General features: G+C 41.7%; 2 protein-coding genes across 5 annotated transcripts; both read left to right on the forward strand.

Annotated features, from left to right (window-relative positions):
• Positions 1-29,719: 29,719 nt before the first annotated feature.
• LOC128454793 (proenkephalin-A) lies at positions 29,720-34,534 on the forward strand. The gene is made up of 3 exons (XM_053438338.1): positions 29,720-29,967; positions 30,267-30,413; positions 33,654-34,534. Exons 2-3 carry the CDS (start codon positions 30,270-30,272, stop codon positions 34,251-34,253), a joined length of 744 nt encoding a protein of 247 aa, XP_053294313.1. The 5' UTR covers positions 29,720-29,967; positions 30,267-30,269; the 3' UTR covers positions 34,254-34,534.
• Positions 34,535-62,518: 27,984 nt separating this feature from the next.
• Positions 62,519-121,620, forward strand: LOC128453986 (epidermal retinol dehydrogenase 2). 4 transcript variants are annotated; one of them, XM_053437107.1, is made up of 7 exons: positions 62,519-62,664; positions 65,130-65,457; positions 68,690-68,821; positions 69,594-69,693; positions 74,126-74,270; positions 86,487-86,612; positions 117,267-121,620. In XM_053437107.1, exons 1-7 carry the CDS (start codon positions 62,534-62,536, stop codon positions 117,298-117,300), a joined length of 996 nt encoding a protein of 331 aa, XP_053293082.1. In that variant the 5' UTR covers positions 62,519-62,533; the 3' UTR covers positions 117,301-121,620. The 4 variants fall into 4 exon arrangements, with proteins under 4 accessions (XP_053293082.1, XP_053293080.1, XP_053293081.1 ...); XM_053437105.1 differs by lacking the exon at positions 117,267-121,620 and adding an exon at positions 109,170-111,128; XM_053437106.1 differs by lacking the exon at positions 117,267-121,620 and adding an exon at positions 103,462-104,416.
• The last annotated feature ends 276 nt before the right edge of the window (positions 121,621-121,896 follow it).

The following is a 121,896-nucleotide window of genomic DNA, read 5'->3' on the forward strand; positions in this document are numbered from 1 at the left end:
AGATGGCGCCGCGTTCACAACGCAAGGCTCAGCGTCTCCCCAGATTTAGCAAAATAGTTATTATCTGCCTACTCGTTTCAAGTCTGTTCACTCAGAACAGTCTTGCGAATACTGTCTACAGCCAACAGGATCTTTTAGACATCGGATCTTGTTCATCTACCCACTTTTTCGATGGTCTAAGGCTCATTCCAGAGATCGTCAGAACTACCGAGGCTACCAACCCGGAAGTGATCACAGGCGGCGTCGAGATCGTAAACAAAGACGGGGGAAGAGAGGTGGGCTAAGGGCTAAGCTAAAGCTAACTCATCGGCTATCTCTACCGAGCCTTTTCCTCGTCAATGTTCGGTCTCTGGCGAACAAAATGGATGAGCTGCGGCTGCGGATCACCACACACAAATGGATTATTGACTGCAACATCATGATTTTCACAGAAAATGGCTCAACAGCAGCGTTCCCGATAGCGCCGTCGAGCTAACGGGGCACTACCTCCTCCGCGCGGACAGAACAGCTGATGACTCCGGTAAGACCAGAGGTGGGGGACTGTGCATCTATGTGAACAAAGCTTGGTGCATGGACACTGTCATCATTGAGAGTCACTGCTCTCCTAACCTGGAATATCTCATGGTTAAGTGCAGACCGTTCTATCAGCCCAGAGAGTTTACATCGACTGTTGTGACTGCAGCCTATATCCCCCCCGATGCTAAGGTCTAAGCTGGCAATGAAAGAACTGCATGCTGCCATTAGCAAACGACTGACTTCACACCCGGAGGCAGCCTTTATTGTTGCGGGTGACTTCAACCGCTCCAGCCTGAAGACTGTACTCCCCAAATTTCACTAACATGTCTCCTGTGCAACGAGAGGAGTCAAGACTTTGGACCATGTTTACACCAGCATGGCTAGTGCTTACAAAGCCGTCCCCCTCCCCCATCTAGGACAGTCTGACCACCTCTCCTTGTTTCTACTCCCCAAATACACACCACTCATCAAACGTGTGAACCCCACAGTGAGGACAGTTAAAGTGTGGCCAGAGGGAGCAGACACTGAACTCCAGCACCGGTTCGAACACACAGACTGGAGGGCGTTTGCCAATCAGGCCACACTGGACTCCCAGACGGACATCAACTCATATGCCTCTTCCGTTCTGGACCACATCAACACCAACATCAACAGTGTCACCACCCTCAAACAAATCACTACATTCCCTAACCAGAAGCCATGGATGAACAGAGAGGTCCGTCTACTGCTGAAGGCATGAGACACCGCTTTCAGATCAGGTGATGCTCAGGCCTACAGTTCATCCAGGGCTGACCTGAAGAGGGGCATCAAGAAGGCCAAGCACTGCCACACGCTAAGGATTGAGGAGCACTTCAAGAACAACTCCGACCCCAGACGTATGTGGCAAGGCATCCAGCCTTTAACTGACTATAAACCCACCAACACCACCCCCCAAAACAGCGATGCTTCCTTCCCTGACGAGCTTAACAGCTTTTATGCTCGCTTCGACAGGGACAACCAGGAGGCGACCATCAAGGCTGCGCTCACTACAGACCACCAGCCCCTAACACTCTCCTCCATCGAAGTGTGTGCTGCACTGAGCAAGATCAATGCACGTAAGGCTGCTGGCCCTGATGGCATCCCCGGACGCGTGCTCAGGGCCTGTGCTGGGCAGCTAGCTGAGGTCTTGACTGACATATTCAACCTGTCACTGACCCAAGCAGCTGTCCCCACCTGCTTTAAAACCACCTCCATTGTGCCGGTGCCTAAACACTCCACTGCAGCGAGCCTCAACGACTTCCGCCCTGTTGCACTCACCCCCACCATTATGAAGTGCTTCGAGAGGATGGTCCTGGCTCACCTCAAAACCTGTTTACCACCTACACTGGACCCCTTCCAATTCGCCTACCACCAGAACAGGAGTACGGAGGATGCCATCTCCACGGCACTACACTCCGCACTTTCTCACCTGGACAATAACAACTCTTATGTAAGAATGCTGTTCATAGACTTCAGTTCAGCTTTCAACACGATCATCCCCTCCAAACTGATCACAAAACTCGGCGACCTAGGCTTCAACTCTTCCCTCTGCAACTGGATACTGGACTTCCTATCCAACAGACCCCAGTCTGTTAGGTTAGAGAACCACACCTCCTCAACCCTCATCCTGAACACCGGCGTGCCACAGGGCTGTGTGCTAAGTCCTCTCCTCTACTCACTATTCACGTATGACTGCATACCTGTACATGTAACTAATACTTTTGTCAAGTTTGCAGAAGATACTACAGTGATGGCCTCATCAGCAACAACGATGAGTCGGCCTACAGAGAAGAGGTCCAGCACCTGGCGGCGTGGTGCACTGACAACAACCTGGCTCTCAACACCAAGAAGACCAAAGAGCTCATCGTGGACTACAGGAAGAAAGGCGGCACACACACCCCCATCCATATCAACGGGACGGAGGTCGAGCGTGTCACCAGCTTCAAGTTCCTGGGTGTCCACATCTCTGAGGACCTCTCTTGGACCCTCAACACCTCAACCCTGGTCAAGAAAGCTCACCAGCGTCTCTTCTTCCTGAGAAGACTGAGGATGGCCCATCTGTCTCCTCAGATTCTGGTGAATTTCTACCGCAGCACCATCGAGAGCATCCTCACCAACTGCATCTCAGTGTGGTATGGCAGCTGCTCAGCTGCGGACCGCAAATCACTGCAGAGGGTGGTTAAAACTGCCCAACACATCACCGGTTCCTCACTCCCCACCATTGCAGGTGTCCAGAGCAAGAGATGTCTGCGGAGAGCGCGCAGCATCGTCAAGGACAGCTCACACCCAAGCCACAGACTGTTTACCCTCCTCCCTTCTGGGAAGCGCTACAGGGTCCTCCGTTCCCGGACCAGCAGGTTCAGGAACAGCTTCATCCCTGCGGCTGTCACCCTGCTGAACTCTGCTCCAAAGTGATAGCAGCCGCAACCCCCCCACACACACACACGCACACACACCCACACACACCTTCTCCAATGACTCTACTGCCACTTCCCTCTCCACCCTGGCTTGGACTGCCACACAACCTCCTCCAGCCACTGAACATTTGCACATTCACTGAACATTTGCACATCCACTGAACATTTGTACATTTGCACATTTGAACATTTGCACTTAACTTATTCCTACTGTATTATCCCACCTATAGTGTATTCATATTTTTATATATTTATCTTGCTCTTAGTGTATTCATCATTCTTATATCATACCTTACCTCTTAATACTGTTCATATTCCATTATATTTCCATTTATATTCCATGTATATTTCTAACTGTACTTCATATTTATTTACATATTCCATCTCTGCACTTTAACTGCCATTTTTTTGCACTTCTGGTTAGATGCTAAACCACATTTCGTTGTATATGTAACTGTACTGTGCAATGACAATAAAGTTGAATCTAATCTAATCTAAAAAAGCACCTGCCCTTATTATCGGTCTATATCTGTAAAATTGTGTTTTTGTGCGGGAAAGAGTTTAATTTTTCAGACTTGTGTCCCTGATCTTGCGTGTGGGTGTGTACCATCAACTGAGAGGGCCTAAATCTTTCTATGCACCATATAGTGTTAAGTGTTAGTGTTAGTTAAGAATAGTAAAAACAAACATGATCAACCATCAGGATCCACAATGTGGCAACAGCTACAATCCTGGATCTAAAATCGATAAAGCACAAGGAGCCTGGGGAGGAAGTCAAGTCAGCATAGATGAGAAATTTATGTTATGAAATCAGAGGAGAGGAAAGAGAAGCTCCATGTGACATGTTTCCCACAACAATTTAGGCATGTAGCAGCATAACTAAGAGCATGTCCAAGACATATCTGAACCAGCTATAACTATAAGGTTTATTAAAGAGGAAGGTTTTACGCCTATCATTTAACATAGAGAGGTTGTCTGCCTCTCAAACTCCCAAACTGGCAGATGATTCCTCAGGAGAAGACTGCAGGCTATGGTTCCTACTCTTCTTTAGCAGGCTTAGGGATGACAAGTAGGCCTGAATTATGGGAGCCCAGTGCTGTAGTGAGGTGAGATGTGAGAGCTCTTTAAGGTATGATGGTGCCATATTATTCAGGGCTTTGAAAGTCAGATTCAGAATTGTATATAATTTTCTAAAATTGACAGTAAATCAGTGTAGTGATGCTAATATAGGATACATGTTATCACTTTCATTTGAAATTCCTCCTCTGTTTGATTTAATTTAATTAGGCGGCGGCAAACGCAGTCTATGGGATTTTCGCTATTTGACTTATTTAAAGAGAGCACATAAAAGTGATTGGAGAACTCGGCGTCCTGCTCCCAACTCTGTGATGTCATTTGGGATATATTAACTTAGTAATATTCCTAGATAAGAGAGCCGCTCCGTCCAAAGTCGGATGCCATGTCTTCTCATAAGACTAGGTTTCCTCAAGAAAGTTTTACAATTGTCGACACCATTTGCCGGACACCACCGTGAAAGCTTACAGGTAAATGTCAAGGTTAGATTGGGGTCCAGAGAAAATGCACAGATTCAATGCATACTATTTCATGTTAACATTAGTGACATCCAATACAAAAAGCCGGCTGTTGATGCTGCTGTCGTGTATTACAATTTCACTATATTTATGTGTGCATAAGCCGGCAGCTTTAGTTTGAATTCAATGTCGCCCACTCTGGTCTCTTGCATGCAATTAACTATGGTTACTGGTGTCACTAACTAGCCTGACGTTATCATTCTCACAATTCTAGTCAGAATGTGAGTCTGATACCGCTCCATTGGGCTGTGATTATAGGGCGTGTTTCAACCGAACCAGAAAAAAAAATGCCTTTTGTCTCAATTGGATAGACCTACAACCAATCAGAGCAACGTAGTATGTGACGCATGTTAAGCAACGCATTGTGAGTTATTTACTAACGCCGGGTTCACACCGGGTTCACAACGCTGAAGCGACGCCAAAGCGACACTTAAGCGCAGCGCCAAGCCTTAAATAACAGCTGGCTCCCATCCACTCCCATGTTAAACCTCTGTGCGGGTAACACCGGACGCTGAAGCGTCGCGCTGCGCCAAGGCTGCCTAGCGCCGTGCAGCGATCGTTTCGGCGTCGAGTCTATTTTTTTGCGCTTGACGCGAGCGTATCACGCCAGGAAACACACTGAAAAATGATTTTAAACGATATTGATGACATATTTTATCAATCAATCAATCAATCAAATTTATTTGTATAGCCCGTATTCACAAATTATAATTCATCTCATAGGGCTTTAACAGGGTGTGACATCCTCTGTCCTTAACCCTCAGCAAGAGTAAGGAAAAACTACTAAAAACCCTTTTAACAGGGTAAAAATACGTAGAAACCTCAGAGAGAGCCACATGTGAGGGATCCCTCTCCCAGGACGGACAGAAGTGCAATAGATGCCACGTGCAGGAAAACATCATCAAGATTAAAGTCTTCAAGATTAAAGATTAAAGTCTCTAGCAGCATTTGATGAGGGTAGACATCCCGAAGGACAACCCCAACATGACATGCCAAGCAGTCCCGCTGCAATCACAGTCCATGGTCAGCAACCATCCAGACCACGATCCACCATCCAGACCGGACGCCACTCCAGTCCTCAGTCATCGTCCACCGCAGCGCACCAGGACCCATCACGAGCCACCACCGCGGTCCTGGTCCACCGCCCGTGCCCAATGCCAACGCGACACAGGGTCCGCCACCAGCACCACGATCAGCCCACATAACTCAGAATCCGCCACACTGGATCCAACACTGCGACCCCCGGTGCACGATCCACAAACCGCAATCCATGTCACAGAGGCCCTGGATCTGCGGGTGATAAAGCAAAGGGATTCCGGAGAAGGGGGATAGGGATGGAGAAGAGGAAGGAGAAACTGGAAAGAGAAGCTCCGTGTGTCATGTGTCATAAAATAGAAAAAGTTAAGTTCTTCCGCACTAATTAGCTCTAACTATAAGCTTTATCAAAAAGGAAGGTTTTGAGCCTACTCTTAAATGAAAAGATGGTATCTGCCTCCCGAACTGAAAGTGGTAGATGATTCCACAGCCGAGGGGCTTGATGGCTGAAAGCTCTGGCTCCTACTCTACTTTTAGAGACTTTAGGGACGACAAGTAGGCTTGAATTCTGGGAGCGAAGTGCTCTAGTGGGTTTATAAGGTACTAACAGCTCTTTAAGGTAAAAAGGCGCTATATTATTAAGGGCCTTGAAGGTGAGGAGAAGAATTTTAAATTCTATTCTAGATTTAACTGGAAGCCAGTGTAGCGATGCTAATACTGGAGAAATGTGCTCTCTTCTCTTTGTTCTCGTCAGGACACGTGCTGCGGCATTTTGGACAAGCTGTAGAGTCTTTAACGACTTACTGCTGGAGCCTGATAATAATGAATTACAATAGTCCAGTCTCGATGCAACAAAGGCGTGGACTAGTTTTTCTGCATCTTTTTGTGAAAAGACGTGTCTAATTTTTGAAATATTACGCAAGTGGAAAAAAGCGGTCCTAGAAATTTGTTTTAAGTGACTATTAAAGGATAAATCAGGATCGAAGATCACTCCCAAGTTCCTTACTGTTTCATTGGAAGCAAGGGCAATGTCGTCTAACGCAGCTATATATGATATAAATTATCAAATGTGCATCCCATACTTTGAATTCCCCTTCTGTTGTCCTGGAGTTTTAATTTTACCAATGACATTATTAAATGTCCCCCTCTGCCCATCCACTACAGCCACACAAGCAGTGATAAAGATAAAAAGAGAGAGGGGGGGCTACGTATTCTCCACATAGGCTTACGTGGAGAATACGTAATTTACCCTCGACACCCGACATTTAACGGAGCAAACAGCGGAGTTCTTCAACATGGATGACATTAAATTAATAATTGAATACTACTGGATCAATGGGTGATATTATTAGCGCTGCCCGGCGGTTCAGCGTGGCTTCCGCATCCGGTGTGAACAGCCAAGCGCCGGGCGATAGGGATTAGCGCAGCGCTTTGGCGTCGCCTCCGCGTTTCTTTAAACTGAGGAGACTGAGGTGATCAGAGTTTGCTTCTCAATGGGTGGGTCATTAAATGAAAAACAAAAGGAAAAAAGTGAACAGGTGCTTCCTTTATCATGGGCTTTGACTCAGCACTATGGCCCCTCCCGGCAGTCACGCAGTGGCCCTGGGTTCCTGACTGCTGGATAGAAGTCAAGGAACTGCTAGCGGGGGATAAGCTAAGTGACTCCCTAGTGGCTAACAGGGCCTGGCTAACCACTGCTAAAAATATAATTATTGTAAAAACTGTTTGCTGGTCAGTAATGAAAAAGGCCAATCCCAACAGCTGGAAACATGTAGCTAAACTGGATGATTTAAAAATAAGAGGGTAAAGTTAACACCCTTTGGCAGAATTTGTGTTCCAACAAGCAGACACATTTTTACTGTTTTTGGCTCACTTCCTGGTAATATAAATAGAGTTTGTGTCTCCTTCTTCCCACTCTGCTTTTTCCCCTAACCCAGTTGTTCTCAAACTTTTTCTGTCATGCCTCACTTTGGGTCTAGAATATTTTTCATGCCCCACCCTCTCCCCAGCCCCAACAAAAGGGGCCAAGTTTAACATGTGTATTTACATAACATACACATTAATCCACATTACTTTCAGGAATTTCTGATGTGCAAATAAAAAAAAACTTTGTCGCTTTTTTCAAAGAATATTGCCATAACTATGCTTAAATTCAACGTAATTTAAGTACTTTTCGGGACATTTATCACTACATTCCTCCATCAGTCTGTACTTTTTCAATAATGGAGAAAACATTTATTCAATTATATCACTGTTACAAAGATGATAAAGCTAAGTCAAAAAGAACACATGCATGTGACTGGGATGTAATGTTTCTAAGTGTCTTCTTAATCTGTTGGGTCTCATAGAGTTTTCAGATATAAAATCCACACTGGTCTCTCCTCATGTCCTCCCCCTTTGTCTGTGAACCCAAGAGCAAGACAGGCTTCATCGTACTTTCTTTTCAACTTGGTTTTTGAACACCGTCTCTTGTTTGTCCCTGACCGGCTGCTTCACGTGAACGAGCTCTGATCTCACTATGTGTGTCTCTGAGCGAGTGAGCGGGGCAGGGGGCGGAGCCCCGGGGCCTGAGAGTGTGCGCTGTACAGGGAGCCACTGCAGAGGGGCTGAAGAGCCGGGTTGACGACCCCTGGCTACGGCGAAAGAGCGATTTGTTTATTGCTCCGCCGTTAAAGGGATGCGGACGTTAAAACATTGGTTCGGCTATAAAATTAGTTCCGCCTCACATTTCCCCTTCCCGGTCACGCGCCCCACCAGTGGGGCGTGCCACACAGTTTGAGAATCACTGCCCTAACCAATCTACCTGGTCCACGAAGACTGCCTCCTTGGTGGGTGGCTTAGATCCTGAAGGCCAAACAGAAATGTGACAGTCTGGTTTGCAGATGCTTTCTGTGATTGGCATCACCAACTCTGCCCATGCTCATTGCTGCAGTTGGACAAAATTCTATCAGTCCCTTGATTTCATTAAACATTTGTGCCAATAGCTGTTCAGTTAGGTTGAAGTATGATCATGCTCATGACCATGCTCATTCATTGGACATTGATCACTTGCGCCATAACCTCTCTAAATATGTTTTGTTACTGGTGCGCAATTAATGGTGGGTTGATGATGGGATAGGTTGGGCCAGGAGGGATTCACCTGTTGGAGCCTTTGTGTTTGGGGATGCAACAACAAATTTGTCAGCTGCATTTTAAGGGGCCTTCATAATTGAACAGCATTGTCATGCCGCTGTGACACAATCCGCCTTTAAATGCACCCTCCTAAGGATGCAGCCCCTGGAATAAGACAGTGTGCTGCTGGCTTGTTATGATCTTTGGTTCCTGCTCTGACTCCTCCATGCACCTATTTTACATTCAGCATTCATCAAATGACTTAGATGCAGTTTATAAGCTTCACCGCCATTACCATTAATATTGCCTTACCTTGTGGTATTGTTGCTTCAAATGACCTCTTGCCAGTCCCTGTATATTTTTGGATTTCTGTATTTTCACTTGTGCCCTAACCCTGCTTTGTCTGTGCTTTGCTGTAAAACACTTGTTCCGCCCCAGATTGCATACAAATGCTGGTCACTTCAGGCAATGATATGGCCTTCTTTTGGCCCGAGTAAAAAATGGATGTAACCCCACTTGTAAAATACCAAATGTAGCCTAATTATTTCCCATCAAATGGAGACCATTTCGTCAGGATGAAGTGCTCAAGGCAAGGTATAATGTCTGGATTTGAACCTAAATTATCCCATGTGGTAAAAGTTGAATATAGTCCAAGTAGCACAAACAAATGTGGGCCCCCTGGTGCTGGTGGGGTCTGATTTGACTTGCAAAAGAATTTGCTTCATGATTGGTTCTTGTCAGTCACGACTCTACTATCAGTGGTAAATGCAAAGATTTGCTAAAACTGTCAGTAACCTTGTCATCAGTCCAGGAAAATAACTCCCTGCTCTTATTTTCCAAATAGTAGCTCAGCAAATAACAATCATTTTCTTTGCTACATATGTACGAACATGATCAGGTTATCTGAATGGCCACATGATATTCATTTTGTAGATATGCCAATGCTGTTGAACTCAGTTTTAAAATGAAACCCTGGTAGGATGGATGTAGCCTCTTCCCATGAACTGTGGATTTGCCCTGTACTCTTGTTCACATTGATTTGGTAGTTTCGGTTTCGGTGGGTTTCATTGCTGCTTCTTTCATCTCTTTCAAACTTTTTTCTTTTGTATTAATACTTAAAATATTAATACACTTCCCCATTTATGTACGACAGTCTTTTCTCATGAATTTGTAAATATCGTTATTTTGTTGATGTGCTCTGCTACACGTAACATTCATGGCAGTTCTGTCCAATCTGGGATAGGGATCCCTCACTTAGTCAGTTTTTCCCCCTGTTAACAGGGTTTCTTTCGTTGGTTCTCCTTAGTCTTGTTGAGGGTTAAGTACAATGGATGTTCCATCTTGTTAAGCCATTTGAGGCAAATTGTGATTTGTGAATGTAAACAGTGCAAATAAAATTGTATTGATTATCTGTTAGTCATTTACACTTCAGATAGTGCAAACACATTGATCGTATCATAAATAAACAATGCTGTGCTCTATACTGGTGGTGGTTGCCGGTTGTGTCCTGGACATTGAGTCCCATGCTTAGTGAATCCTGACAATATGTTTAACAGGTCTGTAATGGTCCAATGTTTGCCTTTATTATTTTATGTACTGGCAGTATCAGTTTTAAATTCTGCTAACAATCCTGACTTTAACTCAGTGCTTTTGTACTTTATCTCTGCTTATTTTATTCCTATCCAGTGTGCTGTATATTTTTTTGAAGCTTTTAAACTTGTATTATAGAATATGGGGGTTTAAGTCTATGTGGATGTGAATGTTGTATGTGCATCCTGAGGTACAGAACAGCTCCTGACCTACATTATGGTCCAGTCTGTCAAACCAAATTGACAAGCCAATCAAATGAAAGATCGAATAAAACCACTGGTGGATTTTTCAATAGGGCTTACAGAATCACAGCTTTCAGCATTAATCACACAATCATACAAACACAATGGACAACATAGTTGACTTATATTTTCATTCAGAAGGGCCCTATGACTGTTGTTTGGACAAAATGTCTCCTTTTTCTAATACAACTACTTTTTATGGTTATTTTCCAGACACTGTAATTTATTTTGTTGTTATTGTTGTTGGGGTACTTCAGGAAATGTGCTCTCTCTGTATCAGATGGAAGCTTCCAAGGCCTTTACATTGTGTGGACTGCCCAGCTTGCCAACCTTTATCACAGTCTGACACCTGGCCCAAGGTAGAGACAAAGAAAATTGGTGAAAAGACAGCATTAAGGATCCAGTAAACTAAAAGGAAGAAATAAATAGACTGCAATATACATATCTATAAAAAAATAAAAAATACACACACAGATGAAATAAAACTAATTAAATAAATAAAGCAAATAATTTACCTGGTGCATTGAACTTAAAGAAAGCAGCAAGGATGGAATCTAGACAGTATTTAACAAACATCATGGCTGCCTCCTGGAAAGGATCTTCCAGAGTCTCTTCAAGCCCTCCTCTACAGCCTTGTTCAGACGAAGCCAGTACTCTAAAGGGGTCTATCCTGTCACTTGGACTTTGCTGTAGAAAATCTGCATCTTATACATTATTTCAGCGTGCTGCTCTTTCAGGGGTGTGATACGTTTCCTAAGGTAAACTTCCATCAGCTCTTCTCACTCACAGACTGTGTGCTTGTCTGACCCATCTCCTTTGAAAACTGGAGGCTCTCTCACATCTGAATGTAGGCCGAACTTTGCACCAGGCAAGTTGATGTAAGAGGAGTCGCTAGATAACTGGCATGAACTTGTGTGATGCAAACATCTCTTTCTTCTTATTCACTCTTGATGATGAATGATTTGTATTTATATTTGTATTTGTGTTAAGGCCGTTCTATACATTTAATATTTATTAAGTCCAAATTATAGTTATTAAGATTGAAAAATAAAATCAAACTGAAACATACCACACCATAATTAAATCTGGCTGTCTCTTTGCTATGTCTCTGAGCAGACAAAGGATGATGTTATTTAGAAGTTTTAATAATTTTTTTTTTATCAAGAACCTTTATTCCAAACAATTGGGGCATCATAGCCTTTGCTCTTTGTTTAGCAAATATAGGATGGTTGAATAAAAGTTTAGTTCATGCAGATAAAAATGAACTAGTTCACATTCATAGTTTTTTAATGGGATGATTTAGTTGACAAACGTGCGGGTCATGTGTTTGGTTATGAATCGATGGCGTCGGATCATGTCTGCGTATCGCTGCGCTCATTTTAACACTGAGTCCTGACTGTGAGCGTCACGTCACGTGTTGTACTCAGCTTGTACTGCAGCCTCTGTAACTCTTGAGCGAATCAGACAAGGACTAAGTTACCTCATGTACTGGGGTCTCATTTATAAAAAAGTGCGTGGGATTCATACTTAAAGTGTACGTACGTACAAAAGCCGGAAATGGCATACGCAAAAGATAATTCAGCTTTATAAAACCGTGCGCACGCACATCTGAACGCAATGTTCGCTTTATAAATCACAGTCCACCTAGAAACGTTCGTACGTGGATCTGCCTCCAAATCCGCCCTCCACACGCCCACTTTCAACCATAAATGGTCAATGCAAAGCACAGCATGAATACTAAATTATGCTGCTGATCAATGGGTTTCCCCCGTGAGTCCTGACCAGTGGCGGATTGGCCGTCGGGAGCACCGGGACGTTTCCCGGTGGCCTGATGGTCCTCCTGGCCTGACTTGAACAGTCACCGGACTGAGTGACTGACGCCCGGGCCAATCAAATCGATCCATCTAGTTACGTAATAACGCCGCTCGGCGACCTGTCGGCGTAACACAACAACCGCTCCGCTGTCTTCATTCCAGTAGTCGAGAGAAATGGAGAGTCAGAAAAAGAGGAAAGGTGGAGCAGAGAGAGAGAGGGACAGAAAACGTAAAGCCCTCGCCACAGACGGAGCAAAATGTTGCAAAATAAGTGACATGTTCACCAGAAGGGAAGGTCAGTCAAAAACGATCATCGCCAATCGTTTAATCATAACAATGGCGGCGGCAAGCAGTAGTAGCGGGAGCACAGAGGCTCCAACAGCAAAAAAAACACGACTGAGGTGTTCAAAAGTGTGAGATTTTTTCACTCTCAACGCTCCCAACATGGTGGTTATTTGCTGACTATGCAAATTTACATTAGCGTACCACAGCAGCACTACGGCAATGCACGAGCATTTAAAAAGAAAACACCCGGGAGCTCTGGTTCAGGATGGCCGCAAACCACCGCAAGTTCTGTTGATTTTCCCCCTTCCCCGACCTGGAATGTTCGTTTATCAAGCAGTCGCAGTAGTATACCAAAGATAAAAGTTCGTATGTTTATTAATATTAATATTCGAATATATTCGAATATTTATTAATAATATTTGGACCATTAAATGTCTTCATTCCTTTATATGGTATAAAACTCGGCCAAAAGCCGAGCTCCGAGGGTTTGTTTACCAGCGTTGCTATGGTGACCGGTCTTGCGTGTTCCAACGGTTTATTAGGTATCTAAGCTGTCTAATCACTTCATTCACTGCCTCTTCCGTGGTCATTACAATATTATGAAATATGAATAGACTTTGTCGGGTTCGGATTTTATACTCTGGTGAAAAGAGAACTTTTGTCATGTTAAAAAAAAAAAAAGAAAGTCGTTCGATTAGTCGACTAATCGAAAAAAATAATCGCTAGATTAGTCGTTAGAAAAATAATCTTTTGGGACAGCTATAGTGCTTTTTGAGGATGAGCTATCAGTTTTTATTACACGAAGAAGACATGCGATAATAGGAATTAAATGGCGAAGCGAAAGACGCGCTAATGCCAATTACTAAGGAACGGAAAAGGGTAGAAACAAACTTTTTTTCTAGAAGAAAGAAGAGATCCTACTATTTCTTATGGTGGTTTCAGAGTTTACAACACAGCCCCCTCCACACACAAACACATACACACACTGACACAGGCACACGGCCCGACAATCAATCCAGAATACCTAGACATGAATGAAAAATATGTTGCATAATGTTTGAGCCACTACAGGATAGTTTATACATGGTGAAATAATAAAGCATTATTAAATACAGCTAGCTTTTTTGTTTACTCTTAATCTATTAGGCTGCAGCTTTGTGGCAGTTTTCTTTATTGTAATTCTGCACCATAAATGATAGTTTGACTATCATAATAATATATACAGGCTCTATATGGTATGACTATAAACTTTATAGGCTGTGTTCACAGACACCTGTCTTTCTGGTTTGTGTGTGCAATACACATTGTTTGAATGTAAACAGCAGTGCAATAAACTTAAAACATGGCCTGCTCTTGGGTTTTTCCTTGCAAAGGTGGAGAAGGAACCAGCAGCAGCACTGGTACCCCAAGTGCTCCTGCAGAACTGGAGAGTGTTGGTACACAGTCAGAAACAGAGCAGGACATCCCAGGTACCACTTAATAGCATACAGAGTATGCTTTTAGATTAATAGGTGATTTATTAATGAAACTATCAGCAAGAGTGTAATCAGGAAGAATACAATTGATGACTGCATAATATGTAATACAAGTTTAGAATCAGGCTATACTTGTCAATCTTATTCTGCAGAGCAACCAGACGTTGAAGTTGAGGAAGAGGGAGAGAGAGAGACAGGTTCAGAGTCCAGCACAGGAGAAAATGAAAGGGAGAAAACAGAACATTCATTTGATTATTTTGCCCGCCCTCAGCCCAAGGACTATGACTTATTTTTTAAGAACCACCCAAAACAAACCACTCAAAGAATCATCCCTAATGTATTCAATTCCAAAGATGGCACCAACAGAAAATGGCTGACATACAATGAAGGAACTCACTCCTTGTTCTGTTCAGTATGTCTAGCATTTGCAAAACCCTCTGCCAGTGAAAGTACATTTGCCAAAGGAGGGATGCATGATTGGAAACATGCCCATCAGAGGGTACAGGAGCATGAGAGAAGCAAGACTCACAGAGAGAGTGCAGAAGCCTTTTTTCTCAGAGCCAGCAGGGCAGACATTTGTAGCCTTTTGAGTGACAAACAAATGTCTATTCAAAGAGAGCAGATCAGAAAGAGGAGGCAGGTCATGGAACGTGTCATAAATGTAGTAAAAGTTATCGGTAAATGCGGGCTTAGCTACAGAGGACACAGCCAAGAAGCTGCGTATACATTGGAAAACATCGCCAGCAACCATGGCAACTTTCTTGAACTAATTTTGTTGCTGAGCAAATATGATGTCTGCCTACAAGAGCACGTTAAGGATTGTATTGAGAAGAGTAAAAAACAAATGGGAAGTAAAGGAAGAGGGTCATTGGTAACAATGATGTCCAAAACGACAGTAAATAAAGTTATTGAAGTCATCAGGTCATTGATTCAGCAGACAATTGCTGTTGAAGTGAAAAGGGCAGGGATGTTCTCTGTACAACTGGACACAACACAGGATTTGACATCCAAAGACCAATGTGCAGTAGTTCTGCGATATGTCACTAATGTTGTCCATGAGAGACTCATTGCTGTCATTGACTGTGAGTCATCAACTGGACAGTACTTTGTGGACCTTGTAAAAGAGACACTCGCAAAGATGGACATAGACATCAAACATTGCATTGGCAATGCAACAGATGGAGCAGCTAATATGCAGGGAAAATACAGAGGCTTCTCTGCATTGATTACAGAAGTATCTCCCAACCAAGTCCACATTTGGTGTTACTCACACATCCTAAATCTTGTGCTAAGTGACACCACTCGGGTTGTTGTTGCAAGCGAATCCCTTTTCTGTCTCCTGAACGACATTGCAGTTTTAATTCGAGACTCCTATAAGCGCATGCACCTATGGGAGGAAACCACTGAGGACAAGAGACGCAGGCGGCTAGGTGTCATTGGTGAAACACGCTGGTGGGCTAAAGATGAAGCATTGAAGAAAGTCTTCGGAGGCTTTGCAAAGCCCAACCAGGCACTCTACACAGATGTCATCATCACTATGGAGAAAATTGAAAAGGACATGACCATAAAACCTTCTATCCGAAGCAAGGCCCAAGGGTACAAAGATGCTCTGCTAAGGTATGAGACGATTCTCACAGCTGAGATTTATCTCAGGATCTTTGAGAACACATCCCCTCTCTCGAAATATTTGCAAACAAGTGGGATAGATTTTGTGACAGCACAACACCTAGTGACTGGAACAGAGGATAATCTGAGAAAGTATGCAAGAGACTTTCAGAGTGTGAAGAAGGCAGCAGACAACTTTGTTGAGTGGGCCAATGGCATTCTGGAAGAACAGCAGAACTGTGATGCTGAAGCTCAAACTGCTCTGCCAGAGAAGAGAACAAAAAAAAAGAAGAGAAGGCCAGGTGAATTGGCAGAAGATGACCTCATTGCTAATGCTGACAAAAATTATGAAATCAAAATCCACAATGTGATACTGGACACTGTTGTGGAAAGTATCCACCATCGTTATGCAGCAAATACAGTGCTCTGTGCAGATGTCTCCTGCATGGATCCTAAACGCTTTCCTGAAATCAGAGAAAAGGGCCTTCCAAACACAGCCATGAAGGAGCTCAGCAAATGCTTGTTGAAATTTGATGACCGTGCCACTGTTGAAGCATTGCAGGCTGAACTGACCAGCCTTGCACAACACTGGGAAAGACTCAAACAATCACTACAAGAGGAGTACAACACCAGGGCTGCCACCACCAGTGATGACTCTGGAGAGGATCTTGATGAAAGTGTGGAGTTTGTGAGCACAAGTTGTTCAACCTGTAAAAACTGCCTGGTATGCTGCTATTTACTCCTGTCACAGTACAATCTGCTCACAGATGCATATCATATCATTGGTTTGGGCTACAAGTTCATCCTCACACTATCAGTCTCACAGGTGGCCTGTGAGAGGACCTTCTCTACTCTGAAACTTGTGAAGAATCGCCTGAGAACCTCTCTCAATCAAGAGAACTTAGAAGCATTCATGCTGATGGCAACAGAGAAGGAGATTCTAATGGCACTTGACAAAGATGACATTATTGACAAGATGGCAGAGAGCAGTGAGCTACTGCGCCGCCTACTGGTTTACTAGGGATAATCGCTGACTGGTTACTCTTAGTGATCTACTTTATTGACACTAATGAGTGAATATTGTATTCTAAGTTCTTCTTTGTTGTTCTTACATTGTTGCTTGTTAAATTTAAAGAAATTAATATATTCCAGTTTTGATAAATGTTTTATATGTTTGATGCTTGAAAGTAAAGTTAATTATTGAACATCCAAGCTAGTATTTGTCTCTCTTTTTACAAATATAGGCCCATTGTTTTGTGTGTCTTGCCTTGTACATTTGTGTATCCTATGGCTGCTGTCCTCAATAGTTTTTGAGTATTCATCCATTGCTATAACATTTGAAAACAGGGTTTTCAATGAAAATCATATATTCAAATAGATAACTCATCGGTCACTCCTAAATCTCTTTTAACTATCAAATAGTGTTAGAATACACAACTAGAGGTATGGTGGTCTGCATGAGAAGGGTGGCCTGGAATGGCATCAAATTCCCGGCCTGAATTATTGTCCCAGTCCGCCACTGGTCCTGACGGAGTCACGGCCTCAAGCGATGTGAAGAGGAAGTGAAACTTTCTGACACTGACATCGAGGTGTTTGTTCATGAGGTGGAGGTGAAGAGCGACTTTATGGGACATCAGTGATGTCACTAATAAAGAAAATACACTGATACTCTGCTGCTGCTGTGGATAACATAATGTGTGAGATCAGAAATCGCTGAACCCTCGCTTCCTCCTTGTCCATCCATTCGCATGCACATATCACGCAGATCCCCGCACCACTGTTACGGCAGTATTTATTTATTTAGAGCATCGGACTGATTCCCTCACATCTGTGGATCCTAACCTCCACTCTATATTATTTGGAAAGTTTCTTCATTTCTTGTAAGTGATCTCCTGGGCACTCTGTGTGCTCTTTGTGCTTTTTGTCCCTGATGGCACAGTCACGTTCACTGCAGTGATTTGATGATACACGCACAGTGTTAGAAGATATTATTAAAAACTATTAATGACTCAGCTCCATAAATCGTCTGTTAAATCGAATCTGAACGTAATTTTCTTTAAGTTGTTTTATATATTTTTTAATTAAAAGGCTCGTTGGGAGCAGATATGTCGCACGAGCAAAACTGTGTTGTTGGTTTTAATGTAAATTATGAATTGGATCAATAATCTGTTTCAGTTCATCACCTCACTTCTGCATCGCCACTTTCCCGTCTCCAAAACGTCCGTACGCATGGGTCAGAGTTTGCGTAGAAATATTCTGATTTTACCGTCAAGTTTCTCTTCTCATGAAAACGTTATAAATCCCAACATTTGCGTGAGAAGTGGCCTACGCAGTTTTCAGGCCCCGTTTTGTGCGTACGCAACGGTTATAAATGAGACCCCTGATCAGGTCTTGATAACTAGTGATGAGTGTTTATAAGTTCAAGTGAGAGCAGAGTGGAGGAGGACAAAGAAACTCCAGCTCAACAACTCCAGCTTCTGCTCTGATCATAACACTGCTGATCACTGAGCAGCAGTGACCAGAGACACTCTGTATTTCACTGTTCTTCTACAGAGTCATTGACTGGCTGCTTAATGTGAACGAGCTCTGATCTCACTGCGTGTATCGCTCTGAGGGAGTGAGTGGGGGCGGGTATGAGGACATGGAGCGGGTCATTTAAAAAATGAATGCGTTAATTCCACAAATTCATCATTCCGCGTTAATTTTGACAGCCGTAATTTATATTTATTTAGCGCTTTACTAGTCTTGATTACCATTCAGCCATTCACCCATTCATACAGTGCATCTATTAGCTTGTTATCAGGTTATTTAAAGCTGGGTCACTTGTGTCTGAAAGGCCTGAAAATGTAGCTCCCTCACTAGGTTTAGAGGCTTTAGAGCAGGGGTGTCATACTCATTTAAGTTAAAGGGCCACATACTGCCCACTCTTATCTCAAGTGGGCCAGACCAGTAAAATCATAGCATAATAGCTTCATAACCCCCCTTTTTTTTCACCGCCGTCGCCACGCCCCTTCGCCCTGGATGACGTTGCGTCGTTAAGGTTGGGGTAACGACCCCCTTTGGATTTTGGATTCTCTTTTTGCCTGCCCCATTGGATTAATTTGGTGTTCGGACTGATATCAAGGTTTTGACCCTCCTGCCTGTGTTTTTAACTTGGGTTCAGCTCTGTCTCTAGTCGTCACACTTTCAGGGCAGTGCTGTTCAAGTCTGGGTTTTAAATTAACAATGTTTTTGAAATATTCATAAATAGTTATTCTTAGCTTATGATAAACAACAGATATGTTAGTGGTCAATACAGAAGTTCATCTGTAGCTTTCAATATTGTTAATGATATTGCATCATGTGTGCATCAAGCCAACATTAAATAATGTTTAACGGTTAATTACAAGGTGGCTTCACATGTGTAATAAGGGTAAACTGTGACCACAACAACTGCATTACAGGGTAACACAAACTCAATGCTAGAGTTTACATTAACTGCATCAGGTTTGGCTCAAGTCCCGCTATGAGAAACAAAAAAATGGGCTTGAGTCTTGCTAGCTCACTACTCTTGGTTTAGTCTCTCTAAACTGTAAAAGACAACACAAACACACTGTTAAATTGATTGCTTATATGTCTCCTGCCAATAGTTCAGTACATAACCCAAACAACTACATTTGTACTTCAAGGCAATGTTCCAAATTATGGGGCAAATAATTTGACAAAAGGAAAGGAATTGAGGCCTCTGGAACTCTATGTGCACAGTTACTGAATTAAATAATTAATAGTGCGAGTGGTGTATATGGCTCAGCTACAGTAGCAAACATAAGGCGAGAGTTATTATATTGCAAGTGATTTTTAGCACCTTCTATAAAATTCAAAATTTGATCAGTCTGTGTTCTCCAATTTCCAATAAGCAAGCGCATAGGCAAACATTGAAATGCACACACACACACACAAAGAGCTAATGACTACCATTGTAAGTTAATCTTTATTGAGGCTCTTGTTCCTGACAAATAAGTGTTGGGAACAAACACTGAGGCGCTGCTGTGATGTTAGCAAAACTTATTTTCTTAATTAAAAGCTTGTCTTTGTTATAACTGCACAAATGATAACAGCTATCTATGTGTGTGAGATAAAATGTGATGTAGGAGCTGTATAAGAGGAAGCAACACTATTTGAGGGTGTAAATACTGCAGTGTATTAAGTGAAAAGATATTCTGTGTCAAGATTTGTAAATGAATAGGGAGAAATGAACACAATACACAGAGATTAGTTTGATGGGAATGTAATCAGTGTGGAATACCATGTGTCTGTGTTAAAGTGACAATGTTACATGAAGATTTGTGACTGGCGGGTAGAAAATTGGACATAGTGGTGGCCAAAATTATAAGAACACTAGAAGTTTCAGTTGTTTTGGTTGAATTGGCCATTAAAATACCAATTAAACGAATGAAATATCTACAAAGTCATAAATTATGCTCTATAAACCATAGAATAGAGCCATCATAAGGAGATTTAGGTAATTTTCCTTACAAAAACCAAGCTTTTTCACTATCAATGTTTAGTTCGCCATGATGCCACCAATTCACAGAAGAATCGAAAGGGGAGAGGTAGAAAAAAGAAACTTTCAATGTTTTCATGAATGAAAACACTGACTTCTATAAATAACATAGAAACAGAGCATTTTATAATTATTACCATAAAATCTATACATTTTAGAAATCAGTGAAGCTTGATTGACAGTGTTTATGAAGTTCTAAAAATGTACCTATTGCAAATTCATTATTATCTAAAGCTGTTTATATCCATCTGATATATTCGTTTTGTATATCATAGGAATTGAAATTGATTTTTGCGGAATCTATGCTAATGATTACAGAGAATATTGTATGTGTTCAAATGTTTCAGTATTCATGCTTGCACCATTTCCCCAAGATTCTTTAGAATACAGGGCACGGAAGACTCTGTTTGCCATATACACAGCCATATCTGCCGTGGCGCTGCTACATGAGGTTTCTGGTATGTGTACTCTATATCCTTGAATAAAAGTACACAACTAAATGCCAAGACACTTTGGTATGAAGGTGTATATCTTCTGATCCTGCAATAACAATCAAAACCCTGTTAAAACTAACAAATGGATTCAGTAAACATGAGCTTTTACTCCTAAACAGTAAGCGTTAACTCAGTTGAGTTACAGCTGTAACTCCAACTATTTAGAAGAGGGGTGCGGCTCACGTGATACTCTCGAAGGCAATATGGCTGCTCTAACCTGATAACATTGGTGCGTTAATAAGAAGCAAGAAACTCTGGGCTGCGCATGTGCCACTCAGGCAACCGGTGTTTCCAGGATGTGAGAGTGGAATTGGTGGTAGAGCCTTCAGCTACCAGACTCCTGTCCTGTGGAATCATCTTAAAACATTCCATTTGGATTAAGCCAATTGTGTAAGGATTCATAATAGAACACAATAGCACAACTCGCAGACAGGTCAGTTTTCATAAAGAAGTGGTCTTTATTACCAGGCAGGGTTCGGTACAAAGGGAGTCAGAATCATCAGTCAAAGGTATCCCAAACATGAGGCAAAAACCAGGTCAAACATTCCAGGCAAACATGGTTGAGAAAACATGATATGAGACAAGACCTGTTGAGATCGCTGGAACGCTGCGTGCAATACGAGACAAACTGGAACTGGACAAGGGGAAGACACAGACCTTATATACTGACAGACATCAGCTAAACTAAACACAGGTGAAACACATTAGGCAGGGGAAGCCAATCACTCTTATCCAGTCTGTCAGAGCTTAACTATGACCGTTACACAACTGTTACTTGTGTGTCTCTCTCATTGAGTTTCTTGACTTTACGATGTACCTTGACATTATATATGTATGATTTGGTGCTATGCAAATAAAATTGAGTTGAATTGAGTCGAAATACACATTTTTTATTCATGAAACATTTTGATTGTTTTAGTCCCGATTTGTCCCTTCAACACAAAAAGTGTTGTCGTTGGAGTGTTATTCTATCTATCTCACACACACACTTTCATTTGAGAACATGTGCTTACTGTCACAATTCATCATTTGGTGTCTCCAGTGAACGTAGCATCCCTACTTTCCTATCTCTGCTCTCTCTCTCTCTCTCTCTCTCTCTCTCTCTGTGTTTATACCCCCCCCCCCCATCTCCTGCCATTCACCATCTACCCACCAGAATTTCTCATACAATCCTCCCTATCTTATTCACCTGCTCATCTATTTATGATTCGCAATCACCTGGTCATCCCTGTCTAGAGCGGCTCCGTAACAGATTGTCTGCTTATGTTCCCATGTGTGTCCCAATGCCACCTCTGTGTAACCTGTCTACCTACTTTCCAGCTTATCTATTGTTCTTTCTGTAAGCCCAGTCCTTCGTTTGATCAACTGAATTTATTTCATTGCACTAGCTTGTGTGGACTTGGGTCCTCTCCACCTGTGCAGTGTCCAGCAGCCTTACCTGACACATCTATAACAAATAGTCCCAATTACTAAGTCAAACGTAAATGTAAACGTAAATGTCAAATGTAAAACACACTTGCTGCCATGACCAGGAGACATACCTCCCAATGGATACTAAAAGCCGCTTCACAGCCCCTGGATTCTAGGTCAAAAATCTTATACAAGCCAAACTTTGTCTAAGCTGTATGTTGTATTTACAGACACATGCATGCTGTGTTGCTGTTGCAGTAGTTACTCCCCCCCCACCACTAGGAGTCGAAGGGAGACAGTGACATAAATTGGTGACGAGGATGAAATCTTCAGGACCGAGTCCACCACCTTTCCTTCCTCAGGTTGGTGATTTTTTTTGGGGGGGAAAGAGGAGTACAACCAGCAAAAGCACCACCATCTGACACGCAAAGGGTCAGATGGTCTATAAGCAGTATTTATGAGCAACATTTTGCAGGTTGTCCCCTCACTGCACCTAAAGTGTAACTAGTCAAGTATGCAAAAGGTGACTTACCTGTCCTTTGTTGACTATCAGCAGCAGCGGCTTTTGCAAATCAAGCCATCAAAGTTCTAACCCTCTTCTACATAGTGAAAGCTGGATCACCTCTACTGGGCCTAGACCTGAAAAAAGCAAGATCAGTGTCATCGATTGGAAAAGCGAGCTAATCGGGGGAGGAGGATGCAAACACACCTGCTCCCAACACACAAACATCCATGGTGCTAAACATTGATTCCGCTCAAGCTCAGCGACTTGGATGTCTTAAACGGTTCATTCATAAAGAGAAAGTTAACACCACAGTGAAAGCAGTACGCCAAAAGTTGAGACATCTACCTCTAAGTATAATCAGGGAGGTGTCAGCTGAGCTCAAATGCTTACTCCAAGCAGGCATCATAGAACCAGGCACAAACATGCAAAGGAGGCATTAGGCTTTGTGTTGTTGGGCCAGAGCCCAGCGGGGTGCCACCAGACACTGGAGCCGAGAGGAACAAAGGGTTGTTAAACTTTGGGCGGGAAACATCCTCCTGCAGGCTCAAGAATCTCCCCCTGGTGGTGGAAAAATGTCCTGGGGTTCTCCCAGAAACCCCTGCTCAGTTCCAAGCCCCGCCCACTCAGGTCCAGCTCTGACACTCAATTGGCTTAAAGCCAGCATCATCCTATGACCAACTCCTCAAGGAGGAGGACCTCTCAGGTAATTTAAAAGCCCATGAACCCCAAAAATCGCAGCCATTTTACCCTGCTCTGAAGACAACACCAGGCCCCCTTCGGGGCCTCCCAGCTGATTTAGTGGCTAAAGGGGGCAACCAGAGTTATTTTCTTTCATTTCTTTCATTGTCTTTTATCTCAGTCGACGTTTTTATTTTCAAAAGGACTTTTGCTCTTTTAACTTGAAAAGACCAAACAGGAAATTGCACACGGAACAATCTCAGACTCAGTTCCACTTTCCCCACGGACTTTAGTTTCCTTTTCCCAACGATCTACAAACGGCTTCCACAGCTGTCCCCTGCAGAAGCGCGAGATTCATTCCGCTGAGGAGCACGAGCTCCACATCCCTGAAGAAGAAGGACGACGTTCATCCCATCGAAGCAGCACGAGCAAATCCGCTGTTTGTCCGGTCCAGCGGCCGAAGACCGCTTGAGAGACCACGTGATTCACTGGCCCGACGCGCACGCACACCGCGAGGGTGGTACAGTAAGAGGCTTTATTGTCTGGGCAGATGTTAATCTAATACGTAGCGTATTGTTTTAATACTTGAACGTATTTGTTTTGTATGAGACCGCCGAGTCTCTAATGTTTAGCGGCGATTCGCCACTTCCGGTTTCCGGTTACGGCCTTGTGCCACAGTTTTTAAGCGCCGTGAGCAGCGTCTCCAGCTCATTGTGACCGTTTGAACAACTTTAAAGAGACTTTACCGGTCAAACCTCAGCACACAACGCCACTTGGGTGCTGAGTGTTAAAGTAAATGTAACTTGTCTCTGACGGTGCTTTTAAGAGCTTTGCTCTCTCCTTGTATGCTCTCTCTCTCTCTCTCTCTCTCTCCTTCTAAACCGACCTATACACACATCCGATCTGTATTTAGAATACAGTTCATGTAACATAGTTAAATCTATATTCAGAGAGGCCGGACACATCTGGAAGCCATGCGGCCGAACGCCAAAGCAGAGACAAAGAATTCTCTTTGTCTGAAAATCCCTTTGTGTAATTCATGTGACGACCACCAGTGTGAGCTCCGGCCACATGGTGTCATTAACATAGACTCCATTTTGGATAACGCAAGTTAAACCACCATTTTGAATCTATTATTGCCACACCTCCTCTCTCCCTCTCCTCCCATTCTGGCTCTAAATTCATAACGGCTCCGCCATCTTGTTTTGTAGTCAATCCGCCATTTTGAGAGTTTTTAGGCCTTGATTCCACGAATCATGATCGGCCGCCATCTTAGATGTGACGTCACCAAGTGACTGCGTCATCGCCACGCCCCCTTCTTTTTCTCTCTCTCTCTCGCTCTCTCACACACCCACACACACACACACACACAGACACACCCACACAGACACACATTGATAGACACAGACAGATACACACACAGATACACATAGATGAATACATGTGTTTTTCTAAATTGTGATAAGCGGCTGCTGTTTTTATCTTTGAAATATGGGAGTTTGTTAAAATGATGAATCATTAAATAACACTAACTTTATTTCACATGCATACACATAGACATACACACACACACAGAGAGACACTTTGACACAGACACACACACATACACATAGACAGACATACATAGGTAGACCGCCGGTTTTACATGTATTTTCTGAATTGTGATAAGTGCTGCTGCTGTTGTTATCTTTGAAATATGGGAGTTTGTTAAAATGATGAATCATTAAATAACACTAACTTTATTTCACATGCATACACATAGACACACACACACAGAGAGACACTTTGACACAGACACACACACACACACCGAGACAGACATACATAGGTAGACCGCCGGTTTTACATGTATTTTCTGAATTGTGATAAGTGCTGCTGCTGTGTTTATCTTTGAAATATCGGAGCTTGTTAAAATGATGAATCATTGAATAACATTAACTTTATTTCCCCTTTTTAATAAATGCTTTTGTAATTAAAGTATCTGTAGTCTGTGATTATTTGTGCATATGTATGTGATTGCAGCTGGATTATGATTGCCTGTGCTCGAACTTAGAAGCCTTCACTGTTAATTAAATAATTATTAATATTAAATATTGAGATTATTGATTTGACATTTATCATTATGAGACTGATATTTATAGATTGTATCGTTGGTCCCTGTAACCAGGGTGGTGCCCCGCGACAATAAGCAATGATTACAGATTTGTATTATTCTTAATTGATAATTTTATTGTTTTCATTAATTATTTTAACTATTATTAATGGATAACCGTATCATTTCTAATTAAATGTGTTACATTTCTTAATTAATAGCTTTATCATTTTTGATTATTTTTAATAAAATAATTGTTATTTTAATAATCATATTTCATGATTATTAATAATTAGCCAGCGTCAATTCTACTCCTACTATTGCACAACAGTGTTGACCTTCGTGAACATAATATAAGTGTGATCAAGGAATGTATCCTCTCCCTCTTATGGAGGACTTGTTAGCAGAACTGTCAGGAACTACATACTTCAGCCAGATTGACTTAAACTCGGTTTACCACAAACTACCTCTTCCCCCTAAAGGCCAATTTATGCTTCTCCGTTTTGACGGACACGGACAGATAGGGCCGCCTTCTTTGCCGTGGAACGCCATCTCCGGGCCTCTCTGGGCGTCCTCGGAGAGCTTTTCGTGCAGCTCAGATTTTTTTAACTACACGTCAGCATGGCGGAGAGCCCACGGATAGCCCTTGGCTGTGATTGGTCCGCTAACGCCAGCATTTCGGGGGCGATATCAGTTCCGGACCTCAAACTTCCTGTTTCATTCCCTACATCACAATAAACCTAAATCACAACTACGACTCTATGATTAATGTGACAAGTGTGTTAAGCCAGTGGCTTTGTCCGGCTGACGGTGGCTGGTTAGAGCACTTACGGCATGTGTGTACGGTCACATACGGTTATAACGAACTTTCATAACGAGGCTAGCGGGCTAGCCACCATGCTAACTGCAGTGGGAACAGCGCAAAAACCCGCTGACTTTAATCCCACGGCTCTCATGACACTGTTTCTCAAACACCGTCAGGTTAGAAGCAAACACTTGGTAGTAGTTAGTATCGGGTGTCCGTGCTGACTGTGTGTGGAAGCTGGCGGGGAAGACAGCTGCCTCCGTGTAGCTTCAAGCTGTTGCAGCTGTTGAATTAGCAACGCAGTTTGGAAACAAGACCGGGGAACCGCTGCGCTAAGACACAATAACATAAGCATTATGACCCGCTGGGTGTCACTTTATTTCAGCAAAAACTGTCGCGTCATCAACAGCATTTTTCTGTTAGTGGCCATCGTTCACTGTGTGTAAGGAGCCGGGGGAACGTAAATAAACCAGCGTGGACTTCTTCTATATACCTCATGAGGTAGGCTTCTCTAAGCTCGACTTCCGTTGCGCCAACTACTGTTCTGGCGGTGAATTGTTTTCAGAACAAAAAGACTCGTAGAACTATAAATCAAAAAGTGTCCACCCGATCCGTCTGTCCGTCCGTCTGTAACGGACTCGGAGAAGCATATATCTGCCTTAAGAGCCGCACTGCTTTTATAACTCAAGACAGATTCTTTTCTTTCACATGAGTTCCTTTCGGCCTGGCATTAGCACCATCTGCTTTCCATAAAATGATGCAGACAATCCTGAAAGATTTACCTTGAGTACAGAACTACTTGGATGACATCATCGTGTATGGAGACTCCAAGGAAATGCAGGATAAACACCTGCAAGTCGTCCTTAAATGCCTTAAAGACACTGGTCTCCAGATCAACTCTGATAAAAGCTAATTTGACCAAACAAACATTCTATTCCTGGATCCTTCCAAACTGCCAATATTCATCACCACAGATGCCTCAGATTACGGGTTGGGTGCTGTCCTGACGCAGTTGCACTCAGACGATGTAGAACAAATTTTTGCCTTATCTTCCCGCACCCTATCAGCTGCTGAGAGGAAGGAATCCACAGTATGAAAAAGGGGTTTTCGCCTGTGTTTGGATTGAAGTTTGACCTATCTCCTTGTGAACCGATTTCTCTGGTGTGGACATGGCTCATGAGTTTCTGAATTCAGACAAAACATAATTTATTGTACTCTGCTCAAAACATTATCTCATCATTCTGTTACTTTTGGATGACATTTCCTGAGCCTCCCTTTCTACTGTAAGAAACCTTTGAGTTCTAAGCTCCACTCAGACAAGCACTGAACTCCGGATAATCTCTGCCGTCTGCAGAGGGGCTATAAGTGAGAATGCAAATATCAGAGTCAGAAGCCATTACTAACATGCGATAAAGCAAAAATTAAAGTAACTAAAAGAATACAAATACCAGGATAAAATAGCAGTGCCACTACCAAAGAGCTGTTGGTGCTAAGCATCAACACCAGTGTTGATGTAATTTAAACAAAAATGTGATATCTGCAAAATGATTGATATGCTATGTCCTTCCCCTGCATACTGTACAGCTCCTTAATGTCTGAAGACAGCTTTTGACTAGGACAACATTAGAAACCTTTTTGCTTAACAGAATGCTGAAAAACGGGTGTATGCATTTGTTATCTGTAGAGTTGATTATTGTAATGTTTGCAGGAATTCCAAGTAAGTCTGTGAAAAGGGGTTTCAGGAGGCAGAGGGCCAGTGCTGGTGCTCCCACCAAGGTCACCAAGTGCCAGAGGGGGCACCACTAGGCACGTGCACAGACATTTTGGGGGGCAGGTGCTCAAACAAAAAAAAGTGCACCCATCGCCGAAATTATTTAGGACATTTTAAATAATAATAATAAATAAATAAAAAACACAGTAGGATATTTTCAATTTATATTTTTATATTTGTTAACAAACTAAATCAAATAATCAAATTGAATAAATAAATGAATAACAGGGAAAACCCGACAAAACAAGGCCATATTGTATAATCACATAATATGTTAAATAATTAAAAAATATTCTAACTTAAAACTTATCAAAACTCTGCTCTGAATAAATTAAAGGATCTTCACAGGAGCATCCTCTTGGAAGATTTTATTACTTCACTGTAATTTATTTCAATTTTACATCTTACAAAACTACTGAACTTGTCTAATTTGTAGAACAGTAAAACTGCCTTTAAATTCTCTGCCTGTATGTCTGTCTGCCTGTCTGTCTGTCTGTCTGTCGGTCGGTCGGTCGGTCTGCCTGCCTGCCTGCCTGCCTGTATCTCTCTCCCTCTCTCTCTTCATTAAACATAACAAACGTCAGTAAACAGCTGGACAAGGCTTTGAAATCACGGGTTTCGTGAGTTTATTGTTTGTTTATTTTTTAGGAAACGTCGGACCAGTTTCGACGTAATGTTTTCAGCGGCGCTAATGTTGGGGTTAATTTATCACCAAACAACGTCGGGGATCTAACAAACAGCGTCATTACCTGTTTGTATGATGCTGCGGGTCAGAGAAGCATGAGGAGGAGGAGGAGGAGGAGGAGGAGGGAGGGGCGGGGCGGGGGCTTGTGAGCGCCGCGGAGCATGTTGGGGCGAAATTCTCACAAGAACTCAAATAGATGCCCTGTCAGATATCAAAACACATTTGGGGGGAATTGATGACAGAGAGAGGTAATTGTTATTCTTAAATATTGATGTATGAAGAAAAAATTGGGCTCCAGCAGAAGGGGCACTTTTCTCATCCAGGGCAAAAGGGCCAGTGCTCAAGCACCACTAGGGGTCTATCTGTGCACGTGCCTGGGCACCACCATTATGATCATCATCATAATTATCATTCATAATGATGAATTGGTGCTCGTTTGAGAGGCCTCAGAGACCCTTTGAATGAGGAGACAGGCAATAAGCCCAGGCCACAATGGTTGCAGAAAGACTGCAAATTGGTGCTTCTGTGTTATAAAAGTTATAAAACACATGAATGATTTCCCCATCTCTGATCATACAGAAAATCATGATAATAAAAACATTATGATGGGCTATTGTCAGGAAACCAGTGACTGGAGCATATTATATTTTTATTAAATGAACATTCCATGGATCACAGTGGCACAGTGCATCAAACTCTGCAAGCTGAGTCATCTGGACCTAGAACATCATGTAGGCTGTGTGTTATACATGTTTGTTAAGGAACACAGACAAACGCAGTTCTGCAGTGAGACATTATTCCTATGGAGAAGCTGCATGTTACACTGCCATTTATTATCTACATCAAAGCTTCCCAAGAAGCAGTATAACATATGATTTGACAGAGCTGATGTGTGACAGACTATACGCGTGTGGGTGCGTGTGTGTGTGCGTGGGTGTGGGCGTGATTGTATGTGTGCGTAAAGATAGAGGGGAGGTTGTCACGTCACCTAATCACCCTCCCCCATTTACCCGGTGACGCAAGCCACACACATTACTTAAACGAGCCCATTGCCACACCAAGCTCTTAGAAGTCAGCCCACAAGTAGTTTTTTCCTCTAACCGGTGAAACCCTGCACGAAGCAGTCCCGTGGAACCGCATACAGTAAGTCAGATAGAAGAGAAAAGGCTGAACCGTGTCCGCTCTGCCTAGCGCCTGCCACAAACTGAGAAGCGCGCACATATATTGGCCGCACGAGCCAGAACCAGTCACCTACTCTGCCAGGACTCCCGAGGGCGCGCAGAGGTAAGATAAAACAACCTTTTCATTCTCAAACTGCAACTCCTAATACTACAGTTATTAGCTAACTACTGCTTTCACTAGCATCGTTCACACACAGCAGAACCGGCTTCGTTCATGTTTACACATGTATTTACGTACATCTTATATCTTAATTGTCATCATCATTAGCTGCACTAGGAGGCTGGTAGTCGTATTATATGGAGGTTTAGTAGTTATAGTTATTGCGACAATATTAGTAGACTTGCTAAGCTGGCTAACTTTGAACTTGCTGTAATATCTCTGCTGTCTCTCTCTGCTCTCAGTCCATGGCTGCCTCCGCACACAGCAGCTGCATGTGGATGTTAGTCGTGGGAGCGTGCGTCTCACTGGTAGTCGGAGCGGACTGTGGGAAGGAGTGTGCACTGTGTGTGTACCAGCTGCTTGGACAGCAGTCTGCTTTCTCTTCCATGGTAATCTCACTTTATTTGATTGTAACTACAACGTCCATGTGTGGTCCCTACAGACTTGACAAACTAATAATTAATTTGAAATCCTTTGGCCCGAGATACCCAGTTGTCGCAGCTATGGTAAAGCTGTGCCATTCAGATAAATCCGAGTTAATGCATTATATGTGTCATTTTATCCGCTACAATATATCTAGCTAAGGATAAGATATAGGGGCGGCTGTGGCTGAGGGGTAGAGTTGTCGGCAGTTCGATCCCCAGTCTGACCCATCTGCATGCCGAAGTGTCCTTAGGCAAGATGCTGAACCCCGAATGGCCCCCCATAGAATAACAAAGTGCTGCGAATATATGCACTGTATGAATGTGTGTGTGAATGGGTGAATGTAAAACTGTACTGTTAAGTGCTTTGAGTGGTCATCAAGACTAGAAAAGCACTATATAAATACAAAACCATTTACCTTATAATAATGAAATAATCCTTTCTTAGTCCCACAATGTGGCATTTTGTAATGATCATTACCATATTAAAGTGTATCATTATAATAAGAAAAATGCATTAGGTGTTTTTTTGAAAATGCTTAGTGTTACATTCTAGCGGTTTATTTTCCTTTTCTTTCCTGCCATTTTCAATGCCTCTGTTACTTTCTGCTTGTCATTATATTCATGTCATATCCCAATCTGTTTCTCTTAATTTCCTTTTCATTCTTTTCTATCTCCTATTCCTGTATTATTTACCTCCTCTCGTTTCCTCACATCACCATGCCAGTCATTACATGGCAGTCAATGTATAAATATTCTAGTGATTAAAAATCAAACCTAATATTTACCTTTCAGTGTTTCATACAAATTTAAATAATTCAGATATTGAAATGTCTGATGTGTTTAGTGTCCATCACAAGTATTTCCATTTAACTGATTTTAAATAGCCTATTGGTGTTTGCTCTCCTTTTAAAATCTGGAATATCTGTATCTATGCTTTATTCAAATTCATTAAATGATAACAAATATTTTCTATGCTTTCCTTGTTTGAAGTATTATACTAACTAAACAAATGCTCAACTACAAATAAAAATATATATTTTTTTTTAATTATTGAAATTTTATTAATTGAAATTCTATTATGAATCAACTCAATCAATATTCACACAATAAATTACTTATATAAAAGGGAATCTTCTCAATTAAATAATTTCTTGAGGTTTGGTTTATATGAAAAACTGTCCATGTTTGGTCTTTGCTGTCTTTCTCCTTATTACGCAATCATTATTGTTTCATACCTCCCATTATGGCCACCAGAGATAGCTGTTGGCCATCACCCTCCAATCCCCTGAGGTGCCAATATGTCCTCTATTCAATTTTCCTGTTCATTAATTCTGTCTTCATAAGCAAGTGGCACTGAAAGCTCAGCAAGATTCCTTTCTCTGTGCCATCAAACAGGAATTTCTGATGGTTGAATTAAGTGAAATCCAATGACACATGAGGTTAGGAGCAGGTGAACCCAGCAGTAAGCAGCCCCCAAGGCCCAGCAGACACGTTTAGTCTGATTATACTTGTGCCACTGGGCTTATACGGAAACGCATGGTTAAAGGATGACTGGGATAATTGGGTTGTGGGGTGGGGGACATGCCGCTTTTATATGCGAAGCTGGTATTAGATATGTCAGTGGGCGAGGAGCAGGCTGGGACAGATGGTTTTAAAGGAGAAATTGTGTGTTTTCTAAGTTGTTCAGGGAATAATTTTGGTATTTTCTAAACAAATTGGGCTTTTGTGTTCTCTCAAACCATCTGCGAACAGTTAACTGTAATCTCTCTCTCTCTCGTTCACTGTTTTCTGTCTTTAGAAAGACTTTAGTCTTTGAGGGTTGTTCTCTATCTGAACACAATCGTGGCTGCAAATCAAACAAATTCTCTCTGTCTTAAATTTCAGGAGTTCATCAGACCCTATCATCATGGTTTAATATCGCTGAAATTAAAAATCTTTAATGCTATCGGAGATATGAATTGCAGTCAGAAAGGGCTTTCCACCACAATATATTTGTATATGTCTAGAGCCAAGAGTTGTTTCATTTTCCCATGATCTATTTGACAGATATAAATCCATTAAAGTTTGGAAAGTGTAACTAATGTATTGCATCCTAGAATGCTTTTAGTTGTTATGTTCTCCGTTATTTAAAATCTCAGACATTGAAATTATCAAGTGAAGAGTTTCAGATTGAATGATTTCTCACAATATATTCACAATCACAATATTATAAAGCTGGTAGTGACACATTTTAAAAACTAAGAGATCGATTATTATTTCAGTTGTGAGTGATTTTCAGAAGGCTATCAGATCTACATCAATCTTATAATCATTAATTTGACCAGGACTCGGTATAAGTGAGAAAGACAGCAGCAGCCAAAACTTCCTGACTTTTTGTAAAGATTCTAATAACTGGGTGTACACTAGGATTCCACTTAGTGGTTCTTAATTAGAGTCTTAATCAATTAATCAAATTGTATTTGTATTGCACATATTTACAAATCACAATTTGTCTCATAAGGCTTTAACAAGGTGTGACATCCTGTGCCATTTCACCTCTTTGCCTAGTTAATGCATACTTTTTAAACTTAACTCCCTCAGTTCTAATACATGATGTGGTCACTGATGTTGGTAGCTTTTGTACCATAGAGATACTATGGTAATCATTAATCATATCGTCAACATTTTTTGTATCCAATAATCATTTGACATGAAATTCATCATTCAGGGCTGCCAATTTCAGCAACATACATGAACACTGAGCCGATTACTTAAATTACCACTTTATTCACACACTATTGTCAGACGGTGCAGCTCCCCTTACTAGTGATTGAAAAGGTTGTTGTACCTACAGACATGACATAAAGTTATGTTTATAAGAATACAATAAATATGCTGCAAAGTGGGGATTGTTGAGTTATTAACCTGTGCTTGCTTAACTTAACCGTACATCCTAATTGTGCTAGAAGAGATGTGTTGCTCAGCTTCAATTTCTTAAACTAAAAGCAAATCATTGTAAGTCATTATGATGATTAGAATTAAATTAAGTCTATACATTTTAGGAGTTTCACAACGGAAATTAAAGGATTCTCTCCCTGATAAAACCACTGATTCAGGGATAATGTAAGCTTGAAAGTGCATGTGTAAAATCAGCATCATGCGATTGGTTTACAGTGTACTGATAAGACTGTATGTAAAAGTCATGATTAAGTCAAATTTTTTCAGACATGCTCTCTTGAGTGCAATGGTGATTTGGACAGCCAGAAGCTCCGCTTGTGCCGGGACCTCCTATTGGAGGAGGAAAACCACATTCCTCTGGATGCCGACCCACGTCAACAGCGGGAGCAGGAAGCCGCCGGTGCCATGACGGATGACACTGAGGATGCAACATCTCCAGAACACCAGCTGGCCAAGAAGTACGGGGGCTTCATGAAACGCTATGGAGGTTTCATGTCTCGCCGGTCCTCTTCGCCAGAGGGGGAACTCGAGGATGCTGGTAACAAGGATGAGGAAGAAAAAATTCGCCTAGAGATCCTTAAATTCCTTAATGCAGCAGTCGAGCACGGCAGTGAGGGGGATGGTCAGGGCGTTGAGGCAATTAAGAGGTATGGAGGCTTCATGCGCCGGGCTGCAGGAGGGGTAGTGCAGAGTGACCTGCTGGAGGCAGTGTTAGGCCGTGGGCTAAAGAAGCGCTATGGAGGTTTCATGAGACGCGTGGGCAGGCCCGAGTGGTTGGTGGACAGCAGCAAGAGTGGGGGGGTGTTGAAACGGGCCTGGGAGAACGGCAGTGAGCAACAGAAGAGGTACGGGGGTTTCATGGACTAGGATATCACAGTTGTGGCCCTTCAGTCCCTCAATCCCTCCAAGCACTCTTCGTCAACCAATCACCTTGTAGTCTGGACTTGTTGGTGTCTGAATCAACTCCCCACTCTCTCTGCCTACTACATTGCTTCATCTGGCTTTGTATAACGTGTTGCTGCCTGTTTCATTGGATCAGTTGGTCCTGTATTGATAAAAAAGATAAACAAATATTGTTCAGTACACAACATTTTTTTGGTCTGTTTTTGGTGTTATTATATTATTTATTAAAGACTCTGTTGATCGAGGTTTGTTGATTGAGTCTATGATTTTAAATTTAACATTTTTGTGTATGTGTCTGCAAGTCTCCCACTCTTTAAAACCAAAGGCTCGTCAAACATTAACATATGCAGATATTTGCTGTAAGTACGTATGAATCCATCACCACAGCTTACTTATCTGCCAACATTTTCCTAACAACATTGACCTAAGCCTGCAGTACTCATGTCTATGCAAACAAAGGTCTAGTTTCCCTCAAAGTAAAAAAAGAAGAGTTCAACCAATAACCGCATCGTATTTGTTCCCCTTGCCTTAACCCAAATACGTAAAACAGCAAAGATTATTTAAAGCATAATCTTAATACAAGTTCATCCAACTGTAGATCTTTATTTTTGACTCTCCATTTTTCCCCATAATTCTATCGCTCTCATTCCTCCTCTTCACTCTGGCAGGCTGTTTCTTCAATAAAGGACAGTTAATCATTATTATTAGGGCCCGAACACTGATAGTGCAGAGTTCATATTGAAATTGGTCCAGTTTTCTTAGCATTATTTGTTGCCAAATGAATTGGCTTTTTGAGGGCTACACATGCTTGAAAACTCAAAGTTTGCAGAAAATTCAAAAGTGGTGAAAATTCATGTATTCTTGAGTAATAAGGGCATCGACAGTGCAAAGGCCCTATTGAAATTGGTCCGCTTATTAGGGCCCGAGCACGATTGTGTGAAAAAAAAAGTCTCAAGGTGCATTTTGAAAAGCGCAACAGGAAGTCGGTCATTTTGGCAATTTACACGTTGTGCATTTTAACAAATGCCTCTTAGAGCTTTCATCGGATCAAATTCAGTGAATGTCATCCTAACAAGTTGGAGATTAAACTACCCTGATTAGAGATTTTTCGTCACACAGTGAGACCGTGGCTTGGTTTCAAATATTGATTACTCGCAATGCAAACACGAGGTTGTTGTATTTTGGACATAAATGGTCTTTTATTTACTCCAAACTGAACATGGTAGACACGAGTTCCGGCCTGATGACATCTGCACAGAAATCATGACTTAAAATCACAGCGCCCCCTGCTGGCAACAGGAAATGTCTTTTTTTTTTCCTTTGATGCATTGCTCTTCGTCCATTGACCTCAACCATGTCAAACTTTGTCAGAAGGGCCTCAAAATATTAATGCTGAAGTCATATTGTAACAGTGATTTTTCGTGGAACACCAGTTTAGTGGCGTGGCGTCAATTTTCAACAAGTTGCCATGACACACGGAATTTATATAACTTCAGTTTACTGTGTTCAATCTCCCTAAAACTACATTTGTGTAACAACAGCCCCCCGAAGACATTCATATGGTTTGAAGAAATGGGCATGAATAGCTGAATTACGCCCTAAAAAAAGTGCAGCCTCGGCACCATGATTGACCAATATGTAAAAAAAATCGTTTTTTTCATTACGAACACAAATCTCTTTTTAATCATATGCTTGACCCAACAGGAAGTTAGCCATTTTGAATTAAGTTGCCATTTTCTACCATTAAAACATTTTTTTCTGTATGTCACATGGTCTGACATTAGTGCCAAAATTTGATGATTCGCCTCGAAACTCATTCACATGATCATGTTCAAGAGCATGGTCAGAATTGTGACATTCCCTCAAACCGTGTAATCAATGAGGTGCGGCAAAGGTTGATCTTTTGCCATAGGAGGAGAAATTCTCATAAATCCACTGTACATCAGACCATAAATTCTGTGACATAATCAGAGCCCAGGCCAGATCAGCTCCATATGTCAATATTGAGTCAGGGTCATAGTGCCACCTACTGATTTTCCATGAAACAGGAAGTTATTTTTAACACAACTGTGCATTGTCCAATCGGCACCAAAATTTAAACCTATGATCCGAGTCCCGACCTAAACGGATCTATTAATCTGTATGTAGTGATAGTGAAAGTGCAACCTACTGATTTGTCATGAAAAGGAAGTTATTTTTTACTCCTCTGGCCATTGTCCAATCGCCCCGAATAGTCTGTCACATGATCAGAGTCCCTGCCTGGGCAGATCTATTTGTCTGTATGTCGTGAAAATGATAGCGCCACTTACTGGCAACAGGAAGTAAGCCTTGTTTACAACTTTAATCTATTTACATTATATTTTGACCTTGTGGTCTGCACTTGATGGCCTGGGAACCCTGACTGTAACCCGTAATGCAAGAGTGAACGTGGTCTGGCGCCACATTCACACAGCCATTTCGCCCTGTCCCTGACCTTCCTAGTTAATTAATAGTTATTGGAGCTCCTTTAAAAAAACGTAAAAAGCTTGCTTGTTCACAAGTCATTCAGTATAGTAAATAAATCAATTGATGTGAATTTTCACAGCAATCATACCTGTCAAATTCGCTTAGCTGAAATACATGAAGTCAGTGATTGAAATAGTGAAGCCCTCCAACACCAGCCACACTGACGAGAAAGTTAAAGATACATTTCCACGTATTGGCAAGTGTTGTGACTGAAATAATGGGGGATGTGTTGTTCATTGACATTAAAAAGGAAAATGGCAGTGATGGATACAAATAATTCATAATATAATAAATACTACACACTTTCTAGATGCCATAAAGGGATCAGACATAAATTGGAAACTTTGTATGGACTTCCAGTTGTTGCCTAGTTAACAAGTCATTAGTGTTATGGTTATGGCAGCAGCTGATGTCTTGTGCAGCAGATTTTAATTAGACTTGATGCATCAAGGAGACCAGAAGGTGGAACAATATAACAACGCTGAAAGAGTAACATGAGCAATTATTACCCAAAAGTCTGAAGATGTCTCCCACATCATTCCAATATATCTCTCACTACTTGCGTCACCCATTCTATCAGCAAATCCATGAAAGTCTTGAACTGCTGTCACTCTGTGTCACAGAGGTGTTAGGTTAAGCCAGTGGTTCTCAAAGTGGGTGGCCACTCTCTAGGGGGGGCGCAATGTCACAGACAAAACACACAAAGAAGAGATGTCTTCTTCTTCGTCGACTGTTTATTTACATCGTCACTCCGGCTCCTCATAGCCTATTTCTGGCAGACAAATCAGCCAGTCAGTGACGGGTTATACAAGTGGTCATACTTTCGGATCTCTTCTGCCAAGTGCTCATCTATTCTGTCCAAAATTATAAAAAAAATAAAAAAAACGACCGACCACCTGTCACTTCTTAGTGAAAGCTGCCTCAGTGGTGATATGCTAGGGACAGGACTGACACAAACAAATCTAATACTGTTTCGTTCCTGATCCACCAATCAAAAGAGGAGTGTTATGATTTGAACGCGAGTTGCTCGTATGCTTCCGTGTATAAAAGTAACTGCAGGCATGGTCAGCGCTCACCCTCACTGAGACGACACCCTGCAGAGTTTGTGCGATTGTTCTATAATTCAGATATTCATTGCTTTATAAACAGTCTTTTTAAAGACTCACTCCTTCCTTAGTAATACCTTCCTGCACTTGCAGCAGGCCTATTCGTAGCCAAATTTAAGGAGTAATTGGGAGGGGCGGGGGGGGGCCCAACTACCCCTAACCAGCTTCGGGGGGGCCCAGCTTGCAAAAGTTTGAGAACCCCTGGGTTAAGCCTTAAGTATGAATTTCTAAATCACACTTTCCTTGATATGAAAAGTCTGTTAGCATACACACTACAATGTACTGTTGATTGGCCCTTTATCTATGTAGTAATGAGAAAGCACTTAGAATGACAGTTGAATGTCAATTTGGTTCAACACATATATCCAGAATAAGACGGGACGGGAGGCTGAGATATCGGAAAAATAAAAAAAATTGAATTCGTGCAAATGATTTAAAAAGACTGATCAAACAGCAAAGTGACATGGACTTGATACAAATAACAGATTAAAAAGAGGAATTAAAAGCTCCAGACCCAACTTTACAACGCTAAAATATCATGCATTAAAACAAACACAGCACACTTTATTAAACACTTCAAGCGATATAATACAATAAAATGACAGAAGAAGGCCTATAGTTTTTGGAGCCAATAACTCATCAATATTCAAGTCCTTAAAGCCAGGTTGCACAGTACCAGTCCACCATATTGCACATTGCCATAGAACAAAATAAAATAAAACAAAACAAAACAAAGAAACCAATAATCAAACCAATTAATCAGAAAGAAACTAAATCTTTACCAAGGCCAAATAATCTAAATAAAATCTAAATGTTGGAAAAAACAGTGACCATAAATATTCTGCTGAAGGCAGCCCTATAAAACAAACATTTTGTATTTAGGTCACACAATTTAAACAAGTTTATCAAAATGTTTATAAACATTTACAAACATAAAACACATCATTATATCATACCTTTAATTGATTAAAATCAAACAGGATACAGCCTGTACCCATGGCGACGCCGACACTGTCACACAACTGCACGCTGGGCTCTAGGGACAGAACTGCAGTTATTATTTGCGGGACGTTTTCTGCGTGATCTCCGTTAACATTTAAGTTACTTTCAGCAAACTAACCGCAACAAACAATTTGGTCCGCACCTGCTTCGGCCATGCTGCACTTAAGGCCAATGTATGCTTCTCCGTTTTGACGGACACGGACAGATAGCACCGCCTTCTCCAACGTGCAACGCCCTCTCCGGGCCTCTCCGAGGCTCCTCGGAGAGCTTTTCGTGCAGCTCTCATTTTTCTAACTACACGTCGAAATGGCGGATAGCCCACGGATAGCCCTTGGCTGTGATTGGTCCGCTAAGGCCAGCATTTCGGGACCTCAAACTTCCATTCCCTACATCACAATAAACCAAAATAACAACTACGACTCTATGATTAATGTGACAAGTGTGTTAAGCCAGCGGCGGTGTCCGGCTGACGGTGGCTGGTTAGAGCACTTACGGTGTGTACGGTCACATACGGTTATAAAGAACTTTCATAACGGGGCTAGCGGGCTAGCCACCATGCTAACTGCGGTGGGAACAGCGCACAAACCCGCTGACTTTAATCCCACGGCTGTCATGACACTGTTTCTCAAACACCGTCAGGTTAGAAGCAAACACTTGGTAGTAGTTAGTATCGGGTGTCCCTGCTGACTGTGTGTTGAAGCTGGGGGGAAGCCAGCTGCCTCCGTGTAGCTTCAAGCTGTTGCAGCTGTTGAATTAGCAACGCAGTTTGGAAACAAGACCGGGGAACATAAGCATTTTGACCCGCTGGGTGTCACTTTATTTCAGCAAAAACTGTTGTGTCATCAACATCCTTTTTCTGTTAGTTGCCATCGTTCACTGTGTGTGAGGAGCCGGGAGGACGTATATAAACCAGCGGGGACTTCTTCTATATACCTCATGAGGTAGGCTTCTCTAAGCTCGACTTCCGTTGCGCCATCTACTGTTCTGGCGGTGAATTGTTTTCACAACAAACAATTCGTAGAACTATAAATCAAAAAGGGTCCGTCCACTCTTTCCGTCCGTCAGTCCGCAACGGACTCGGAGAAGCACACAGAGGCCTTTACTCACACACACACAGGACCGGCAGTGGAGAGAGAGAGAGAGAGAGAGGGAGAGGGGGAGAGCTACGGTGTCCCTAAATAGACGTCGCCAAATCCCCGCAGCCTATAGGAATCTCCGTCCTGTAGTAGTGTAGTGTAGTGAAGCTAATACTGGAGAAATGTGGTCTCTTTTCTTAGATCTTGTAAGGACATGTGCTGCAGCATTTTGGACAAGCTAAAGAGTCTTTAAATGCTTAATGCTTGAGCCTGATAATTATGAATTACAATAATCCAGTCTGGATGTAACAAAGGTGTGGGTTCGTTTTTCTGCATCTTTTTGAGATACGACATGTCAGATTTTTTAGATATTACGCAAGTGGAATTGAATATTACTCCCAAGTTCCTGACTGTTTCATTTGAAGCAAGGGCAATGTCGTCTAGCGCCGCTATATCAATCGATAAGGTTTTTTTCGATGTTTAGGGCAAAGTATTTGAAACTCAGTTTTATCTGAGTTTAATAAGAGAAAATTGCGGGTCATCCAGGTTTTTGTATCCTTGAGACATGCTTGGAGTTTAGTTAGTTGATACAAGATGGCGCATAAGATACAAGATGGCCCCACGAACGGCTGCCACGGTGTGTTGGTGCGCACTTCTGTGTTTGTTTTTAGTATTTAATTCTGTTTACTGCGACCCTACTCGGATTACTTTCACGATCGACGAGCTTCTTACCATCAGGGACACAACACCATCCGATTTATGTCCCAACTTCCTCGCCTCTTCTGTGGATTTAGTGGACTTACTCATCAAAGGTGACATTGGAGAGCGTTCTGCTCTCCAATGTCCGCTCGCTGTGCAATAAGATGGACGAACTGCGCCTTCTCATCAGAAGAGCATTTGGCAGAAGATCTCTTCTGCCAAGTGCTCTTCTATTTGGTCCATATTCGTTCTTCTAAATCTTCCGTGATTTCTGCCAGTATTATGAGACATGATTCCGGAAACTACACTCCGGACGGGATGTAGTAGGCAGACCAATCACAAGCCTTGCGGGATGAGTGAGGCTCGCGTCGCGTTGTCGAATAGTTAGAAAAATTGGGCGACGCACGTAAGCAAGTAAGAAGAGATACATAAGCACGTAAGGGGCCCGGAAGGGCTCTTGCGTTTGCGGGCCCGTGAAAACGCAGAAGCATGCGCCAGCCTGAATACCTCAAACTGGCAAACGACCTGAATGAGTTTTACTGCAGATTCGAAAGACAATGGACCAGTTCTAACCCTACCCCTCACAGCTATCACACCTCTTCTTCCCAGCCTGGACAAAGACACTAGCCCCCCCCACAAAATGGCCCCAGACTGCGCCATCCCCCGTATCACACATATCTCAATTCAGGAGAGAGATGTCAACAAACTACTGAAGAGACTTAACCCAAGGCAGCTGGACCAGACGCTGTCTCCCCCTCTACACTAAAGGCCGAATTATAATACTGCGACTGCAACCGCAGAAGGCCACGCAGTTGCATCGACGGACTTGTTTTGGTTTATGCTTCTCTAACGTGTTGCGCGTGTTGCAACGCAATTCACCGCCAGAACACTAGGCGGAGTAACGTGTTTTGTCGAAGACAAAACACACAAAGAAGAGATGTCTTCTTCTTCGTCGACTGTTTATTTACATCGTCACTCCGGCTCCTCATAGCCTATTTCTGGCAGACAAATCAGCCAGTCAGTGACGGGTTATACAAGTGGTCATACTTTCGGATCTCTTCTGCCATGTGCTCATCTATTTGGTCCATATTCGTTCTTCTAAATCTTCCGTGATTTCTGCCAGTATTATGGGGCATGAAACCGGAAGATAGACTCCTGATGGGATGTAGTAAGCAGACAGCGTGAGGCTTGCGTCGCTTTGTCGTATAGTTAGAAAAATTGGCGGACTTACGCAGGCCGCAAGAGGGCACGCGAGGGGCGTCTTGCGTGTCTTGCGTGCATGCGTGCGTGGTTAAAACCCGACTATAAATCGGCCTTAAGGCACTGTGCGGATCAGCTGTCTCCAGTGTTCACGGACATCTTCAACACCTCACTGGCTGAATGTGTTGTACACGCCTGCCTCAAAACATCCACCATCATCCCCGTTCCCAAGAAGCAGAGGATTACAGGCCTTAATGACTACATACCAGTCGCCCTGACCTCTGTAGTAATGAAGGCCTTCGAGCGCTTTGTGCTGACCCACCTCAAGACCATAACCAACCACCTCCTCGACCCAATGCAGTTTGCATACAGAGCCAACAGGTCCGTAGACTATGCAGTCAACATGGGACTCCACTTCATCCTCCAGCACCTCCACTCCCCCGGCACCTACGCCAGGATCCTGTTTGTGGACTTCAGCTCCACATTCAACACCATCGCCCCAGCTCTTCTCCAGGACAAGCTGACACAGCTGAGTGTGCCTGAGCCCACCTGCAGGTTGATCACTAACTTCCTGACTGACAGGAAGAAACACGTGAGGCTTGGCAAGCTTGTCTCTGAGACCCGGACCATCAGCACTGGAGCCCCACAAGGTTGCGTGCACTACCCTCTAATCTTCTCCCTCTACACCAACAACTGCATCTCCAGCCATCCCTCCGTCAAACTCCTGAAGTTTGCTGACGACACCACCCTAATTGGATTAATCTCCAATGGGGACGAGGCCGCCTACAGAGAGGAAGTTAACAGCCTAGCTTCCTGGTGCAGCCAGAATCACCTGGAGCTGAACACTTTGAAAACTGTAGAGATGGTAGCAGACTTCAGGAAGAGCCCAGCCCAAACAGCCCCCCTCACCATGTGCGACTCCCCAGTTAAAACAGTGGAGTCATTGAAGAAATACCACATGCCGCAGAAAGTGATGGTTGAGTTTTATACAGCCATCATTGAGTCCATCCTCACCACATCTATCACCGTCTGGTTCGCTGCCTCCACTGCCAAGGACAAGGGCAGACTGCAGCGGATCATTCGGTCAGCTGAGAAGGTCATCGGCTGTGACCTGCCGGCTCTCCTAGACATGTTCCACTCCAGGACCTGTGGAGAGTACGCAAGATCATTGCTGATCCTCCCCATCCCGGTCACCACCTTTTCCAGATACACCCATCCGGAAAAAGGTTCCGGGCCATCAGGACTAAAACCTTGCGCCAACTGAACAGTTTTTTCCCCATGGCAGTGGGGCTCACAAACAAGCCCCCTGCATCACACTGACTCTTCATCACACTGACTCTGCCCCCCCCCCCCCCCACACACAAAATTTATACTTGATATATTATTGGCACTATCACCAATCTCTACACCTTAGCACCGCACATGCCCATAACTCTGTTACTGTATATATTGTGTTCTATATTGTTGTTTTTATATTGTTGTTTTTATATTGTTCTTTTGTGTTCAGTGCACCAACGAACGATACCAGGGCAATTTCCTGTATGTGCAATCATACTTGGCAAATAAAAATAATTCTGATTCTGATTCTGAATTCTGAAATTGTGCAGGCTTTATTGACAAGTATAACTGGGTGTCATCCACATAGTCGTGGAAATTTACAGAGTGTGTCCTGATAATGTTTCGTAGTGGAAGCATATATAATGAGAATAAAATTGGGCCAAGCACAGAGCCCTGTGGAACACTGTGGTTAACTTTGGTGCTCACAGATGACTCATCATTAATTAGCACGAACTGGAATGGATCTGAAAAATATGTGTAAGGGAAAATTCAACTGACCAGGTGTCTCACCGCTATGACCTTGACACAGCAGATAGACACAGATGATAATTTCATGTCTTTTTTTCATATTACGTTTTATGAAGCGCCTCTTTGTATTAGTTCTGGCTTGTCTTTTCATATTTTTTTGTAAAACGCCTCTTTATATAAGTTCTGTGAACTTGCGGCCAGTTCCATTTTGAGCACCTGTGCTTGTTGTGTAACCTCTGCAGAGCTTACTATTAAAAAGACTCAAAGGCAACTCCGGTCTGAGAACTTCACTATTTCAAATCTCCCGATGAATATGCATCACATATGATTTAAACCAGTTTAGGGCGGTTTCTTAAATGCTAATTAACTCTAATTAAGCTAATTAAGTCTCTGTAATAAAATGTGATGGTCAATACTGTTGAATGCTGCACTAAGATCTAACAGAACAGGGGAAAGACACAAATCCGTGATCTGAAGCTATTAGAAGGTCATAAGTGACTTTTACCAAGACTGTCTCCGTGCTGTGATTGGCTCTGAACTCAGACTGAAAGTCTTCATATAAATTATTTTCCTTGAAAACTCAGACAGCTGATTGGCTCCAACCTTTTCAAGGATTTATGACAGGAAGGGGAGGTTGGATATTGGTATCTAGTTGGCTAAAACCTCCGGGTCCAGGGTGGATTTTTTGAGAAGGGGTTTGATTACAGCTATTTTAAAGGACATTGGTAGATGTTCTGATGATAATGTCAGATTGATTGTGTTCAATAACGTATTATCAATTTGGGGCAGAGTTTCTTCAAGTAATTTTGTAAGAATGGGATCTAAGATCCAAGTTGGTGGTTTAGAATATGCAATTATTTTGGTCAGCTGATCAAGGGTGATCAGAGAGAAGCTGTCTAAATAATTGGAATGATTCTCAGCCGTTTCTGAGATTTCTGTTGTTGATAGGGTATTAGTGCCAATTGAGGGCAGGAGATGGTTGATTTTATTTCTAATAGTTAGAATTTTATCATTAAAGATGGTCATAAAGATATTGCTATTTAGAGAACGAGCAATACTTGGTTCGGTGGAGGCATGACTCTCTGTCAGCCTGGCTACAGTGCTGAAGAGAAGAGGTTGTTTCTATTTTATCCTATTGATTTGGAGTAATAGGCAGCTCTTGCTTTGACTTTTTATATGCTTTAACACTTTTCTTCCAGGCTATGAGATTTTCAACACTGTTGCTGGAGCGCCACTTCCTTTCTAGTTTTCTTGACACTTGTTTTAATTCATGTGTCCTGGAATTATACCAAAGAACTGATTTACTTTGTTTTACACATTTCTTTTTTAGAGGCGCTACTGAGTCCGATGTTAATTGAATGAGTCTACAGAGCTATCGACGAGATGGTCAATCTCAGTGGAGCTAAGGTTTTTAAAGAATTTTTTGGTTATATCGAAGGACAATATGGGTTTAAATGTAATTGGAATTATTTCTTTAAATTTAGCTACAGCACTATCAGGTACACATCTAGAATTTTTTTTATTGTGGCATATATTTTGATAATGAAAAATCGAAGGTTATTAAATTATGGTCTGATAGAATCTGATTACGTGGAAGTACTATTACATGTTCAATTTTGACACTGTGTGATAATACAAGGTCAAGTGTGTGGTTACAACAATGAGTAGGTTGGTGTACACACTGACTGAACCCAATTGAGTCTAGCACTGAAATAAATGCTACCCTGAGGCTGTCATTATTATTGTCAACATGAATATTAAAGTCACCAACAATAATAATTGTATCCGTCTCTAGGACTAGGTTTGATAAAAACTCAGGGAATTCCGTAAAGAATTCAGAATAAGCCCGCGGAGCAGTAAACTACAGCAAGTATGATTGGCTGTTGGTATTTCTTGGATGGGTGTGGACGAGAAAAAGAAGGCTATCAAATGAGTTGTAGCTTAGTTTAGGTTTAGGATTAATTGATAGACTCTGTGAATTTACATGACTGGGGGAAGTATTAATTTGCTGAAGTTTTCATCGGGATGCAGCCAGGTCTCAGTGAGGGACATTTATTTTTTGTAGTGTTTCCTTACTCTAGTTAAGGGTTGAGGGCAGAGGATGTTGCACAAAGTTAAGCAGATATGAGAAAAATTGCGATTTGTTCAAATGGGCTATAAAAAGAAAATTTGCTTGATTAATTGATTAATTAAACAATGGTTTAACAATTGCAAGACCACCTATCATCAACATGTATATCCGGGTCATTCTCTCCAGGCTTTCATGGTGCACAATTTTCTCACTTGTTATTTTTTTAACTAAGCGTATTGATTCTATGGGTAAAATAAATATTTTGATAAAAAGACTTCCTTTATTGATCCTAATTTGGGAAATTATTGTATCAGGACAGCCTTTCAAGGGCATTTTCACAAAAAGCCCAGTACACAAGTCTAAATTAAATACAATAGACAACACAGAAAAGTGTGCAAAATTGCAGTATGTTTGAAACATGATTAAAATATTTAAATATGACTTTCTTTAAATCCCATCAAAGATTTTCAATCAGATTTAAATCTGGTGACTGAGAAAGCCACTCCAGGACGTTCCAGGATCTTTTTCTCAACCAAGCTTTGCTTGACTTGGAGGTGGGCTTTCGATCATTGTCTTTCTGGAAAGTCCAATGATCACCTAGGTTTAATTTGTCAACAGAAGGCATCATATTCTCCTTAAAATGGCCTGGTATTTCTGACAATCCATGATGCCAGGTACACGATCAAGATTGCCAGTTCCTGCCACAGAAAAACAGCCCAACATCATCAATGACCCACCATGAGGCTTGACCGTGGGGATGGTATTCTTATGGTCATACGCCTGGCCTTTCGCATGCCAGACATACCGCTGGTCCATATGTCCAAATAGTTCTAGTTTGGTTTCATCAGTCCATAGAACTGTCGCCCAAAACTCAGTCGTCTTATCCAAATTCCTCCTGGCATATTCTAGTCGACTTTTGATGTTCCTTGTGGTCAAGAGCTGAGTGTGTCTTGGAGTCCGGCCATGAAGTCCTTGTTTATTCAGTGCACGTGTTATAGTTGCCACTGAAGCACTTGTACCAGCCTTCATCAGGTCATCCTGTAGGTGTCTTGCAGTCACACAGGGGTTTCTCTTAGTTGTTCTGACTAAGATGGCCCTTGATGAAATGTTGGGCCTTCTTCCACGGCCAGGCAGGTTTGAAGCTGCTCCATAAGTTTTAAACTTCCTTATAATGCTCCAAATGGTGTCTCTTGGAATATACATTTTTGGGAAATCTTCTTATACCCAAGGCCCTTCAGGTTTGATGAAATATTCTCCTCTCTCAGCCTTGTGGAAGCTCCTTTGTCTTTCCCATGGGTGCAATTCATCTTGAATAACTTCAAGGGTGGGGTTTATATATGCATCACAGCTGAAGCAAATGAAGGATCATTATAGAGTTCCCAAAGGCTTAATTATGTTTCAACTCCGCTTTAGGCCATAAAAACTGTCAGACAGCTTTAAAAACAATAATATTATATAGGGGTTGAATAATTGTGAACAAATCTTAACAAAATATACTGTTACACACAAATACTACATCATGCAATTTCTTTGTTGATTTTATGTATCACTCAACTCATAAAGAAGCCATCCGAAGCTGAATCTTGCTCTTTGAAAAAAAACTGTAATTGATAAATCCTAAAAATCTTTGGGGGGTTGAATATTTCTGATTGCAACTGTATGTGGGCATTTTTGTGCGCGTCCATAAAGGGGTTAAGTTAAGCAGTACAGGGTGGTTAAGTAATGACTGGCTGCCGGGATGGACAGCGATATAAATCAGATTCAATAGGCGTCAGGGAGAGCACAGCCAAAACAACGAACAAAACAATCTATAATACCAAATAACCTACGTATTTCCAAAAGTGTCGGGAAAAAAAATGCTTACCTGCCTCCCTAACATAAATAGGAGAAAAGATGTGCAAAAACATATAGGGCTTCTCCCCCCTACTGCTACCAGAACTGCTCTTTTCAGAATTTTTTTTCTTGGATTCAAAACAGGAGATAGTCAGACAACACAGTAATAACAGGTAAGCACCTATCCGACAGATTACAGCGTAGTAGACACTGTCGTGTTGGGAGCCAGGAGAAATTTGGCGAAGGCAAACCAGAATCGGCAGGAGACTTTTTAAAGTCAGCTCCATCAGCCTCCACTCCGATCACCTGAACTCACTGACACAGAACAGGTTGAACAGCACCACTCTTAGGCAGGAAGAGAGAACAACATCATAAATCACACAAAATCACACATTATGACCCAGCGTCATAACAGGTGTACAGGTCCTTTTAAAAGGATCTATATTTTAGTCAGTATCATCGTATACCACGTTGCAAAAATTTGAACAGGCTTCTATTTAAATAGATTCATAGGTCTGAAAAATGCTTTTATTTACTTCCTCTGAATGATATTCTCTACTCCAGATCATGTACCTGGGTGCTAGGAACCAATTAAAGTCTCCACTGCACTTGATGTATTCTTGGAGGGAGTGCAAAACTATAGCTTTCCATTAAGGTAAGACCAACAAATAAATGGGGCTCACCGTGGTACTCATTCCTCCGTGCTTTGTGCCAGAGCCGTCACGTAGAGATGTGTCATGATGTTTTGCTGTCAGGGTGCGCGAAATTGCAGTTCTGGTTTAATGGATGACCAGGGGTCAAAAGCAAGGAAGACTGTCAGAGACAGCAAACAAATCCGACAGGGAGCAGGCAAAAACGGGAATCCAGGGTCCAGAGGGCAGGTCAGAGCAGGGGTCAGGCAGAGCAGTGGAAAAAGGACAAACAAGAGATACGCTGGAAAGCTAGGAAAGACACACCAGAGAGGAAATAGACCGGTAAATATACTGGGTGGCTGATGACTGATGGTGAGCAGGTGAGTCTGGTGGTGGGGCAGGTAATGGCATCACTGGGAGGAGGTGATGCAGAGCATTGGCTGAATTCTGAAACAACATGAGAATTAGTAAGTGAAAAACAAAATAAAAGAAAATGAAAATGCCATGAGCTGACTGAAGTTGTGACATTTGCACAACTAAGACATAAGTAACTATAACCCATTCTTTATTGACATTAATTAAATTACTACACTAATTCGTCAGTCCACTCACACATGAGCGCAGTTAAAGATAGAGGATTCTCTAAATTGATCCTTTTTTCTATGACTGCAGCTGGCATTCTGGAGCAAGAAATTGCTTCAGCCCAGGGACCTAGTTTAACCTATTTATCACCTGGTGGACTGATTTATACACTTGACCGTTTTTCTTTGCTTTCAGATTTGCCTAATTTTATTTTAAAAACAAATTGTTCACAGTTTAATTGTTTTTTATCCTTGGCTGTGGACTGATTGTTTCTCTTGTTTGCATATTCAAATCAATGAAATACATTCACCTATACATTCATTACACCTTGCTGAAGCATCAGAGCTTCCACAGCTACATGTTGCTGCCATCAGGATTGGCAAACTTAAAGGATTTTGAAAGAAAACTCAAAAGTATTTCGCCTTGTGTACAGACTCTTAAAACTATCAGCGCCTTGACTCCGGGATCATTTTCCCAAAGGACACAGAGTGGGTAATCCCCGTTATTGATTCGAACAGAATAGGCCTCTTCGCACTACTTCAAAAAACGTCTTTTCTATAGTATGAAACTCAGGTGGGCACCTCTCTGTCAAGTGCAGCCCGAAGCTGACCCGGAAAACAACCCTTCTTTTTGGGGGCTGTGGGGCTCAACTAGAACACCACACACTTTTTTATGGTGTTCCTCAACGCCTGCCATCATTTCCATACACAGAGGTACAAACAGCATTTCTTTTGGTGCTCAAGTAGTATTTTGTTATTGTGTTGTTGTGGCCTTCTGATCAGTGACAGCAGAAAATGTATATATTAGCCAATTACTTTAGCCCTGGTAGTTCAAGTTTTGGTTTTAACCATATTATAAATGTAAAAATTGGCTGACCACATTTCTATGTAGCCATCTAGATAGTTTTGGTGCATGAATCTTGTGTTTGCTGCCCTTTTAACCAAAGTATGAGATACATCATTCATAAACTGATCTAATACTGTTTCAATGGAATATATGAGATTGCAAATATGTTCATTTTTGTTTTATCTGTGAGAGATTATTTCCAGAGAGCAACTGTCAGAGTAGCAGTGGGTGAATTTTTTCAGGACGTTGCCACTCTCTCCAGAAGGTTTATTCTTGAGATTTGGATGATGAACTTTTCCTCTACGTCAACTCGTCGACAAAGCTCTGTAGGATAAAGATGTTTATGCATCTACACAGCATTTACATTGCGATCAGCTCCTCTCCATTGTCCTGGCTCCTTGCAGTTGTCTCAGCCATACACAGTTCATCGTCTACTTGCTCCCTAGGTAATATCATAGGTCAACATGGTCTTCACTTCCACCGCTACGCCAAGATGTCCAGCTCTACATCTCCATTAAATCCATCACCTCTGCTACTCATTCCACTCTGACCAACTGCTTCAATGACATTAAATCATGGATGGATATAAACTTCCTCAACGTAAACTCTGACAAATCAGATATCATCATCGTCCCAAGTCCCTCAATAAAACCAGTCACAATTTCTGCCTCACCATAGACAACTCCACTCTTTCTCTCTCTCCACACATCCGCAATCTCTGACTCATGTTTGACAGCAATCTCTCCTTTAAACAACATGTTTACCAAATCACCAGAACTGCTTTTTTCCAACTAAAAAACATAGCCCGTCTCCGCCCATCACTCTCCTCCTCTGCTGCTGTAACTTTGATCCACACTTTCATCACCTCCAGAATCGACTATTGCAACAGTATTCTCTACGGCACATCATCCAAAGTACTAAACAAAACTTCAGTACATCCAAAATTCTGCTACTCGCCTGCTCACTTACTACCGCTCCTGTGATCGCATCACCCCTGTTCTCCAGAATCTACACTGGCTCCACATCCCACAACACATCCAATACAAAGTTCTTCTCCTCACTCATAAAGCCCTCCATAACCAGCCCCCTCCTACTTCACCGACCTGCTCCACCACCATACTCTATCACGTCAGCTCCACTCCTCTGATGCTAACCTTTTGTCCCATCCACTCAGATCTCGATGAACTAGTTATTTAACTTGAAAATCTTTAATGATGTAAATTTGCTAATTGTTGAGAACGAAATTACATCACAACGGTCAATGGAAACCAGAATCATTAACCCAACTTGTATGAATTTATTCACAGCAACTCATGTGAATCAGTAGTGTGTATGGTCAGTAGGACCCTGGTACCTAATAGCAGCCAGGATACTGTTGGCCATGCCATGGAGGTCTGTGTGACCCTCTAAGGATATGACTTCCCAGACTATCACTCATCCACAGCCAAACCGGTCATGCTGGATCAATCAATACAATTTTATTTATATAGCCCATATTCACAAATCACAATTTGTCTCATAGGGCTTTAACATGGTGTGATGTCCTCTGCCCTTAACCCTCAACAAGAGTAAGGAAAAACTACTAAAAACCCTTTTAACACGGTAAAAAGAACATAGGAACCTCAGAGAGAGCCACATGTCAGGGATCCCTCTACCAGGACAGACAGAAGTGCAATAGATGTCAAGTGTACTATATATCAAGCAGTCCTGCCGCAATCATAGTCTATGGTCAGCTGCCAGCAAGATCATGGATGATGTTACAGGGAGCATAACGTTCAGCACGGCGTCTCCAGACTCACACCAGTTTGAACCTGCTCTCCTCTGGGAAGAGAACGGAGCGCCTATGGCAGATCTGGCAATCCTGGTGATCTCGAATAATAAATGAGCTGCACAGTGCTGGACTGAGAGCACGGGTCCCCCTAGAGGACGTTGGACCCTCATGCCACCCTCCTGGAGTCTGTTTCTGACCGTTGGTCAGATACATGCACACCAGTAGCCTGCTTTGGGCAATCCTTCACCTATTCCTCCTGGGTACAGAATCCAGTTTCAGCTGTGTAGTAGTGTAGTCAAGGACCCCTATAAAACACTATTTTTTTTAACTTAAAATGAAACTTACATTTTACTCCAACGAACAGTTCTCTTGCTTTTACTCCAAATACTTCCTTATTCAAAAAGAAATGTTTTCCACTTCCATCAAGGAAGAGACAGACAAAGCTTTAGTTATGCAATCACGTGATGCATCCTTGGAACAAGAACCTGTCCGATTTGAACCTTGGTGTTGTGTGATGCACAGTTCAGGAGGACTCAAAATCCAGGAGCCAGATTTAAATAACAAAAAGTGTCCTACAGGTACTACAGAAACTCTTAATTAGTAGGAAACACGAGGAACAAGGTGACAGGATGACAAGACAAACTGACTAACAGAGACTTAAATACTCAAAGGAGGCAGGGATGATTAAGGTCAGGTGATGGACAGAATACAGCTACAGCCTTCTTTGCCAGAAGTTTGTCATATTTTCTTGGCTGCCAGTTCATTAATGTTTATAGTTAGGCTCTGTGCTGTGGAAACTCTCAATGGAGTGAAGGTGTGCATCAGTGAGATGACTCCTGTGTGTGTGTATGTGTGTGTGTGTGTGTGTGTGTATGTGTGTGTGTGACTTCATCACAGAGAAACGCTGCTAATACAGGTCTGCAGTGTTGTGCAAGTTCAAGATTCAAGATTCTTATTATCAAATGCACAACAATAACATTAAGCAGTCGCTGGCAGTGAAATGCTTGAGTCACAGACTCTCTTCTAGCAATGCTTAATTAATTACAACCTATAAAATAAAATAGAAATAGTATAAAATAGAATAAAGTAGAATATCAAAATTTTAAATAGAAAATTATATATATATAAATATATATACACAGCTGAAGAGAAAATAAAACAACAATAGTGCAATTATGTGCAAATATGCAAATATGTCACGGTGCTGGTTTGGTGAAATTATTGCAGTTCAGAGGAGTTTAAAAGTCTTAAAGCCTGGGGGATGAAACTGTCTCTGAGCCTGGTGGTGCGGGCCCGGATGCTGCGGTACCGTCGGCCAGACGGCAGCAGGCAAAAATGTTTATGGCTGGGGTGAAAGGGGTCTTTAATAATCCGGCTGCTCTTCTTCCTGCACCGCTGGGTGTAGAGGTCCTCTATGGATGGTAGCGCCATCCTGGTGATGTGCTGGGCGGATTTCACCACCCTCTGTAGAGCCTTACGGCTCAGGGCGGTGCAGCTGCCATACCAGGCGGTGATGCAGCCAGTCAGGATGCTCTCTATTGTGCATCTGTAGAAATTGCAGAGAATCCTGGAGTACATATGGAGCCTCCGCAGCCTGCGGAGGAAGAAGAGCCGCTGTCTGGCTGTCTTCCTGATGGAGTCTGTGTGATGGGTCCAGGTCAGGTCATCAGTGATGTGGACCCCGAGGAACTTGAAGCTGCTGACTCGCTCCAGCGTGGTCCCATTGATGGAGAGGGGGGCGCGTTCCACTCCTTGTCTCTTCCTGTAGTCCACGATCAGCTCCTTCGTTTTGCTGACGTTGAGATGGAGGTTGTTGTCCTGGCACCAAGATGTCAGGGCTCTGACTTCCTCTCTGTAGGCCTTCTCATCTTCGCCGGTGATTAGGCCTATGACAGTGGTGTCATCAGTAAACTTGACGATGGTGTTGGAGCTGTGGGTGGCCACGCAGTCATGCGTTAACAGGGAGTACAGGAGAGGATTGATAAACGTTATTTTTCATGAAGTTTAAATGCAGTCTCATAAACTCTCAAGCGAATCAAACAAACACTAAGTTACTTTATGTGCTGATCCGGTCCTGATAAGTAGTGATGAGTGTTTATTTTACAAATAAGTTTAATGAGTTTCATTTTCACCAAGACAAACAAAAGGTATCGACATAACCTGGAAAGCAATTGTAACAAAAACCAGACCACAGACAATAAAAATGTGCAAAAAACAATTATAAAATGAACTAGGGCTACATTGTAGCACTAACGCCCCCGAGCACAGGCGATTTCCAGACTGTTTTGCTGTCTGTGAAGAGAGAGCGATCGATGACCAGGCACATGCTCCATGTTGCATGCAATTTGCGCTCTGCGGCAAGGATAAACACTTCACTTCCTGTAGCCAGCAGCTGGCACTGTGATTTTAAGTCAGGATTTCTGTGTAGATGTCATCAGGTCGCAAGTCTTGTCTTACATGTCTAGTTTGGACTCAGTTGGACCAAATATGTCTGAGATACAGAAGCTCGTGTTTTGATGGTGTGTTATCAAACTTTGACGCTAGGCCACGGTCACAACGTGTGATGAAATCAAATATAAACAGTGAGTTTATATCTCCATCTTGTTTAGGTGACATTGCCAGAAGTTGAAGTTGATCTGATGAAAGGCCTACGACAAGTTCAGAGTAAAATTTTAGAAAATGGCTAAAATGGCTAAAATGGCCACCAAATCCAAAATGGTGGGCTTCCTGTTTGTTCTAGCATATCTTTCCAAGAGACTTATTTCTTTGTAATGTAAAGACACACAGGTCCCTATCGATTTTTGTGGATGTCGGCCAATCGTAGTGCCGGGGCGCTAGTCAGTTATTTTGCCCCGCCAATTCCTTAAAACCATCTGATGTCTGCAGGGGGGGGGGATGGGGGGGGGGGGGGTTGCTACACACAAGTAGTTTGAGGGAGATGGACCCATGAACACGGAAGTTACAGCAATTTCGTATGTTATGGCGAGCTGATGAACTTTGATGTCACGCCATTAATAATCTGCATGATGAAAAGTCACAGTAATTGTATGCCTACATTATCAATGTCTTGAGACCCATTTGATACAGTTTGACATGGTTGGTCAAAGTGGATGAGGAGGAATACTTCAAAGCGTAACATGCTCGTAAAAGCAAGACATTTCCTGTTGCCACCAGGGGCGCTGTGATTTTAAATCACGATTTGTGTATAGATGTCTTCAAGTCGCGACTCTTGTCTTACATGTCTAGTTTGGACTCGATTGGACTGTAAAGCCCTCAAAAAGCCAATTCATTTAATCAGAGAAAAATAATAATAATAATCATTTCAATTTCAATAGGGCCTCCCACCGGTTCAGTGCTCGGGCCCTAATAAATAAAAACATCACAAATCATATAGACATTATATAAATAATATTCCTTTCACGTGGTCTGATCCCTTCTTAAAAATATATATTTGGGACATGTTACCAATGGCGCATTGTCACAAGTCAATGTAGACATCTTTCTCATATATGAATAGTTAGATTATTCTAAATTCCCCTCAACCACCAGTATTCCCCCACATCATTTTGCTCATCAAAGTCCAAGAATGGTCCCCAAACCTCTATGAAGTATCATGTTGTGGCCGTCAACCATGCCACGGGGCTCTCACCACAGCAGCCAGAGACAAACCATTCAGGTTTATAACATGCTTTTATTCCCATTTAAAGGGGACATATAATAAAAATTACACTTTTGTAGTGCTTCTACACGTTAATTTGGGTATCTGGCATGTCTACCATCCCAAAAACCACTTGTTGTGGTTCCTCTATGTCAGAAATGATATGCTAGAGTGCGTTGAATGGGATAACGACCGAAAAGTACGTAATTTTCCAACCATGCCCATGTAGGGAGTCTCGCTACATGGCCTTGGACCACCCCCCACCATCATCTCACCGGCTCTGTCCGCCTAGCGTTAGCTCGCTGCTGCTACCCGTCAGACATCTAAGAGGCCGCATAAACATGCCGATCGTCAGAGACCCCCGGGACACCTCTAAACATTGACTCAACAGTGTGGAAGGATGCTGAGCCAGCTCCAGCTCCCACTTCTCCCACTGCGGTGCTGCGCTGGGGAGCTGGGGCGCTGGGGCTCTCACAACCAGGCTTCGGCCCACCTGACTCTGGTTCAAAACTAAATGGTTGCAAGATTGTATCTTCGTCTCCAGTAGCCATATTTCTACAGAGGTAATGGATAGCTAAATATCCGGGCGCTTGTATCTCGTGAAGGAGGGAGGAGGGGTGAGGCGGGGCACTCAAAACAGGTCAATCTGAGGAGGGCTGTTTTAGACAGGGTGAAAAGGGTGCTGTTTTAAACGGGACATATTATGAATATTCCACTTTTGTAGTGCTTCTACACGTTAATTTGGGTTTCTGGCATGTCTACCGTCCCAAAAACTCTGGAAAAAAACAACTCCCGCGATTTGTTTTGGTTCCTCTATGTCAGAAACGATACACTAGAGTGCGTCGAATGGGATTACGACCGAAATACGTCATAGTTACACCATGCCCATGTAGGGAGTCTCGCTAAATGTCTGACGCTGCTACCCGTCAGACATTTAAGTGGCCGCATAAACAAGGGACCCCCGGGACACCTCTAAACGTTGACTCAACATAGTGTGAGGATGCTGCTGCTGCGCCAGCTCAAGCTCCCACTGCTACCACTGCGGGGCTGCGCTGAGGAGCTGGGGCTCTCGCAGCCAGGCTTCGGCCCTTGACTCTGGTTCAAAACGAAATGGTTGCAAGATTGTATCTTCGTCTCCAGTAGCCATATTTCTATAGAGGTAATGGATAGCTAAAAATCTGGGTGCTTGTATCTCGTGAAGGAGGGGGGGCGGAGCACTCAAAACAGGTCAATCTGAGGAGGGCTGTTTTAGACAGGGTAAAAAGGGTGCTGTTTTAAATGATCCTTGTGGTATTTTGACCAAAATATGTTAGACATTTCATTAAGACCCCAAGGAACCATATCAACTGTGGTAAAACGGGCATACAATGGGTCCTTCAACCCACGTCAACAAACATAAAGGGAACTTAACTTAAAGGGGTCCAGAAGTTTCTGCTGGACATCTAAGCTTTGAAACTCAGTGTCTCAGTCCTCTGTGCATCTCTGTGACTGTCTCAGTGTTCCGTGTTTCTCTTAGTGTTCTCATTCGCTGCCTTTTAAACGTGAGGAGCAATCAGCTAACAGCTCTCACCTGTGCTGATTGACTCTCTGTGATGCAGGTGAAGGTGCTCTCCCAGCCTACTCCCCACCACCACCTTCCCACCCACAGAGGTTCTCCGGTGGTCGAGCAGGTGGGCTAAGCCGCACGTGCGCCCAGGCAACAGGAAAAGGGGCTGCAAGGGCTTCAGGCGTTGGCCTCTCCGCCGACGAGGGACCAGGAACAGGGGCTGCAGCCATCGGCCTCACCACAGGCGAGGGACAAGGATGTTGGTACTGTTGATGTGAATAAAGATCTTACTGTATCTATGCTTACCCTTAGCGGTCAGTTTTGAATATGACAAAATGGTCTGCTTTGTCCCCAGGAATACATTAAACTGTGGTTGCCAGTGTCACTAACTTCACATTTTGATCATGCTGACAGTCCTGCATTGAAATAGTCTCAAAGATGTACATATTCATATTTTACAAGAATAAAAAGTTCAAAGTTCAAAAATGGCGCCGTACTAACGGGTGCCTGTCGTAGCAGCTCCTGGTACTACTGTCGGTTTTTTGTGTTTTTATAACGTTTGCGATTTGTTTTTTATATTTATTTTTGCACTGCTCTGTGCATCTTCGTCCCGCACAATGACGAGATGCTTTTGAAATTTATTGGACACTTTTTATAACTTTTAACCGCACTTCGGTCTCTTCGGATCACTGGGAGAATGCCTGCAACACACGGCGGCATTGTTTACATCCGCGACCAGCTGATCGCCCTGAGGCACACTACCCTCTTGGCCGGAGAGAGACCCACCATCCCGGAGGAACTAAAGAGGAGACGGCGGGGCTGCAGAGCGGGGCTTAAACGGAGGATGGAGAAGAGGAAGTTTAAGCCCTTCATCCCTGCAGTAATCACTGGAAACGTGAGGTCGCTGGCAAATAAAGTGGACGAACTGGAAGCGCTCATCAGGACACAGAGGGAGTACAGGGAGTCCAGCATTGTGTGTCTCACGGAAACGTGGTTGCACGAGCAGATACCGGACTCCAACGTCACCATTCCCGGCTTCCAGACGGTTCGAGCCGACAGAGACACCATCGCGACCGGCAAGAAGAAAGGAGGGGGACTCGCCGTGCTCGTGAACAACAGGTGGTGTCACCCCGGGCACGTCACCGTTAAACAGCGTGTCTGCAGCCCGGACATCGAGCTCGTCGCCGTCGGACTTCGTCCATATTATTTGCCGAGGGAGTTTACCAGTGTTTTCGCCATCAATGTTTACATTCCTCCATCTGGGAATGCAGAAGCAGCGTGTGACGTCATCCACACTGTGACTGCAGGATTACAGACACAACACCCCGGTGCCTTCATCATCATCACAGGTGACTTTAATCATGCTTCCCTCTCATCCACACTCCCAACCTTCTTCCAGTTTGTAAAATGTGCCACCCGGGAAAATAAGACTTTGGACCTGCTGTATGCAAATGTTAAGGATGCATACAGCTCCACTGCCCTGCCACCACTGGGCAGGTCAGACCACAACCTAGTCCTGCTCTCACCATCATACAAGCCTGTGATTCAGCAGCACCCAGTCACAGTGAGGACAGTGAGGAAATGGTCTCATGAGGCCATGGAAACACTGCGTGGAGCGCTGGAGGCCACAGACTGGGATGCTCTGTATGAGCCACATGGTGAGGACATTGATGGCCTGACTGACTGTGTCTCTGAGTACATTGGGTTCTGCATCGATAACACCATCCCCACTAAAGAGATCCGCTGTTACCCAAATAACAAGCCGTGGGTTACAAGCGACCTGAAGGCCCTTCTCAACGAGAAGAAGAGGGCCTTTAGATCACGGGACAGAGCAGAACTCAAACGGGTTCAAAGGGAGCTCAAGCGCAGCATCAGGGAGAGCAAGGACAACTTCAGAAAAAAACTGGAGCACAAACTGGAGGAAAACAACACCAGGGACGTCTGGAGTGGTATGAAGGAGATCACTGGTTTCAAGAGGAGAGAAGGGGGAGCAGCTGGGGATGAACGACGTGCGAACGAGCTGAACACGTTCTTCAATAGGTTCAACCCCAACCCCCCCACCCCCAGCGGACCCTCCGCTGACTCTACGACTGCCTCTACTGCGTCTCTGAGCAACATTGTATTGTATCGCCAAATACTTATATTGATACCCGTACTATATATCATATATTATATCATACTCTTTGTATATTCTTTGTATATATAAGTCTATATACACATATTTTATTTATACATGTGTACATGTTATTATTATTATATTTTACTATTATTATTATTATTATATATACTGTTGCTGCTATTATTACTATATACTGCTATTATATTGGTATAATTACTATCATATATAAATATATATTATATACTATATATACTGTACTATCTTTTATATACTGTCTAACAATAACATTACCATCCTATCATCAGTACTATTACCATCATCTGCCACTGCACCTTATCTACCTATTTTATCTTGTGTTTCTGTTTTTATTCTTTCTACCGCAATATTTTATATTTTATATTTTATATTTTATAGTTTATATTTTATATTTTATATTTTATATTTTATTCTATTGTATTGTATTTTATTGTATTCAAATGTACCGGCTGCTATGACGACTTAATTTCCCCTCGGGGATGAATAAAGTAATCTATCTATCTATCTATCTATCTATCTAAACAAGTGAACAGTAAAAAAAAGGATGTCTTCCCCTTTTCCTGATAGACCTTGTCATCTGACGTGTGTTGATAAGAGTGTATCTTATAAATCAGTCAGCCAACTCTCAATTCATTACATCTGGAGGTTGAGCTGGAGATTAATTATCATCATTAAAAATGTATATTAATTCCTTGCCATCACCTCTTGGTCAGACAGATGATAATCAGCCACCAACCCCAACATGCCTTTATATTAACTTTTCAATCAAAACATTGTTAAAGTTGAAACAAAGTGATTTAATAATAAGTACCCAGTCAAGAAGTAATTGCGATTCAGTCTTTTTTCAGACTCATGCTCAGAGCATCATGAATGAAGTGAGTTCAGTCTATTCTCTGACATATCACTAAACCACGCAGAGAAAATCAGAGCTAAAGGTTATCAGCTATCAAAAACATTTCAACCCTGACTCTGCTTTCAGGGTAAAAATGTATTCTCAACATAAAAAGTTAAACTGTTAACTGCAATCATGACATCCTTAGTAATATTCACACCACCTCTAACTCTAACAGCGTGAAGAGGTATGTTCGTTGTTCAGACCCAAAGAAGTGTTTGTAGTTTAAGACAAACAGACATGGCATAAAATAATGTATCGGTATCTAGTATTGGATCTAATGTTTGTAATTCTGACTATACGGAATAATTGCAGATTTTTTTGTTAGGCTGAGAAATAATTATCTTAATCTCATAGTTGTGGTTGAAAAAAAGCAGTTGTGCCTCTTGACCTGCATTCCAGATAATGCAAAGTAGGGATATGATATGGGCCTATGGTTATTGATTACGTATGTGTCTGGAGGGGACAGCACTTTTTAAGGCATGCAGGAACAAACCTGACAGAAGAGATGTGTTGACAATTTCTCATATAGAATTTGTTTTTGAAGATGTTGCTGTTCATGGACTATTAAGGCAGAAGGTTGTCCAATTCCACCAAGACTTTTTTTCTGTTGTGAGAATTTACATTTCTGCAAGATGTTTTGGGTGTAGTATCAATGATGTTTGTAATTTTAGAATTAATATGATCCACAAGCTCATTGACTGAGATACAAGAGGGCAGGCGTGGAAGATAAAGCCATAATATATATTTAAATTATGTTTTCATAATTTGCACTGTTTTGTGAGTGAGATAGTGTTCTCCAACAAAGTACAGGAATAAACAGAGAGAGCAACAACAGTCACCACAGCTTTAGAAATGTTTTGACCCTTGGCGATGATTAAGTCCCTAATGCAGTGTCAACACAGAGTTTTGTGGTGTATGATCTAACACAGGGGTTCTCAAACTTTTGCAAGCTGGGCCCCCCCAAAGCTGGTTAGGGGTAGTTGGGGCCCCCCCGCCCCTCCCCCTCCTCAACTACACCAAAATATGTAGATAGATAGATAGCTTGGAGACAGAGCTATGCTTGGAGATGGTGGATTGTTGTTGCTGGAGGCCATCACGTTTACCTTTTAAAGAAGACCACAGGCTTCTCTTTCAAGTCGGGTTGTTTGGTGTTGAGGTGCCTTTTTAATTTGCATGGCTTCATGCTTTCATTTGCCAACTCCTCGGCACACAAAACACACTGAGGACATTGCTCAGTCGTGCCAGTGATGGTGAAACCAATGTGTGTGATGTTAATAAAGTTCTAATTGCAACATCGTGGTCTTGGTGAGTGTGTTTGTATGTGTGGCTGTGAGCGACTTGCACACGAATAATAAATAAGCCTGTGCTAGGCAATGGTTCCTAACAAAACGAACAGTACACAATGTAGACAGGGACAGCACAGAATAGTATTCAAGTGCTGGTGTTTTATTTGTTGCAAAACGGTGGATGATTGAAGATGTAAAGCTTTCTAAAAAAACTGTGGAGCAAATTACTCCTTAGATTAGGCTACGAATAGGCCTGCTGCAAGTGCAAGAAGGTATTACTAAGGAGGAGTGAGTCTTTAAAAAGACTGTTTATAAAGCAATGAATATCTGAATTATAGAGGAAACAAGACCAATCACACAAACTCTGCAGGCTCGTCTCAGTGAGGGTGATATACTCGGAAGCGTATGTGCAACTCGCGTTCAAATGATAACACTCCTCTTTTGATTGGTGGATCAGGAACGAAACAATATTTGATTTGTTTGTGTCAGTCCAGCCCCTAGCATTTCGCCACTGAGGGAGCTTTCTCTAACCAGTGACAGTTTGTGTGTCGTTTAACGGTTAGATCAGAACCACTGATCTAACAGTTAAAAAAATGTTGGGGGAAGTGCATCTGGAAAGTTACACGAACCAAGGTCTGCTATAACATCTAAATATGCTGCTGAGACTCCTTCAGAGAGGTACAATAAGAGTAAACAAAAGGTACTGAGCATAATTGCTACATGGTTTATTTTAGAACGAGTTATGATAATTAATCTCTTCAGTGTATGCCCTGAGGATTTTCCCGTCATCATCGATACCATCTGATACCAGAGGCCTTTCCAAATAGAACCAGTTCCAGTCATTGCATGGTTGTTTGTTTTGTTATTAATGTTGAACATAAATCGCGCTAGACATTCAGATGGACACAAATTTCTTGAATTAGTAGATGGCCTCATGTAGTACACATACCTGTTTGGTATGTTCCATTTGCTTGTCTTTTGTAAGTCCTCAGGAGCATTAATTTGCTTTATTATTATTCACGTGTGTGGCTTATATATAAATTTGAATGAATTAGTTAACTGGTGTTATTTTTTCATACTTTGCATATTGGCTATTTCAGAGGTCTGATAAGCAATCTACACAATCTCAAGATCCGAGTTCAAAACTCAATTCAAATCTCTGTAATTTAGCTTGATATTAAGTATTGCTGCAATAAAACAAATGTGCTTTTACTTTGAAAATAAATTGTTACGAAATAGCTGATTCTATGAATGTTGTTGCTATAAGGGAAATTAGCTCCAATAATGTGTGTCAGTGTACCAGTTCGATATTGTTGAATAAAAATGTACATTATTTGATGCAGGCTGGCAGTTGACGAACACCGTGTAGTTTATACAGTTGTTTATCTGTTAATACGTTTATATAATAGTATTGTATATTAATTATGTACTCATGCAATACGTTTGTTTTATTAATTTGATTAGTTTCGCGTTTACTGTACATTCTGAAGCTTCCATCCTCCAAGTCCCATAATGCCTGGCTTGGCAGAGGGAACTCGCGGATGTGGGAATGGCCGAAATCGTGTCACGTGACACATGTGGCGTCTCCCTACCGCTCTGCCGCTGTTTGGCTTGACATCCTGTTGTTTTGTGTCCCGCAGGCTACATTTAGTGCTGAGTCTCCAACAGGAACACACTCGCTGTTGCTCTGCTACACTAACACCACGGTACGTTCTCACACACACACGCACACACACACGCACGCATACAAGCTGTGTTGGCTGTGATAACACATGGCTGTGTAAAACACAACGTACTAACAACGATAGTATTCCCGAGCGGTTACATTCGATGACCTGGGAGCAGAGGACAGACACTCGCAAACTACTAAAATTCAATCTATCTCGGTAAGTTTGAAGCTTTTTTCCACTAACCTGTATATATTACAGCCAAGTCGAAACGAGTGAAGATTCAATATTTAAAGTTTAAAAGTCATGGGGCACACCCACATTTTGGTTTTAAGATGCTTTACAGTTGGTACGTTGAAATATCCTTTGTAAATAAGAACATCCTTTCACGACTACAACGCCATAAATGGTACAATGGAGATAGATAACAGTAAAATGTAGCTGAGATAATACCAATATTAAAGATATTAAATCAAGTTATCTGATCAAAAATATTTCTAACCCTAACCCTATATATATAATATCTTTCTCATAATCTTAACAAATAATATTCAATTTAATATTTATTTTGCCACTGTCATGTAGGTATATATCGCCATTCCCATCTTGAAGAACATATTGTAAATATAACGTGATAACATCTGTGGAGCTTCTGTTATTAATCTGTTTAAGATTCCTGATTTCATAGTTATATGCCTTATAGTTTCATAGACAAATGGTCACCCAAAAGATATAATACATCAGAAAAAAAGAAGAAATTGAAATCTAAACTGTAAAATATTTATAAAAACACAACAAAAATATGACCCATAAGAACACCATGGGAATGTCTAGGAATTGGTAGCATTAAAAAATGTGGTAGATAAAGTAAAAGAAGTTAAGCATCTTCCTCTTTGTCCAGGTTTTTAAAGCTGCTTAGTGGCCTTATTGCAAATTCTACACTTCAGGAGGTTGGCAGATTCAAGATATGTGCTGTCTTGGACCCTTTGTCAACTGATCTGTATGCTTCTTAGTCTTTTGTGAGGAGGACAGAAATCCAAATGGTACTTAGCTGGTTGAAAGAGAAGAACGATTTACAGGCTGTCAATCTCTATATTACATGTAGGTGTTCGCATCCTATTGGATAATTAATCCTAAAGTAAGCATTCCTAGGTGTGCCCTCACATCTTGCCACTGGTGAAATACGCAAAAGAGTTGAAGATGGTGAAGTGGAAGTTGGTTTCTCTCTTTCATAATCATCTGAGTAATATATGAAAGTCCCTGACTTTAGACATGTACATGGTTGGCCCTTTATCTATAACCTGACCTTGGGTACTGTTTGGAGAGAGAAGGGAATATCTGTGGAATTTAGACAGCCACTATTGTCCTGTACAGATATAATGTTCCTTACAATATACAGAATATATAGTGGCACATACAGTAGCTTGTTAGGATGTTAAAAAATTCCTTATCACTGATGACTTGTTGAAATTTGCTGTTGTTGATGACAGGTTGATGAGTGTAGGTGACCCCCACAGCCCCTGCAAAGGTCTACTGCTAGTTATATGTATAATTTATTCTGTGTATTTGATAGTAATTCCAACTAACAAAGGCACAGGTCACAGGAGCAGTTTTTCGGACACAAACAGAGAATGTCTACATATTAGTGTCCAGGCTTTCTCCAGAGTTTGTTTTTCACATATGAACAACACAGGAGATTCTATGGTCAGACTCATTCATGACAACAAATAAATCTCCAGAGTACTCAAGGTTGAGGTGTGGCAGGAAGTAACCTTTACATACTGCTGCAAAGATCACATGTTCTTGTTTACAGCACATCAACACAATCTTCAGCCCTTATCACCAAAGGTTCCGGAATCTCATCCTTATGTGCAAAGTTGACATTTTTATCTGTCTTCTATGTGTACGGCACCTCTATTTTTTTTATAACGTGATATTTGTATACTTTTAGTTTTTTACTTCATCAACGTGCCTACTCATTTGCAGTGAATACACTGGAGGATCTCCTGCTGTTCTCTCACATGGCCTCACTCAAACATTATCCAGAGTTTTTAGTAGGGGGCTGGCAGGAGAAACAACAAATGTGTCGGCACCAACTGGGTTGGCCATTTGCGTGCTCAAATACATCCCCGGATAATTATGGTAGATTATCTGGAGTTCAGTGAATGTCTGAAAGCACATTCAATGTTGAGCCTCTTTTACACACAGATCCTGCATGTCATAATACAACCTTTGCTTGTTTACACTGAACTGAACAATGCTGACTTAATGTGCAATACTCTATTGCCCTTTTGGAAAGTCACCACCCCATTTCTGCCTGAACCTCGTTTGATAAATTGGATATAACATATCCTTGAACATAACACCGCTGGAGAGGAAACCTTGGGAAATATAAAGGATAATTTAATGAGAGGAGAAAAAGTCAGCTTTTTTAGACAAATGTTAAAACCTGCTCTTCAGATCACATATTTATCTCCTCTTTCTTTTTCCCCCCTCCTCCCCAGATCTATTATGAATATATTCCTGGAAACAATCCAGGTCCTCCTGCTGTCATTGTGGTACAATGTGGAATCCTTCATCCATCTCTTTGTGCCCCGGAAGAGAAAGAACATAGCTGGTGAGGTGGTACTGCTTACGGGGGCAGGTAGCGGGATTGGTCGCCTCATGGCTCAGGAGTTTGCGGCCCTTGGCACTGTGCTGGTTTTGTGGGACATTAACCAGGATGGGATGAAGGAAACTGCAAGACTGGCTAAAGAGAGTGGAGCCAGCAGAGTACACTACTACCTGTGTGACTGTAGTGACAGGAACGAAGTTTACAGAGTGGCTGACCAGGTAAGCTTACTTAAAGAACTACCAAACTATTAACCACTGCACTTTTCACCATACTTGGATGACTTTACTCAGCTAGCTGCATCGGCTCATAACTTTTAGCTGCTGTTGCCAGCTGGCCTAATCAAGTTTGGCCAAATGTGTCCTAAGCCACATAGAAGGACCACAGGCTCAGTGGAAGTTATTTGACCCACCACAGTTTCTCAAATAATTAGGGCCGGAGCACCTCTGGTGGGAGGCCCTATTGAAATTGTAGGGATTATTCTGAGCGTAGTGAATTTTGCAGTAAATTAGAAATTGGTGAAAATCGACGTATTCTGGAGTATTTGGAAATGGGAACGGCAAAATAGCTCAACAGCGCCACCTAAGGAAAAGCCCCTCATTTAGCATTAAGTGATCCTCACGAAAATGAGGACAGTTGTGTATCATGACCAGATGCACGACGCATGCAACGCAGAGACGAGCGCTTGGTCATCGAACGCTCTCTCTTCATTGACCACAACAGACTTAAAATCGCCTGTGCTCGGGCCCGTTAGTGCTACAACGTAGCCCTAGTCTTCAATTGTTTTACTCTTCTCAATGGTCATATGTTGATTGGTTTTAGGCCACCACCCTTTTTTTTTCATATTGGTGAAATCTTAAACCATAGCAGAAATGCATTTAGTACATTGATTGACTGAGCCCCTCCTGACTCCTCTCTCTCTTTATCTCCAGCTTTTGCTGACACAGACACATGCTCACACATAGACAACTGACACATCTGTATACTTTGAGAATGGAATTGACGTGACGTATGTAATTATTTCCATATAGAGCAGGGAAGTGAGATGTAATCACAAATGGAAACAGAGGATGCAGTCAGGACACATTTTATTGCCTGGTAGGAACAGACAACCCTAGATCTGTCCATTTGTAATCTGATCTCTCAGGATGTTTGTTAACAGGTCTAAACAGGGTCTGTGTCATTTACTGGCCAGATAATTTATTTAATGCTAAAATCTTTTGGTTGAATGACGTCAATATTGTTGATTACATTAATACAATTTGCTGTAAATTAGACTTTATTTCAAAAAGTGTTTTATCTCTAAACGTGCTCTGTATTAGTATAGAAGCGATCTACACAACAGAACTGGTAGCTCTCTACCACTCTCTGAGAGTGGGGGAGGTGCGTAGAAGCAGCTATTTATGGCTTGCATTGCTATCTCTCTTTCTCTCTCTCACTCTATGATTGTTTATTTGCATGAAGTTGATATCAAAAGTTTTATTTAAAATCATGAAACACAAACAGACTGAGAAACTGATGTTTGTCTGATTAGGGCACCCTGCATTCTGAATTGTTTTGGTTGGGCTGTCACAATGTGTGGGGCAGGGTAAGGGTTAACACTTTAAAACTGCAGCTTCATGAATATGTAAAGTCATACAACATTGATTCTCAACTGTTGGGCCAAAAAACGTTTGAAAAAAACACTGCAAACAAGTCTGCGACCCAAAAGTGGGTGAGGAATGCAAAAACACGACCGCCATTAAACAAAAACTTTTCGCAAAGGGCAGAGCTTAACAGGACATCGCCCACAACTCATTTGTTCCAATCATCTTCAAACTAAGGTGATATGTGTGTATCCTGTTACGAAAAAAGGTGTGCTAAAATCTCCCAAAATCTATGGCTGCTAAACTCCTGAACCAAATTTCACCAAATTTGGTAGGAATGCTAGGGGAGCTACTACGTACTAAAAGTTGAAGTTCGGAATTGACAAGTGGGCTCGGCCTACCAAACATTTGCAAATTTTCGCAGGATTTCAAGCTTTGTAGTTCTAACATAACTTGACGTGGCTTTAACTCTAATCCAGCCACAATTTGTTCGGCGGGGGGCTTTTTCTCATTATCATTGGCTGTTTTTGCGTTTCTGCTAAATATATTTGTTTGGGTAGTCCGCTTCATGTTTGAATATCATTAAAAGGCCGAATTAAGTTGTGTTTCTCAATGAGTGTGGATAATCATGAGGTCAGAAGAAGTGAATATGTATACGGTAGGGATGGGCATTCGATTAAATTGTCTTAATTGGTCGTCGGGAGAATTAACGATCGATTCTTGATTAATCATTAATATTTTTATATTCACTATTTATAGGTTATATTAAAATGAAGTGAAAATAGAAAAACACAGCGTGTTTCTTCATTGAGATCTTTATGACAAGATGAACAACTCTTGTGGCAGTTAAACGGAATCCATTCACTGGTTACACTTGAAAATATGCGCTGCTGTACTCTTAAGCCCCGATGAGAGAGCAGCTAGCCGACGGATAGAGCAGCAACTAGCTGCTGAGAGCTAGCTGGATTTGACGGTCCTCGACCTCTCAGTCTGGTTGTTGTCACCTCCTCACTCCTGGAACCCCTCACCCAGACCCAGGTCTATCCGGGTTCCCTTCCCCGTGGACTGAGGGTCCGTGTGCGGACATGAAGCCGAGCAGCGGAGGCTAGCTCCGGGCTTCTTCCTCCAGCTGTTAGCATCCTCACTGTGCTACGTTCCAGGCAACTCGGATATTCCGACATCCTGCCACATAATGAAATCCAGTTTTTTCGGCGATGAAAAAATAATGTCATCAACGAAATTCTTAATGATCAGTAATCGATCGTCGATTAATTATGCCCATCCCTAGTATACAGCACATTGTTGGATTATTAAGCTTTTCCAAACTACCTTTGATAGACAATTTCCAGCTTGTCCTACACATATTTCAGTGAGAAACAGTAGCTCGCAGATGTGATGATGACATGAGTCTATTCTGTTCGCTCCACAGGCAGAGAAATTACCAATATTTGTCCAAAACATTGATTGTCAGCACAGATTGTACTTCAAAGCACATTACCATGCACACATTGTCATGCTGTTTGTCTGCTAAGATCACTGCTGCCTTGACTGTGGTTATTGCTTGAAACAGTGGTGTGTGGCAATCCCACTTTCTGCTTCTCTATCAGCTGTTACTGATTAATCTAATAGCATGTCAAACACAGAATGTTTAATAATCAGCCTGAAACACATGGTAAAAGTGGAACTGTCTGACCTTAAAACAGATGCCTACTCCTGCAGTGTCAGTAACCATCCACAGACTTTATAAAATACAAAGCTGTGACCAGATTGTCTAAGTTTATAGCTTAGATTTTACTCTGCTCTAACAGTTTACTGAGCTAATTCAATTTATCATAACTAACCCAAGCTTTAACTGTGCTCCACGCAGGTAAAGCGAGAAGTGGGTGATGTCAGCATTCTGGTGAATAACGCTGGCATCGTGACAGGAAAGAAGTTCATGGATGCTCCAGATTCCCTGATTGAGAAGACAGTGGAGGTCAACACAATGGCTCACTTCTGGGTCAGTATAACAGTAGGGAGAACTGTTAGCTTGAACATCACTTTCCCTATTGTCTGCTTAGCTTTTTGTATTGAGCTTTTTTTCAAGAGTTGTTGGATCAAAAGTTTTTTCATGGAGACATTACTCTATTGTTGCTTAAATGTAACATTTTCTCTTCATTGAACATTTCTATCTATTTTTTGGTGAAAGTATTTTGCATAGAGGCTCAAGTGCAGCATTGAAATAAGATGTTGACATCATTATGAAGCCAAACAAATTCATACTACTTTTGTAACCGATATGATTAGACACACAATCTTACCTTTTATATTAACATATCATTCATAACCATATGTTTAAATTATATTATGATGATGTCATGAAATGGAATTATCACGATATAAAAAAGTTTGTTTGTCATTTAATCTATCTTTTCACTTTCTTTTACATCGCCAGATAAAATGTTTTTCAACATTTATTTATTTCTCAGAGATTACCTAATAGATCTCGATTTTTAGAGGGGTTTGATATTTATGAGTGTACACAATGGTGAAGTTCTTCAAAAATATGGATCTATTAAATACATATTTGGCTTTATACGGGGAGTGGGTCTTGGTGGAGTTATGCACTCTCTGATTGCCCAGTTATAGCTAATCAAAACAACCTCTGTATGTTCTTTAAGTATATTTAAATTATGCATTTAGAAGGTCAGTTGTCCTGAGTTGATGCATAGAATAAAATCCCTGCCTATATTCTGTTTGGTGGTTTATCTGTTGTCTGTTTCTCTGCTCAGACATACAAGGCCTTCCTTCCTGCTATGATTGCCAACAATCACGGACATCTTGTCAGCATTGCCAGTTCTGCTGGGCTCGTAGGCGTCAATGGATTGGCAGGTGTGTATTTTTTCTGTTTTCATTCATATGCTTACATTTTTAGGAGAGTGCCATGAGTTAAACCCCCTTTATGCAACTGTTTTACATTATAAGAGCCAAGATTAGAACCAGTAGCGCATATGTTATTTTAGCAATATTCAGCACCAGAAGAAGATGAGAGGCTGCACCTGAGGATTTACCGTACTGCTTTGCTAATGCAAATTATTTATGTAACGTATGATTAGTCCACAAGAGTGGGATGGACGGGCAACTTGTAATATAAGACCTTTGGCCACTGGCAGTTGATGGCATGCAGGGATAAAAATCTGAAAAAGAACTAAAGGAATACACATATCTCTGAATAAAAAATATGTGTCTGGGTATAGAATCTCCTGCGCATTGTTCAGGTGTGAAGTCCAAAAATGGACTTCAGTTCCAGACAGTGGATGCCCTTCGTGAAGCCATCTTCAACACTTGGCGCAACATTCGCACTAGCCTTTTGGAAACACTTGCATCAAGCATGCCAAAACGAATTTTTGAAGTGATCAACAATAATGTTGGAGCTACTCATTACTGAGTCAGTTTTTGACACTTTAATTTCTGTTTTAGGAGTTTTTTTTAGTTTTTTTAACTGTGGTCTTAAACTTTTGATCAGCTGATGAACAGCCTATTTCAGTTAAATTGTTGTTTTCAATAAATTGCCTGCTCACAACTTTTGGGCTCTTGTTCCCATTTCTTCTTTTTGCATTTTGAAACTCTACTTAGAACCTTCCTAAGATTCAACAGTTCAAAATGCAAATTCATGCAATTTTTTAACTGGTCTTAAGATTTTGTTCAGGAGTGTATGAAGGACTTCCTACTAGGGCTGCTCGATTATGGAAAAAATCATAATCACAATTATTTTGGACAATATTGAAATCACGATTAATCGTGATTTCACTAAGTGTCACTCACCTCCGGTTCAGGTAAACACCGATGACGGCTGCGTCTCTTATTCCTCCGTGAAACCAGGATATCGGTGCCCGGTAATTCAAACCCTTAATGAAGGCAACCCTAACACTTTGTAACTGAGAACTTTGAAATTTTTCCTCTCATTATTAAATGTCCCCATCTGCCCCCCTCACAAGCACAGACAGAGAGAGAAAGAGAGGGGTGGGGGATGGCTATGAGGACAATCATCATTTACCCCTGATTCCTACATTGGATTACATACAACAGCACACGGAGAATTGCGGGCTGTCCGGCGCGGAGAACTGCGGGTCCGGTGTGAACAGCCAGGCGGGTGCGTGCTTGAGAATGGGCGGCGCGGCCGCTACATAGTGTGATGCTGTTCCTCGTCGGATCCTCGAATCCGAAGTGTTCCCATACAAAATAACTTTTTCTACCCTTTTTGTCGATCAAACAGGGCTGCCCTCCCTCTGCCATCTTCCACTCGCGCTGTTTTTTTTAAATACCGCCGGTCACCGCACATACAACTCGCCTCCTTCACTTTACGGCTGCTTAGGTTTATTGAGCAGCCCTACACCTACCCATCTGAGGTCCTTTGAGCCGCTGCAGTTTTATTTTGAATTGAATATATGTGAAGTGAGATTCGATCACAAGTGGTCAGTAGAGACATATTCAGGACAACTTTTAATACCAGGTGTTAACACACATACTTTACACTGGCCACTTGTGATAGGATCTCTCAGGACCGATGTTAGTGGGCCAGTGTCAGTAAGGGATTCAGCCACTGTTGATCAGTGTACATAACAGAACTGTTATCTGTCTAAATTAGTGGGATAAAGCTTACGGTTTGAAACTGCTTTTGAACTTTAGCCTTTTCTTCATACTGGGTGTGAAGGGAAGTCGTCCAAATCCTGCCCTTCCCACTGCACAGATACCTGCACATTCTATACTTAATACTTTCAGATACCGTGATACCATGACAGCTATGGGACACAATTGGTTGTCAGATTTGACATGATTTTTCAATCTTCTCCTTTCAAAAATATTTTAATTTGGTATCGCATTGCTTAATGCTTTATAAATTTGTCAGTCTACAGCTTCCAATTATTTTTATTACCGAGTAATTAGGGGAGTAGGGCTGTGATAGAAGAGATGACCAAAAACCATATGGTACCTCTGGCTAGGCTCCAGTGGAGCTGCAAGAACTTTCCAGAAGGACAATTATGACTAGCACTTTACTGTTCTGGGTGTGTTGGCAGAGTTGGTGGAATTGCCTCCTCAGTGAAAGACACATGAAAGCAGCTAAAGAACTCAGATTGTGAGAAACACGGTTCTCTAGTCTCATGAAAACAAGGTTGAACCCTTTAGCCTGAAGCTGGAGGAAACAACGCACCACTCATTACCTGACCAATACCATCCCAGCATTGAGGCCTGTTGGTGGCTTATAAAGCCGTGGGGTGGCTTTTAGTGTCGGCGCAAGGGATACTGGTCTGGGTTTAGGAGAAGCTGAACTGAGCAAAGTACAGAGAGATTCTTAATGGAAAACTTATCAAGAGCAGTCAGGACCTCAGACTGGGCCAAAGGTGAAAAACTTATCCAGAGCAGTCAGGACCCCAGACTGGGCCAAAGGTGAAATACTTATCCAGAGCAGTCAGGACCTCAGACTTGGTTCACATCTTAACAGGATAAAGACTCAAAGCACCGTGCCAAGATAATGCAGGAGTGGCTCAGGAACAATGCTGTAAATATCCTTCAGTATGCCCATCAACGGTGCCCTAGATTGTTTTTCTTTTATGCAGACTTTCCTGTTAGGTTACTCAACCTGCTTATAGTTGAGTAAGGTCATAGACACCTTTGCAGGAACTCCATATGTTAACCAGGATCTAAATAAAATTCCAGAGAAATCTATTTACTCTGAAAAAAAATCTTCTTTCTTTGGGTGTGGGACTTGCAGCACTGAAGATGCCTGATTGGTGGAGTACACTTGGTTAAAGGTCCAGTGTTTAAGATTTAGGTGAAAGGGATCTATTGGCAGAAATTGAATATAAAATAATCCTAGAGATGTTTTTACTAGTGTGTACTAAATTGTACGAATTGTTGTTTTCTTTGGGGCCCTATATTTACATCGGTAGCAGGTCCTCTCTACGGAGGCCGCCGTATTTTTTACAGTTGTTCAAAGTGGACCAACTAAACACCTTTTACGTTTTTTGACAACTAGAGGTTTCTACAGGTTCTCTTTCCTGTTTGGGAGGGGAAGGTGAGGGGTATTCAGCTGCAACATGCAACTTCAACTAGATTCTACCCACTGAGCCTTTAATAGTGCCCGTCTCTTTTCCAGTCTTAAATCAATAATTCAATCTGCTAAACAGTAATTCACGATCAATGGCGACATAATTTGAATCTATTCCATAGAGGTTGCTCTTACACATTAAAGTAAAGCCCTTTTTTTAAATTAATGTTTAACACAAAAGGGATTTAAATTTGAAACAGTCACAAGTTTGAATGAACCATATAACTTAAATTAGTTAAATGGGTGAAGATCAAAATAAGCCCCAGAGATTTTAGAAATAATAGCCTGTTGGCTTGTTCAGCTGAGGTAAATAAAGGCCCTGGCCATACTTCAATACCTCCCCAGCCCCCACGTCCTTCCTTTCACCTCACCCCCTACCCCCACCTCAATGCCTATCTTTAATAATTGATTCACATATTCCACATAACTGCTAATATGCATAAAAGAGTATTACAAGTGAACACTTATGACCTCATACACATGCACAATAGAGCACATGTGAAAAGCCATTTCTGTTTAGAAACAACAGTTCTAACTTTGATTGTTGTCTAGCTAATTGTTAATTTAAACCTTCTGTGATGAGTTTTTCTTCTGTACTTAGAACAGGCTTAGAACATCTTTTAAATTGTAATTGACTTGCCCAAGCTAGATTGTAATACTTTATACCTAAAAGTTGATTGTACAGCAAATCGTCACCAAACCTTATCAACACACATCAAATTTTGCTTTTATCCCAATTTAAATTTGGGATAAGGTTAGGGTTAGGGTTAATTTTTTAATTTTTCATCTTTCCAACTTGGTTGAACATTGTCTTGAGAAAAACTTGCAAGCAGCATTAGGCATCATGCATATGGGATGGTTTTCAATGGGTAGCTCAAGAGATCATTACTGAGTTGCCCTCTCACCAATATTTGTCACAAAGATTACAGTATCTTATCAGCTGTAAGCTTGTACAGGTCAGATGCTACAACAGCTGTGGCTGTTTTACAAAATCATAAATGTAAGTTATCATTACTGCTATGTGGTGGGGAAAAATGTGGTAGGTATTCATATTGAATTGAGGTACATGTGAGTGTCTCATCAATGTATTCTAGTCTAAAAAAAAAAAATCAAATAAGCAAAGCAATTAATAATTTCCTGTCCTGAGCATTTGATAAGAGCATAACTGACCTTGTCACTTGCTTCCTTCTTTCCCTGTCACACCTCTGCAAGCAGACTATTGTGCCAGTAAGTTTGCAGCAGTAGGTTTTGCAGAGTCCGTGGGTCTGGAGCTGCTGGCGACTGGGAAGGATGGCATCAAGACCACCATTGTTTGTCCATACTTCATCAACACTGGGATGTTTGATGGATGTCAAACCAAGTAGGTCTTTCTATGTGACTTTTTTGTCTTTAATTTAGGGCTGTCAAAATTAACAGGTTAACATAGGATGATTAATTTGCAGAATGACCGGCTACATGTACTCATACCCGCCCCCACTCACTCGCTCAGAACGACACACGCAGTGAGATCAGAGCTTGTTCACTTAAAGCAACTGGTCAGTGACTTTGTAGAAGAACAGTGAAGTACAGAGTTTCTCTGGTCACAGCTGCTCAGTGATCAGAGCTGAAGCTGCAGTTGGTTTGTACCGAGCTGGAGTTTCTGTATCTTCCTCCACTCTGCTCTCACTTGAACTAATAAACACTAATAACTAGATATCAGGACCTGATCAGTACATGAAGTAACATAGTTATTTTAGATTTGCTCCAGAGTTTATGAGGCTGCATTTAAACATCATGAAAATGACTCGTAAACATTTTGTGCCAAGTACAACACGAAACCTGGCGCTCACAGTCAGGACTGAGTATTAAAGTGAGCGGAGCGATAATCGGATATGATCCTACACAATGAATTCATAACGGGGAAGCTTTGGCTGAGAGGTAGAGCGGCCGTCCTCCAACCTGTAGGTCAGCAGTTCGATCCCCAGTATTTCCCATCTGCTTGCCGAAGTGTCCTTGGGTAAGAAGCTGAATTGCCCCTCATAGAACACAAGAAGTGCTGCTAATAGATGCGCTGTATGAATTTGTGTGTGTAAAGCTACTGTGTAAAGTGCTCTTTCATCAAGACTAGTAAGGCGCTATATAAATACAAAACCATTTACCATAACCAAACACATGACCCTAAATAATCCCAATAAAAAATCAACTATGAATGTTCATTTTCATCTCGTTTTTTCATCCAGTTCACACTGAAATGTACCTAACCCTATCCAAAGATTAATAAATGAAATTGCAATATCTAAATGTCCTAACTAACAGGAGAAAATGTGGTGAAAATAAACTAGCAGTTCACTCTTATTATCTGACAAATAATACATCTAAAGCTTGCTGGTTCACTTAACCAAGGAGATTATGTTGCAGTTTGAGAGAGTAGGAGGACGTGAGAACCCTTGCAGCTCCACCGTGCTGTAATGGAACATTTAATTACATTTCACAGCAAAGACAATTATCAATTCTGGTTCATACAATTCTACCTAGCTGCGGCTAGGGGCCAGAGCACCCTGTCACTTAGTCAGACTTGGGTCAATGGCACAGAACAATGGAATCACATTTGATTTATACTAAATAAGCCCCTCCTTTCACAGAGGTAGAATGTTTATCCAATCAGCTCTCTGCGTGTTGTCTTCAGGCTTAGATTTGGTCACCTCCAATCTGAATGAGGACCCCTTCGAAAGTCTCACTACACATTTACATCAGGCTCTGCTTAGACTCAGTGAACCCCCGTCTCTGCTGGATGACCCATGAAAGACTAGGTGTGAATACCTTTTGTCTCAATAGAGGCACAGAGGAATCTCCAATGAATACACATCTGAGTCTGCCAAGCTGACCCCCACATGTTTTCAGTCTTAAACACACAGGAACACATCAGAATAATATTTCCATCTATAACTGTCATTCCTTGCATGAAACATATCTAAATATAAAATCTCCCATCACAGTGCCATCTTTAGTCTTCTGATATGGAATGGTTGTCAAATCAGCTGCGAGGCCCCTTTTGAAGTCCACCAATCACAGCCTCATTCTGGCGTAGACATGTTTGCATTCATTACACTCAACATGCAGGCCAATGAGAGAAAAAAACCCATTGTGTGTGTGTGTATATAAATATATACAGTGCATCCGGAATTTATTCACAGCGCTTCACTTTTTCCACGTTTTGTTATGTTACAGCCTTATTCCAAAATGGATTCAATTCACTTTTTTCTCAAAATTATACACACAATACTTCATAATGACACAGTGAAAACAGTTTGTTTTAAAATGTTTGCAAATTTAGTAAAAACAAAAAAATAACATGTACATATGTATTCACATCCTTTGCTCAATACTTTGTTGAAGCACCTTTGGCAGCAATTACAGCCTCAAGTATTTTTGAGTTTGATGCTACAAGCCTGGCACAGCCATTTCCAGATCTCCCCAGAGATGTTCAATCGGGTTCAAGTCTGGGCTCTGGCTGGGCCACTCAATGACAGAGTTGTCCCGAAGCCACTCCTTTGTTATCTTGGCTGTGTGCTTAGGATTGTTGTCCTGTTGGAAGATGAACCTTCACCCCAGTCTGAGGTCCAGAGCGCTCTGGAGCAGGTTTTCATCAAGGATGTCTCTGTATATTGCTGCATTCATTTTTCCATCGACCCTGACTAGTCTCCAAGTTCCTGCTGCTGAAAAAATTATGCTTCCACCACCATCCATCACTGTAGTGATGGCATTGGCCAGGTGATGAGCGGTGCCTGGTTTCTGCCAGTCATGACGCTTGGCATTCAGGCCAAAGAGTTTAATCTTTCTTTCATCAGACCAGATCATTTTTGTTTCTCATGGTCTGAGAGGTGCCTTTTGGCAAACTCCAGGTGGGCTGTCATGTGCCTTTTACTGGGGTGTGTCTTCCGTCTTGCCACTCTACCATACAGGCCTGATTGGTGGAGTGTTGCAGAGATGGTTGTCCTTCTGGAATGTTCTCCTCTCTTCAAAGTGCAATGCTGGAGCTCTGTCAGAGTGACCATCAGGTTCTTGGTCACCTTCCTGGATAAGGCCCTTCTCCCCTGATCACTCACTTTGGCCAGCTCTAGGAAGAGTCCTGGTGGTTCCAAACTTCTTCCATTTACGGATGATCAGAATCAGAATTAATTTATAGTATATTTTCACATTTAGGAAAAGTATATTTTCACATATAGGAAATTTACTTGGTGTGGTTGGTGCATCAGACATAAAACAACAATATATATAAGTAGAAAACAATATATATAAGTAGAAAACAATATATATAAGTAGAAAAACAATATATATACAGGTAGAAAGAACAATACATTATTGTGTACGTGTGGCGCTAAGGTGCAGTGATTCGGGATAGTGCTAATAATATATAAATTACACTGAAGTGCATTTGTGTGTGTGTGTGTGCATACATGCGTGCAAGGGGGGGGGGACACAGAGTCAGTGTGATGCAGGGGGCTTGTTTGTGAGCCCCACCGCCATGGGGAAGAAACTGTTCAGGTGGCGCAAGGTTTTGGTCTTGATAGCCAGGAACCTTTTGCCGGATGGGAATCTCTGGAATAGGTGGTGACCGGGATGGGAAGGATCAACAATGATCTTGCCTGCTCTCTTACTGGTTGAATAGGTCTAAGAGAGCCGGCAGGTCGCAGCCCATGACCTTCTCGGCTGACCAGATGATCCGCTGCAGTCTGCCTTTGTCCTTGGAAGTGGAGGCAGCGAACCAGACAGGGATTGATGGGGTGAGGATGGACTCAATGATGGCTGTGAAGAACTCCAGCATCACTTTCTGCGGCATGTTGAATTTCTTCATCTGCGCAGGAAGAACATCCTCTCCTGGGCCTTCTTGATGGTGGAGGTGATCTTCTCCGCCCCACCCTAGGTCCTGTGCAATTATAGCCCCTGTGCTCATTGGGATCTTCAGTGCTGCAGACATGTTTCTGTACCCTTCCCCAGATCTGTGCCTCGATAGCTTGGTGTGCTCTGACAGGCAATGTCAACTGTGGGACCTAATATAGACAGCTGTGTGCCTTTCCAAATCATGTCCAACCAGTTGAATTTACCACAGGTGGACTCCAATCAAGTTGTAGAAATATCTCAAGGATGATCAGTGGATACAGGATGAACCTGAGCTACATTTTCAGTGTCATGGCAAAGGCTGTGAATACTTACTTGTACAATATGTACAAAATATTTATTACGTATACATATTTTTAATTATATATATATATGTATATTAGTGGTGATGGAAAAAATCGATTCTGTTCAGTATCGCGATATTTTGCGCACGCAATTATATCGCTACAGTAGCACAAAGTATTGCAATATTTAATTATATATGTAACAGGCCCTGGCTGCCAAAGCATGTCGAGGACAGTTTCAGACTGATGTCTTTTGTCACGGCTCTTTATTTAAACATCACATCGAGGCGCTGTAGAAACACCGTAAAACTAGAAGAGAACAAGTACAACACAATCATTTAGTAAAAGAGAAATACAACCGTTAAAATACCTAAACATCAGCTAAACAAACAAATAACCACGTGAGACAAGTTTGACGGGTTAATGTGACATAGCGACTCCCACTCCACGCTACCTGTTGCAAAGGGAATAAAAACCGGCTTCCTACCTCATTCCGCTCGGCGAGGGGTGTTAAACGAGGATCAAAAACGTCCGTAAGATAGGGAATCGCCGTACAGCTGGCGTCCTGTCGTTTCAGCCGTTACCATCATCAAGACGCATTTGTACGGCTTCGACCGGAAGCGAGAGAATGGTGTGTTTATTATATCTGTCTGCTCCATGAGAGCTACAGGCATTTACGCGAGGCGAGGCGCATTTTTGCACTACCCTTTCTTAGTTTTTGCACTTCAGTTAATGTGTAGAAGACAATGTTGTTCACAGGATTAAATGTGAAATTTGAAATGAGTTGAGCAGTCTTATTTTTCTCATTCTTTATAATGCCTTTGAATTGTACGGGGGACATGAATCGCAATATATCACAGAATCAAATCGCAATACTTGCTGTATCGCAATATGTTAAGAATCGCAATAATATTTAATCGTGGCCCAAATGTCGCAATACTATCAAATCGTCACATTTTTGCTAATTCCCACCCCTAGTATATATTTGTTTATGTGTGTGTTTATTTATATATATATATATACATAAGAACTGCAGCCAGGACGTCACCAGTTTTACTCATCCGTACTGATCACATTTCAGACGCCATTAACTAAAATGTTGATTCTTATTTGATCACAAAATCAATAATGGTCTCTGCGGCTCAATACTGGCTCCAAATTACTGGGTGTTATAACTTCAGGTTAGCTTGGCTTGAATCACCAAATGTTCTCCATTCAGTTTTTTTTTCTTTTCGAAGTTAGTATTCTCTGTCCTTTTGTAATCAAAGCCGTTGTTAATAGTTTCCTATAGATTTCCTTGTCCTGGGTTTATTGAGGTGGACGTATCTGTATCTGTCAGTGTTTAACAGTCCATACAGAAATACATAAAACAGTGCTATCTCTGGGCCATTGCGCAGAGACTCATCATCATTGAGGAACATGCGGCAGGTGAATGAGGACTCAAGCTTACATATTCAAATAACTTTAAGAGTTGTCCAAATGACAAGAGAATATTGCCCAGGAATCCCTTTTTATAGCAATATGGTTTCTTTCATGTGCATGACTCGTCAAGTTCTTTCATACAGAAGATTTGCATGAAGGCATGTAATGTCTACAATATAGCATGCAGGCTTATTTCACATAGTATTGCAAGTCTGTAATTCAAACAGATAGTCTTTAATTTTAATTTGGCTCTTTTCACTGTATTAAATATTTGTGAGACTATTGCACTAAAAGAGATAAAAAGTATAAAGGTTTATCAAAAAGATTGTCTTTTTGTGTGACATGGAGGTGTATTTTTGTTTTCTCTCATTCCAGACTTTAGTTTCCATAGCACAATAGGTTAAGGAAACAAAATACAAGGTCATCAGTATTAAAATTATTTAACATAATCTCCAGCAATTAGCTCATTATTTTGTTCACACTTTATGCAGTCCCTTTATACTGCATCATAGCAGAGAGCAGAACTGCAGTAGTGAGGTGTTGTAAAAGATTTATGTCTACAGTTTGAAAAAACTATTCAACAAAAGCATAATGCCAGAGGTGTCTGTGGTGATGGTAGACTTGTAGACATTGGAATGACACTTTCTTTCCTCTTTTTACTTACCCATAAAACAAATACACAAACATACCATTGCAAAACCATTGTGGTGCGCTCTCAGATACCCTGGGGTTATTTTTTTTAAGTGTTAGGAGACTGTGTCCATCTTTATTTATGTCTTCCTGCTTTCATCCATGCATCAGCCCCCTGAAGCCACCAGGAAACATGCTTTACGCCAGTGCCAAACACCTGGCCTGTCACTTCCTACTTCTCACATTTGAACCCAAGAGTTCCCTAAAATAACCACAAAACGTCATACAAACTCTGCTCTGACCTGCTTAAAATATGTAACAAACATCATTGACTTATCTGTCCCATTTTAAGGCAGATAAATGTTCAGATAGTTGCTTGTGTGCACCCTTTTAATGTTAACAAACACCAGTGGAACTGATAGTCAGCACTCAAGACATTCTGTATATTTCCTGTATTGGGAGACTTGCTGAAGTTTTTTAGAAACTGTGGGTCTGTAGTTCGAGGTAATTTGTGCACACCCTGAGCTTTTTCATCACTGTTTGTCCCCTTGCTCATCTTTATGCATCTCAAACATTTAGACTCCATTGTTTCACATCACTGGACAGTCTACATCTACGCTCAAAATATATATTAATGTGTTCTGTGATCTTTGTCATCACATAAATTGGCTCTTAGCAAAGGTCTTCATGCATGAGTTGCGAAAATGCATGAAACATCAATAACCTTATATCGGCGTAACCATAATAGAGGACTATCTCTCATAATGTTCAAGTGGCTTACACATCCCATAGGTAACAGTTACATCAATTTATATTTCAGGTTAAAAAATGTACAGGTAAAGATTCATATGCTATAATTTTTGGTTCAAATATCGGGATCCCACAATTGACCTTAGATATTATGGCTAATTAGATACCGGGTTAGGCAGTGGACTAGTGGCAGAAACTTGGACTCTGGGCAGATAAGGTCTCTGGTTCGACTCCACGGAGAAACAACAAAAAGACGAACCTGGATTGATCTGTCCAAAAATCCAAGTGGATTCTCCCTACCCTGTCTAGTGCCCCTGAGAAAGGCACCTTACTCCCCCAACATCTGCTCCCCATGCGCCGTACATGGCTGCTCTCTGCTCTGTGTGTCCTTCACCAGATGGGTTAAAAGTAGAGGTTAAATTTCCCTACCTGCATGAGTGTGCCTGTGCATGTCTGTGCATGTGTTTGGGACAAATAAATGTATCTTAATCTTAATCTTAATCTTGAGGGTGGGTAATGCTGTTATTCGAATTATTGGATGTCCCCACTGCTAACGAAATATCTGAAAAATAATAGCAAAATGCATTTATTTTCCATGTCCAACAGGTCCAACACAACACATAGAGGACTTTGACTTATGGTGTAAAACAGTACTTTTTCACAGCTGCTTGTCAGGTGTTAGAAGTTGGGATTAATTGCTTCTGCAATTGATGAATTCTCTGCAAATGTCTGCTAATCGCTGCAAAACTAATGACATTTCTTTCAGTTTGTGTATTAATTGGTAAATGTGAGCATGCTAACATTATAGTTACATAAGAATGTGGTAAACATGATACCTGCTAAACACCTTCATGTTGGCACTGTTGTGGTGATCATGCTAGGATGGTGAAAGCATTTAACACAGTACAGAGCTACTAACACAGTAGCAAGTCTGTAGAGTGTTGTTCATCTATGCAGCCATTACACACACTTGAGAGCAGTATGATAAATGATTCTGGTAAAATAAACAACTTGACACTGGTGAGCTTGGTTAAAGGGTCTGCTTAAAAATTGCCTATATTTATCCAAAATCGGCAGTATCCTGTTGGGCCAGAGCCCAGAGGCTGACCATCAGACACGGGGCAGAGGTTAACACAAATAAAATCTAAACAAAGGCCTGTATAAATCAAGGCCTTGTGGAACATTCCTATCCACCTGTGAGTACTTTTCCTGGCAGTTTCGAGAAACCCCAGCGGGTTTCAAGGCCCCCGCAGGAACACGGGGAGCCCTGCTGGGTCTGAAGAGCCCAAGGGGGGTCCACCAGACACTGGAGCCGAGGGTGAACAAAGGGTTGTTAAAGTTTTGTAGGGAAAACATTCTCCAGCCGGCCCAAGAATCTCCCCCTGGTGGTGGAAAATGTTCTGGGAATGCCTTGGAACCCCCGCTGAGTTCCAAGCCCCGCCCACTCAGATCGATTCCTGACTAATCAATTGGCCGATGTCCTATGACCAACTCCTCAAGGAGGAGGACCTCTCAGGTAATTTAAAAGCCCTGGCACCCCAAAAATCATCGCCATTTCCTGCTCTCTGAAGACGTCAATAGACCGTTCCCGGTCTAGCTAGATGATTTAGTTGCTAAAGGAGGCAATCGCCATTTTACCCTGCTCTAAAGACGTCAACAGACCCCTCCGGGTCTTCAGATGATTTAGTTGCTAAAGGGGGCAGCCTTAAGTTTTTGTTTATCAGCCTTTCTCCCTGCTAAGGACTTCGACCAGGACCCTTTCCGGGTCTCTCAGACGTTCCAGCTCTAAAGGGGGCAACATCCACAAAAGTTTGTTCTAGCTTCTATTTTCTTTTAGCTTAAGTCAACACTTATTTTGAAAGACTATTTTTGTTTTTAACTTGAAAAGGCCGCGCAACAGGAAGCTCATTCGCCGGCCGAGACAAAGACTTTTCTTTTCCACGATCTCCAAAACAACTGTGCCACCGCTGTTCATCACTGCAGAAGAACGATGTTTCATCCCGTAGAGGAGCAAGACGAATCAGCTCCTATTCGGCCCAGCCGACGCTGCTGCCACAGAGGAACCAGCGCCACCGAGCTTGAGCGGCCACGATCATTCACTGGACTTCCGGAATATCCGCGCGACACGCGCATGCAACACCGTGAAGGTCACATTAAGAGGCTTATTAATTGTCTGGGCAGAGAACTAGTTTAAATACTTAGCGTGTCATTTATTTGATTGTATGTTTGTTTGAAGATTTCTGATCTGTTTTAAACCGTGTAACACGACGGAACGATGCGTCACTTCCGGTTCCTTGTTTACCTTATCGAATGTTTTAAAGTGCCTCGCGCCGTGACAGAGAGTCTCCGGCAGCACTGTTATCGTCCGACTGGGTTCGTAGAGACTTTGCCGATAAAAAGATCGGTACACAACTCCAATTTGAGTACCGAGTCGTAAAGTTTCTGCAACCTTGTCTCTTCTGATGTTTTTCTCTCTCTGATTTCTCTCTCTTTCTCTTTTCTCTTAAACCTGTTGTTACACACGTCCCGACCTACACTTACACATTTCATGTTACACAGATAAATCTAGATTGAAAAGAGACTTAATTCATCTCGACGCCGTTGGCGCCAGAACCAGGAGATAAGAAATCTCTTTGTCTAAAAGTTCCTTTGTGTAACTGGCGACCGACCGCCATCTTGTCTTCGACCTCATGTCGTCACCGGGGTCATAAACCTCCATCTTGAACGTAACATCTTGATCTGGGCCAGACTACGTCACCACGTGATCTTGTCATTACGCCATAGCCACTCCCCTTTCTCTTTCTTAGACACACACACCCACACACACACACACATAGAGACACAGACAGGCAGACACACACGACCACACACACACACCAGTAGATACTCAGTATTACATATGTGACAATTGTGATAAGTGCTGCTGCTGCTGTTGCCATCTTTGAAATATTGGAGTTTGTTAAATGAAGAATCATGGAATAACATTAACTTTATTTCCCTTTAATAAATACTTTTGTAATTAAAGTATTTGTATTTCTGTGATTATTTGTACATGTGTATGTGAATACAGCTGGATTACTATAGCCTGTGCTCGAACTTAAAACCCTTCATTGTTTATTATATAATCATTAATATTGAATATTGAGATTATTAATATAACGTATATCACTTGAGACTGATATTTAAAGATTGACTTGTTGGTCCCTGTAACCAGGGTGGTGCCCCGCAACGAAAAGCAATAATTACAGATTGTTTCATTCTTAATTGATAATTTTATTGTTTTCATTAATTATTTAACCATTATTAATAGATAACCGTATCATTTCTAATTAATTATTTTACTATTCTTAATTAATAGCTTTATAATTTTGAATTATTTTTAATAAATCATTTTTATTTTAATAATCATTTTTCATGATTATTAATAATTAGCCAACGTCAAATCTACTACTACTATTGCACAACAATCCCAAATGTGAAATCACCCGTTTTGAGTTTCCTTCTGCTCCCTGGCTGTGGCCAGCTTCACCACTCCTCCTTCAGGACAAGTACCAGAACTATTACATTTTTTTCATGGTATTGCTATTATTTAGCAGCAGACTTTCAATATAAGACATATGGAGAAGTCGGTAAGGTTGAAATAGTACTGTTACTGGTAATGGATTTGTTCACTCTTTATTGTGTGTCTTATATTTGAGGCGTAATCATAATAATAGTAACTTTGTTTGCAAATTGGCTACTTGCACTCCCTGTTTGCAATGTACTTATAGATGTACAGACACTCATCACTGGAATCTTTCGAAACTGAAGACAGGCTTGATTCCCAAGGAGATTCATTTTCTCTGATTTTTGTGCCCAAAGCATGTTGAGGGAAGGTTCTTGTAGAAAATGGAAACCTCTTTAGGCTGTTTTTAGACATGCACTGAACAACTCACACACTACCACCTGGCCTCCTACTATAAAGTCCGTAAAAATTCATGATAATTCGATGTTTGAGTGCAGCAGGCGATTCTCTGCTGGATTTAATGCAAGGAAAAGTGGGGTTTATGACACTTCTAACACAAAGAAAATGTTGTGATCTCCACAAAGGAGTTAATACGTTACTTCCTGACTGAATAATGCAGAGGATTTAATGCTGTTGTGAACACATTTGTGCATTTGTGAAAGGCAAACTGCGGTTTAACTCGGCAGCCAATTCTCTGTGTTTTACCTGCAGATCATTTCTGAAAATGGCTTAAGTGTAAGTGTATGTTTGACAGTTTGCACTCTTATGCTGTGTTCACACCAAATGCGATGAGAATAGATACAAAGTTATCAAAAGACCAAAAGGATGAAGTACGGCATTACAATTCTCAGCCTTGAGCTTGTTCAAAGTGGGCTGTTTGTGGGCCTGTTCCTCTTTCATTGGGAGGGGAGAGGGTAGGGACACTTTGGAAATTGTACGTATTCCCATATGTTTTAACAATTTTGGAGCGTGGAGGAATCTGTATTATAATCAAGATAATGGTGCATTTCGTTTTCTCTTAGACATCATATCCCCTACTTGCATGTGTCAGCTTTGTTTATGTCTGCCAGATGAGTCTACATGGAAATTTAATGCAGTTCCAAGCCCCCATCTTTACAAAGTGGATGGAGGATTTTAGACATGGGATGCAGGTTATCAGAGCACAAACCGAGCAAATGTTAGTGGCATTTCAGCTCACAGCCCCTGAGAGACGTCCTGTATCCAACCAAAGCATTGGAGAAATTCTGAAGTCATGAAGCTGCTTTATTCAGTGTTTTAGCTTGATTTTATTAGCAGGTCTGTTTGTTTTTGAGAGTGGCAGACCTTTCAGGATGATTCAGCTACTGAAAAATGAACAATGTAGCAATCTTGACTGGGAAAAGCTGACTGTAATGACAACAACTCCCATGATCCCACACTACTACCCTGTGTCACTAATCTCTGTTTCATGTTAATGTTTTTAAATGAGACACCCCTGATTAATTGGGTAAAACATAGGGCTGCTCGATTATGGAAAAAATCATAATCACAATTATTTTGGGACAATTTCGAATTATTATTCAAACGATTATGTGCCCTTATCTGAAGTCTATGCTTTATTCTTTAAATGACTGAAGCGTGCGCAATAGGGTGAATCACTTCCGGTTCAGGTAAACACAGATGACGGCTGCGTGTCTTATTCCTCCATGAAACCAGGATATTGGTGCCCGGTTATAGAATAACAAAGTGCTGCGAATAGAGGCACTGTATGAATGAATGGGTGAATGTAAAACTGTACTGTAAAGAGCTTTGAGTGGTCATCAAAGACTAGAAAAGCGCTATATAAATACAAAACCATTTATTCAAACCCTTAATGATGGCAACCCTAACACTCTCTGACCGGCTGACCGGCGCGGAGAAATGCGAGTATACCAAATGCGAGTCTGAACAGCCAGGCGGGAGCTCGCTTGAGAATAGCGGGGAGCGGCCGCTACATGGGGTGCTGCTGCTCGTTTCAACTCGATTATAGTAGTTTGGAGATCGTTTGACCCCATAATCTATTTGTTAAGTTCTTGCTACTGTTAGCAGTTGTGATTTTTTTCTTAATGCTTTTTCTTGTCCCCATCAGGTGGCCAACGCTGCTACCCATCTTGAATCCAGACTATGTGGTGCAGAAGATCATCCATGCTGTGCTCACAGACCAAGCGTACCTGCTGCTGCCCAAGACTTTGTACCTCATCACTGCTCTCAAGAAGTTAGTGTCCATCTTTTCTGTTCTTGTCCACACACTGAGTCGCTCACTGTATAGTTACCAAGTCCACACTGCAGTCATTACCCTGATGATGAATGTGACCTACTGACTACCAACTTTAGTTATAAGTTAAATAATAATAATAATTAATAAACAGACGAACGGCGCCTTGCCGTGAGAGGGGGGGCAGCTTAACAAAGTCTGCGACTCCAGGGTTTGAGCGGTCGACCTCTAACCAGAAGGTCGGCAGTTCGATTCCAGTCTTCCCCATTCCGCATGCCGAAGTGTTCTAGGGGAAGATACAGGACCCCAAATGGCCCCTTCTCTTAGAAGAAGTGCTGCACAAAGATGCACTGTATGAATGTGTGTGAATGGGCGAATGTAAACTGTGACAGTGACAGCATATTGTACAACTGTTTGACCCACTAATGATTAAGAATAATTCTGAAGTAGAAGTCTGTCTGTCTGTCTGTCCGTCTTGCATTCAGGTCATTATAAACTTATGAAACCAAATTATTAATATTATATTGTATTACTGTTGATTAATACCCCTTGAACCTACACTGGACCTTCAATGTAGGAAACAACTAGTAATGATACATGCCTGTAAATATTTATTGTAGCAGATCCCCCGAATGATGGTCGAGACTTAACCAATGTTTTGGTGGTTTATTTGAGCCGTCCTTTTATAACACCGTACAACATCGTACAAAACCATTAAACACCTTAAACTACTTAAACACCTTTAAACACCTTAAAACATGAGACTTTTCCGTAGCGAAGTTACCGTCATAACAGGAAATTTGCATCTCTTTCTGGAACCGTTTCAAAATAAAAGCATTTGAAATTTCACAATAAAATAATAGAAAGACACCAAACAATATTAACAATAACATATGTTGGGTTATTTACACTCCCACCAAATTATGAGTGTCTTGAATCAAACGTCAATATCAAAGAATAATTTCTCATCTACTATATCTGTGCATTTTGCAATCATACCTTTTAATCAATCAATCAAATTTATTGTTATAGCCCATATTCACAACAAAAGTAAGGAAAAACTACTGAAACCCTTTTAACAGGATAAAAATATGTAGAAACCTCAGAGAAAGCCAAAGGTCAAGACGGTTAAAAGTGTACTTTAAGGTAAAGTATCTGAGGAGAAATACTATATGTCAAGCAGTCCTGCTGCAATCATAGTCTATTGCCATCAAGATCGGATGCCACTATAGTACACAGTCATTGTCCACTGCCGCCAATTAGGATCCATCATCAGCTGTCACCTTGGTCGTGGTCCTTCACCATTATCTGATGCCAACGCGATAAAGGATCCGCCATTATTATTATGGTCATCACGCACGATATAGAATCCGCCATACTGGATCCACCATTGTGACCTCTGATACGCGATCCATAAATCGTAATCCATGATGATGCGGCCACAACTGCGGCCCCGTATCTGCGGGCGATAATGCAAAGGGACTATGGGGAAGGGGAACAAGGGTCAGAAACATGTATTGATGAGATATGAATTACTTTGATGTGATAAGGATGGAGAAAAAGAAGGAGAACCTGGAAAGAGATGCTCTGTGTGCCATGTGTCATAAATTACCTTTGCCCCTTAGCGTCATCAGGTGTTTTTGCCTTTTAATCAATGATACAATGATACAGGTCAAACTTGAGGTTACACTGAGGCTCAAGGTAAATCTGACTTGCTACTGGTTTGTATGGCAGTACTATGAAAGCCATGTGGCCCACTCAGTAGATATTTGGACCATGAAGAGCACTTTGGACTGACGATCCCCAAGACTCTTTGGTTCTGTGGTGTTTGTCAACAGTGTCTGTGCCTTTCTGACTTCTGGATCTCCTAGGGACAGATCGAGCTCCATATCCTTTGGTGTTGCTAGTTCTGGTTCCCATAGGAATGTCTGCTGGATTCTCCTCTGAGGGGATGCAAGCCCATTGTTGGGGCTTGTTCTGCTGCGAATCTTCTGGACTCCGTCGGCGACAAAGATATGAAAGCGATGTGCGTCATTCTTTATATACCCCAAAACTACCTTTGAATCTGTCCAGAAGTACTCCTTGCAATTAGCCTAACACAGCTCTTCTTTTAGCATATTGCTGACTGTGACTGAAACCACTGCTGCAGTTAACTCAAATCTTGGTATGGAGGTCAAATTTGTTTGAGAGACAGAACCTTTTGCTATAACTAGAGAACAGTGAATCGCTCCTTTCTGTTTCTTGGCCCTCAGATAAGTGCACTGACCGTATCCACTGGTGCTCGCATCTGAGAAGTGGGGTGTAAGTCTGTTTCATAACTTCTCCAAAATCAGCAAGCTATTCTATCAACAAAACACCTGTTTGTGTTGCTGGTTGATATTTCATGGTGTTGCTAAATCTGAAGCTATCCTCCCCTATGCTCCAGAGAATCCCCAACGCTCGCTCTTGTGACATGTCAGTGAACGTCAGGTCTTTGGTCTCTGTACCTGTCGCACATTCTGATGAAGGGAGGCTTTATAAGACAACATGGCTGTTTGACATAAATTTGTGAAGGCGGAGACCACCTTTGGAGCATATCTCCCTTGCCTCTTCTGCCAACTGGATTGCTTTCTCAATAGTGTCTGTGCTTTTGACCCCATCATCCACATAAAAATCCTTTGTGATAAACAGGGATCCTACTGGATGTGAGTGACTGTTTTCTTTGGCCAGGTATTTTGGCCACTAATTTGCACAGCCAGGAGTTGAAACTGCCCCAAACAGATGTACTTCCATTCGTTATTCCTGTGGTTTTGTGTTCACATCTCCATCTCTCCACCACAGGAAATGTAGGTAGTTGCGGTCATCCGCCCGAACATGAAACTGGTGAAACATTTTCTCTATGTCACACATTAGAGCGATGGGGTGCTGTCCACATGCAATACTGCTGTAAAAACGTGCACAAGCAGCCATTTGAAGCAACTTTAAACACAAACTAACAGCCAACTAGCGTTAGCCCGCTGCTGCTAACCGTAGGGGGACACACACAGGGGACACACAGGCTGGAGATTTGTCACAGATTGATAATGATCAACGATGAAAATGAGACATACCCTGCAGACGTGGGGAACCCTGAGCCGGTTAGACGTTCCTCTCAGGTGTGTGAAGTCAGCGGGCCCATCGCCAGCCTCGCAGTGAGCCGCCCGGGTACAGGACCAACCCGTCACCGAGCTGCCGACGACGCCGGCCGGCAAGCCGGGCACTGATTGCTATGAGGCTAACGCCACCTAACTTACATGTTACCGTCAATTACCGAAACAAAACAACAGCTTTTCTAGTTGAAGACACTCACTGCGACACGAGACACGCACCGTCAACGCTCCCCTGTCCGTGGGGGGATCAGTCAGGCGGCTGCTGCTAACCGTAAACAAACAGCGATAGGTCCACCAGAAGCGAGCCGCAGACATGGGTCCAGCAGCCCAACATGACCTAACGAGCCCGAGGTGAGGAAGGGGCTTTGGCATGTGACTTACCCTGACAGCAGGCTCTGCTTCTCGGCCAGATCTCCGCTGCTTCCCGGGTGGGCTGCCACGTGCAATACTGCTGTAAAAACGTGCACAAGCAGCCATTTGAAGCAACTTTAAACACAAACTAACAGCAAGCTAGCGTTAGCTCCCTGCTGCTAACCGTAAACAAACAGCGATAGGTCCACCAGAGGCAAGCCGCAGACATGGGTCCAGCAACCCAACATCCCCTCATGAGCCCGAGCTGAGGAGGGGGCTTTGGCATGTGAATTACCCCTACCGCAGGCTCTGCTTCTCGGCCAGATCTCCGCCTCTCACCCAGCTCACCGGCTGGTTAGTGTCCCCCCTCGGCTAGCTTCCCAGCTAACACCCGCAGCCTCGACCTAAGGAGGGTGCTGTGGCTCGTAACGTAACCCGGTCTCCTCCTCCACCAGATCTCCGCCTCCGGGGGGGGGGGCTATGCCATGTAGACCGACTGTGACGTCAATTCTGGTCGTATTCCCATTCGACGCACTCTATGGTATAGTTTCTTACATAGAGGAACCACAACAAATCAAGCGAGTTGTTTTTTTCCAGAGTTTTTGGGACGGTAGACATGCCAGATACCCACATTAACGTGTAGTAGCACTACAAAAGTGGGTTTTTCATAATATGTCCCCTTTAACGGTGGAACAGTAAACAAATCGTTCTTTCGCCGTAGCCAGGGGTCGGCCACCCGCAGCCGCTCCCTGTACAGTGTTGTGCATGTCGCGAATATTTTTCGCGAACAGTGAACGTTCAAGTTAATTTGTTAAATCATCATCATAACAGGCCAGCATGAAATACCAGGAGCGGGAAATGTCTGCGTGGGTCCCCAGACAGCAAACACTAAGGCCCCGGGGCTCCGCACCCACTCATTCGCTCAGAGAGACGCACAGTGAGATCAGAGCTCGTTCCCGTGAAGCTTCCGGTAAGTGACAAACAAGACACAGTGTTCAAAAACACCCCTGGGGGCTGGAATCCCACCTCAGCCTGCAAGCGCCGGCCCTCACCTTTCACTCGCGTCAGACTCCTAGTCCCGTGTTCCAAGACTGGTGTGTTATGTTGGTGACATGTTGGTATCCGCCGCCGCCACGCCCCCCCACCCTGAGCGACGCGATGTCGTACAGGGCGGAGGGGCGTGGGAGCGGCAATGGAAAAAGAACGGGGGGGATAAGAAGCCATTATGCTATGATTTTACTGGTCTGGCCCACTTGAGATCAAAGTGGGCAGTATGTGGCCCCATGACTAAAATGAGTTTGACACCCCTGCTCTAGTTGATGTGTGAGGAACTGGATTTTCACTAAACCCAGTGTCAGAACAATTAATCTATCTGTTTTCTGGATCTTAATGAATTAAAATGTGCTTTCTTGTCCCTCCGTCATCCTCCTAAGTGTTCTGCAGTGGCAGCTCACCTCCCTCCTCACCTCTTACCTAGGATTGTCAGTGGAAGCAGACTGTCGAATTAACCTCAGTCTGCACTACAAAATGCACTAACACAGTCAGGAATCAAAACAATACACCAACTGGATGTAAAGAAACTATACTGTCTGGGCACTGTAATTACTGTTGACATTGTATGTAGTGATGAAAAATTGGTCATCACATTGTATCATAGTCTTACTTATTTTGTGATTGTAAAAGCATTATTTTCCATGCAAAACCTTGTTTTGCGTATGCTGGGGGGTTATTTATCACACTTAAGGCCTTATGTTTCCGTTGTTGGCCATCACTCCTATTAGTTATATAGCTGAAAGCACGTAATTTGTAAGTACAACTGGATGTGAGAGCTCCTAAAATCTCCTTGCAGACATTGAGGCTGAAATCTCCTGCAGCAGGCCGTGGCATAGTCCCGTCTGAGCTACATTTTGTCCTGAACAGATAATCATGTCTCCCAAACAAAGATGGAAGCTAATGTGTTACTTGCTTACCATAGTACCGTCCATAGTTGTAAATTAGAGAAATTAACATGATTTTAAGCCAGGGAAGTTGTTGTACAATGGAATGGTGATGGTTTTCTTGAGGAAATATGTATCTCATACGTTCATGGCTGCAGGTGATGTCATCGTGACTAGAGTTACTAGTTTGAAAGGCTGTCTCCTATTTTCTATTCTGCTTTTCCAGTAGAACCTAAATAACATCCAGTCTGTTAAGATTCAAACACTTAAATCTACTTAATTAATGTGCCTTGTGAATCAGTTTGCTCTGCTTAATGCAAACATAGAAAAGTGTTTAATAAAGATTATGTATTTGTCATTCAATGGAATATTGTAAGATTTATGATTTAAAAAAAACATTGTCATCTCATCAGCACAGGAGTAAGTCTGAAGTGGTATCCCAGTAAAAAAAAAGACCATTGTATGAAAATCTGTATCGTATCATGTACAGTTGTTTATTACTGCTATTGAAAAATACAGAAGAGAGAGTCTTACATGCAAGACGCCTACATTTTTGTTTTTCCTAGACCGTCTGTCAATCTCTGCACTTGGCATCGAGCCACCACTCAGAGACACTCACGGTCAAGAATTGACAGAAGTGAGATGGATCATTTCCTCCATGACAATACAAAACATGTGACAGCATTTGTCATATTATTTGTTTTTTACAAACCAAACCATCAGATATTTCACTTTTGCACTTACGCAAACACAGTTCTGTGTACTGTTATGTTCAGTCATTGTTATGTCGAACGGGAATACATTTACTTTGCAAGTAATTCTGCGGTTTATTTCCTCTTTCATAGTAATTTTCCTTCATACTTTTTTTACCAGTAAAGCTGTGAAATGGTCTTAAATTCTATTCAAAGTGGTCTTAAAAAGGTCTTAAAAGGTCTTAAATTGAGCTTGCTAAAACCTATAGGAACCCCGATAAGTGTTGCCGGGAGTAGAGTGGGCGAAAAGACACCTGTGGGATCTCATAGCAGGAGAAAGCCCAATCTGTTCCACACTGTGTGTGGAATCCACAGGATACGGGTAACGAGCAGGTGAGCGATGTGACTACAGACCTGAATGAAGTATTCCCTCCCCGCAAAGGGCAGGGAAGAGATCCCTAGTATCTGAGCACAGCCTCTTTCAGGATGCTAAATTATGTGGGCCGCTGAGTCTGTTTTTTCATTTATCAGTGTGTTACACAAGCAGTGACATCCATTGGTGGGAGGGAGACAAAAAGTAAATGTCAAATGGTCTGTATTTATAAAGTGCTTTTCTTTTCTTGATGACTATTGTAGTGTAGACAGGTGCCATTTTCAGTGAGTTATCCAGAGTCTTTCTCACAAACATGGCTCATGACCTTAGCCCAAGACAACTGGTGGGTTGTCTTGTCTCAAAACAACCCCTCACCGGTGATGTTCTTTACTAAGCACTTTGCACACACCTATAACACAAACAAGCCTTTGGTTGCTCCGTCTTGATTTTTCCTTACCAAAAGCTTCCCTCAGTCAGTGAACATTAATCAGATCATGTGTGGATGCCATTCCTAATATTGTGTTTTAGCTCAAGCACCTCCACCAAGTCTTTATTTGGTGAGCATTGATACTTTTGTTTCAGACTTTAGCCATAATAAAGAGAAATTGTGTTTGAGTGTTCAATATAAAAAAATGTTTAGGTCATCATGTCAGAAAACTCTTGTTTTTGTTACTGTTTTCACTCTTTGCTCAACATAGTGAATAAGCCTGGATGACACTATGCCTGCTAACATTGACTCAAATGCTCAAGCATCACCACGAATTGATAATTCCCACATTATGTTTCGAAACATTCATTGCTACAGGTCATTGCTACAGTTATGACACATAACTGTGTGTAGGCAGTTTTGTTAAATGTGGAAGCGTGACCTGAAGCCATCTCAACTGGGCTTTTTCGATGACTTGATCATGTGCAGTGACTCACTGAGTGGTGTCAGGGCAGTGCGGATGATTTTCAATTTTCACTTCACTTCTAAAAGCATTTCCCTTTAGTCTATTTCTCTTCCCCGAATGCCCTCCATTTGTTTACCTCGTTATATATATATATATATATATATATATATATATATATATATATATATTAGTAAGTGCCTGCTGACTCTCTGCTGTTGTAATCGAGTTCAGGTCCAAGTTCATTTATTTATACAGCCTTTTATCACAAGCAGGGGCTTTAAAGAGGGAAATAAACAATGGAAGGAGACAAGAAGAGGAAATTAAAATCAGCCTACCCAGATCAAATGAATCACAAACAACACAGGACAAATCGCTATATGAGGGAACAAATGTGAGGAAGCGTGAATAGTAAGGAGGGATTCCTGAGGCTGTGCACAGAGAAGGAAGTGGGAAGAACACTCAAAGTATATAGAAATATAAATCTCATGTTGAATTGATGTAGAACGTTGTCTGGTTCTGGTGGCTGTAAGACAGGACTATCCATAATTAATGTTAATGGGCAAAGAGAACTCTCTTGGTCACTCTCTGTTGTCTCTGGGCGAGTCTTCCCCCTCCCCTCTCTCTCTTCTCTCTTTCTACCAACAACTTCTCTCTTTACCATTTTACTTTACTCACTTTAACCAGTAGAGGCAAATTGCTGCCTCATTCACCAGCGTGCGGAGAAACGTTCTTACTCTGTGCACAACATAAGTGCTTTGGCAAAAACGCCACCTCCCTTGCTGCCAAAATTGCTGAAAAACCTGCTTGTGTAGATAGACAACACTTGATGTATACTGCACAACATCAGGAGAATACGTCCTCTTCTCACTCAGAAGGCCGCGCAGGCTCTGGTCCAGGCTCTTGTCATCTCACGCCTACACTACTGCAACTCCCTCCTTGCCTGCTAGTGCAATCCATCGTCAACTCTAGTGTTTATATTTAAAATGTCTTTTTAACTTTGTTGAAGCAAATTATACTTACATTATTCTTGCTGTTCTGGGTTTGTACTCACATGGTTGAATGCACTTATTTGAAGTCGCTTTGGATAAAAGCGTCTGCTAAATGTTATGTAATGTAATTGAAGGTTCCAATTTTGTTCTTACCCCCTTGTATATGTTTGTGAATCAGAATCATTCTAAATAGAAAGGTGTGTTTCTGCTCTCTCCATTTGGCATACTGCCACGCCTCACTTTAACCATACAAGGACATCCTTTTGGTGTATCATGAAGGGAACGGTCTGCTGAACAGAGAAGTTGAAGGTATAACAGAGAAAAAGTAAAACACAGAAGAATTTCACAAGAGCAGAAATTGGAAAAAATTGTGTTGGAGGTGGAAGCCTTTTTCTATAGTGTGTCCTCCTGAGTGACGATGTTTAAAAACATGATCGGCTGCTATAACTGAGGCGGAGAATGTCTCCTGAGGAGAAAACTTATCGCAAAGGAGATAACAAAATAAGGAAACATATATTAATATTATACGCCTGTTTGTGCTCAGCTTCCCTGTCAAACAAATACTGATTGAAAAAAAAACCTTGTTATCAGGTCAGGAGATTAGATGTAGTGTTGTGTCGTTCATGAACGATTCGTTCGTTTTGAACGAATCGTTACAAGGACTCGGGAGTAACGAGTCCTCTCAAAGAGTGATTCGTTCATTTTCTCGTGGCCGCGCATCGGGACTGTTGCATAGGCTGCTGCAGGTCACGTGGAAAATGATCCAAAGACTCGTATCCGGCAGATGAACGAATCACTGATCCGAAGACTCTGTTGGCAGAAGAACGAGTCACTGATCTGAAGACACGGTCGTGAGGTGAACGATTCATTCATCTGCCGGGTACGAGTCTTTGGATCATTTTCCACGTGACCTCCATAGGCTCAGAAGAGGAAACAGTTACCTCATTCCCTATCGCGGGACCGCTGTTAAAAAGCAGCCATGACTGACAGCTTTTGTGTGGCAGATCATATTTTTTTTAAGAAAACCTCCTCTATTATATACAGTAAAACATGACAGTTTGTATGGTTTTAAATTGTCATTTATAGTCACACTGGCATTTAATTATCACGGGAAATAATTACACTGCACTAAACTGTAAATGTAAAGTGAAAATAACAAAACCAGTCATTATGACTTTTGAATAGGGCTGAACGATATGGGGAAATAATCTAATTGCGATTTCCCCCCCCCCCCAAATATTGCGATTAAGATTTAATATGAGATTCTTTTATTTTATCCTCTCTTTCCCCCCCAAAAAAACGTAATGAATGATTTAAATATGACCAACACAATATTAGATACTGTACAATATTCTTTCCCACATTTTTATTTAACTGCTCATTACAGAAACAAGAATAACAAATCGGTGTGCATTTAAGTAATTTAATCAAAGTCATTGTAAGTATAAACACAAGGCATGCACTTTTTAAAAAGTGTGTGCCTAACGTATTCTGAATACCTGGATTATTCCACATTGAATTACATTTTATAAGTGTAGGAATGCGGCGTTGTTATAGTCAGTGTATCAGCAGCAGTTTAAGCTCTGTGTCCGCGGATGCGGCGGGCCAGCTGGATGTGCTGGCAGCGTGCGGATCAGCAGCTCCGTAGATCCCCGTTCATGTCCGGGCGGACGTGCAGCGGTATGGAGGCGCCGGGCCGCAGCAGGAACAGCTGAACACCTCCGTCTCGCAGATGTGCATGTAGGTGACCGGGGGGCTCTGGAGCCCCGCCGCCCCGGAGCTCGGCTTGCTTTTCCGAGGAGCGATTTTCCCGTCCGCTGCCCGCATCGCGGTCACCGGCGAAATGAGCTCGCTCTGTGTGGCCGACACGTTGGCCGAAGACTCTGTGGGCAGATGAACGAAGCACGTCGGGAGCTGAACGACTCGTTCATCTGTCGGGTACGAGTCTTTGGATCGTTTGCATCAGAGCACGAGACCCATCAGAACGCATCAAACAGCCGGCGCCTGTCTATTTTATAACAGTAGATCTTGGTTCTTCCTCCTCAGGCGTAGCCCCTCCTTCTTGGCTTTGGAATAAGGAAGTGACAAGTCTCAAAATGTTCATCTCTTGACCAGCCTTGACACAGCTGATGGCATGTGGGCCAACGGTGTTGACAATTGGAGAGAAGATTATTGTGTTCTTGCTATATCAAAACAATGTTCTGTTTGTACAGACATTCAAAACAATTTAACCAAAACAACGAAACAGCATTGTGACGCAGACACATTCTAATTTTCAAGATTAAACACTTGGAAGGAAAAGGTTATTATTAATCATTTGCGTGAAGGCCTTATCTGGCTCAAACTACTTCTATCTTTATTCATTTAGAGTTGAGTTAGACACAGACTATAGCTAAAATATTGAAATCCTAACAAGACCCAATGTTACTTTATACCATTATCACACCCTTATCACACCATGCCTTCAGCAACATACATGTGAATCTTAGTGTTTTACTCTAATGTTTTTTGCGTCTTTAATTACTCCTTTTCAACAACTGTTATTTAGCAACTGTCACCTAGTGGATGGAATAGCATTGGATCACATCATAGACCTGTGGACATTTCTCCATTGTTAGATGCGCTGCGACTTTGATGCGGAGTCCACTGAATAATTAGAACCGCCGCTGCTTAAGGACAGACACACATTAAAGGTCTTGTTGTCCTGTGTCAGACTCTCTGTCTTTCCTCCTCACCCCCCCTCTGACCTGCGATCACTTTACACTTTAACAGTAAACACCATCACTGATCACAAGTTACTAGGACATGTACAGGACTGATGTTTACTTTGTGATAGTTTCGATTCGCTTAAGTTAAAATGACCGAAACGATCTGGAGTCATGATTTGACATCTTCAAAAATAAAATAAATAGCAACAATCCTACATGGCCTCAAAATATAAATTCTGAATTCGAATGCAGGAGTTGAGTTGATTAAGAGAGCTCCTTGTCATCCGTCTTCTCCGCCTGCGTGTTAACTGTTTCTCGTGGTTCATAGATATCCTCAGGAGTTTGGCCAAACACATTCTCACTCATTCTCATTCACTAAATACATGCAGGGCTCCAGACTGTGACCAAATAGTCACATTTTGTGAAAATTTTTGGAGACATCACGAGTAAACTTTACAACTACTTGCAACGCTGCCGCTTTCAAATATGCCCCCCCCCCCTGTTTTTTGTTAAAATGATCATTGCTCTCAGGTGAAATATTAGGATCGAGCGAAACATGTTGTGTGTGCTCTTCTTCAGACTGAGAGCAGAGTGGAGTCTATACACAAACAAACAGGCCCCAGGGCCCCGCCCCCACTCACTCATATGCAATGATAAGAGCAGAAGCAGCTGTCGGTTTGTACCGAACTGGAGTTTCTGTGTCTTCCACTCTCCTGCTGACCTGCTCTCACTTTAACTAGTAAACACTAACACTCAACACTAGTTATTAGGTCCTGATCAGTACTTTGAGTTAAACTTAGTGTTTGTTTGATAGGTTCCAGTACAACTTCCCAGATTAAAGTGACCGGAGCGACACTGATTCATGATCCGACACCATCGAATAATAACTAAATATATGATCATAAGTTGTCATCTCAATCATAACCATCCCATCTTGTTTACTGAGCTGGTTACATAAACCAAGAGCCAAATGTTAAATATTTATTCAAGAGCAATCTTTGTTAACAGAGCCAGAGTCCATTTTATTTATTGTTTTGGTTGTGTGTGTGGTTTATTTTATTTATGGGTTATTTATTGAGGATATTGTAATTTTTATTTAATTTTAATTCAAATGTGAGACTGAATATTCTTAAGAAATGAAAGAGCATTGCTGTTTGAAAGGCTTTACTTGTAGGTTTATGATGATGATGAAGTGCATTGAACTTCTGGGGTATCATACTACTGGACTACTTGGATTTAGGCAAAGTATATTCTTTAATAAGCTTCTCTGCTAGATTACTATTTTATCTGCTGTCTTAGGTTAACTAGATTGATAGTTTGAACTGTTTGGTCTTACCTTGAATAGATCAGAAGGAGTGATGTGTCTGATACTGGAGTATTTTGTTAATCCATTACAGTGAGCTGCGAAGTTGTGAAGCCACCTGAGCTACTGATGTGAGCCAGAATGCAATTACCTGTAGTGGAAATTTCTAGATCCTAGGGACTCTGCCAAGTATTAAGGCCAATTCATGCTTATGCGTCGAAGCTACAACGAGCGAGTATGCTGGTGTTGAGTGTCTTACGGTTTCTGGTCTACTTAGTTCCAACTTCTCTGGCATCTCTGTTTACTTCAGAACGATGACGAGTGGATCATGTTGGAGTTTGAGCTGAGAGATGCTAAAGAGCAATTACTTTTTCTTAAAGAACTGCAACAACTGGGTAGCATTTTTGTTTAAACCTAGTTGTCTCCTGTTTTTGGATCAGTAGTTAGTTAGGCTAGTAAGGAGCCCCGTAAAGGACCTGGAGGGGGAACAGATTGTTACTTGATAAAAGTGTACTTTTGCGAGATCTTGCAAAGTTTTTCATTTAGGTCAATGTACTACCGGGTCAGTTCATCTACTGACAGATGAAATGCAAGAGCCATGGAGGAGTTGCAAACATTTCTTCATTCGAGGGAGGTCCCACAAGCAGACATAGCGAAATGAAAAGAGACGAGGTGGGTGGAGAATTCTATCAATATCGCAATAAGAAAAGCCGGGGAATTGACTTGAAAGTGATGGAGCTAGGGTTAATGTTATGAATCACCATGCCATGGCAGAAAATGCATACTTTAGGTATAATTTATGAATTTGTTATGAATTTTTGTGACCAACTTTACAAATATGACTAACGGGCTAAAAATAAATGAATTCGCAGATTTAGAGCTAGACATAGCTAAAAGAGCTAACACATGGCTTGACTGAGATCTTGCTAGTCCCAAAAGTAAGTATTTAAACAAGATGGAGGATAACAAATCAACTCTGGTCATGATCATATAGACTACATTATGAGCAGTGAATATAAACAAATAATTTAACACAATTCAGTCTCCGTTTTGCAAATTATTTTATAAATGACCTAATGTTTGTAATGCAGAATAAATAAATGTCGATTAATTAAAAATAAAACAAAACCAGAATTCTTAAAAGTAGAAATGGATATGATGGACTTTTGTGTTAAGCAACATGGTCTTTTTTTGTGAAAAATATGGATAAAGTTGGATTTGAATCTTTTTATATGTGTGTATCATTCCTGTTCAAAACAAGCATTTAAAGTATTTTTTTTTTTTTTTATGTTTGCAGAATGACAAGATACTGGTTATTCATTAGGGCTGTGCTAAAAAAAGTCCTCCTTGCTGATTCACGCATCGATGCAGATGCTACTGTATCAATACGGGATCAAATGCTGGGACGGCAGTCTTTAAAACGAAACATCACCTATGGTGCGGTGCACAGTAATGTCAATAGGTGGCAGCATAGGCAAAAACAGCACACGGCTCAATTCAAAACAATGATGGAAGGAAACGGTGGAAAAAATGGCTGAGTTATTACACGTGAAATGCTTTGCCCGCAGTCTGAATTTGGCCGCTCAGTGTGCACTCAAGATGCCCACTGTTTCTTACTTACTCTCCACTGAGGTGTGGAATAATGTCAAGGAGTGAGTTGTAGACCTGGGGTCGGATTTATAACCGTTTCGTATGCACAAAACGGGGCCTGAAATGTGCGTACGCCACTTTTCACGCCAAAGTTGGGATTTATATAAACGAACTTGACGGGAAAATGTACGTATAGCCCAGGGGGTCGGATTTATAACCGTTGCTTATGCACAAAAACGGGGCCTGAAACGTGCGTACGCCACTGCTCACGCCAAAGTTGGGATTTATAAAAACGAACTTGATGGAAAAATGTGCATATTTCTAAGCAAACTCTGACCCATGCGTACGAACGTTTTGGAGACGGGAAAGTGGCGATGCAGACATGAGGTGGTGAACTTAAGCCAGATTATTGATCCAATCCATAATTTACATTAAAACCAACATCATAGTTTTGCTCGCGCGACATATCTGCTCCACCCGAGTCTTTAATTTAAAAATATATAAAACAACTTACAGCAAATTATTTTCAGATTCTATTTAGCAGTGGAGTTACAGAGCTGAGTCATTAATAGTTTTTAATAATATCTTCTAACACTGTGCGTGTATCATCATATCGCTGCAGTGAACGTGACCGTGGCACGGAGCGCACAGAGCGCACAGGAGATCACTTATAAGAAATTAAGACACTTTCCAAATAATCTCCCAGTGGAGGTAAGGATCCACTGATGTGAGGGAATCGGTCCGATGCTCTAAATAAATAAATACTGCCGTGACAGTGGTGCGGGGATCTGTGTGATGTGTGCACGTGAATGGAAGGACGAGGAGGAAGCGAGGGTTCAGCGATTTCTGATCTCACACATTGTGTTATCCCCAGCAGCGGCAGAGTATCAGTGTATTTTCTTTATTAGTGACATCACTGCTGTTCCATAAAATCGTTCTTAACCTCAATAACAAACACCTTGATGTCAGTGTCAGAAAGTTTCACTTCCTCTTCACATCGCTTGATGCCGTGCCTCCGTCAGGACTCACGATGGAAACCCATTGGTCAGCGGCATCATCTAATGTTTGTGCCGCTGACCATTGACCATTCATGGTTGAAGGTGGGCGTTTGGAGGGCGGATTTGGAGGCAGATCCACGTAAGAATGTTTCCAGGTGGACTGTGAACATTGCGTTCAGGTGTGCATACGCACACTTTTAGTAAGAATCCTACGCAATCCTTTATAAATCCGACCCCAGGCCTGTGCTGAAGATGTGGTTAAAGCCCTGAAGCTGCTAAAAGTTGCAACACTCGTAATATCCGAAGAAAAGACAGCAAACGCTGTCTGTTATAGCACAGCTGTATGCCCAGCTGTGCAACTGGGCTCATGTCCAAGCAACAGACTCTGCACTTACGAGGGACATTAAAAACGCCGTATCGTGGGATCTTGGGAAGAGATACGTGAGCGACAGATCCTTTCTGTGCATTGCCTTTTTTTTTTATTCTGATTAGAAAGAATTATTTTACGTTTAAGATCTTTTAATGGCCAGAATTTGAACTATTTTGAGTAGTGCGATCCGTAAGACTTTGCCTTTGTTGTTATATGGAATAAAAAAGAGAAGCTGTTGTATTAAATACTGTGCAGGACATGGTCATTACTCAAAAGCAACGTGTATCGTGATGCGTATCGTATCTTGGCCTCTGTAACGTGATACGTATCGTATCGTGAGGTTGTAAGCAATACCTAGCCCTGCTATCCATCAAGACTGATTTACAAATGGCGGAATACATGTCTTCATATGGCGATTGAGTAGCTGTTCTCTCCTTTTGTCAAACCATAAAGTGAAGCACAGATAAAGAGACGATCGAACAAAGGAGACACCTGAAGAATTTGCCTTTCGTGGATGTGATTTTAAAAGAAAGCAAATATATCGACATTATACTATGGGCAGACTATATGAGCAAAATAAAGTGAAGATCCTCCGATTTTACATTTGCACAAAAGTAGCACCTTCAACAAATCAGCCTTCAGCTGTGGCTGAATTTAGTGAAGATTCCTTCCATTCATCTGACGGGACATTAGTGAACAGGTTTGTGACATTTGAAAATATATTTGTTAGAAACAAAGTAATAATAATAACAGGAACCGATGTAAGGGATGATGCCTGATTATAACTCAGGTAATGGCTCTGAGGGAAAAAACTTGAATCTAATTAATATTGCACTAGTTGTCGTCTATTGTTAATAGGCATTTGTGGAGCTTCTTGAGCTATTAAATTTGCACATGTATTTCTTCCTGCCATTATTTGAAATAACTACTGATAATTTTTTTTAAATATGTACCTTATTAGTTGCAGAAACTGCAGTTCCAGATGTCACAGATAAAAAATAAACATCTGAGACTATGACAGCAGAAGGCTCAGGTAAATCACATTACATGCATTCAACCCCATTCACATTTGCCAGGGACAGGACACCAAGTCAAGTAAATTATCGATTGCGCCGATCCTAATGACTCCCCTCAAACAGAGCCTAAGCACACCTGGAATGAAGAAGTTTCACAATCAGACAAGGCAGATACAATTGAATGGGATCCGGAAGAATACCTCAGTTAAGCAGACCGTGATGACGCAGTTGTGATACATTACGTAAACAATGAGGATGTCACAAAGGTACTGTAGTGGATATCTGTCAAAAAAAAATGTTTTCGGCAACTTACAACAAAAAGCTACTGATGCACCAGTACAGTTGGATTGTTCTCAGCCAATTAAGAAGTCCATTGTCCTGGAAAGATGCAGATTTGGGTTGATTTATTTACCTGTTCAAAGGCAAACATACATGTTTTCATACTGCAGCTTCAAAGTGTTTTAGGTGAAATTAATACTTTATACTTTATTCATCCTTCAGAGTTACTCATCGGACCTGTGCAGGATTTACAGCTCCCATCGTCTTCAGCTAATGACCTGCCTTCACTACATCTACCTTCAATACACAAGGCAGAAGTGCAAACTGGAAGAAACCCTGAACACAACCTTTAAACCCCTTTATGATTTAACATAACTGCGGCAAGTGAAATACATTTTTATAGCCCCTTGAGGAGCTCTCTCATTTTTGAAAACTGTTCTGAGATTGTCTGTTGATTTGTCATTTAACATCTTAGCCACTGAGCCATGTGCAGTCAGTTTTAAAATGATTGTAGCTTTCACTTCTCTCAGTTTTACCCCAACCCAGGTTCGAGGCTAGTGTTAATATTGTGTTGTTGTTGCTAATCGAAAGATTTGAGTGGTTCATCACTGGTAGAATTGTTGATGTTAAAGTTTTAGTTAGACCTTTGTTCAGGGAAATACATTGTTTAAATGTTGATGTTGAAGACACCTATGTGAGATGCTGTTTACAGAATAACTAATGTGCCTTGTGTGAACTATGGCCTGAAAAGACCTACCTCTAACTGTTAGCCATAATATGGTCAATTGGCCTTTAGAATGTCTACAGAATACTTCCAACATATCAGTTTAATTTCTTACTGTCTTAAATTTGCTAATTTTTTAGAAACCAAATGTTTGTGCCATTAAATGGCTTTTACACTGCGGAGTAATTTTATAGTTCTATGTTCTTACTTGGTCTGACTTAATTGGCAATTTTGGATTGGCAGATTCAGGGATGCAGGCCAGGATTTCACACAAAAATACAGAATAACTATTACTATTATTTCCAGACTCCAAGATCAAGCATTTGCATGGTTATTTTATACCCCTTTTCTACATTAAACTGCAGGAGTTGTTTATGCACGGATAGCTTTACTGTTTACATGTCCTTGATGTTTGCACTACTAGTTTTTGGTAGTAAAGTCCTACTAACTGTCTTACAGACTAATTGTGTTTCCCAGTTCTTAAGCACACACCATCACTTCAACACATGGTCAAAAAAGGGAGGAGGCATGTAGACAAAGTAGTATTTGAGTTTTTTTATGGTGTATAACATCTAAAACAGGACTGGTGCTTACAGAAAGTAGTTGGTGTATATAGAAATAGTACATGAATTGTATTATTTAAATAAACGTTCAAATGGGAAATGACAGACGAAAATATTTGTGGAACCAGCTCTTCTCACTGGACACAACTAAACAGAGTGCTCCTGATTTACTGGACAAAGTACTTTTTATATACAGAGATGCACTGATAGCCTCCCTTAGGTGCATAAACAAGTTCACAGCCTGATAAGGATCTGATGGTGGAGTCAGATGGGACCACGCCATCAAGATATTGAAGAGTTCATAAATATCTTGATCACATGGTATGGTCAGCGGAAGGACGCATTCATTTTTGCACAGTTAAACATCTTCAACAGGGTAAAGGAAGTTTCTTATCTGGTAAATGGTTTTGTATTTATATAGCACTTTTCTAGTCTTGATGACCACTCAAAGCTCTTCACAGTACAGTTTTACATTCACCCATTCACACACACATTCATACAGTGCATCTATATGCAGCACTGTGTTGTTCCATGAGGGGAAATTCGGGGTTCAGCATCTTGCTTCGGCAAGCAGATGGGGAAGACTGGGGATCGAACTGCCGACCTTTTGTCTGGTAAAGTTCCGGCAATGCATACATAACATTGGGCCGACCGGTGGCGACATTCAGGTTCCTTGATGGGCTTATGGTGTGTGCATTCCAAACCTGTGCAGTGTCCTCCAACTCAACCTGTTGTGTTTGTAAATGGATTTATGAGGAACTACCCATATATATATATATCAACTTAAATAGAGCACCTAATTATAATATTCACACATTACCACCTCCCTCCCTCCCTTCCTTTATCTCCATCTCCATGTCTCTCTCTCTCCTCCATCTGTTGTTTCTATCATCCTTCTCTCACGTACATATACACTAAAACATTAGAATTCATTGACTCACCGGGATGAGTCCCATGCAACAAAACCGAAGGAGGCTTTTGTCCAGAAATGCTCCGTCGAAGAACCTGTTGTCTCTGGGGTTTTCAAACAAGGTCAACCAGAACTCTGCGCATTGTCTCCGAAGAAAACCGCACCAATATTAAATTCTTTGATTGGCAGAGATGGCTCCCTCAAAGCAACTATCAAGGGTTCTGTCTTTGTTAGTGGGGACAAAGAAACGCTGAAAGCCTCGAACATAGCCATTTTCGGTTCCAAGATCCCCTCTCACAACTCTAGGGCAGCCCCCTAAACGCTGCATTGCTTGTATGTAATACCCTCTAATTAACTTTGGGTCACTACTCGTTGTGTATGGGTTAAGCCAGACTATTTTCTTGAAAACCCATCAATACCTTCATTGACACGCTACATTGTTTTGTTTTCAATTTGCCGACCTGACCCGGAAGTACATTGACCTAAATATAACACATTTGCGAGATCTCTCAAAAGTGTTTGCGATATCTCGCGAAAGAAGACTATATTTTATTTTCAACAACCGATTTGAGTAGGTAAGATTAAGTTGTTAGCCCTAAGGTTTTATTTTTGTTTCTTTTGTTGCTGGCAGACCCTTTAAAAAGGCTGTATTGACTCATTGCTGGTGGTTCTTGGGAGCTGAGAAGGGGGGAGACTCATTCATCATGTTGCGAATGGGTTTTCTCCTGGGCTGGGTCGTAACACAACTCAATTAAAAAATTGGGCGAGTCTGTCGGACAAATCGCATATCTTGCAGTCTGCATCGCCTCAACCCAAAGTAGAATTTTTGGGAAGGTGCACGTCAGGGTATGGCATAGCTCAATGCATAGGGTACGGCATTGCTTCGACGCAAAACTATGAATTTCCCAGTCCGTCACTCAATGTCCAAGGACAGATATAGAAGACACCAGGTTAAAGGCAGCATGTAACTTTGCATTGTTAAGCATTAGATGATATGTGACCCAAACAGCAGATATAAAACAATGATATTGTTATCTTTCTCCCTGTCCTCATTCTGGTGGGAGTCCATCAGCAGATGTTGAATTAAACTTACAGAAAGACCAGAGTTGGTTGTGGTCTTTAGCAACACATACCCCAGTTTATAAATGAGCGTACTGCGTCCTGCTACTCCTGCTATGATCAGCTTACAGTGTTCATTAGGGTTAGGCGATGTCTACTTGATTGGCATATGACAACTATTAGAGGAAGCCATTGTAATGGATCAGTGGTTCTCAGGGGGGGCGCAATGTCACAGACAAAAAAAAAAGAAAAAAGACCGACGACCTGTCACTAGTTAGTGAAAGCTCCCTCAGTGGCGAGAATGCTAGGGGCTGGACTGACGCATACAAATCAAATACTGTTTCGTTCCTGATCCACCAATCAAAAGAGGAGTGTTATCATTTGAACGCGAGTTGCACGTACGCTTCCGAGTATAAAAGTAACTGCAGGCATGGTCAGCGCTCACCCTCACTGAGACGACACCCTGCAGAGTTTGTGCGGTTGCTCTTGTTTCCTCTATTATTCAGATATTCATTGCTTTATAAACAATCTTTTTAAAGACTCACTCCTTCCTTAGTAATACCTTCCTGCACTTGCAGCAGGCCTATTCGCTCAACAGTCTTTTTTAGAAAGCTCATAGCCCCAAGAGCTAGCCTTCTAGCTGGCTAACATCTTCCAACTGCAGCTAGCCCTTTTCTCCTTAACAACTACCTTTACATCTTCATCCACCGTGTTGCAACAAATAAATCACTAGCACTAGTTGGGGCAGGGGGGCCCCAACTACCCCTAACCAGCTTTGGGGGGGCCCAGCTTGCAAAAGTTTGAGAACCCCTGTAATGGATGATTATCAGTGCAGTTTAGCAAACTCTCATCTGCAGCCTGTCATCTTCATCTGGCGCTGAGCTTCACTGTCTGGTTAAAATAAGCACTTCGTCAAAACAACTGTAACAAATTGACTTTGACATTTCCCATAAAGGATGACAACAGACTATGTAGTGGCTCCAGCAGAAAGCGGACAGTGTGAATCACTGATGTTTTCATCACTTGACACAAATTAAGAAAAGGTGTATTATCTGTGCAGGACTGGAACTAAAGGTTTGTGATAAGCATGCCTCAGAGAGATGAAACCCTCACTACTTCAGCTCAGTTCCTTGCCCTTTAATTACATTTGCTAAGGGAGCATTCTGGAGATGTTTTCTCTCCTCTCTTTCTCTGGTCCATTTGTCTGAGGACAGGGCCATTATTCTCTATTAGAATGATTTTCGTCTGTGGAACACAGCTCACACAAATCGAGATAGTGCCTCGCCTGTCACCTCTGTTCATTTTATAAAAAAAGCCAATTGTATTCAGGCTTTGAATAACATGTTTTATTATCTAGCTTTTTCTCTTTTCTCTCTTTGAAGAAAATCATAGTTAGTCAGAGGATTGTTAGTCATCCAAAAGCTTCTAACATGGGCGGATTTAGCAAGAGATGCAGAAAGGCAGTGTTTCGCCTCTAACAAATTGTTTTACAAAGGGTATTAACATCAGCACAAATACGTTGTTCTATTTCCAAGTTAATGACAAACTGTCCAGGATGTACACACCCCTTGCCCAATTCCAGCTATGATTGGTTCTATACCCTCATGGATTGATGATATGCACAAGTCCTCTTGATAATGTTGTAATACTAAGGTTTATGTAACGTTTATGAGTTTTAATAGAGTTTGGTGTTAGCGGATTGCTCCAGAATACCAAAATCCTTTTTCATTTCTCTCTAAATGTGCAGTGACATCTTTATCTTCTGCAACACTAATCCAGATTACGAGTCATAGTTACATGGATACGTATACCTTTATATGAATGATTGTACCAGTAGAGATACATGTGCATCCAAGCCTTGGAGTGCTCCAACTTTCAGGTACTTATCAATTTCCATGAAAAAAATCTACAAGATGTTCCACTTCCACAACTGTTACTGTGTTATAAAATGTGATGGAAATTTGACCTACTGAGACTTAAAAAGAGATTAGAGAATAATATTTTAAGTATACATTCTGCAGAGGGAATGACCAAGAAAAGTTGTGTGTGTGTGTGTGCGTGCGTGCGTGCGTGTGCGCACATCAGTCGGTCGGCATCGCAGCTCCGTGCCAAACAATGGCAACTTAAAAACTTAACATCTCGCCCGTTGTAACTGCCATCGTTAATGCAGCAGAGGTAATATGTTTTGGACTCTAGTACTAAACATGTGCCTAGTCACAGTACTACGATCGGCCTGTAAACAAGCCTTGATTTGTGGCCGCATTTACAACAGCAACCGCAGCAGACCTACGACCCTGTCCCACAACCATCACCGGGCGGCCAGGATTTCCCTGTCGATTATAACAACAACATGCGCCAACTCCAACATCACAAATGGTCAATGTTCGAGGTCCACGAAAGACACTTCAGGAGATCGTTGGATATCAAGCAACTCCACAGTGTATAGATGTGCTGTATGTGAATGTGATGTATACTGTAAAGCACTGAGCACTGTCGATAAGACAAAAATAGCGCTATATGAAAACAATTAATTCGGTTGAAAGGACATAATTGCCACCTGTGTGTGTCAAACCATTAATACAATTTGTATTGATATACCCCATACTCAGAAATAACAATATCCTATAATTCGCATAATAAGTGTGTCTATATTATTTTTCTCTTGTCTTAACAGCATCCTCCCCGTGAAGCAAGGCATAATGCTGGGCCAGTACCTGGGAGCCTTCAACCTCATGGAAAATTTCAGGGGACGCAGCAAAAAACTTGAGTAAGGTAGCAGAATAGGAAGTGAAGAATGAGATGGAAGTATTAAAGCCATCCATTTCAACCCCCCTTTTAATCCTAATCTTCCTAGTGTGTTGTTGAAATTATACAGCCCAGGACAGAACAGTAGAGGGCAACAAATAAATACAAATATTGATGTTCTATTGGTTTCTCTATATCTTAGACTGTATAATCCATCTTTTAAGCCTACAAATATTATTTGTGCTAATTTTAAACCACATTATCGTGAGTGATTTTTAAACATGATTTTATAAAAAATTAAAAACAAAATATGCTTACAAAGACAGGACTCTTCCTGATCGATTATGGAAATTGAATGTGTATGCAAGTGTTCTTGACTGCTACTACCTGTTAAAGTACCAATATGGCTGGATCACTATACCTTTAATACAACAGCCAATATCTCAATGTCACATTAACAATTTTAGGGGTCCACAATAATCAAGTATGTGGGGTTTTAATTTTGCTCAGTGTCATTTCACATCTCACAAGTAAAGTGCCTTGACCAAGCGCAGATCCTCAGGTACAGTGAAGCGAACTGAGGTTCTTAGGTCAGTGGTGGCTTACTTTGTTAGTCCAGACCACTCAAAGCTCTTTGCAGTAAGCAGGCTTCTACTTACCATGATTTCCACCTTTTTTTTTTTTGCAAACAGCAAATTTCCTGACTGTTCACAGGTTAACTAGAACTGCACTAGCTAGTAGCATACTAGCCTGTGAGAGATTGCAAGTAGGTGACTGGGGACCCCTTGTTTTCTTATTGTCTCCATATATCCATGCATTGGTGACATTTTCCACCCAAGCAGAGCACATACTCTGGGTTACGTTTCTATTAACTTGGGTTTGCTTTGTCTTTGCCTGAACAATTGCCAACATTGACTTTGCTTAGTGTGAACACCTCTGATCTTAGCGAAGCTAATGTCATTTACAAACTGAATTTCCAGAACATTTTGAGGCACAAAGACAAAGTTGTCCCAAACTGTGACAAATGTCAGATAAATTAGCGCTAAATTAGAGGCGGTTAAATGGAAGCAATATGCATCCGTAGTCTCCTAGTGTGCAAAGCAAACTTCAGCTTTATCCATTAACTTTTAATTTCCTACTGTGTTATTCCTGTCATCAAGCTAATGTTTATTTGAAAAGCTACAGAAGGGTCTGCTTTATGGTTTACTTGCAACATGAACAGCTGTGCTTTAACATTACAATTATGCCTGCTATTATTCTTGTGTCTTGACGTAGGTAAAACTGTGTCAGAAGAATCACAGGGAGCTTGAATATCTCAGTGTTCTTCCACTAATATGTTCAGACATCAAGTACCCTTTTCCCTGCGGGTGAAAACATTTTCAACATTCAGAAACAAACTGAAGTCACAGTGTTTTGTTCCTGTTCTTTTTGAAGTAATAGCCAAATATGTTGCACTAATTTCCAGAGAGATTTTAACAGTCCTATGTTAACTGATGAAGTACATTTACATGCACTAACATTGTTTGTAAAATATTATATTATAAGACTATAATAGACATATCTGAATGCATATCTATCAGGGATCATCTAAACTTAACAACGAATTATATCATTTGAGTGTATGTAATTTGCATTTGAAATCTCATCTTGAACATGTATTCTGTAAAAGCTAAATTGTTGATATATCCATATGGAATAGTGTCCAGCGTATATCAGTTGATGTATCTTGTATACCATTAAAGAAATCAGTTATAGGAATGTAGGGAGTGTTATTAAATATGTATCAAACAGTACATTTTCAGGGTCAGTCTCACATTGTTTGAAAGTGGGCTATTTGCAACACTTATTTAGAAAATCCTGATGATTAAATTTCATTTCAAATGTAAAATCCCAGTGTTTTGAGTCTCTTGTTTAACATTTTGGCTGTAGTGAGTTTGCTTGTATTTATATCACATCAATGAATGTTTTAGACCTTTTATGGTACTAGTTAAATTAATGATAAATGATCGTCACATTATGAATTATGTTTATTGGTGTTATGTTTTACTTTGTCCTCAATACGAAAAGAAGTTTGGAGTAATTGATGCTTGTCGTTTTATTTTCACTGTCCCATAGTAGAGCATAACACAGCACAGACACAAGCCATTGGCTTAAAATTAATTAATGGACTTTGATCAATCTCTTTTAGACCCTCAATTAATCAATGAATCAAATTTTATGTGCTGCACTTGCAGCAGGCCTATTCGTAGCCTAATCTAAGGAGTAATTTGCTCCACAGTCTTTTTTAGAAAGCTCATAGCCCCAAGAGCTAGCCTTCTAGCTAGCTAACTTCTTCCAACTGCAGCTAGCCCTTTTCTCCTTAACACCTACCTTTACATCTTCAATCATCCACCGTGTTGCAACAAACAAATCACCAGCACTTGAATACTATTCTGTGCTGTCCTTGTCTACATTGTGTACTGTTCGTTTTGTTAGGAACCATTGCCTAGCACAGCCTTATTCATTATTCGTGTGCAAGTCGCTCACAGCCACACATACAAACACACTCACAAGACCACGACGTTGCAATTAGAACTTTATTAACATCACACACACTGTATCAGCAAACAAACACAGCTATGGACAAGTTTCTGATTCGTAAAAGTCAGGCAACCGATGCGCCAAAGCTTCGCAAATATGACGAGAGCTATTTGCAGTTTGGTTTCACTGTCACTGGCACGACTGAGCAACGTCCTCAGTGTGTTTTGTTTGCCGAGGTGCTGGCAAATGACAGCATGAAGCAGTGGCGATTCTAGAAAATTTTACATGGGGTGGCAGAAAGGTGGCAAGTTAAATTCAAGGGTGGCAAATCACACACACAAAGTCAAGTCAAGTCTTTTTATTGTTGGAAACACACATGCCTGGTGTCTATATGTATTTATTTATACCAATCGCTAATGAAAACAGTTAACATATTTACATATCCAGCAGCAAAACAATTCAGTTTTATTTAATTTCACAAACAATTAATGTAGCCTATATTAAATTCTAAACAGCAGGTCAGGGAGCTAAAAAAGAACAATACGGCGGTTGCCATGTTCGACAGCAAATCGTCTCACAAACTCATCTAGATCAAGACCCTTAGCACGTGCTGACTCTATACTAAGTGTAGCTAGGCTTGACAACCTATTCTCAGCCATGGTAGAACGTAAGTGGTTCTTGACCAGCTTTAGAGTTGAGAAACTCCGCTCACATGAAGCACTGCTAACGGGTAAAACTACAGCTATTTTACATAAACGATGTAGTTCAAAGAAAACAGTCTTAATGGGATCCAAAAAAAGTAATAGTTCCATGAGACTAGTCGGTCTCTCCTTTTTTGCTGTTCTATCAAACAGTCTCTTAACCTGATGCAGTTCAAGCTTAACATCATCTGAATTTGTCCCATAGGAATTTGCCAACAAAAGAACAGCCTCCTCACTGAGAAAGCGATGGATTGAAGGCCTGTATTCCTTTCATGATTTCGCAGTTAATTTTGGAAAAACGCCTTTCCATCTCTCCAATCATGCAATCTATTATGGAGTAATAGACTTTAACTCTGAAAGATTCTTTGTTATCTGGTTCTGTGTGCTGTCCTAGAGTGGATGTAACAACACTACTCTGTAGTTTTCTTGCTACCTGTCTTGCTCGTTTACAGGTGGGCTGTGATGTAGGGATGCTGTTACTTTGGCATATGTCGAGTACTTCACCCCAGACAGTCTCAAAAGAGGGCTCACTGCGATATTCCCTGAGAGTCTGTTGGAGTGTTTCTGCCAACTCAACAGCTTTTGTTAGGTCTATTTTTGTTGACTGGAGCATGTCTGACAAAAATTTTGATTCACCTAAAATCTTTCTAAACACCACAAGACATCCAATAAAATTGAGATCTATCTGATGCAGAATTCCTCTGGCCTCCACAGCTCTATCTGGGTTGTCCTCATGTGAAATGTCTTCAAGGACACACACAATAGCAGGCAACCTATCCATCACATTCCGACAAGCTACATACCTGCACGCCCATCTTGTATCACTAAGACGCTGAAGCTCCCTTGGTCCTTCACCTTTAAACATCTCTTGCTGCACCTTCAGCCATTTCTCATGAGCATACGAGCCTGACATAAATACATACAGACGTTCCAACAAAGAAAAAAACTTTCCTGCCTCAGATACAGATTTCACACTGTCCACTATCACTAGATTTAAACAGTGTGCACTGCAGTGTACATAAAAAGCATGACTGGCTACATCCCTTATTCTAGCCTGTACACCGGAGTGTTTCCCGCTCATAACGGCTGCTCCATCATAGCCTTGCCCGACTAAGTTTTCCTTGTAATTCAAGCCATGCCTCTCTAGACAGTCTATGATTTTTTCTGTTAAACCTGCAGCATCCAGCCTTTCTGCTTCCTGAAACTCTAAAAAGCTCTCGTGCACCATGCCGTTATAAAAGTACCTAAGAACAAAAGACATTTGTTCTTTTTTTTTTATATCTTTGGTTTCATCCACTATGACAGAAAATTGTTCACTTTCTTTGACCTCTTTAATAATCTCATCCCTGACCATCCCTGCTAAAATGCTTATCATTTCATTTTGAATATGGCTGCTGGTGTATTTGGCATTCTTGGCTTGATCTTCTAATCTTGTCCTAACTGACTGGTCATGTTTGCTTACGAGTTCTAAAATCTCAAGGAAATTGCCCCTGTTTTCTGAGTCAGAAGACTCTCTATGACCACGCTGGGCGATATTCTGGGTTGCTGTAAGACACAGTATTTCACCTAGTGTTTTGATGTATTTTTGATTGTCAGTTATCTTTTTCCTATTTTCTGCTTCCATCAATACTATCATTGATGTGTTGTTGTCCTTCCTTCTTTTATCTTCTTCCCATGCAAGCATTGCATTGACATGGTGCTCAGATTTAGCATGACGACAAAATCCACTATCCCTAAATGTTGCTTTTTTCCAATTAGAGTAACCATCCACTGACGTAAAAACACTCTTGGGGACATTAGGTAGAGAAAAATGCCTACAAGGATAGCAATATGCTGCATCTTTAGAATGCGAGTACTCAAGCCATTGACGTTCTTGGTACCACTCTACGTGGAAACTTCTCCAAGCTCCACCCTGGAGAGTTCTGGGGAATCCCTGCCTGATTGGTTGACTTGGGCTGTCACCTCGATGCTTAGATATATCTGGAACAAGAGAAAACAGGTTAGAACTATTTTACAGTAAAAATAATTGACATGATTCCTCTACAGAAGTCATACTGATTACTTTGCTTAGGTATAATATGGGCAGGGTTAATACAAAAGGTGTTTTGTTTACACCTCCACACTCTGGCTGACTTTCTGTGTCTCCTCCTCCACACTCTGACTGTCTTTCTGTGTCTCCACCTCTTCTGTCTCCCTCTGGTTGACTGACCTTTTCTTGAAAAAAGTCCTGATATCTTGACCTTTTCGCTTCATTTTTGGGCCCTGAAACTGCAATATTACTAGTGGTTTAGTTTTAAAGAGGATCTGATATCTGAACAGTGCCATCAGTATGATTTACAACTGATTTAGTGCTTACTGGCATTTGGATGGTGAGTTAAATAGGCTATGGTGTAATGGAGCCCATTAGATGTGTGTTAACACTTACATTTTTATTTTATTTTTTTCAAGTCCAAGTCCAAGTCCAAGTCTCTAAAAAGAAAAGATAACTGCATTCAGAACCCACAGCACAAAATGTTCATGACATATTTCCCTTCATAATGACAAATACTTTTCTAAATGGCCAATTGAATTTCTAATGTATTAGGTTATTACATACACATGTACATATGTATTATGTATTAGGTTATTACATACAAAATCATGTTTACCAAAGCTAAACTAACTAGCTACCAAAAGATTCACTCGTTGTGAATGCTAACCGCGGCGCCATCCGTTTCAATGGGAATCGCGACTCTCCGTAATTTCAACATTAATTTTAACATATTTATAATTCGAAATTCGTCCCAGCCTTTATACCACATACACAATAGGGTCTATAGCATATAACCGAGTCATCCTCTCACATTTTAATGCAGCTGTATAGCGAGCTAGCTACTAGTCCTATCGACTTTTGCAAGCTAGCAATTAAATAAACGATTGAAATTACAACGGAATTGTCTATCACATATGACCACCCATCACATTTTCTTGATTCAAGTTTCAGCTGTACTGTACCTTTTTTCATCACTGCAAGCGTACAGTTGGCTTGTCTCCAGTTCTTTGGCTTTCAAACCGTTTCTGTCTTCATTTGAATGAAGCGGCAGATGCGCACGGTGAGAAGAGAGCAAATAGGATTCATGGACTCAACCATTTTACAGGGGAGGGGGGACATAAAGATTTTAGTTCTTAAACTTAAACAAGTTACCAATGAGATCAACAGCTTCAGTAGCAAAAAATATAATACCATTCAATAAATGTATATTGGAGACACTTCTAACAACCTGGGTGGCAAGTGGGGTGGCAAGCATTTTTTGGGGGGTGGCAGCTGCCACCCCTTGCCACCCCGGTAGTTTCGCCACTGGCATGAAGCCATGCAAATTAAAAAGGCACCTCGACACCAACACCCCGACTTGAAAGAGAAGCCTGTGGACTTCTTTAAAAGTTTAACATGATGGCCTCCAGCAACAACAATCCACCATCTCCAAGCATAGCACTATCTCCAAGCTATCTATCCATTTATATATTGTGGTGTAGTTGAGGGCGGTGGTGGCGGCAGCGTGGGGGGGGGGGGGCAACTACCCCTAACCAGCTTTGGGGGGGCCCAGCTTGCAAAAGTTTGAGAACCCCTGAGTTATACTAAAGGATCCATTGTATGCCCATCTTACCACAGTTGATATGGTTCCTTGGGGTCTTAATGAAATGTCTGTTACATATTTTGGTCAAAATACCACAAGGACCATTTAAAACAGCACCCTTTTTACCCTGTCTAAATCAGCCTACCTCAGATTGACCTGTTTTGAGTGCCCCCCCCCCCCCCCCCCCCCCCACACACACACACACAAATTAACGTGTAGAAGCACTTCAAAAGGGACATTTACATAATATGTCCCCTTTAATATCTCTTTGCTGTAGCTCAAAAACATGTTTGTTGCCTCTTCCACTATTAACTCCATTGCAATGTCAATACATTTCGCTTTGCACTTGCGGTCACTCTGCTCTCCGTAATGCTCCATGGCAGAAACCAGTAATGCACGCACACACTCATTGAAATACTACTGCCTCTACCATGTTTGCACCTCTTATCATTCTTGGTCATCATCAATGTGGACCTAGCATTAAAGTGACATATGGTTCAAAAGTGAATACAGTTTATACTTTACAAATTGAACATTTTTCTATAAAGAAAAATTTATTGTTTTTTTTTATATAATATTTCAGGCCTGTTGTCTTGTTTACAATCTGTTATTGTGTTATTATGCTATTGTTTACAAGTAAGTAAGCCTTGTTTGTTCACTAGGCTATACTTGTGCCAATAAAAAGGTTGTCTAATGTTAAGTGTTGCATGGATTCTTTTCGAGGCAAGGCAACATTATTTGCATAACACATTTCATAATGCAAGAAGAAATTATATTAGTAAGAAATCTAATGCTGGTCTCTTAGAGTCTTAGTGAGCTGCTACTGCCACCCTGTGGATGTGTTTTCTTTGACTAGCCTGACGGGTGAATCATGTGTTCTGGTTGCATTAGCTTATTTGGGATGTTGAGGTTTGCACCATACATTTAGCTATAAGAGCGCCACAGCTGTTTTATGTAAAATTAAATTAAATTTACATTAGATGTATATCTACACAGTCTAGAGAGCAGATTTTCGTGGCAAATGTTGTAATAATTGTTATAAATAATATAATAATACCCACCAACTCCATGACTCAACAACCTCATCACCTCTACTATGATCATTCAGCTACAGTAAACCAAGCAGCCTCTGAACTAATTTCAACAGCTCCACTAACATGACCGAGTGTATTTACTCTCTTCCACCTATAGGGGTCATTGCTGCACAGCCGGTGGGGCTCCCTGAGTGAGATGACTACAAAGAGTCAGAAGATTCACTACTTTGTTCAGGTGGTATAAGGCTTCAGGTTGATGTCACTGAGGTGTAAAACAGCTACTTCAGATCTACATGCTGGTATGATCCATCCCACATACACAGAGTAGTGCTGAAACAATCTATTTGTGTAGTTAATTATGATTAATGTCGGGTTTTCAAATGTGAATTAATGACTGTGCAGATGTTGTTTCTGCAATAATTGATTTCACTGAAAACACAGTACATAAAATACTATGAGCTGTAATGAACAGTCTTTAATTGGGGTTCAATAAATCCCAGTGCGAGTTCTAGGCAGCAGGTGAAGTCTGACTGAACATTGCCTCATGCAGTTTGTACTCCACTGTTTGACTTGAGGTGTCCAACTAGAGCATGAGCATGTCTGAAAGAAAGAGAGAGAGGAAACCAAGCATAACATGTCTCCATACTGCTCCTGTGGTGTCTGCAAGCCCAAACATTCATATGCAACTTGAAACAAGGTAATTTACATGGTGTTTTAAAGCCTAAATGTCTGCTCAGGAATGCTGAGTGTGGCCATTTCAGTGGCACAGTTTCACAATAATCTGAGGTGCAACCAAATGTTTTACCTGATTGCACCAGTGCCCCTTGAATTTATCAAGTTCCCCAAAAAATTTTTTTATAAAAAGCAACTGAGTGTATGGACATTTGCCTTTGACAAACATTAAGGTGATGATTAATAATGATTATTTTGTAGGCATTTAGTGAGGATTTTATGTACACACTCACAGACAGGCATTGCAATCTTAATGTGAGCACATGCGCAATGTGCGTTACTAAAAGGTTGACAACACGCTGTGTCGACTATACCGACATCCCTCGTAGGCAAACAGAACATAAAACATGGAAGGACAAACCTGAATGTTACACCTGCCCCCACTCCTAATCCTGTTTTACCATTGGCTTAAATAATTTCCATGGCTGCGCAATGAAAAGCGATCAACTCGGTGCATTCACTTCTGCAGCTCGAGGGCGCCCCTCTTTTTGTAACGTATATGTAAAACATTTCTGTTTAAAAAGACAGTTTGTGGGCTTCAAAATCAGCTGGTGCAGACAGAGGCTATGGCAGCAAGGCCCAAGCCTGGAGGCAGATTGTTATAGCTCCAGGCAGTTCTTAAGCAACAGAAGAGACAACAGGAAGAGCAAGTTGAAAGGCCAAATTACAAGTTTCAGGTACAATTCTTATTTTTGCTCTGTAATTTTTGTCTTTAATGAAATGAAACATACACCATCATAATTTCATAATTTTTTTTATATACTGTACACACAGACAGTCACCTTCAAAGATGACATTTCATATATGGCAGAAGATAAAGCTATTTGCAAGAGGGCCACTAAGCATCAGAACACCATAGAGGCCACAATAAGGTTCACTGCAGAACACCATCAAAGCACTGGGCAGCTCCCTAGCAACCGACTGATCCAACCTAAGTGTCTGAAGGAGAGGTAGCACTGGTCGTTCCTTCCTGCAGCAGCAAAACCTTACAACCAGCTCTGCTCCAAGTGTGGCCCAGACCTGATCGGCCAAAAAATGCTCATCCCAAGGATGTTTAAAGACAAGAGTAACATGAGCCTGTCGGACACGATGATGACAAGACAGCCATTCTACTAAAAAGTTAAGTTCAAAGTCAAGTTTAAATATGTTTTTGTATGTGTCCTTTAGACCATCCTGCACCTGTTCCACATAATGCTGGTCATCCCAGTGTCTTCTGCAGTATGTGAAAGGGATTCTCTTCACAAAAGAGGTTGCAAGATACATCTCTAGGATGTGCTGGGATGCATCATCAGTGAGGTTTTGGGTCTTTCAACATCAGACCCCCTCACCCAGGTGATCAAGTCCTGGATTGCATCCCAGCAGCAACGATCCACTGGCTCACCCTCTTTATCCAAAGAGTGGCTTTCTCTGCAGCTTCAAGGATGGTATGTATGGCCCTCCTCTTTGCAGCTCTAGTCACTCCAAGCCCTACCAGAGCTTTGCAGGTTGAGCGCCCAGCAAACCCCCAGCAGCCTACTTCAATCGGCTAGCAGAGAGCCCGCCAGCCTCTGCTTCTGCACTGCTCCACAAGCTCTTGGTATTTTATCCCACGTGATCACCTGTCTCGTTTGAATGATGTGATCCAGGACCTTTAGTTGTTTTCCAAGATCCACTCTCAGCTGCCAATCTGGGGCTGTGGACAGTCGGCATGGTGTTGTTTGTTGTCGGGAATGGGGCTTTATCCAGCTTTGACAATGTGATTGTTTTCTTCGTGGGGTGGTATTTACTTGACTGAATGGCTGTGGTGACTGTTTCTGCAACTGCTTTGAGCACCTGGTCGTGGCGCCGGCGATAACAACCATCGGCCAAGGCTTTGGGGCAGCTGCTGAGGAGATGTTGAAGGGATGCTCTCCCAGCACACCTCCCAGGTGTGAAGGTTTGCCGGACTTGGTAAGGTGTCGATTCGATCAAGTGACCTTCCGCTGCAGTGTGTTTTCCCACCTTGTCCAGGCTCCTTGCTGACTGAGTCCTACCATCTTGCTGACTCTCACCTCCTCTGTGCCTGCATGCACTTCTTCCTGGGGGAGACGTTGTCGCTCCTTCCTACTTGTTTTTCCAATCTGGCAGCTTGGAAAGTAGCCCAGACCTGATCGCCCTTTTGCCACTGTCCCGACAAGGGCCTTCTGCCTTAGCCGTGCCTCTGGAGAAGAAGATCATAAAGCTGCTGATCTTCTTCTCCAGGGCTTCCACAGTTGACATGGGGACATCATACAGTAGCAAGGGCCACAAAACCTTGGGAATAAGAATGGCATGCTGGTAGATTCATGCCTTGACATGATGCCTCATGACTTATAATGCTGGTCCTCACAGTGTCTTCTGCAGTATGTGGACCTCGAAGCTTGATCCACTTCCTACTGACCTTGTCAAAATCGGTTCACCCTCTCGGTCTTCTCTAATAACTGAAATCATTCACTCATCTCCCTTCTCTCGTCTTGTTACAGCATCTCTCAAAACAGCTGAAAATAACCCTATTCTATAAAGAAACCTGCTGCAGACCCTAACAACCTCCATAACTTTTGACCAATTTATAACTTACCTTTACTCTCTAAAACCCTTGAAAAAACTTATTACTACTCATCCTCCTCGACCTCAGCGCAGCATTTGATATGATTTCTCATCACATCTTCCTTGACAGACTAGCTTACATCGGTTTCACTGGCACTTCACTTACCTGGTTCAAAATCATATCTCTCTAGCTGCTACAAGTTTGTTCAACTCAAAAACTTTAAACAGCTTTCCCCAGTTACCACCGGTGTTCCCTAAGGTTCTCTTCTAGGTCCTCTCCTTTTTATCCTCTATCTTCTTCCACTCTGTCACATCTTCAGGAAATTTGGTATTCATTTTCACTGCTATGCGGATGAAACCTATCTTTCCACCAAGCCCACATTGCCCTCCCACCATCTCCCCTCTCCTGACTGCCTCTTAAAAATGCAATCCCGGTTCACCCAAAATTCCCTCAAACTTAACTGCAATAAAACTGAACTTCTCCTTGTTTGAACCAAGTCCACTCTGGCCAAATGTAACAGTTTTTGACCTACAGTTGGCAACTCCACAGTTTCTCAATCTCCCCAAGTCAAGAGTAGGGCTGCATATTTGTACCTACGCAATATAAACAGAGTCCGTCCTTCTCTCTCACCTGACAGCACAACTGAACTTGTCAACGCACTCATAATTTCCTGTATTGATTATTGCAACTCTTTCCTCTCCGGTCTCCTACTCAAACTCCTCCATAAACTTGACCTGGTCCCAAAACGCAGTTGCCTGGATCATCGCCCAGAACCTTCTCCATCGAACAAATCTCCCCCGTCCTCCAACAACTGCGCTGGCTCCATATCAAATACTGCATCGACTTCAAGATCATCTTCCACAACTACACACCCACCCATACTCTCCGCTCTTCCTCCTCCATGCTCCTCAGCACACCTCTTGGCAGGCGGTCTTCCATGGGGACAAGAGCCTTCAGCCGTGCAGCCAGTGGTGGGAAGTAAAGAAGTAGAAATACTTTGTTACTGTACTTAAGTAGATTTTCCACATATCTGTACTTTACTTGAGTATTTATTTTCCTGATGACTTTTTACTTTTACTTGCTGCATTTGAACACAAATATCTGTACTTTCTATTCTTACATTCTCAAAACTGGCTCGTTACTTGAGCAGCGAAGGCTGGCGCAACGCGCCTGCACATCTGAGATGTGCAGGTCCAGCGGTGTGTTAACGTCAGCATCTGGGGTTATACAATTATACATTATATGTATATTGTTGTTATAATTTTTCAGTCAGGTGAAAATAAATCCTGAAGAGAAAAAATGTTGGTTGTTTTGTGTGTCTATAAAAAGCACCTTGCAATTTTAATTTTGGTACTTGTACTTTTACTTTTGATACTTAAGTAAATTTCAACACCAGATACTTTTGATACTTAAGTATATTTAATATGAGCTACTTCAAGACTTTTACTCAAGTCATTTTCTGACAGGTGACTTTTACTTTACCGGAGTCACTTTCAGGTAAGATATCTGT

The sequence above is a fragment of the Pleuronectes platessa genome, chromosome 13 (assembly GCF_947347685.1).
Source record: "Pleuronectes platessa chromosome 13, fPlePla1.1, whole genome shotgun sequence".
In the NCBI taxonomy this organism is placed as follows: domain Eukaryota; kingdom Metazoa; phylum Chordata; class Actinopteri; order Pleuronectiformes; family Pleuronectidae; genus Pleuronectes; species Pleuronectes platessa.

Excerpts from the sequence above, each read along its gene's own strand:
- LOC128453986 (XM_053437105.1), top strand. The coding sequence starts at position 62,534 with ATGTGGCGTCTCCCTACCGCTCTGCCGCTGTTTGGCTTGACATCCTGT. Across the intron at positions 68,822-69,593 it reads ACACAATGGCTCACTTCTGG|ACATACAAGGCCTTCCTTCC; the intron begins GTCAGTATAACA and ends TTCTCTGCTCAG. Across the intron at positions 69,694-74,125 it reads AGGCGTCAATGGATTGGCAG|ACTATTGTGCCAGTAAGTTT; the intron begins GTGTGTATTTTT and ends CTCTGCAAGCAG.
- LOC128454793 (XM_053438338.1), top strand. The coding sequence starts at position 30,270 with ATGGCTGCCTCCGCACACAGCAGCTGCATGTGGATGTTAGTCGTGGGA. Across the intron at positions 30,414-33,653 it reads AGTCTGCTTTCTCTTCCATG|ACATGCTCTCTTGAGTGCAA; the intron begins GTAATCTCACTT and ends AAATTTTTTCAG.